At 42.9% G+C, this 144,179-nt stretch overlaps 1 protein-coding gene and 3 long non-coding RNA genes across 21 annotated transcripts; 2 read left to right on the top strand and 2 right to left on the bottom strand.

The window, feature by feature from the left end:
• Positions 1-34,242: 34,242 nt before the first annotated feature.
• Positions 34,243-37,696, bottom strand: LOC112969096. Its single transcript, XR_003254562.1, has 3 exons — positions 36,871-37,696; positions 36,288-36,363; positions 34,243-35,303 (listed from the first exon to the last, which is right to left on the bottom strand). It is a non-coding gene; the product is annotated as an uncharacterized LOC112969096 (long non-coding RNA).
• A 1,989-nt stretch (positions 37,697-39,685) lies between these two features.
• Positions 39,686-49,867, top strand: LOC112969097. 2 transcript variants are annotated; one of them, XR_003254564.1, is made up of 4 exons: positions 39,686-39,816; positions 40,100-40,246; positions 42,128-42,355; positions 43,462-49,867. It is a non-coding gene; the product is annotated as an uncharacterized LOC112969097 (long non-coding RNA). The 2 variants fall into 2 exon arrangements; XR_003254563.1 differs by having other exon boundaries at positions 42,114-42,355.
• Positions 46,461-122,766, bottom strand: FOXO3 (forkhead box O3). 17 transcript variants are annotated; one of them, XR_003254556.1, is made up of 7 exons: positions 67,460-67,597; positions 63,081-64,515; positions 60,716-60,882; positions 58,004-58,824; positions 56,066-56,429; positions 53,605-53,743; positions 46,461-50,519 (listed from the first exon to the last, which is right to left on the bottom strand). XR_003254556.1 is itself a non-coding variant. In XM_026071970.1 (4 exons), the coding sequence occupies exons 1-3, from the start codon at positions 105,568-105,570 to the stop codon at positions 63,115-63,117; spliced, it is 1,644 nt and encodes a 547-aa protein (XP_025927755.1). In that variant the 5' UTR covers positions 105,571-105,585; the 3' UTR covers positions 46,461-50,519; positions 63,081-63,114. The 17 variants fall into 17 exon arrangements, 7 of the variants coding, with proteins under 7 accessions (XP_025927755.1, XP_025927761.1, XP_025927759.1 ...); XR_003254553.1 differs by lacking the exon at positions 60,716-60,882 and adding an exon at positions 56,963-57,133; XR_003254554.1 differs by lacking the exon at positions 60,716-60,882 and having other exon boundaries at positions 53,594-53,743.
• Positions 81,538-86,059, top strand: LOC112969098. The gene is made up of 3 exons (XR_003254565.1): positions 81,538-82,604; positions 85,282-85,841; positions 85,971-86,059. It is a non-coding gene; the product is annotated as an uncharacterized LOC112969098 (long non-coding RNA).
• Positions 122,767-144,179: the final 21,413 nt, after the last annotated feature.

Genomic DNA, 144,179 nt, shown 5'->3' with positions numbered 1-144,179 from the left:
AGATAGGAAACGATCAACAGAAATGAATGATTAGTTTTCACAGTGATCAGAGATAAATAGTGGAGTCCTCTGGATGCTGTGGTGAGACTAGTGTTATTCAGCATGCTCCAAAATGTTCTGGAAAGGGGGATGAATAAAAGGTGCAAAGTTTTCTGTCAACACAAAGACAGTAGGAAGGAAGACGTCATGAAGCAGAGTGACTGAGCAACCAAAGGGCAGATGCACTTCAGTGTAGGTAATGGTAAAGTGATGCCCATGGGGAAATAATGGGCTCTGAGCTGGCTATTACCACTCAGGAATGGTAGCGTGGGGTTGTAATGGGTAGTTCCGCGAAAATACGAACGAACTGCTCAGCAGTGGTCCAAAAACAGGCAAAATGTTAGGAATTATAAAGAAAGGGACAGGGGACAAAATAAAGAACATCCTTATGGTGCTGTGCAAATCTTTTCTGCAACTTTCCAAGTGCTGAACATGTTTGTTTTACCTGGCTGCCTTTAACATAAATGCATAGCAACATGCCTGTTTAAAAGCATAGCAAAACCAAAGCTAAAAAGCCAAAACCAGACAAACAAATCACTCTACTCAAAAAAAACCACTTTGCTTCACATGCTTCTCTCCCATCTTTAGAAAGGCAGAGAGGAAAAGCAACAACACAGGACAGATGTTAGTCATGACACTACTGAAAACAGAGGATGCTGCTGGATACTGATGAAGATGAATATGTAGAATAGCATAGTTTGACTATACTTTGATCCTTATTTGCACCTGTCTTCCCCTCTATTATCCTTCTAGATTTAATCTACTAATAATTATAAAGTAGTTGTTACAATGTCACACTGGAAATCATGAGTTCAACTGGAATTTTTCCTACCCATGGGAGCTTACGAGCTAGCATCAACACAGAACAAGACAGACCTGAGTATCTGAGAAGGTCACAGGATGGCCCATGGGCCACTGCTGTGATGCAGTTGGGAAAGAAGCAAACACAATTCTGGGGTATAACAAGAGCATTTGAAGTATTTCCAGTATCAGTACTGTTTTCCGGACCAAATCTCATCTGCAGTATCATTCATGATTCTGGTCACCTGTGCTCAGGAAATAGGAAATGTCACCAAATGCAGAAGGAGTTGTTCAGGACAACAGAGAGCTGATTAAAAGGGTTATATTCGTTAACCTAGTAAAGGAAAGACAGAGAAGGGATAGTTTTAATAAACATATGAAAGAAGTAAACACAAAAGTGGGAAAAGAGCTAGCTGAGCTATTGAACAACATGGCCATGAATAATATTGAAACTAGAATTTTTTTAATTCTGTGAAGAAGGTAGTTCTAGGGCAGCTTCCCAATAGTGTTAAAATAATTCATTTTAAAGCAAGACTTGGTCAGCTTCTGAATAGGATTATTTGTCCAGGTTGCCTGCCCCAGTAGAGCTCTGGACTGATCTTTCTACGTTTGCATTTCTTTCTATTATATTTATGGTTGCATTAAATGTCTTCAGCTCCTCTTGCCYGGGAAGAGCTTTCTCCCTCTGACTCCCAGAGCATTTCCCTTCCATGTTGCTCAGATACTTGTGCAAAAATGAAAACTGTGTAGAAGCAGGGCTAGATGGATTTAACAGACCCTTTGCAAGAAATGGAGAGTGCTTGCAGAGCTGGTGTTCTGCCAACAGGTCTGCCATATGTATGATGAATGTTAACGTTCTTCACCACTGTAAGGCAGCAGCAAAAATTTTTAAGCACGGTGATCAATTTTGTTCTCTAGCACCTAGTTGAACATCAGTAAATATGTTATTAAGATGCTTCACAGTGTGCTCCTGTGCAGTCAAGGTCAAAATATAGCCAGATACTCATCTTAATCGCTCCAGACACTTTTCTAATGTATTTGTACACTGCCGAGACAGGGGTCCCTGGTCTGAAGTGGGCCACCTGGATATTAAAAGCAAATTATAACTGATAGTATATTGTGTTTATGCAGTCAAACTGTCATCTAAAAATGGTGGTGAAACCTTGTAGTTCAGGCTTCTGAATCCTGTTAAAAAATTGCTTACTTTAAATCACTCCCAAGGTATAAGATAGGATGCTGTCTTGTAGACAGTGCATTCTCTTGAATATTTATATTTAACTCCCTATTTACAGTCCATCAAAAAAAAAAAAACAAAACAACCCAATACTGAGAGGAACTGTATTTTGAAATAATTCCACTGTATTACAATATTTTTGTTGTCTATCTGTTTTGTAAAAGTATAGATAAACTTCCTTTCCACTCACCAGAAATATGGGACAAGGTCAAGGCTCTATACCCATGGTACACTGTACACTGCAGCTAGAGAGGAAAGATACACTGACTTCAGGTTTGTGTACTGTCTCATATTTGACCTCTTGCTTTGACTACTCATTTCTCTACTCCTCTGAGTAATCAATCCACAGTTCTACAATGCCAACTTTTTGATCTTATGTTTTGTAGTGTGCTGGAGAAACTTCTGCTGGAGTAAAATTAGATCACCCCAGCTTTTATTTTGGTTATTCTTTTGCATTTCATACAAAACAGAACTTTGTTGCATTCTACCATATATGGAAGCCAATCACAACAATATATGCTACACAAATGGATTCATTGAAATAGTTTTCATTGAAATTCCCATTTCTAGGCAACCTAATTTTACTACTGAAGCATTTTGGTTTCCTTTGACCCCTAGATTTTCTTATTCTTTTTAAACCATTGAAAAACAAAGGATGGAATCATGGTCCCCCTGAAGCACTGCAAAGTGTGCAGAGCACTAAACTGAAATGAAAGTCGAAAGTGTTTGAAGCTCAAACAAAAGCTCTTTGGGCACTATACTTGGCTTAGAGCAGTCTTCTTAACTTTTTAGTTCAGAAAACTACCTAACCTTTCTAGGAAAAAAAAAATCCATTTATTACCTTGTGCAGTGTAAATACAGAGGTTTTGATTTATAATTAAAAAATTGACTGAATTATGAAGATTAGTGGCTTATCTGTTTTTTGAGTCCCATCCTCTGTCTCTTTGTTTGTTGACTTGTGTATGCATGAAAGCACACGTATGTTTTAGTTTGGGGGGGTTATTGCATCGCTTCTGGAAAAATAATTACTGCAACAGCTTTGGAGACAATTTTCTAATATTTTGCAAAATCCAAATAGTTCTTGAACTGCAGACCAAGGAAAACGGAGTTAGGTGACATCAAAATTGACTGCATTAAGGTGTTTATTTATCAGAAAAGCCTGAAGCTACATACAATGGAMTAATTTTCAGTAAATCATTATTATCAGGTATGAAGCAAATTCTTTATTAATTAATTAGCACAGTCTTTGGGCATTCATTTCTACATATAGATTCTTTTCTTAGGAGACAGCAGACTATGAAATCTTTATTAGTGCAATAACATTTCTTGGCAAAAAAGGGTATCAGTTAAGCAACTGCAATCAGCGTGAATTCATAAAGGAGATATAATACAAGGCGAGTCTATTTGAGTAGCACCCACCATGAAAAGCACATCTTCTATATGATAAACCCTGGTAGAGATCAAATTCACAAAATCAGTTGTGTGAAAATGAAACCATATGGACAGCTCAAGAAATCAGGATTAACTGTGGTGCCTAACTCTTACATGGTCATTTTTCTCCCAGAGGGCTCTTGGAGAAGTACTGAGAAAAGAAGAAATGTGTTTGCTGTCACCCAGTAGGACAGCAACAAGACCGGACTCGTGTCTCCTGTGTCTTGACCCACCAATCTGTAAGAGATAGGTGACTACGTGGTCTTTTGCCTAGGTGAAAGTGGGTGCATGTAACATTACTGAACTTCAAATTAAGGCTCAATGCGATCTGAAAAAAGAAAATACCCCCCAACATTCCCATTCTGGCAGCGAATGCAATGAAACTCTCACTGCAAACTGCAGGATCTGGAGGTCAGATTTGAGGGGTGCCCCTCTTTAACTTTGGGGCATGGCCACAGAGATAAAAGGAGAGAATGGAAAAGTATAGTAATCTTCTAGATGTGCAGCAAAGCTATCCTCAGAAACCACGTAACCTCCTACCGCATTTTCTTTGTGCTTGAACTCTACCTTTTCTAGGACAGAGAAACATTTTCAAAATTGCCTCATCATCATAGCATTTTTTAAAGGTATAATTTTCAGCTCTTCCACTGACTGCCTTTTGGGCAAGTCAGTAGCTCGCTTTCCCATGATTTATTTGTCTGTGTCATAAGGTTAACTGTATTTGCTTGCTATCATAAAATGCTGGAGGGTCCTGCAATTAATGTGGTTGCAGATTGCTGTTTATCTTGATGGGGAACAGTATCGTCAGATACAAATATATTAATTTCCCTCCTGGAGCAGAAGGTTTTCAGGAAATAAAAGCCCATTCCTAATCAGACAGGGAAATGAGGGCAGCATGGCATATCTAAAGTGAGATAAAATATTTGCAATTTTAATATAAGATGGACAAGTAAGTGTGTTGATTTAGTTTTTTGGAGGAGAAAGAAATATGAAAAATGGTAATATTATTTCACTCAAACTATACGAAATCCTATTTCTAATGGAAAAAAATTCAAGCCTATTCCTGGCTGTTTTAAGATGCATTGTCTGCTAGAACATCTGTACAACTTTTGGAGAGCTCTTTATGTTAACAACTGCGTTAAGCGATATTCTGAAATGGAAGTTTTACAGCATTAGGTTGCTCTAGGAGCATTATTGTCCAGAACATGCATAGTATTACAGGGAAGGAAGCAAAGAGATCAATTTCTTGTCAAATTTATAGATACTTGCTTGCACTTTGACTAACTAAAGGGCCATCCTGGTAAAGTAACAACTGGTTTATGAAGCCACTTACTACCCCTCCACCTTCCCCCCCCACCCCCGGGTTTTAGTACGCTTGCAGGTTTCATTGTTTAATAGCATCCCTGACAATATTATAAAGGAAGAGTCCTATAATCAACAAGAGTTTAATCAGTCCTATTGAGTACAAATACCCAGGATTTAAGATGAGACCAAGACCACTCGGAGCCAGGATTCATCTACTGGAGGGCACTCAAAGACTATTCAGATAAAACCATCTTATTTCCAATGACCTTTTGTGAGACAAGAGCCAGGGACGCAGCCAGGAACCAGACTAAGTCTGTAATCTTTATACTCATCCATACCTACAAGCTTCCTGGATTGCCAAAACTGACACATTTGTTAATTGCTTTTTAAATGGACGGTGTAGCAGTAAAAAATTACCTCCTGGACTAACTGGTATGTTGGAAATTCTGACAGATACACCCTTGTTTACAGCAATAATTATCCTTTTAATATTACTTACTTTTTTAGGCATTTGTCCAGGGCCATAGCTACTACTAAAAACTGTTAGTACAGATCTGTTAACCAAAAATTTTGGATTGACCTCACCTGACTTTAAACATCTACAGTGCATACATGTTCTTGTCTGAAATCCTCTTATACTTGAGAGAGTATAATAGTGTGTGTATATATACATATATATATATATATGTATATACACACACAAACACACACACACACACATATTGTATAACAGGCAGTTTTACACCATAAGGCATCTCAGTCTAAACTAGTGATCTAAAATAGGTCATGTGGGTTGTGCTCCAGGATGTCTGTTTGCTCCATTGGCTGGAGGGAAGCTGGACAATTTGTTTGGATCCAAGTGTCTAAGGTTTGGATGTGATTCGTCACAGGAAGGTTTTTCCGTTTAATGGCTAAATTCCATCTCACTTGCACCCCTTCTTTCTCGCTAACAACAATGAAGCTGCATGAGCTTAATTAAAGACAAGTTTTGGTCCATTATCTCAACCTGTTAATGGACTCTGATTTTTTTCTATATTTTATGCCAAAATGCTGGGGGTGGGGACATACACAAACATTTCTTATTCATTGTATTTGCTTTCTGATCAGGGATACAACAAGCATTTCACTGGGTGTATACATATTTTATTCATTTCCTAGGTTTTATTTTGCATGTAGCACAAGTATTTGTTTTGCTGAGTTCTCAAAACCTCTGGAAAAAGACATACTGCCACATAAATTTTTTTCTAGAAAACAAGCAAACAAACCAAAGAGCCAARCTCTTCAACACAACGCTGCTCGGCTGATTTCAATAGAAACAGGCCAGTTTACACAAGCAGGGGATGTTGCCGGCACTCTTAGAGGTGAATCACTGCGGATGAAAGGTAATGGCAAAATTTCCACTGACCAGGATTTTGCCTGAAAAGGACATCCACTTTCTGTGTGCGTATTAGGAGCACCTGAGGGAAGAGGCAAGTTTTATTTCCTGGTGACACATATGAAACACCCTTTTATTTTCAGCTGTGATTTAGACATCCTTATTTTAAAACTGTTGTACAATTTGAACAGGAACAGGGAAGAACATTTATTTTCTCACATACTCTCATACAACAGTCCCTACTTTATATGCAAGAAACCAAGGTYAGTCTGAAAGAAAGAAGAACAAGAGAATGGCAAGGAGCATTAACTACAAATGAAGAGGACAGTCCTTAGGAGGATAATCGTCTCCTTTTAAATCTGGTGCCCGTATTAAAATTTCTCCCAACAGCACGTGCATGACTGATACTCAGCTGATAATCCAAACCAACAGTGACCCTGGCACCAATACAGAGGCAATATTTACAAAAGGATGAACTATTTTTGAACAATGTCTCCAATGTACTGCGCACAAACAAGCTTTTCTTCAACATCAAGCATGCATGTCATCTTGTTCCAACCATTCTGTTCATGTACAAATGTATTCATTGCAGACAATGCAAGGAAAATGTCATTCTCTATTTATACCCGAGTTTCCCTTTGTCCCCTGTACAGTATCTCAGGGCAGTGATGCGGAGCAGAGTCTTGCTTTAAACTCGTGCTTTCTTCCTCTTCTTTCAAAGCTCTGGCAGTGCAGAGCACCAGAGAGTTAAAAGGCTCTCTACAGCAGATTTTTTTTTTTTTTGAGTCACTCGGTCTCTCTCCCGCTGCCACTTTGCAGTAGAGAAGACCTTAGTCCTGCCTCTTGCTCCATCACTCAAATGACACAATGGTCTTGGCAGCGGAGGCTGTGGTGGCAGCAGCGTTTGGAGCTGCCTAAGTGGATGCACCTGGCACATTGGCATGAATAGGCTGTGTTAAGGCAACTCTCCCACAGTAACGCCTGAGACCGTCCACTTCATGAACAGCCTTGCTGTGATAGAGGCTGCCTTTTTTGCTGACTTGGACAAGTTCCCCATTACAGKCAAAGCAGAATAATGGAAGACTTTGAAAGAAGAGCCCTTGCACGGAAAAGAATTAATTTAGCAGTGGAAGGAACAGGGAGAAAGATTTAATGACACTTGAGAAAAAAAAAAACCCAAATCCTATGACAGAACTAAAAGCATGGGTGCAGATTCCCACTGTATTTTCTCTGTGAAACAAATAATGTGTCCTGAAAGAATCGTTGTTGGGCAGGTTGGCCACCTTTTTTGGATAGAAGTTAAGAACATTATTTTAAGTCACATTTTAGGGAAACACTATTTCCCCTGTCAAATATTATGAGTGTTTTCTCCAAGGTGGAAATTTCCACTGCTCTCAAATACAACATTGAATTGTGATAAGCCTCAGTTTATTGGTAAACTGATAAGCATCATTTTAGTATATTTAAGTACACCTTAAAAAAATCAATTGGTAAAACTCCCTACATCTGTGTTAAAATCACTTTAAATTTGAAGCTCATCCCTCAGCAGAGAATGCCTTTAATAGATTTCTGCAATCTTTCCAACTATGTGTATACAAAGAAAATATTCATACATRCCTCAGATGCAACAGTGAAATGAATATAACACATTCCACATGTTCTAAGAAACTGAAAAACTCACATTTCTAAATAACGAAAATGTGACTGTTTTCCGGTGCAAGACTCCTGAGGCCTGTACACTCACTGGAATGGATCCCCCAGCACCTTTACATAAAAGATTCACATCCAATTCATTGTCAAGCTTCAAAACACTCACTGATGTTTACGGACTTTGTCAAAAAGTCAGTCTTTTTTTTCCCGAGAAAAAATGTCTCAATCAGGTTGAAGCAATTTTGTTCTCTGAAATAAAAGTGTATTTGAGACCTAATAAATGTTATTAAATGAAATCCTTTTTTTTTAATTTTACCATAATGCATTTTTAGATAAAGCTTATATATAAGACCAAACAAATGAACTCTTACTGTAAATTATATTTCTAATAATGCATTTTTTCATGTTCTTTAGCCCATAAAAGATTAGATAGCTGTAAAATGAGAGCAGTCAAACTTTTAGCACAGCATGAGATAAAGATAAGAAGTATTCAGTCACTGAAAACATCTTTCCTTCATCACTATCTTTGTCATCCTTACAGAATTTAAAAATTGCAATTGAGCAATTCTTAACCACTGTACAAAAATAACTTCTATTAGCTGGAAAACATTTTAAAATCTTTCAACTGTAGGGTATAGAGATAAACTCTCATGTGAGGACATGCCTTATCATTCCCACGTATTGAGGGTTGAAAAAAGTTTGTAATTCTGACACTTTTGACAGATTATTGAAAACTCTAAAAGACTGAAAGCTATGTATAACCTCAAGATTAAATGATCATCTATTATGGATGTAGTAATAGTATGCAATATACATGATTTCAACAGTTAGCTGGAAGCCATCATTCATTCTCATTTTTCATTAGTTTTTAGAGAGTAACATCTCCCTAAGCTGGCATTAGTATCTCCAGATAAGGATAGTATTGAAATTCAGATAATTTGGTTGTCATATAGTTTATTGTTTTTCAAATATTACTAACATTGCTTCATTGCCATGTTGAAAATAATCAGGCAAACAACTCATTAGCCTCCTTTCAGATGTAAAATAATGAAAAACCATTGGAAGTGTTTTGGTATGATTCAAGGCTTTGGTGAACAGAGGGGAAAATATGCTCTTTTCAGCAAAGTTTTAAAACTATTTTCTCAATTTACAGGAAACTTCATTATATTGTTGCCAACACAGAAGACCTGTTCTGCCAAGATGTATCATTTTATCTAAAGGCAAGTCATGGAAAATACTACTTAGCAAGTTATCTTAATCAGATGCTGTATAATGAATGACTGTAGCTAATGATATTGTATGCTTTCGTCGTTTTTGTAGCAACTGGTGTTATTGTTTTTTGTAATTTCACATTTCTTAGCAACAAAAAAGTTTAACTTCTGTTGTTGGAAGTTATGCTAGGATTATTTTCACAATCTGCTTCATTTGTCTGCTCTTGCATCTGACAACCCACCATAAGCAATTGAGAAACATCTTCTGCACAAGCTACATTAAGCCTTATGGCACTTATTGCTATCTTGTCAAATCCATTCAAAACCATTTCTCCACTTATTCCAAAAACCTAAAGCTCTTTCTTTTTACACTATATATCTTGCCTTGTGGAAGACAGGTTACCACTGCTGTCATGGTCACAATCCAGGTACACATGTAACTTGATCTATTAAAATTACACAGGCTCAGTGTCAGATTAGATTCATTCTGCTTAATCCTCCTCTCTATTGGGCCAATAAACATCTGGATACTGTGCTAGAGATGAAGACAATATTGAGCCCATTACAAAACTACATGATATGACCATTTTTAGATAGCAAATTTTAAATATATGAGATCCTAACTGTAGTTCTTTTAGGTTGACTAGCTCTAGTCTGGACACACCTTTAAAATTTATCTTTTTACATTTTGGTGATGGTTCAGTTTGCAAAGAAATTTAGAATTTATTGAGTTTAAAGGTACTGTATAGATGTAAGCTCTTCCTGTGTGAGATGAAATACACTTTATCTCCAGAAAAAAACTGAAAAAACAAGATGGTTTGGGAAATCAGAGATAGCTCAGGTTCAGTCTCTCAGAAGTCCTACTGGGAGAGTGAATACTTAGTACTTTTCTTAGTAATTGCCAGATTTTTGTTTTGCTCTGGACAGATTCTGTAATTTTTAAGTTGTAGTGTCAATTGAGTGTCTGAGGCAGTCTGTACTCTAATTTCAAGAGTTTGCCCCTTCATTTTTACCCACCCAGTACTTTAACCTAAAGAGAGACCATTTGTTTTTCCAGTCCTGCTCCACTGCTTCATAGCCCTTCTTCTACAATGTCCTCATCTGTTCAGAATAAATTGGTTTGAAGCCTCCTCTGTTTACAGAGCCTGATAAGGTTTCCCGGGAACTTCCAGGCCCTCGCATGAAGAACTGGATAGCTGTTGTCTTTCCAAACCTTGCACTGACTGCTATATTCACTGAACATTTACAATAAAACATACTAATATCCATACATCACAGAATCGCACAATCACAGAATGGTTGAGGTTGGAAGGGACCTCTGGAGATCATCTAGTCCAACCCCCCTGCTCAAGCAGGGTCACCTAGAGCACGTTACACAGGATCGCATCCAGGTGGGTTTTGAATATCTCCAGAGAAGGAGACTCCACCACCTCTCTGGGCAACCTGTTCCAGTGCTCTGTCACCCTCACAGTGAARAAGTTTTTCCTCATGTTCAGATGGAACTGTCTGTGTTTCAGTTTGTGCCCATTGCCTCATGTCCTGTCGCTGGGCACCACCGAAAAGAGTCTGGCTCCATCCTCTCGACACCCTCCCTTCAGATACTTGTACACGTTGATAAGATCTCCTCTCAGCCTTCTCTTCTCCAGGCTAAACAGGCCCAGCTCTCTCAGCCTTTCCTCATAAGAGAGATGCTCCAGTCCCCCAGCCATCTGTGTAGCCCTTCGCTGGACTTGCTCCAGTAGTGCCACATCCCTCTTGTACTGGGGAGCCCAGAACTGGACACAGTACTCCAGATGTGGCCTCACCAGGGCTGAGTAGAGGGGGAGAATCACCTCCCTCCACCTGCTGGCAACACTCTTYCTGATGCASCCCAGGATACCATTGGCCTTCTTGGCCACAAGGGCACATTGCTGCCTCATGCTTAACTTGGTGTCCACCAGCACTCCCAGGTCCTTCTCCACAGAGCTGCTTTCCAGCAGGTCAACCCCATACATAACAAGCTTTTGTTAGCTACACAACTATGAATGAACCCTTCCCTTCATGACATTTCTTTACCTGGGTTATAAGTGCCAAACCAGAGGCCTGGATGCCATATTTCAATAGCTGATGCCTCAAACCTGGAGCCCTCTCACCTGGAACACCACCACCGCAGCGATGCCACAGTTCAGGCTCACACCAAACTTTAAGTGATATYGAAACCCAACGCAAATGGGACTCCTTTCACAATTAATAAGTCATGCACTGGTTTAAAAGTGTTAAAAGGTAAAGGAGAAGCTGACACCACACCATGAATTTTCGCTGCTGGTAGTTCTGGTACTCCGTTCTGAAGAGCGAGAGCTGACGGCCAAACACAGTGTAAGATGTGAGGGAAAAGGGCAAAGGGAAAGTGCTGAACTCGGAGGCGCCTGCTTCCTGATCTCTCAAAGGTAAGGCACAAGCTCTGCCCCAAAGCCCATGCTATCCATGGCACTGTCAGTTAATAAACGAATGCATTTTATTCACTGGCCTTCGCAGAAGCGCATGCAAATCCTGCAGTTATCTGTTATTTGTATTTCCATGAAGTACCAGTTATCTGAGTTATGCACTTCAGTGGCTGTGTTTTGAGCTGATGTATAACTATGTTATAAAAGCTGAGAGTATGGAGAAACAGGACATTTTGGCACTCGGACAGGTGAAACAGTTGATGCTGTGGATGGGGTGGAAAGCTGTGTAACACACAAATTCAGCAGCTGCTTGTACTGAAACACTGAAGTGTGAACATTTGTCATTTATTTCATAATTCAGATGCTATTTTATATCCCCAAATTATCAGATTACTCCAGATAACTGGGATGATTTTGCCAGAAAATATCTACTCTCTGAACAGCAACAGGTTGCCTCTGCAGAAGAACGCTGCGCCACTGAATTCTCCCTTCATAAATTGAAGGTTTTCCTCTGCCACCATAAGCACTATGGGATCTGTGGCAAAGGCTGAAACACCTCAATATGGTTCCTAGGTCAGTGGCCAAGTCCACCCTGACGAGACACAAAGCACCTGGTTGGGCTGGCTCTGCACAGGAGAGCTGGTGGCAGCACTCCACAGGCACGCAGCTCAGCAGCAGTGCATCTTCTTGAGCTTTTTTCAGCCTTTCACACATTCATTGACCTGGGCCAAATGTGGGGATTTGGGAGAAAAGGAGCCAGCCAGATCTCACTCCTCAAGCCTTTTGGGACTGTGGTCATGGTGCTGAACAGAAACACAGCACCTTTCTCCTAATGTGGCAGAGCTTGAGTAGCATCTCTGACCGTCTGCCTACTCTTCAAGTGAACGTTCCTCTTTCTCGTGGCAAAAGGTTTCAAGAAGATGCTGAGCCACTTCCAGGTTTTATTTGCACTTGGAAAGCTAATAGAAAAAGTGAATTTTAGTTTTCATTTCTTTTTTATGTGAAACTTGGAAGACCAACTTGAACAAATAGCTAGAAGAGAGAATAAAATGCTGGTGCAAATTTCGGCAGATGATTGTTTTCAGAAATTTGGCCATCATCTTCAATATTACCATCTGATATCTGTTGAATGAAGTAAATGGACCTGTTTTCACCGTCACTGGAATATCCAAACATCTAAAAAAGAGTCAAGTTTCATCGTGCCAACCACTTTGTTCTGAGAGTTCTCCTGTAGCAGGTTACTCTTCCTGCAGAGCAGGATGATTTGTTGAATAAATTACTATTTATTTCAATGGCTTCCTGGGAAATCAAGACTCTACTCCATAACTGTAACTATTCACTGAAATGTAGCTTTTATGTACTGAAGTACTTTACACCTAGGTTGCATAGTCTTGATTCATTTCCCTATGCAAAAGTTTGTATAGGACAACTTTTACTTCAATTCTTAGAAAGTGGCATTAAATTAGATAGCAAAACTACTTCCACCCTCTTTATATCAGTAAATTTACATAATGTTAAGTTAGAGCACATGGTTTTAATTTAGCCTTTAGTGGTTTTATTTGACAGAAAGAAAAACTGTTGAACACTAACCTTGAATTAGAACCTGACCTCCAAATTAGTCAGCCTTTTTCTTGTAAAAGCATTCTGTTGAGTATAAACATGAACCATCTATTTACATAACATTAGTGACAGTCAAATGATTTCTTACAAGCATTAATACTAGAAATCCCAAATGCTCCCTCATTGCTAAAGAATGGTTTATAACCCTTGAGAATAGTTTCTCCCAGAAATAACTACGAACAGAAAAGGCTGATAATTTTCCCACGTATTTAGGATTTCTATACTATTTCACTAAAAAGACCTACTGCAATTGCTAGATAATAACTATAAATGAATAATAAAGGAAATCCAGGTCACCTTCCAAGGTGCATATGAAARCAGACCTATCCCTGTGCTTATGGTGTAGCCTGCCCTCATATTGGTACTGCTTTATGCACTGCACTACAGGATACTCTGTGAAAGTGTGAAGAGAAGCCTGCATCCAGCTTGGCACACTGGAGCCCCAGTGATGCTAAAATAACTGATGATGCCTTTTTAGGATACGTCTACTGATAGCAACCCCAGCACCAGCTGAAGGAGCCCACAGCGCTGTTGTACATCAAAGTTTATCCATGTCTCCTGTTTCCCAGTCCACCTGCCTAAGGCAGAGAAGAGCAAGGTACGCTGGTTCTTCAGAAGCTGAGATCTTCCTAAGTCCAGGGACGTCTCCAATGGGTCTATTCTCCAGCTCTGGTTTCATCGCTAGAGTGGTGAAAAACAGGCAGGAAAGCAGAGCAGTTGGGCCCTGCACATATGCCGCTGTGTTTGAGATGCTCATGCAAGCATCGCGTTCTTCTGTCTTAAATGTTTTTAGCTTTGTTCTCACACCCAGGGAAAATGAAAGCTGTTGAGTGCTAGCAAGTGTTTGAAGTTCCTGACTTTCTTTGACTGTTAGCTTTGTTATTTTTAAGTATAAAATTCAATCAATGGATATATTAAGTATGATGAAAAACAAATCTGAAAAGGCTGCAGAGAACTTACCCGGAATATCCTGTAGGCCACAGAAGCTTGTAACAACTTTCAAGAAACAGAAAAATTATTTTTTGAGCTTTGGTTTATTTTATTTTAACGCCTTTAAAGAGAAGGCATTTTTTTGTATGCTATAACTTTTTGGTTTTATTGTTGGATAAGCAAGAGAACATTGCTTTTTCTTTTGAAACTAAAGTTTCAGAAGGTAATTTTATTATTACTGCAATAACAGTATATACCATAGCATAGCACTTTTACCTTGCACACATCTATTGGCATGCCCTGCCATAATATGCCGTAATTGGTCTCTAAATTAAGATGGTATTTTTCATGCTTTTAGCAACAGCATTAAAGTACTCTGCTCTTTGCTGTGTGTTATTATTAGTTCCCCCAGGATCGAATTCCAGCCTCTGGCACTGATTGTGTAGTGGGGCCTAACTGATGGCAGGCTTCAGCCCTTATTTTGTCTGACTGTATTTGCCCTGCATTATTCACAATAGGAAGCACAAAGACTCAGTTGAACAGATGGGAAGTGAGTAATAATTTTAACTATCCTCAGATTACGCCTTATGACTTGTCCCCAACCTAGAATAAAGTGTTTTCCATTTGACTTGAAGGATATGACAAGTTTTATGCCAGATTATCAGTCCCAGCACTGTTGTTCTCCATTAGGTTGGAAGAGTAAAGCATACGAAGACATCTTAGATGACCAGCAGCTGACCACTTTCCACTGGCCCTCACTGGTTTACTGGCTAACATCATCACTGGGAACATTATCGAGCCTTTGGGGCTAGAAAGCATTTGGGAGGCAGGCTGCAGAGTGCATAGACAGTGTTTCTTTGGTCTTAAACTTTGCCAAGCATTTGATCCCACACTTGTTTGAGGCAGTGTGGAGCCATTCTCAATGGTTTAACACAAATACTGTCACTCATCACCACTAAAATAAGGCAAAAATCCTCTCCTCCCATCAGAGGAGAAAGTTGGTGAATGTCAGCTGAGGATGTGATCCATCCTTTCTATCATGACAAATGGCCCGAGACACCCAGCAACGTCCGTATAACAGCTTGTACCTAAAGGGCGGGAACATCAGCTCCCATGATGAATTCCCTACCCACTTTAACAAGGCTGGGGCTGACAACGTTGCCATTTCTCAGCCTCTTTTTTTCAGTGGTCTTCACTGTGTAACAGAAGGATATCCTGTAAATACACCAGCTCCCTCCAGGACCAGAACCCAGACTGAGCGGTCACATATATTCACTACGTTCCTTTATATCCATTCTGTTCATTTTACTCATATTAAGATATGAAAGCAATGTCACTTCGCAAATGGAAAAAGCAATCTTTCCATCTCATTTTAGGATGACTTTCTGACAGCATAGCACTTGGAGGCTAAGGCGCATGTTCTTCAGAAGCAGGAGAATATTTCCAATATTTGCCTTTAGAAGTTCCCTGGAAGCTCTCTGGAATACTTAGTTCTAGGCGTGGACACATATGACAAGGCAAAGTGTATTCCTACATAGTTCACTTCAGCATGTGGGTCTTGAATTGCACCATAAGGCTTGCAGATTCCACACTCTTCTGCTAAAAGAGCTGCTTCTTCAAAGGAAAAGAGTTGAATGGAAATTTTAACTTAATTAGAACACAGTACTCTTGGAAAAAAAAGAGTGTGGCCTTTGCCTGGCCTATCAAGAACATTTCTGTAAGCAATCTGCTTACTCTATGTTTCAGGATAAATTAGAGATTACAGAAAACCCCTTTTTTAGCTAGTTAATGATATGCACAATGAAAGGAAAAGTTCTTTTCCTTTGTGCATGGCCTTGCACTACTCAGGACAAAAGGATAAAACACATAGGATGTGCTTTTGGAAAGATCCTGGAGGAAGGACTAGCTATAATATAGCCAAACTTTAGCTTGCTTTGAGTCCAGAATGAAAGTGTTCTGCTTACTCTGGTTTCCAGCGATGTGATCCCTTGCATTTTACAATTACACAATTATTTTTGTTTGATTTACTTATTTATTTTGTTTGTAGGAGGGAAAAAAAAGCCTTGCCAAGAATCTCTCAATCTCACTCCCCAATACCATCAATAACAGGGCATTTTTGGGAGCAGATCTGCTTTTCTAAGGTGAGGAAGTGAGGCACCTACACTGCAGCAGCTACTCAAGACGAGAGGGTTTTTGGCACACGACTGATCAGGTGAGCTGGAGCATTTGCTGCCACATCTCTTTTCCATAGCTTCGGAGGGCAATTGATTCTTCAAGCAACCTCCCCAGCCAGCTCTCTCCTGAGCACTCAACGCTGCCACGGTGTTGACCTTCAGGTGTCTTTTGCTCCTTCCGGTTACAGAACTTCAAATTGTTTTCCACGCACTGGGCAACATTGACGGCGACTTATTTACGCTCTTATTGCCTCTAGATACCCCAATTGGGTTCCTCCTGGCATAGTTTAACAAACGTACTGCCTGCCAAAGGGTTTTTTTCATCCTAAATGCCTTCCTGTTGCTAGGTGGAAATTCTTCTGCCTTTCAGATACAAAGYGACTAATGGGATATGTTTCATAATACATCAGCAAGTACAGTAGCTGTTATTATCATATCTGAATGCCCTTTAAATATTATCAAGTTGCACTTAGCATGTGGGGTAGTATGTAAATTAGACATAATAAAGCAAGTAGAGGGAATTCTTTGTTCTTTGACAATCACATTTTAGAAGGTATCAAGGTTTACTGCATTAGGGAGATGCGGTTAGAAGAATCTTTGCTTTTTTTTTAACAGTGTTTTGCAGGAGATGAGTAAACAGCTTAGGTCTAACCAGCAGGTCTACCAACAGGAAATATTAGGTGTAGGGACTGATGTGGAATTTAGATGCTCTAAACCTCATCCCTCTCTGATACAGATCTCCTTTCGTGCTTCCATGTTCACAGGCTGGGAGCGCATTTGCTCCCAACCCTTCTGGATAGTTGTTGATTTTTTTACTTCCTGCTGCTGCCTCCTCCAGTTCGGTATTAATAGACAAGATAAAACATCAACTCATTGGAAAACAAATGCATGGAGAAGAAGCCATGGAGACAAAAAGGAGCAGAAAGACAGAAGGAATAGGGGAAAGCAGTGAATTGGGGACCATGAGGTTTGAAAAGATATTTTTATGGGCGAGCTTATAAATAAAATGCCATTTGCTTTTCATCGGTGYGGAGTACTTGCGGGTTTTGTGTCTAGCATTCCTCCTGGAGCAAGTCTGTCCCTGCAGTTCCCTTTCCTCATTTGCCTTTGCGCCTGCATCTTTGGCGATAGCAAAGTCGTGCAGACTTTTGCTTAAGGAGCTAAACTATAAGCTATATGTACAGCTTCGGTTCAGGGAACAGAGCATACACTGACATTAAGCAACATTTTGATATAACATCAAATGTGCATCAGGGAGGAAAGAAATGATGTCATTTAAATCAATAAATGTAATTGTCATTTTTGTCCTTTAAGCTTCTAACAAGCTACTAACAAGGGTTTGTGCTACTGACAGCCACTCTTGGCCACTAGGTATTTAAACCTCTTATAGATGGGGTAGTGATAGTTCTTGAAAGCCAGCAGTTATGATACTAGGAGAACCAGACTTGAAAGTTTCATCTGCAGCTTAACAAAATAAACTAACCAGTTCCACCTATGCAGGTTAACGGATTCTGAAATTAATAAGATTTATGTTCATCCCGACTACGCTCCAGACTGTGTGTGAGGTATGGCAGTATTCCCTAAATTACTGCAAAAGACAATATGATTTAATGCCCAAGAGTCCATACAGGACCTGTACTGCCATGCCTCAGCCATTTTCATATTCTTAAACACCCCACTGATAATGACAACACGCATATGTGAGAAACCTATCAGGAAGATTTGTCTGTAAAAGGTCATTTAAAAAAACAGGCATTTGAAGTTAGATGCAGTGCAATTTTTCTGGTAATAAAGACCTAAGGTTTTTGTTAGCAGCTGTTAAAGAATAAGCTCAGAACAAGCTGTTGAAGTCGGTAGAGAATAAAGCTCATTTAAAATAAGATGGAAGTTACCTTGCTGGTTTTGTTATACCTTCTTACACAATATTTGTAAGTGATTTAGCAAAGTGCTTTGTGCTCTGGGTGGGTGTATATTTTTATTGGCATCTTTCAGTATGTTTAGTTTTCTTTAGTAAAGCATTTTAGCTTTAATATAAGAGAACTTTTGAAAATTGGCCATATCTGTGAGCTTAATGTAACAGCGTGGGGAGTAGATCAGAAGATTCCTCTCAAGCCTTTGTTCACTTTTGTTAAAGAGATACCATTTTGAATGATTCCCTAGTTTTCTGGTTGAAGGTAACAGATTTATTTATTGTAACTGATGATAATGAAGAGATAAATGAACTCTGACCCAAGTTTTGATGAAAAATATGTTTCTATCTGGAAGAACTCTAGATTCAAGTAAAAGCATAAAAAAATATACTAAAAATTGCAAAGTGAGAAAGTTTGATTTTAGTATCATGGACTCATTTGGGTTGGAAGGGACCTCTGGAGGTCAGATGGTCCAACCCCATGCTCACAGCAGGACCAGCTTCTACATTAGTTCAGGCTGCTCAGGGCCTTGTTCACCTGAGTCTTGAATATCTCCAAAGATGGAGATTTTGTTTTTATGCATTCTTTTATTCAAATAATTTAAAAAGAAACAATTCACCCTTGATGTTTAAAATAAAGACTGCCTGGCAACGCAGGAATTTTGTTTTCAATGGCCAAGTTTTGTTGTTCCTTCAAAATTCCTTGACACATCTGAATAGCAAAGGGAAATAAATCACCATTTAAACTCCTGTAGAAAAAAAAGCATAGAAAAAGTCAAATCCCATAATTATTTTTAATAGATAAAAATGAAGTGTGATGACACTTTTAGCTGTGGAAAATACATTTCTAGGTATGAATTTGGATATATGAAAATCTTTTACGCCAGGCACTTCAGTAAAAAAAAAAGACCAAACAAAACTCCTTAAAATATGTTAAACATACAGAGTACCTTCACAGCTTTTTAATTTTTAACCTTAAGTGTCCTTGGCAGAAGTGAATGCTTATCAATGGACCCATACTGACTCGAAATCTGCATCAGGAAGACGAGAACTAGACTGAAGAAAGGTTTCTTTTCCCTACATTTTTTAAAATTTTGCTAAATCCTTTTTAAAAAAAAATGTCTTGGAAATCTAGGTCAGAATTTTGGAGGGTTTTAGGAGAGACCAAATACCCTCAAATGCTATTTCAAACAAAAGAATCTGTTTTGGATTTTGCCAGCTGTTTTGTTTGTTTTTATTCAAGATCTACAGCTGTTAGCATAAATGGACTTTTTTTTAAAACTAAAATATTAGTTTTGTCATAAGAAGTCAATGGCCACTGGAGGAAAAATGAAAGCCCCAAAGCCTTTAGCCATCTCTAGTCCCACTTATGGGTCCAGAACTGCCCAGCCCTGCTCAGGAGTACGCCCTGGAGTTAAATGGGCAGGTGCAAAGCACTGGTCTCGTACGTGCATGTCCATAGACTTTTCATAGACTTTCCAAAGGGGCCCACGAGAGCTGAGCACCCAGCTTAATCATCTTCAGCACTGACACATTAATGAAGTGGTATTTAATAGACAGGTGGCAGACTGGGGTTCAGGAGCAGAAGGGGGAATTTCATGTGAAGTAGATAGCGGTTGAATCAGCTGGCGCTGCTGGCAGCGCCCCGGCTGCACAGTTTGCAGCCTGCACTTTGCTGCAAGGAGCAGCCCATGGCTCTCCCTGCATCGCTGAATGCACTCCTTGTTCTGCACGGGCTGCCTGAAATAGAGTCCTAGAAAAATCCCCATGCAGTTGGGATGGGATGGATCACATGCCATTGCAATAGCAAAGGCTTCATGTGCTTGGGGGGGGGGGGGTGGTTTCAGTAGTCCTTGCTTCTGGCATGCAGGGAAGTGATTCTTTGGGATTGAGAAATGTCATCTGTTAAGGAAAATAGTCCTCTGATGAGCTCAGACTTGCATTTTTCAAAAAGTAAATGCGTAATGAGAGGTACAGGGGGATGGACAAAGAACGAGCAAATTATTTTTAACGTGATGGTCTGGATGCATGCATGTCTTGTGTCATGATCTTAAAACTCTTATTCTCACATTCATCCTTCCTCCTTCCTTCCCATCCTTGATTGTTATAACTCTCATCTTTTATGCCACAGAAAATGTTAAGTAAATTATGTAAGGGAGGGTCTGTATTTTTGTCTGTACCAGGCATCTTGCCCACACATATTTGGAGGGCCAAATAAATACAAAATATTTCAACTGTCCAGGCATTCCATCACATTTGCATTTATAATATTGTCCAAAAAACCCCCAGATAACTTGCATTTAACCTCTGAGAAACAAAATGATGCAGTCTGAAACCACCTTCCCCAACAAGGTTTCAATACAAGTCAGCTCTTCCAAACCCACAGTACGCAAAAACTGAAGAAGGGGAGATAGGTCTGGAACTGGAGGCCAGGCTGAAACATTAGGCTAAAAAGAGAGGAACAGGCTCCAGGATCAAGGCCATCCCTTGTAAGAGGTAAAGATCAAAGCTGGACCAAATCCGTGACTGCTATGAGTTGACCCAGCTCCACTGACTTTGTGGGAGAACAGCAGTTTTCACAAACTCAGAGTGTTGGTCGCTAGCACCCTCGTTTGGGGGCTGCAAACAAAAATACATGGGCACGCTCTGGAGCAGATCCTTCCAAGGAATTCATACGCACAGCTTGTGTTACAGTCAGAAAGGTCCGCATACATACATCCGATGGCAGAAGCGACAAAATAGATTTTGTGTGTACGTGTGCGTATTGCATAATTCACAGTCCAAATTTAATGCAACGTATTTGGACGGCAGCCTGCCCCATGCGTGCTTGGTGGAGCTGGGCGTACATGCCGAGAGCAGCCCCAAGCAGCTGTCTGGCCCAGCACAATTCGACTCCCAGGCTCAAGGCCCTGCACCTGCACAGAGGCACCATCCATAGACTGGGCAAGTAAGATGGATCCTGTTTTTTCCATCAGCTCTGGAGGCAGCTGAGGTATGCTTTGGTGAAAGCAAAGCAGGGGAGAGCTTTTAGCTCATATGCCGGTCCCAGGGCTGCTGTGTTTGCCCAGGGCTTTATCCTGCACGGTGCTTTGCATCGAAGCTCCTTGTCCCCACTGACCACCTCTCCTACCCAAACTCTCCAGATCAGTCATTTCTGGCAGCGTTTTGTTCCACTGCCTGCTGGGAAGCACTTGGCAAATAACTGCTGGTTTATGGCTGGGCACTTAGCTTAGCCACACCTAATAGCAGTGCAGTGGGGACACCTGTATTCCTAATACACAACTGCTAATGTTCGTTTGCCTTTCAGCACTGCCTCGCAGCCCAGGATTTCATTTGATTTGGTATAATACGCTTGCATCGTTAACACCAGTTACTAGTCGTTGTTCCATTTGGATTTCTCTTGCTAATTAGATTTGCTCTGACAATCTGTATGGCCCACAAACCTAACCCCAAAAGGAGCATCTTCCCCCATGAACAGAATGGAATATGAATAATCGGTTTAATAATTGTACTTGACTAGTGTCTCCAAACCCTGCTTATCCCCCTGGTGCCTGGGTTCCCTGTCGGGAGAGCCCTGCTCTGCTCCAGGTTTCTCTTGCAAGAGGAACAGAAGCCCTCCCAGCTGCTTTTCCAAACCCACAAGTGTGTGTGGATCTTGCAAAATCTTTAAGAGCCTTCGCTTTTCATTCCTGTGTTTTTGCATGGGCAGCCAGCTCTTCTCTTTCTCATCTATTCCTCTCTCATGCTCCTTCTTCCTCTCTCTGCACTCTATTTCAAAAGCCACCAGTGATGGGGATGATGTTAGTTCCTAGCAAAACTAAAGAAATTTTGAAAATAACCACTCGATCCCTCTGGAAAAGGGACGGCTTCGCAGCCCGGTTCTCATGGCCCTAAGCACCTTTGCTCCACTTGCCGAGCTGAATATTTGGGTGGCGAACCTGGGCTGGAAGCCATTCATTAACAGCTTGCTGGGTCTTATCTAATAGCCCCCAGCACCAGCTCCCACCTTGCAGACAGTCTCTGACAAACACGGCAATATGGCCTGCAGACCGACGTTGCTTCATGCCTGATTAGCTTGAAGCATGGCCAGAGGGTCTGGCTCTGTTCATACCGCCTGTTGAGGCATAATCCGGGGCACCCCTGCAAACTCACTTTTCCACTACATGTGCAGAAAAAGCTAACTGCTAGACAAAAAAGTGCTGCTAATTGCTTGGCAGAGCTATCTCTAGGTTGTTGCTCTGGCTATGAGTCACACAGACAGGTAGTTGTTTTCATTCATTTTTTAAGTTGCTTTTCCAAGCTTTAAGGAGAAATAGTAAAAGAAATTTAATTGCAGGCAACTGCAACCGCTCTTCATCATGCATCATTGTTGGAGCTGAGCTTCCATTGCAGCACAACTTGAGCTTAACTACAGCATTAAGTGGTGGTGGTAACCCCTTGGATGAGGGCAAAATGTTGCACTGGGGCCTCATTTTGTACCAGGACACTGAGAGACAATACTGAACTGTGTCCAGCCTGCCTTTTCTCTCTCTTCTTTGCTCTATCCCCACCTCCACCGCTTGCCTCAGGGTTGCTTTTGCCCCTAATCCAAAGAAAACAAAATAAATTTTAGTGTGCTAGTAGCAAGGTGGACTTTCCTTGCAGTGAGAGTTTTGGTGCGTGAGCACAAGGCTGCAAGAGGCTACCTGTCTCCCTAACCTCACCTCCTGATGTCATACATGTATGCTCCCTGTGGTTATCGAGCACCTTAAAGTCAGGGAAACTGCTGCCCCCATGGCTCCACCTGGAATGCCCTCCAACAGCCAATTGCTCTGACACCTCAAAAAGGCTCTGCTAATGTTCACTTTAGACATATCTGCAGCTGTGCTCGTTTAAATAGATCTTTTCCCTGCCTACTGCATACCTTCCAGTATATTTATGGACAGGAATCCTGTCACTCCCGCCTTTGTTTTGCTAGGCTGGACAAGCCAGGGTCTTCCAGGGTCCTCCTGCAAGACAGGCCCTCCTGTTCTTGTCTTCCTTGTGGCGCTTCTCTGCAGCTGTTTGGCTATAAATGCATCTTTCCCAAACAAGGGCTGGGAAGGGAAGAGAGAAGATCTGAGCCTTGTATGTTGGCACTAATATTTCCTCATCTCAACTGGAAATAGATACAACATAAGGATCAAGAAGGCAGTACGCAACTCTTCTGTGTTGATTTTTCTTTCTTTTCAGCTTTTTTTTCCAGCTGATTCATTCCCTGTTAATAGCAAAAGCCTCTTCTGTCACTGTTTTTCATCTGCATGACTTTTCATCATTAGGTCGAGTGCCCTCCTCCTTCTCTTACAACAGTTCCTGAGGTGCCCCCTTCATCCTGCATGGCCTCCAAACCACCTCTGTACTGACATGCATCACAGCTTTGTGCTAGCGCTTTTCTCCAGCACAATTCTCACATGTGCCGGTAGTGTGCCATTAATGAAAACATTAAAAGAAAATTGGTCCCAAACCTCTTATTTGAAGAACTCTACCAGGTAACTCCGCCTAGCCTGATATTTCCACCTTCGGTGCTCATCGTCTCCTCTTCTTCAGTCAGTTCTTTACCAACAGCACAGTTCCTCTGCTCATCTATTTTGTCTCCAGCAGCATCAGCTGTTTCACACTTGACATCATAGAAAACACATTAAAGTAGTCTAGATAAAGGAAATCTGGCAGATATCACCTTTCTGGAAAAATAACTGTTTCATCAAAGAGAACCATCAGGTTAGTCTGGCATGATGTACCTTCAGTTGCATTTTATCCCATTTTTGATGTGCCTTTGCATTTTTAATTCATTTTCAAGGCATGTTCCAAAGCCTTGCATACCATTGAGGACAGATTTACAAGGACTACAGTTGGCTGAATTATTTTTTAACCCTGCACAATCAAACACATTGTAATAGATATTCTGCAGTAACATGGTCCTTCATTGCCTTGATAGATTTATAAAAATGATTGCTATTAGATCTGCCTCTTCACATGCTGGTCTTTCCAGAATTCCTGGGCAGGCATTTCCTGCCTCCCCAACAGAAATGCAGTCTGCTCATTGAGCGTCACTTCCCCCACAGGGGTAGCAATTCCATTTCCATATTCTTGTTCCCATTAACCAGCCTCTTCTTGCCCCTAGGATTTGTCTTCCTTAAATGAGAACACAGGTAAAATACTCCTTTGATTTTAGGCCATGCCTAGATTATCTTTAATCTTATTTACTGCAGCCTCACTCTCCTTTTCTTACTCTCATGTATTTCAAGAAGCTTTTCTCATTTTCTTTGGAATATTTTGCAAGTTCAAACTCAGGTTTAATTCTGACCATTCTCACTTTATACCTACATTTCTTGACCTCTAGATCATAGCTTTCTTTGCTGTCAGTTCCTCTTTCCACAATCTGTGAACTCTCTTGTGTTTTTAACAACCTTCTCGAAGCTCTCCAGAACTAAATGGAAAAACAGCTGCCTAGGATACGTGCTACAAGCACACAAGGTGCAGCCCCCTCACTTTTGACCAGGCCTCCCCTGCCCTCAAGTTCTGCCCTCTCCAGCCAAGCTGACTTTGCTGACGAGCATCATCTCACTTCATCAGTTTGCCCACTTGCAAACTGAGAGTCTCAGAGGCATGCATATTTTTGTTTATTCCATCATTTGCTTCAAACAACATGATCTACTCAGTTCAAAGCTCTTTTCTGTGATTAGATCCACAGTAACTTAATTGCATATCAAAACAACATTGTCTTGTACTAGTTCGCTGATGAAGATGTTTGTTGGTTGTCACATCCAAGAATATCTGGGCCCTGCCGTTACTAGCTTGAGGCATCACAGAATAATGCAATTTCCCCAAATTGCCAAAGCATTAAATGAAGATATGAATAATTTCCAAAAAAGTTTCTATCTCAGCCAAATATAGGAGCAGCAGCTAAAGGAACAAAGACAAAGCATATTTCTGATCCCGTGTTTTGTTCCTACTGAATTTCAAACGCCATGTATGAGCATCAGAAGYGCAAAAACATCTCAGCAAAGTGTTGCCAGAAACTTTTATGCTGGAAAGCGTGGGTCGTCTGGAACAGTGAGTTGTTATCATTTTTTTGCATTATAATGAACAACAGAAAATACTTTTAGCTACCTGGAGGACAGAAACAGGCTAGGTCCAAATGATGTCAGAAAAGATTTTCCTTCATCAATCTCACAAGTACAAGCGTGTGCACGCTGCACCCTCTGAACGAAGGATTATCCAGCCTGGCCTGAACAGAGCTGGGATCAGTGTCAGGAGTGATTCTCTCAAGATCCACTCTTCATTTGAGCTAACCTCATCAGATAGCTCTGCTCTCCGAGTCCTTCTGGAGGTGTCGCCTTAGCAGCTAAAGAAATGTAATTTCTCCTCTCAAGAGCACGTGCACCRCAAATGCTATTGCTGAGGAGAATTTATAGATTTTATAGCTTTTTTCCGTTTGGTTACACTTCTGAAAATAATTTTTAAAACAACAGAAGTTCTTTGGTGTCTGAGATGGGAATGTGAGACTTTAGGCTGGCCATGGACAGTTCAGATCATGAACAACTCAACAGCTCATCCCTGCCCTGTTTGCAGCACATACAGCTTTGTGGAGACAGCGAGCACACAAAATCTTGCACGTACAGGTCAGTCACTGGCTCAACACTTCCCAGAGCAAGGAGAGGAAGAAGAGAAAGTTGGACTGTACAAAAGAGCGAAGATACTCCCATCACCAGATCTTGGACAACCTGGTGGGTAGCCCTTGGTGAGAACACCAGGATTCAGTGGCCAGGAGGACAGGCAGGAGCGAAACATCCCGGCCCTTTCAGAGCAGGTCCCCGTGCCCTGCCAGGTAGCTTCCTATTACTTTGGGCTGATAGGTTTTATCTCAGTCAGACTCACGTAAGATCAAGCCACGTGTCAGAGGACCATGTTGTGATTTCAGCACGACGTGCTCCCAAGTGATGGACCCTTCGGTGGTGAGTCTGGAAATGATTGAGGACTGAACAAGCCATGAAGTCGGTCCAGGCACAATACAGCAACACCTACCATAATAGGACACCGATCAGATAAAACATGTAAGAGGTTGTTGTTTTGCTGAATCCTGGCCTTAGCAGAGAAACCATGGGGGATACAGTCAGACCCGTGTGTCTTGTTTTACATTCAACAGCTGGACGTGAAACAACAGTCACATTGTGAAACATTGTGGGTCTACCAAGCAGCACAAGATACGTCAGTATTGTCTTCTGCTTGTATCAAGTCATAATTTTGTTTGACTGCATGCCTGGATGAAACAACAGTGACTAAAACAAAGAAGGCCAGAGCTTGTCTGTACACTATGTTATCTTCCTGCCTTTCTAGCGCACCCATTGCAGTAGCACCCCAGTGATACAGACCTCGCTTTACAAAGCAGGACGGCTGTGGGCTGGGCACCTCCTCTGACGAGCTGTAAATTACATGGGCTCTACCTGGCTCCCAGCCCGGGCTGCACACTACGCAAGGGCTGCGTTAATGGAGGGTGCTGCAGCAGTCAGCGATAGGATAATTCCTGCTATTGCGTTAGCAAAGAATAGCCGAGACTTAAGACCTGGAGGGAAAACGAGTACCAGGAAATGGTGCACTGAAGACGCTGCTAGCTGCACGCACGCAGGGACATCCGCTGTATAAACAGCCCAACCTCTTTGTTCCACTAAAATGGCAGAAGAATTAAAACCCTGCTTCAGGAAGAAACTTAAAATGCATGGCTAAGCTCGGCACAGCCGAGCAGACCTATTGACACGAGTGGGGCCTGAAGGCATTTCTGCGCCGTGACCCGGGCTCACTTGAGGCAGCCGCTGCTGCCGGGGTCCTGCCGACAGAGCTGCCTCGGCGGCGCGGGTGCTAATGCCTGTCGTTAAGTGACCGAGAGCATCCTACGATCCCATCCTGCATTTTTAGCAGGGCTTGACAAGGACATCTGCAGCACAGTCAAGTACTCTTCCCAAACTAGATAAATCACGGCTCAAGAAGGAAGCCACAGGAAAATCAGTAACGGTGCTGAAATTGGTCAGCACCTTGACAGCAAAAAAGCTGCCATGTAAAATAAAAATATTAGACAAGATTTTAGAACATAAGCCTAACAAGTGTGGCYCAGAAATTTGTCTGTAAAATGAAAATGAACTGAGCCAAATAAAAAAAAAAGAAAAAGAGAGAGAGATGAGCAAGCAGCAGGTCAGTGGCTTCCAGGCCAGCGTCACCCTGCACGCATGTCACCTCTCACCGGGGTGCTTGACTCAGCCTCTCCGCAGGCGAGACCGGCAGTCGCGCATCACAGCCGGGCTGGGAGACACCCGACAAGGAGGTCACGGATCCACGCAGGGGCAGGAGGCAGAGCAACAGAATGGGAAAAAGGCCAGGTAACGTCCCACTGGGACATAATTCACAAAGCAGCCGTAACTAAAATTWAAAAAGTGTAAAACGGGCACCATGKGGCACAGAGGTGGGGGAGAGCAGGAAGAAAAAAAATCAGCAGTGCAAATGAGAGCTAAGGAAGAAAACTTAAGCCCAAAGGGAGAAAGGGAAGCAAAAGCCACTTGAAGATGTGCTCATTCAAATGGAAAGGTTCATCATCAACCTCTGAAGATCCTTGGCGGCCTTGATAAAGCAAAGAGAACTGTTTGCAAAAAAAAGAAAAGAAAAGAAAAGAAAAGAAAAGAAAAGAAAAGAAAAGAGAAAAGAGGGGCCTTTGATGATTGCTGTGGGTGTGAAGAATTGGAGAGACCTAGGAGCAGCACCACTAACAAGTTTTGGGGTTTTTTTTCTAGCTCTTGGTCACAGCGACCTACAAAAATTTTATCTGGAAATTATTGTATGCAAATAGAAATGGATCACAGACATTTCCTAACTTTTTCTTTTTCTCAGGAAACACTTTTGCTTCTTACCTTTACAGTAAAGAGAGAAAAGATCTATTAATCCTCATGCTAGTGAGGAGGAGCAAACCTGGCACAGACGAGCGGCTGGCCCCACATGGCCCCCCAGCAGCCAGCCTGCAGCCCACAGTGATGCTGACCCACAGCAAACGCGAAAACTTATATAGGATTGTTTAAGAGCCATTTGTTGCTGTGGGGATCATTTGCTCGGCATCTTTGACACCCCAGTAGGGTATCAGACTGGGGTGTGAACCACTGGGTTAAAAGAGGCTACTGAGAGCTATAAAGGCAACACCGTGACTTTTTTCCTGTGGAATAGGAAGGAATAGGATGCAAATTTATCTGGCCACCAAGTCTGCAGTGGCAGTTTGGGTGACTGCARGAGGTCCGGCCACTCTCATTTGTGCCCTGTGAATACCCAGACGGTGAGCAGCTCTCAGGTGTGTGCCTGTTCCTTTTGCCTGTGCTGTGATTTTATACACCTTGGGACAGTAAGGGTGAGGAAAGGGCCACATTCTCCTCATTTAACTGCTTATCCCAACCCACAGCACCCTTCCACTTCATCAGCCTTCCCCATGCCTCACACGTATACATAGCCCCTACGGTGAGCACTTGGAAAAGACTAGAAGTATAACCCAGGCTTGCATTATAATTCTTCCTGTGCACCTTAGTTATTAGTTACCAAGGAACAATTAAGAACTAACATGCTTAGCAGAGACAGCTGGTATTTCTGACCGCTTTCTCCAAGCTCCCAGGACTGTCTTGGCTGGATTCCCTCTTGGCATCTCCCAGCCTTGCCACACCACAGAAAGTTATATGGCAGAAACTCCACAGCCAGCAAGTCTGCAGTCACAGACTGCATCCCATGTTTATGTTGTCTCATGCTGGGAGCCACAACTTTAAAAGCCATACCATCCCCTTACTTCTCATGCTCCTCCTACATACATCACCCACTTTATGTCCAAAGAGCTGTCAGTCCTTAGAAGAAGCCAAGAGGCCAAGGTCATCTTTTTATTCTGCAGTAGTATGGTGCCTAGCACAGCTATTTCTGGTCCATGACTCAAGACACAACCGTGTTAGAAATAAATAAAATGAAGGAGGAGAACATCTTTGGGCCCATATTTGACACTTGTATTCCAACAACACTTGACATTATATAAACCATACAGACTGGTATGGTAGATATTTTGACTCATCTGTTTAACAATCATTTTGTTTTAATCAATATTTATTTAACTTACTGTCTAGACAAAAGCTCCCTAATTTCTTCATCTAATTTAATTGATCTTCCATGACAGAATGAAGCTAGACTGGATAAGACAATACAAACTGTACCAGTCTTCTCCATCTTCAGTTTGCATTTCTTTCAACAAGTTATATGACTATCACACAGCCAAGGCACTTATTATGTGGCACGGACGAACAGAGACCATACATAGACGTATACCGGGGGACAACAAGCCACGAAACAAACTGAAACAATCAGTGTTGACACAATAATTAACGTATTGATTCTCAATGCAAATTACCTTTCAGTACATTGTGAAACACTTCACACTGTTTCAAAATACTTCAGAGGAGCCTGTACCTTCTTATAAGCACCACAATAATTTAATACATGCCTTCAGCTGTATTATTAAAATATATTGCGAGTGAAGGATCATAGAAAGAGACATGCATGTAGAGTAGATAAAAATGTATGGGATACATCTACTTACCATTTTTCACCCTCAAACATGTGCTATAAATTACATTCATTAAGGAGCTTTCAAGCTATAGAGATTTCAGGCCTGCTTGGAAGAACCTTTAKTTTTTTCTTTGAAGGAGATGGTCTCTATCCTGTGTCACCTTGGCCTCATGCCAAGGGAGAAAAGTACTACAAGTTGAAGGATTCAATCACAGTTCAATCTTAGCCCAGTATTCTACTTGTCTGGAAAGAAAAAGTTCATTTGAGCAGACCTAAAATAGACTGGCTTTCACAGGAACTAATTTTTCAAACTCRGTTACAAGTAGCGAGGAAAAAATGGACTCTCACATTTACATAGTGTGTAGTCATGAAGAGACTCTGATTCTGAAGTCAATACATGGAAAAGTTAAGTGAAGCAACACTGCAGCTGTAACTTGCTGCAGAGATTAGTTCATACCCAGCTCTTGCTGCCAACATTTAAAGTCTTTGTGAAATGCGAAAGTGTAAAGGGTAGCAATGACTGTCAAGTCCAAAGTCAACTGATACTAGTAAAGGGTGGAATAATTTTATGACCATTGAAAACATTAATAACTCTGTGAGCCAAGACAAAAAGCAAGAAAGAAAATTCCCCTCCCTCCACCACAAATATATTACAGCATTGTAAAAATTAGCTAACTACCAACATTGTAGACTGAGGCGGTAGAGCTGCCTAAAATATGGGAGACAGATTGCTTCCAGAGACAAATCTGACATGATGAAGCACTACCAGGATACCTAGATTTAAACGTAGACCCAAATATATCAGAGCAGGGTGGCAAGTCCTAATGCAGCTGCTCACAAAAGGGAGTCCTCTAATCACAGCAAAATTTTAGTTACAGGTTACTGTCCTCTAATGGAAGGCTTTAAAGTTCACAAAAAAGACCAAAGCGCATGTATTATGCCTTTTCCATTTCCTCCAAGTATTTCCTCTGTATGCTACTCATCCATATTCTGCCACACACTAATGCTACCATAGTCTCTTGATGGAAAACACAAGATGGTGAACGTGTTCAAGGGCTTCAACTAAGGCTCCTGGGAGAGCCAGAGAAATGCTCAGGAAAGGCCATGGAAAGACCCAGACCCTTTTTGAAGAGCAGCTGAGGAGGGCCTGAACAGCAAGCTACACCTGCCTGAGGGCCAAATTTGCACATGTCCAGAAATGAGGGAAGGTCCCGGCCCCAGGGGTTTTAGTGGCACCGGTTCAAATGGCTTTCGGTCTTTCAAAAATGTAATTCGGCTCTTTCACTCTGCTCCCCAACAAGTTGTAGCTGTTAGTAAGAACAGTTTGTCTTGAAAACGGGATGTAAGTGCAGCCTTTTTGTGCTCTGAGAGAAAGGGGAGGGACTGGATGAAAACCACCTCAGGTCTTTGAAACACAGAGAAGACGTCCAGGTTAGTTCAGTTGCCTTTCACAGGCTTAATAAAAGGTTAGTAAAATCAGCCAGAATGAAAGTAAGTTTGGCATTCTCGTCCCTGTGCTAAAAATAACACAGAATCATCACATGATTTGATACAATTGACGCTGTTATTTGGGAAAGGTCTCAAGTATGACTCTAAGGGGAGGTCATAAAAAATTCACCCAAACCCAAAAGGCTGCATGGGCAGAATTGTGATGGAAATTTGCACTTCTCCTGCCTGTGAACATAACTCATGCAGTTAGTGCTTTATGAGAACTAATTTAACCCACTTTCTCATTTAAGCTAAAGAAAAGTGATGTCAAGTAGGTTCCTTTAACATCAAGGCCATCTTTTAACCCAACCTTTGCTCCTCTTCACCCCTGCTCCCACTCAAGTCTATTAAATGGATTAAAATGTGGCACAAAAATACATTCCTTATCATATCAGTTGGCCTCTTTCCTGTAACAGTCCTTATCTACGTTCAGCAGCCCTATTAATGCAGTCCCCTGCAATCAGCAAGAAAAAGTAGCACTCCACAGATCTCTGATCCAGTCCTTCCCAATATCACAGGCCGTTTCTGGACACTGAATAAAGAACAGGAGCTCTTTTCATGCCGGCGGTTTGCTCTGTTGCATCTCTTCTTCATTGCCTATAGTCCCAAGCTCTCACTGCTTGCTCTGTAGTGGACTCCTGAGCTACCTATATAACAGGAAACTGAACTTCCCTGGGACACAACTGTTGATTTTCCTATTACTGTCACACCAGGTATCCCTCGTATGGCAAGGCTGGGATACCCCTGTGGTCATGCCCTATTTATAGCACACATGTTTAGGGGAAGAGTTACCTTTATAAATTTGTACAGCACTGCTAAGTGCAAACTGCTCTGAAGAGATTGTGTGGAGATGGGGGTGGAACAAAGTGCTAGCAAACCATTGCTCAGGAACTGCCAGAATCTTTCTGTAGGAAAAAAATTGCAAAGACCCGCTCCTATGGAGCCTACTGCAAGAAGAGGCTTCAGGAGTTAGGCTGTTCAGGAGCTGTGAGCTGGATGTCCTCACTGGGCACAAAATTTGACTTCCAAATGAAAGAAACAAACCAAAGCCCAGACCCTAGCAGATATAACTCCATTAATCTTAATAGAGTTACGTTTGCCATTTTTCAGCCCTCATTGCATATATTGAGTGTTCCCTTACTAACTGCTTTCCTCAGGTTATTTTAAGTTCATGGGTTGCCGTACTTAATTTAAGAGTCCCAAGAAATTACAAAATAATGTAAACAAGTGTTTTCAAAACTGCTTCTCTCTCCCCTTGTTCCCACTCCTCTGAGGAGCAGGGAAGAATGGGACCAGGGTGTCCTTGATCAGATACTATACTTGATCTTAGTCAACAGACTGAAACAGCGTCAGCAAAAACAGAGGAAGGATATTGCAAAACACCAATGAAATCCTTCCCCCTGGGATTTTGGGTTTTATGAGCTGGCAGGAGGTGAGGAGGCTGACCTCTCCACTTCTGCTCCACATTAAAGCAGTCTCATGAGGAGGAACCCTGTATTGTGCAAATGCCTCTTGGAGGGGGTTTACGCAGAGCGAGAGGTTATGGACGGCTTTCTGGATGCTCATGGAAGGACAAGGTTATTCTACTTACTCACAGCCCTGATGAGGTTTGTTCAGGTGCTGCCACTAGCCAGCACTTGGATGGGAGAGCACTGAAGCCACAGAGACATGYTGGGAGAGCCAATAGGGAGGGAAGAGTAAAAACTGGCCACAGAGATGACAGGCAAAAAGCGCAGCAGCTGGAGTGTGTGGAAGAAAGGGCAGGCAGCAAGCACCAGGAGAGATCTTAGCCACGTGCACTCCCCATCCTTCCACAGCACCTCTGCAATGCTGGGATACCCCTGGCATCTCTGCAGTGCTGGGGTGCCTATGGATCTCTGCAATTTTGGAGTGCCCAATTGTGCCCAGGGACAATCCCTGGGAGGCCCCAGCACTCCCATTTCACAGAATCACAGAATAGTTGAGGTTGGAAGGGACTTCTGGAGTTCATCTGGTCCAATCCTCTGCTCAAGCAGGGTCACCTACAGCAAGTTGCACAGGATCRCGTCCAGATGGCTTTTGAATATCTCCCAGGATAGAGACTCCACAGCCTCTCTGGGCAACCTGTTCCAGTGCTCTGTCACCCTCACAGTGAAAAAGTTTTTTCTCATATTCAGGTAGAACTTCCTGTGTTTCAGTTTGTGCCTGTTGCCTCACGTCCTGTCACTGGGCACCACTGAAAAGAGTCTGGCCCCATCCTCTTGACACCCTCCCTTCAGATATTTGTATACACTGATAAGATCCCCCCTCAGCCTTCTCTTCTCCAGGCTCAACAGTCCCAGCTCTCTCAGCCTCTCCTCATAGGAGAGATGCTCCAGTCCCTTAGGGTGACTCCAGCTCCAGACAAGTCCTGCTGCTATTCCTCCCAGGAGGAACTGGATACCCCATCTCTGACCCACCCTCAGCAGCCTTCTCCCCCCTTCTGCAGCCCAGTCAGTCACTGCACTTTCTGCCAGTCTGCTGAGGACAAGATGCAGCTAAGGGCAATGACAGGAGGGGTCCCCAGCGGCTGCTTTTTTTCCCTCGAGGCTTCACGGCACTCTTGTAGTACAGACAAGTCAGGTAGGGAGACAAAAATCTCCAAACACAGCATCTGTTGCAATACAAAAACTGTGCAGGGCATGGTTGCTAGCCATGGAAACTTCTCCAGAGAGAAGGTTTCTCTCTTATGAAATAAACCTCCCAATCAGCCCGTGCTTGCAGAAGAAATCCTCACCCACATTAGTGCCACTGCTTGGATTTTCATTTCTACCTCTGACTTTCTTAAATGCTTTTAGAAATGTATCCATGATACCAGTGTGTCAAGCAATGTTACGCTTCCTAGAACGCCCAGTTTCAAGTGGAGGAAAAGAAACTCAAAACCCCAAACCCAGCTTCGCAGTACTGATGCAAATGTTCTAGGGTTTATTGTTATAAAGATTTTGGCTCAGCTACAGCTAATTTTTATGCTCAGAGTGTTGCATTATTAGTCTTTGATGTACTGTTCAGACACATTATTGACACATAAAATGGTGAAACTTCGGAGATCTTCCTTTTGAGTGTTTAATCCTGATATGCACAAAAGCAGAGAAGTTGATGTTTCCCTGACCCCTCCATTTCTCTAATTCTGACATCATTCTCTAGCACCTGCAGAATTATTACAGATAAGAAAGAATCATTCCACAGTTAAATAAGTGTATACATATTTTTTTCAGGAAAGGGGAAAGAATCAGCTCTTTTCATATTGCCAGAAGATACCTTTTAGAATTTGCACCAGTGCTAGAATGGGCTAAATTTGGACCAACGAGCTAGAGTTGAAAAACTTGTGTTGCCAAACCGATCCCTTGTTCTAGACTCTAGTTTTCATCAAGTTGTACCTGAAAATAATTTCTTAACATTAAATCTCCCCTTTGCACGACTGGAATTTGAAAAGTTATAAACTTGCGTTAGAATTTGAAAGCTATAAATTGCTAAACAAGTCTGTGGGGAGACACTTACTTAGATAATCACAGGTTCTCAATGCCCTCTAYGTGAATCTATTTTATTTCTTACCATTCATTCGCAAATCCATTGTTAGGACAATTAGCAATGATAAATAAAACTCAAAAGGCTGACGTTCTGTTTCAAAGCTTTTGGCTTGGATTTATACAAACCACCACATCATGTGAGCATTCAGTCCACAAAAAACACATTTGTTTGTGGTGAGTATCATTTTCCTGGGGAAAAGGAATAAACCCCTCTAGCTAGCCAACATATTAGTATTTTATTGTTGTTTTCAAGGAGCGATTAAACCATGACTGGAGACCAGGCTCTTCGGGACCCACACACGTCACGGATTACACAATGCGTATAAGGCATGATAGTGTCATTACCACACCTCTGTTTTTTGAAAATACACTTCCTTCTGCTTTAAGGTTGGGTCCAGTTATTCATGTGGAGCACCCAGTTTTGTATGAGGAAACAGTGAGTTCTTCACCTGCTTTAAAACATGCAACCAGCAAGGAAGGCTGAATGTTATTCAAGGATTTTCCACTACATCTTCAGATCCRATCTCTATTTTCTCAGTAAAACATGGCACATCTTTTTCACATGTTCAACTCCAAGCCCTGTGGAGAGAAGCCTGTGTTTAAACCAGTGAAGCGAACCCACCACCCCGAAGATGGTTAAGACTTGCACTTCTACCCTCTAGCGGGTGCTGTGCCAGGCAGGTCCCCCCAGGGCACCCTGCCTCAGCGGGCCACAGTTAGCTGGGTGCCGAGCACCAAAATGCCATGTTTAAGGTGCATGGCTGAGAGACGGGCTAGGGCATCCCCCCGACATGCTCCTCACTGGGGGTCATTTCCACTGCTCTGCCCTTGGCTGATTCCTGGAGAAAAGAGGGTCCTTTCTGTCCCTGGAGTGCTGGGAGGTGTCTGTTCCTTTGGCCCCTCCAGTTAGTGCCCCGCGCGCCCAAGCCCTCTGTAGCCCCAACACTCAGTGCTGCAGGAGGCAATACCGGGGGAGATACAGGTTTGATAAATATGCATTTCTAGAAATTGAAGTCTAAATGAACAGCGTAGCCCTCTCTGGCCCAATTAATCCCAGCAGTGCCTGCCAACTTCTTATGGTCGCCAGAGGGCAGGGACCAACTGTTTCCAGCTGTCACTGATCATCGCAACAGCCTGGAGATTTGCCCTTGTGGCTAGTACTGGCTCCTCTTCACCAGACCCCTCTGCCACTGCTTCCAGCTCAGCCGCAGACCTAATGCCCCAGGAGGTCACTGAGGACCAGTGCGGTATCTGCAAGCCCCACAGCACCCTGGAAGTCTTCAACACCCATGTTGGTCCAGCAGGGATGAGCCAGAAGGACAGAAGCCAGCAAGAAGGAAGTGCAGGGAAGTACTTTGCACACTGCTTATTTGATTTTATTTTCTTCACTGACCCTGAACATTTTCCCCTCTCCATTTCTCCCACCCACCACCTCAAAATACCAAGGCAAGCACAAGATAGCAAGAGACTAACTAAGTCGTCACTGTTCGGAAGAAGCTGCTGTAGTTTAACTAATGCGTAAGGGAAGTTGTAGACAAAACAACAGTAATGACAATGACAAACCCATTGCACTTTTTTTCCAAACACATGCTTTGGGCAGGGCAGCCAGATAGAATCCGCAACACCATAAATCAATGCGCTGCAAACGGAGAAGAGAAACGGATTGTGAAATGAACTGTAAAATAAACATCCAATGTAAACATTGAAAATGCAGTGGTTTGTTTTTTCTGTCTGGGAGTCCAAGTCCAGGACAAGTTAGTTGCTTGCTGTGCTCAGCTCCAGAGGTGGAGAGGATTTATTGCTGGCCTGGTTTGGGGTTTGTTTGCAGAACAAGGAGGCAGCAGCTGCTCCTCTTTGTCAGCGGAGGAGGAGGCTGATGGCAGCATGAATGTCCCTTTTGTCCTCTGACACAGCCTCATCAAGCATTTGCTCAGGTATTCTTTAAGTTTTGCCCATGCATTCCTAGGAAGGGCTGTCTTGTTCCTCCTAATCCAGAGGGACGCCCTCCCACACTCCTTCGCAATGAGTTTTAGTGGCCCTATCATAACAACGAGGCTGCCCTGAACTGCTTCGGGCTGCCTATTTCTCTGGGGCCTGGATTTTCTGATTAGCAAGGGCTCACCCAGAAGAGCCTCTCCTGCCATACCTTTTGTGTTGCTCACCACCCCAGCCCTGCTGCTTGGTGTTGCTGGTGGTTTCTCACTTGTGCCTTCTCCTAATCCAGTCCATCCTCCCTTCTTGGAGGGCTAAAACATGCCCTCAGAAGGAGAAGCTGGCCACCTCTGATAAAACCTGACCTTTGAATATCTGCCTTCTCCCCTATATATCTACTGCTGAGCCTTCAAAACTGCAGACACCTAACCATGAGCCAGGTCATCTGAAGCCTGAGCGTGTGGTGCCCTGAGAAGGGCACCTTCTGCACAGCTGAGCACTAGTTTCTTCACCCAGAAGAAGAAACCTATAGGGCAAGGATCATCTCAGAGCTCTGAGTCCAGGACTCAAGAGAAGCAAAAGAGATTCTGTTTGCAGCGAGACGTGCTGGAAAAATGAATCAGGACAACGTGCAGCTTCTCCAGCAGCAAAGGGAGATACTAGAAAGCAGTAGGAAACAAAACACCTCAAGACTACTTAGCAGGCAGCTGCATTACATCAATACCTTTCTGGGTCTAGGGCACACCCTGGCTCATGTGTCAACACACCAGGACAACATTACTCAATACCCGCTACACTCAAACCAGACAAAAAGATAATGATTTGCTACTGTATATAGAGACCTGTGCCTCAGCGAGGAAAGGGCAAAAGCCTCTTTGCCTTTTTTTTTTGGTTCTTTTTTTAAAAACTGTTTAGTATTTTAAACTTTTATGCATTAAACTTTAATGCAAGTCATAGGAGCATAACGTTCGAAGGGACCTCAAGCAGTCATCTATCAAACGTTTCGCTCCTCAAAACACTCTTAATGAAGACGATTCCACACCTCTAGGAAAAATGTTAATTACCCTTGTAGCCAGGACAACATAACCTACATTTGGTGCAAATGAAACACARCTTTAAGTGCTCTTCCCAGTGGGCAGAGGAATCTTTTCATAATCCTTTACATAATGGGAAGTTTGCATCCCCTCTCATCCTTTTCTAACAAATAAAAGTGGCCTTTTCTCTTGGGTCACCATTCTCTATGTTTCTACTCATTCTTGTTACTCTTCTTCAGACTGGCTCCAGCTGGCTGGTGTCCGGGTCTGCTGMAGTGCTACAACACCACATCAGTATCTTGGCCAGTTTCTAGCTCATTAGTGCCCGTAACTCCTTTTCTTCAGTGTTGCTGCTTGTCCTCCACTTGGCATATCCACAGCTGATTTGTCCTTCCTTAACGTGGTGCTGTACACTTTTGTGCACTGTATTCCAAACTGTTGCTTTTCTCTCCCAATTCATCATTTTGAACTTGAAGAGGAAGCCTCTCCTCCCGAGTGCTTGAAACGCCTTGTGGCTTGGTGTTAACTGCACCCTTTTATGAGGCTTTTACTTGGTCTTCCATCAATCCAAGCCACTTATGAAAACACTGAGTAGAAACAGGGCCATGACAGAAGTCCCATGAAACACCTGTGATGCAGGCAGGGAGCTACTTGTAATGCCCTGTGAGAGCCCGTTTTTGCAACAAGCCATGCACCTGCCTGGCAGAATGTCCCTCCAAAATGGTGGCATGAAGGCCATCTCCCAAGGGGTGCCTCGGTGGCACATGGCAGCAGCTCCCCGCTTTGCACGAGGGCCTTACGCGCTGTGCAGAGCAAGTGGCCTGCAGCTTCTGGGAGCACCGGCAGACTGGCAGGCAGACACTGCTGCCAATTTTGGGGCCTCCAGACCCTCACGGCCATGGGCATTGAGCCAAGGCTGGGTGGGGCAGGAGCATGGGGATCGGGGGACAAATGTGGCAGGAGATTAGGCTTGCAGAAGGAGGATACGGCAGGTGGGAGGGGAGATAGCTTGTGGGGTCCTGCTTTGGAGCCCAGATGTGAGACCTGATAGTTGTCCAGTGACTCACTTTGTGGAAAACCAGTCCATATCTCCAAATTTCACGCCTGCGACCACCATCTGTGATTCTGCCAGGAGGATGGCCAAGAGACTGAAAACGAACACATGACCAAAAAGCCTATGGGATAACACAGAGAAGTCCCCATAGAAAAGTGACTTCTAGCGCTGCACAATTTCTTCAGAGAAGAGTTAGTATCCCATAACGCACTACCAAATATGAAGGAGGGGACACCTCTGAAGACATTTGATTTTAATTAGGTGACGTGATCTGCCTTCCCTACTCAGTTCACACTTTCAGCCTTGACTGCAGCTTTGTCACAGTCCAGGTTTCATACATGCATTTTGTGTGAAGAAGCAGAGTACCTGCAATGCTCCTGGGCTTGCAGTGAGAGCTGGGCTCTGAATTAGCCTTAGCATTTATGCTTAGCACGTACACATTGTGCATGCTACAGGTAATCTTTTGCTGATGAATATCCTATGTGTGGTCTACAAGGGTCCCCAGTGTTTGTTTTGGGTACCATTATCAGCTGTGGCAGCCCCTGTGCTGAGCATGGAAGTTGCTTCTGTGTAGCAAAACATAATGGTCTGTACAGTCACTGTTTCTGATGCTGTAAAGACGCATACTTGGGTACACAAAGTTTGAGAGCCACCTACCTAAAGGCAAACAAGGTATTTCAGCAGTTTGACATAATTAAGATTTCAGATAGGAGGGGTCAGAAGAATGAAGTTCTGCTCTACCTGTCTCTGTACAAACCTCTGTTGTTCAGATCCTTCATTTTATATTCCAAGTGCCAAATTCAACCCACCTTTATGATTTCTAGAACAACTTTATCCTGAGGCTCTTGGCACAGAGGCAATGTCTGAAAAAGGCTAGACTGGAAAGCAGTGTGTGTGTGTGTGTGTGTGTGTGTGCGTACAAATATGCTAGACAAGTCACCTTTAGATAGTCTTTCCTCAATCATGAGCTCATCCAATCTGCTTGTATGATAAATTTAACCTTTAAGTTACAGTCTTGAAAAGCTGAACATTCGTTTACAGAGGACTGTCGACTGCAATGGAAAAGAAACAGGTAAGACTTTTGTTAGCTTAGGGATGAGGTGATCAGGATAAACCCTTCAAATTCTTTTAACCTTTAAGGGAAAGAGTTAGCAGATTTTTGACTCACTGAAATAAAGGTAATCAAAGGTTGCCAACACTATTTAACAGGTTACAGACCAGAGAGGTATTAGAGGTAATTGAATTACATCTGGCGATACTGCAAGAGGACAGACAGCTTGGCATATTCTGCAAACGGTTATTCTAGGTTGCATCTAGGATGTATAAAGCTACTTCACAATATCCGTTTCTCACAGAAAGACTCAACRGAGCATGGACAAAGAGAGACACTTGGAGAAGGAGAGAGGCATTCATTTCTTCCCATTGCATTGACTGTGGTGGTTTGCTCTGAAGTGGTGTGCTACTGTCACTCTAAGCAGCAATTCCTGGGCCACAGACTACCTGTACGTACTCTCAGCTCCACATCTCCTGACCTTAGCAGACCTTTGAATGTAGCAAATGGTTCATATTGGCTGTAAACTTGCTAGTCTGCGTGCAGCAATATTTAAGGCTTAGCCTATATTAGAAAAAGGTGGCTGGTGTAGCTAGAGCAGCAAACTCTTCGAACACAGACATAGCTTGTAGCAGCAAAAAAGAAGGGCTTCTTGACAGTGGAGCTGGAATGAAATGAGTTGTACTGGCAAAGAGCTCTTGCCAGATAACTGTGTCTACACTGGGATTCTTGCTTGTATAAAAACATCTTTAAAAATAATCATACCCACAACTGACATTACTGTCCCCACAAACATTTTAATATCTGGCCTTAGAAAACCAGAGTATGCACAAAAGTCAGAGACTGCAGAAAAAGACTTCTTTTCAAAGAAAGGCTCATGGAGATTAAAAGTTAAGAAGACCATTTCTGACAGCAGTGGGAAACACTGGTAACTTCAGACATGGAGAAGCTAGACAAAGAGAGGAGGAAGGAGTGGTTCAAATACCCCATAACAACGTATTGCTTAAAGGGTAGCATTTTATTAGGCCTTTTTCACCTACTCTGTTGTGTGCCATTCCTGTATTCTCCCATCTCTTGCAATTTTCCCTACACATACAAAAAAGTTCACTCTTAGGCATAGTTCGTGAGCTGGGTAAGGTGGGAAGAGACCCCCCCCACACACACACATGCATTTGTGAGGGAGAACCAAACCAAGAGGTGCTCCCACTAACAGCAACATCATGTCATCTTCCCTAGGGCCCTTTCTTGAGACAAAACTTTTGTGAAATATGGCGAAGAAATTGTGGAAAAGCAAAGAATTTCAGGCAGGAGCTTTAAGACATTAGCAATATAGCAACAAAATCTCAGGCAAGTCCTCTAAGACCTAACAATTCAGGGCACTTTCTGCAAACAAATTATCATCTGCATGTTCTCTCATGAACAATGGAGTGAAATGGGTTTACCTAAAGTCCTAGCTACAGAACAAGCTAGAGAAAAAGAAGTGAGGATATGTATTTACATGTATTAACTATTCCAGGATAACTTCCCCCATAAATGCTTTTACTCTGTAGTAAGCTATTTTGCACCGAGCCTTTCATGAAAGCAGGTAGCTCGCCTTACCTTGACTACAGACTGAACACAACTTGATTGCAAACTGAAGACCTCCATATACATCCACACCTGAGCTTCCTATTGTTCTTCTAGCTATAGTCTTAGATACAGACGCTTCCGAGCAGACACCTGAAGGTAGCTGCCTTCCTCAGGAAGAAACTTCAGTATCTCCTTGGTCTGAAAGCCACTGTAATTTTATAGCTGTGCAGGCACAGTAGTGTTCTTGACTTAAACTATGACATAAGAATCTATGAGGCTAATGAAAGTGAACAACAAAAACTTCTGAATAAATGGGACAGCATTATCATAAATTTTGCTTAGTGGACGAACACTGAAGTTGGTAACCCAGTTTGATATTCCAAGGACAACTCTCAAGAGAAGGGAGAAAGAAGTTGGGTTTCATTTAATGAATAAAAGGGCTAAGCATTTTTTATTTTATGTTTTTTATGAATTGCTTTCTAAATACTGACTTTTCTCCAGGACATTCATTCATAAACTAGTTAATGGTGTACAAGCCTGGATAGGCTTAAATACAAGGAGCCTATTGTGTTTTTAAAATAAAATGCTGATAGAGTAGGAATTTTCTACCTAGAGAGATGTTTTGGAACTGCATAGGAAGGGTGGTCACAAAGTGGAGCTACTACAGCAGAGTTTATCCCCAGCTCCGTGGTGGTCAGGGAGGTACCAAGAGTTATTACCTTTGGTGATAGTTCACCAGCATTTCCTAGGGTGGCTTCTTCAGGACCTGGACATGGAAATACAAACCTGCAGGTCAGCACAAAACGCATTGCAGGCTCAGTCCTGCTCATGCTGCAGGTTCCTCAAAGGATTTACTTGAGCACACAACTGTGTCAGGACCTGTTGTTCCCAGAGATACTGCATACTTGGGTTTCACCTGAATTTACTCTTAACAAATGCCACAAGAGCTTAAAAAGCTGAAAACACACAGCTTGCGCCATCAAAGCAAAAGGTAAGTCCTTATTCTGGTGCTGAAAATGAACTTACAAACCCAGGAAGCTGAAACAACAAATGCAGCGTGATACCAGACCTGTCATTCATAGCTGAGGCTTAGAAAAGATGGCCCTCAGCCTCCCTGTGCGGGAAAGCATCAGGAGCAGCAGCAGTGCTCTCTGCCTCATTTTATTCATATTTAAAAAAGAACCGCTGCCATTTCTTTTGTCCATTTTGTGCATTTTGAGCATGAGCTCTTCAGTGTTGAGGCTGCTGTTATACCGTATGGATGTGCATGGCCCAGGAGACCCAGTCTTTGGCTTTTGTCTGAGTCTCTAAACACTACCATAGGACAGATAAAGGCCTATGAATAACACATGGCCCTGTCTCATTCAGGCCAAGCTCCTGAAAATAAGAGATGCTGCTTTAAATTCAGTTTCCCCTCTGGGGGAGGAAGCATAAAAAGAAAAAGCTGTTCTTTAGTTAGTTATTCATTAGGAGCTGCATGGAGCTATAAGGAAATAGGATGATGAAAGAGCTCTCGCAGCATTAGGCCTCTCCTTACAGCACCAGGCAGGTAAGCGCCTGACCTTCGCTGGGAAAAAGTCAAAGTCCTCAAACGAACTCGCCATGTAGTCATCTGCCGCCGCGCTTCTCAGTCCTGGGTTAGCAGGAGGGGGAGTGGGGATGTTTGCTTAGTGCTCCCTCGTGCTCGGACTCGCCAGTTAGTGGAGCACAATAGTGTTATTGCCTTGGGATTTTTGCTAGGGGAGGTTTCCTAGCAAATTATTGTTTGAGCGGGAGAAAGGAAGAGGCTTAAACCCAGTCCTTGGTCAGCAAGGCCAGGCCTACAGGCCAGGAAGCTGGGGCAGGTGGTAAGATGGGGACAGAGGAAGAAGGGGGTAAAAACACTGAGATCCCTGTTATGTGGAGGTTGAAAAGATTTTTATGAATTTTCTTGCATTTTTACTGTTCCCTCCCCCCACTTCATTATATGCCATTCATAGCATATAGATACCTTTAAATCTGCATGGCCTAATGTAGCTTTAAAAGACTATTACAACAGTTATTGTCATTTAGGCCAATTCTTACTACTAAATTGAGACATTTTATCTTGTTTTCTAGGTTAAATAGTTTCCTTGGTATGTCATCAAAGCATCAAACAATAAAAATAGAAGACACTTTGTTCTAAAAAGTAAATGGCATGCATGACACACACATAACTACTGGTGTCATTAATATGACAAGAAAAGCCAGATCTGAAAAGAAAAATTCCAAAATTAAGCTTCAGAATTTTATCAGGCAATTCCAAAGTTTTCTAAAGATTCAAACAAAAGTAAAAAAACTCATTTTTTGTTCTAATGTAACTTCCTACATTTCATTTTTATATGAAAATAGCATTTTTATCAAAAAATAGCTTAATCAAAAAATTCCACAGGCAGAGCCAGTGGGGAAAAAGATATGTGGGCTGGGAAATGCAAACACAGAAGCAGTGAGACACTTGAAAAGTCACTGGAGGTGGGATGGATCCGTGTGCCAGTGACAGATGTATCTACTTAATCTAGCTTGTGCACAGCTTCACCCAAGAAGTCCTCCTTTGGAAAAGTGAGACATCAGTCACAATGACTCCATCAGAAAAGGAGATGGACTCCCAGATTTGCTTATCTCGATCTTCCTAAAAGCACCCCTAACTTCCTTGGCAGCAGTAGCCAAGCAAGAGCTGTACAACATTGTTTTCCACGGTCTGGTCTAAATAGCAACTCAGCATATGTGATGGGGAGCTCCCAAAATAGCTCCCGATTGCCTCACCAGTGTTAGCAACAGCTTGAAAAGCCTTTTGTCTTCCGGGACTTGGAGAAGTTTAAATGTTTGGACTTATTTTGAAAGTATTCTCAAAGATAAGAAGGATATATTCCCAGGCGGGGTGAACTGAAGGTCACTATTAAGATATTGCACAACATAATGAAGTAGGTTTAGCACAACTTGCACAGGATTTGATCGGCTCACAGTTGCTGCTGCCCCTACCTAAATTCAGGTTAAAGTTGGGGCCCTTTTGCAAAGGCACCTAAAGGTCAGACACTGTCATCATCTGTCCCAAATTGCAGTCGAGGTAGGTCAGCGAGAGGAGGACATGGGTTGTCACTGCGTCAGCCTGCTCAGCCAGAGCACTGTTAGCAGATCCTTTAGAAAGCTCAGTAAGGTAGATCCATTTTTGAGCAACTGGGGGAAACTCTGCAATTGCTGCAGGACATGTGCTTGCTCTCATGCTGGGAATGCTAATACTCAATTCATCCAAGTAAAAGGCTATTTTTTGACTATGTCTTACATTTCAAACCGTGTCTAGCTAAGACAAAGCCTGCATAACTCTTGCATTAGCTATATTAAACAAGAAGGCAAAGGCTGTCATATCCCTAAGCTGCTTTTTATACTGCAGCATTTTGAAGCAACGTTCCCATGAGTTTTGCATGGATAACACAGCAGTCACAGTCCTAGACTCATCGGAAACCCCTCCCTGCTGCATACAAAAGCTCCTCTTTCTTGAAAAACATCATTTACTTTTGGAAAATGACTCCAAAAACATACACATCTGCGGCTTCCCATCAGTGCGGGGGAACAGCTTTTGCCCACATTTCTCATATTTCTTAGCACGCTCTCCTGTGCCTTGGCTAGAGCCATCGATAGAGCTTCCTGCTGAGTCAGGCTGCTGGTTTCCTTATCCCAAATCCCAAACGGGTGGTTTCGAGTACTCCAGACATTTTTCAGCTATAGTTTGAAACCCAACCAAGCCCACAGGGATATAATTCTTCTACTGAGTGACTTGCAATTGAGTGGGTTTTCTCCCGGGAACAGCAAGCAGGCCTGCAGCAGCAAGGCTGCAACAGCATTCCCAGAGGCCAGCACCCCCCTTCCCAAAAATCAAGTGAACTTTGTGATTTTTAGCAGCAGTAAATAATCTAATTGTGGCTATTTGACCACAAAAGTGACACTGGCTCCACTGCAAAGTTGAACTGCTGCTTGCCCTTCTTACCAAAAGGGCTGACTTTGAGCCAACAGCACCCTGCAGGGTGCAAGGTCCCCCCGCTTTAAGCCAGACCAAACTGCACCCTGCTGGGGCACCGCAGTGTTTGCAAGGCCTTGGGGCTTCCCCCCTGCTACCCTGCTGCGCTGGTGCCTCGGTGGGTGACAGGCACTCCTTGGCCTGATGGGGAAGGGGGCTGGCCCGGAGCTCACCCTCACCACTTCAAAGAGAAAAAATCCCCCAGCAAACTTCCCCACACTCAAAATTCCCAATTCCTGCCCATTGCGGCCTGTGGCATCACTAGACAAGGCCGAAGAAAAAAGTGCTCCGGAAGGACATCCTGAGTGTCCTGTGGCAGGGACCTCGCCTCCACGGCAATCCGCTGTCCTTGGCTGCTCACGCACCGCTGCTTGCCCTGTTCTACACTATGCGCCTGCCCCGCTGTCTCCATCCTGCCTCTAAACGCTGCTCAGGGGTGTGGAAAACCCACCTCCAGGCTCTCTCCTCCTCAGATGCAAGACAAAGAAAAGATCCTGCTTGCAGCCCTCCACATTCGCCCACCCAACACCCCTGGGACCCAGTCCCTTGTTACAGCATCCTCTGCCTCTACCACCAGTGCTGGGATGGGCAGTTTCTTTTTTTCTTTAACTCTGTTATTCACGCTGTTCATCGTGAAAGTGATCCTAGTCACAAACAGCCCGCTGCAAATGTCCCTGCACAGCTCAGGAACTTGTACAGCCCTGCCATATATTTTATAACTGTGTTTCTCCAGCCGGTGTCCCTTCCCAGAGCCAGCGCTTCTCAGCCCGGAGCACCTTGAAGGTGCGTTGCTGCTCCCAGTGGATTCAGCGCCCAGGGACTGCTCCCGAGGATGTCCCCACTCAGGCGTTTCCATTCGAACCCTTCAGCATGGCCACATCCGGAGCCCACCAAGGCCAGTATAAGCCAGTGTTCCCATTGCCTCCAGCGGTCTCGGGATCAGGCTCCTCTCCCCAGTACCTACCTCCCCCAGCCACCCTGTTACACTGGTTGCTTTGAAGTCCTTCATTTTCCAGATCCCGTGTTTAGATGCCTACGATATAATAAAACAGACAGAAGGCAAATCTGCAATGTAGAGATCCATTATGCTTTATTTACATGCTTCACCATCTCTTTTACAAACTAGATTACAATTTAAAATGGAATACACAAGGCAATATCTACTAACACCAAGTGGAGTAAGCACTGCGTCTCAATTTCGTTTGGAAAGGGGCAGAGCTCCAAAACAAACTCACTTCCARTCTCTGTGTAGTAAGGTAGTATATTCATCCAGGGCAGCATCTTTTTTTTTTTATATAAAATCCTCCGTAAGAATGCAATATGAGAATGTCTGCTTTCAAATGAAAGTACAGGATAGCCCAAATGAAAAGTATAAATTGTTCAGCTCTTCAGTATGTAAAGATGGCCATGCGTGATAAGGCTGTGGATTTAAAATTCTTCCAATTTACATGGCTTGAAACAAAAACAGATAAAACAGCTTTACAGATACTGTATACATATTTTTTTCAATCATGCAACTTTTTTTAAAAAAGTTAAACATGTGAAGCCAAATGTACAATCCATTTTTCCAACCCATAGTAACGAAATGTATCTGGTCCCCCTTCGCATCTGTTGGCATTCCTAATGTACATTGTGTACTAAAAAACAACTACAGGACACTGATTGCCAAGCAATGACATCACTTTAGAGAAATACATGATCTAAAAGGTAGCTTTTTGGAGCAGTGGCACAAATATTTCTGGAATTAGGCAGTGGCCAACTAACTAATTATTCTCAAGAGAAAAAATTTACAAAATTATTAAATAAAACCCCAAACCCGTGACTGCAGGAACTGTATAAATGTCACCTTTTTTAGAACTTTTTTTAGTCAAAGGGTTTAAGCAATACCTGTGTAATTGTTCTGGACCTGTATCTGTTTTACATGACTTTAGAAGGAAAATTTCTATGCATAAAGATGTTCAAAAACTCAAAGGCCAAAGTTTTCAAAAGGTAGGTTCCCAAAACCAGCCATTTCAATCTATATTTTGACACGGAAATAAGCGGCCCTTTGAATTCAGGGAGATGTATTTATCCAGTGCCTCTGAAGACAAGGGCAATTTTTAGACACCTAAATGCCCGTGTAGGGCGGTGATCTTCCAGTGGGCCTCCAGCCAGGAGGCACCTCTCCTTCCCTGGAAAAGCAACGAGGGCAGAGCAGCTCGTCCTGCGAGACCATTTCAAAGTCCCAGCCTTGGGTGCCTGGCACGAGGCACTTTGGTTTGAAAATTTTGGTCACAAGAATGAGCAAAAGAGAAACCAAAGCAAACTTAAGAGGTTGTCCAAGTCCATCCCTCTCCAGCTAGTGCAGGGGATATCCTCAAAAGAAGGGGCCCAATCTGTCCTAGACAAGCCAACGAAAATGCTTTCCTCGACATTGCTGGGAGGTAGATTAGGCCTTTCAGCTGTTAATGCTTTTAATCTTTTTAAAAAAACTTCTCTGCCATTGACTGGTTGTCTCCAAATCGTTTTTTTTCCCTCCATTTTCTGAGCAGAGTGGACCATATTCTTCCTTCTGACTGACGCCGGCAAGAGTTAGCTCCATGGGCTGCAATGGAGCTACGCCACACTGATGGAGCAGAAACCGCCTGGCTACATCCAAACCATTTGCCCTGCGTGAGACAAGGACTGCCTCCCTACTGAGAACAAAAACGACAACAGATTTTCGTCATACCATTGGGCCAGGCTGGAGCCAGATTATAGAGAGGTCTTGGCGGCGGTCTCTGGGCAGGCGGTCGCCAGCTCTGCAGTGGCGGCCCGAGGGCAGCGCCCCGTCCCAGCAGAGCAAGGCTGGCCAAAACGCGGGGCACRAGCCAGCGGGGGAAAGGCCGTCGGCATAATTCATGTTTCGAGATATACCAGGGACCTGACAACCACGGATGACCACTGTACAGCCCAGGTGTCTGGAGCAGCTGGCTACTGGAAATATCTCCCCAGACATGGAGATCGGCAGTGAGCCTCAGCTAACTCCAATGATAAACGTATAATAAACTAGACCCCATACTGACCAATAGACCATCTTGATGTAAAAAGAAAGAGAGAAGTTTTTTTAAAAGGAAAACGATAAACCCTTAGCTGCTTGGAAGAGTTGGTAGGCTACAGGGCTACGATAACCACAACCGCACAGAGCTTGCACAGCCATAATGCGTGGGGCAACCAAGAGGTGCATCTTCACTGGGGAACAGCGGGAGCACGAGGAGGTCACAGCACAAAACAAAACTTCCATCACACGAGGAGCTGTTATTTCACCAATATCACCTCAGGGACCTGGCAAGTAAGGAGCTAGGTAGGGCCCACAAATGCTTGTGTTGTGTCCATGTGCGTGACTGCGCGCGGGCGCACGTGTGGTGGCCGTGGAGAAAGGGAGTCACTCCACATTGCATGGTAACACGTATCAGTGGGAACTCATGCACTGAAACTTTGGGTTAAAATGCTAGTTTGTTTTCCTAACATCCATGCATAATGAGCCATTTCTGTACATAATAAAATATATTTATATATTTATATGCATAATGCTTTTTATGCAAAGAAAAAAACTTCATATATCGCTTTGGAGAATTATGTATACACTGTCCTATTCAGAACTTCTTCATACCAAGTTCATATGTACCATTGGTGTTTTTCCCCTCTTTTTTCACATCCCTCCCCCCCAAAAAAAGATACTAATAAAAAGTAATCAAACTTTCCAGATTATAGAGAGGATCTATACAGCACCATACCTTTTATTCATTATTATTAATTCATTATTATTCATTTTACAAAAGAAAATCTTAGAAGCAAAATATATATAACTGCCTTGTCTTTCAGTGTCATTTATCCTGTTACACTCTATGCTCATATGAAAAGCCATTTGTACGATACTGTCACCTTGCCATTCCCTCTCCTGCTTCTTCCACGATGGATTATGCATAATGAGAAGGAAAATATAATCAAGGATATGCCAAAAAAAAAAATCACTGATGCAATAACACACCCTGCAACAATCTGTGCCTGAACTCCCGACACTGCCACTGTTCAGTTACTTGCTGATGCCCAGCCTGCAAGCTTATCTTTTTCTGCCAAGTGGCACATTTTCCTTTCTGTCATCCTCCCGTTTTTAAACAGATCTTTACGGGTGGTAATGTTCATCTTGTCTGGCAACAGAGGGGCAGCTCAGCCTATAACTTCTTCCCAGGCGACTGAGGCAGCCTAACTGTACTCGTTGAGGCAGCAAGAGCAGCCCTGCGAACGTAATGCAAGAGGTGAGACCGCTTCGGCCGGCAGTGAACCAGGTCCCGCGTCCGTAAATGTCAGGGAAACGGCTTCCTCGCTCAGCCRGTCCTCACGAGCATGGGCCAAGAGGCAAACTTGCTGGTTGCCCTTGTCTTGTACTCAGCCCTGGTTGGATGCTTACGGGAAACAGGGGTGTACCATTAAATTTAAGAAAAGAGTAAAAAACAAACAAACAAACAAACCCAACAAACAGCCCACACAAGTCACCTCTCTCTGGAAGTCGGTCAGTTGATTGGTATAATGAATGCTGTATAGTCAGAAAAGCTCGTGTCAGAGCAATGTAGGGTTATGCTAATCAGGATAAGGTTTCCTTGCGTGCATGCTGTACTTCAGATTCCCCAGGGAGAGAAAGCAAAAATGGTCAAAAAACTACAGAAATCAAACTGGAGGTTGCGGGGGAAAGGGTGGGCAGACAGGGAACACCTCCAAAAATGAAAAGCCAACTTAAAACATCCCATAAACCATTAATATATTGAAACACCACATACTCATTGACAAATAACTACTGTAAAGGCTACACAGTGTGTTCTCAACAGGATGGTGCTGAACATCGTCTCCACAGCAGGTGTTTGGCCATCCCAGAAAAGGAAGATTTTGCATACTTTAGAATGAGTTCAATTCAAAAAAARGAGAGAAAAAAGGGAAAAAAAAGAGGATCTTCACTCAGATAAGGGGCTTATTAACAGTCTGCTTCATTAGGAAAATAATGCAGGGTTCACAAAGGTCGTAAGCTGTAAACAGTATCACTGTCCACTTGCTGACAGCAGATTTGGCAAAGGGTTCGCTCGCTCTCTATGTCTTGTGTCAGTTTGAGGGCCTGGAGAGGAGGAAGAAAGAGAAGAAAAGACAGTGAGACTGCTGCATGTAGAGAAAGAAAAMAAAAACAAAAACAAAAAAAGCCAGCCAAGCAAACCCAACAACAGTTTAAATTGACAAGCAATTGTCATTTGTACCCAAAAGCTTTGAACCCTTGAGCAAGTTGTACACTGATCCCTCATGAAAATACTTCTTTCTTGCCAAGGCTTGCGTGTGCTTCTTTACTACCTTAGCTGTTACCAAGCATTAAAGCAAAAAATTCCCTCTTAAAGGAAAAACAATGGCCAAGTCTAATTTACAGAAACCCAGTACATCGCCGATTTGTTAAGCATATTTCCAGGTGAAGCATGGAAGGATCCTTCAGTTTTTCTCCATTTTTCATGATAGCCCTTTCTCAACATCACCGAAAGGCTGGACAAATCTTCTTTCAGGGTTTGATATTGAAGACTGCCCTTGAATGACAGCTGAAGGAGGCTGCTCAAGAGAAGCAGCAAGAAGCCACAAATTTTGGTTCGCACTTTTGAGTTTTGACTTTCCTGCACTTTTTGACTTTTGACTTGTGACATACCATCAACAGACAGGCTGAACTGGGATTAAAAAGGTAGTTTAAAGGCACTCAGTGGCTTAAAGATACAGGTAGGCACCTAGTAGGGTTTTGAAAAGTATGTACTTTCCCACGAAAACCTTCTATACCTTTCGAAATCACACTTGACAGCCATCTGCACTGCTTGACACATAATTCCTCTGAAAGACCTGGCCCTGAAGAGGCTTTTGAAAGCAGGGCTTTGTCCCCCACACCACTTACAAGCTTTTAAGGATTTTCCCCCCAAGGAATGACCAATGATTTTACACAGCCCAAGAACAATGGGGCGCTTGCTGACACCAAAAAGCAATTCAAATTGATTACAGGAATGTCTCTACTCTCGAACGAACCTGGTATCAGCCGCCCTCAGAAAAATGGGTGCACTGAGGGGGACTGCTGGACTAAGCTGGGACAGCAATTCCTATGTTCCTCTACAGGAAATCACCCAACGCCTTAGAAAGGACATCGTGAAACGACTCTCCGTGACTGCAGAGGATATTCTGAGGCCTCTCCTTTTTAAGGTACCAGACACTGATCCTGCGATAATATTTCATTAAAATGACCTATTTGATAATGCTAAATGATTGATGGAAATTTAATCATTTTGTCTCATGGTTATTAGAGCAACAGCATGACAGCTGCTCCCGGTACCATTCGGAGAGCCCTTCATTCAGAGTGGCTTAGGRAGCAGACAGACTGCGCATTTCACCCAAACAAAATTTGGCTTTAGCCTTAATTATGTGGGGTTTTGGGGGGGTAGGCTGTTTTTATGAATAAAGGGATTTCTGACTGGATCAACATATTGATTTCTTCCTTTCCAAAGAGTAAATTAATGCTGGCCGTTCGTTAATGCGACTGCCTGGCATTGRCTCCATTTAGTAAGTATGTCCTGATGGCCGTAACAAGGTCACTTGAAGACACCCACACAGGGCCTGGCAACTTCCAGTAAAACCTGCGTAGTGACTTGAACGTGGACCAAGTAAGTCCATGCCTTTTTCACTACTGTACTCCCCAACTTTTCATTAAAACCTTGGCACCTGCGAGGCTGGAAACTGATGACTTCCCAAAGTGCAAATTCATTACAGGGAAAAGCCTCCGTCCTGAGCACCATAGCCTGGCAAACCAGGTAGGCTTCAGTCAGCAGCTGTTTAAGCTAAGCACAAGCTTAAGCTGCAGCATGTGTGAGAAGTCTCCCTGACTTCAAATGGAGCTATTAATTAAAAGTAAACAAGTACAGAAACTCCTAAATAAGTGCCAGAGTAGTGTTTAACATTTAAATTAAAAATGTATGTAAAATATTGCACTATGAAAATTGGAGGACAGATGATCGTGGACATAATTTGTGCATGTGGCACCGCCTGGTATTTCTTCTGAGAGCACCTGTCCTTTGGAGGTTACAAAGATTTAAGAGACTTAGGCTTAACAAAGACAAATGCACAGCTAAGGTGACATTTGCTCATAGCCAAAGCAAAACACATTCTGTGTTCACAGCTCTGTTTATACGGACTTGCAAATGGATTAGAAATTGAAAAGAAGTAGATCAAAGTCTTAACCTACATGCCTTTAAACTACCCCACTAAAGTCCACAATAGACACGCACGCTCTCACCTTCTGTCTCGCCATAAAAAACTATTAATTTTGAGTTAGTAGCCTGCTATTTCCTAGCAATGAAAACCATATCAGGCAGGGAAGTAAACACTCATAGAGTCCAGTCCTCTGGCTCTTATATGTGGCATGGTTTCTTGTTTCCTTAGGCTGCGGGGAACTTTTGGATAGGGAGCTTCCCGAAAAACATCCTCTGCCTAGTCTTCTTAAGCCACTCCCTGGAAAATACAGTTGTCCCTTGAAAAGTTCCTGCGCCAAACCTGGAGTCTGTATCTTATCAGAAAGTGAAAATAAGGGATTTTAGACTTCCTTCTGAAGTTTGGCGCAGTCTTCACAACCGCAGTCATAGCTGGGTCCTGCGACACGCACACACAACCACACATGCACTGAAAGCAGAGGCAATCCCACTACAGCTGTTTTGACCCCTTGTGTGCAGAAGATTTCAATAAAAGATACATCTGCTGGACATTAGAAGTAGCCACAGTATTACGTCAAAGTATAGCTTATGCATCTATATAGGTGTATGGTTTATGAAAATAATATCTTTAAAACAGCAACACAAAAACCATTAAATAAAAGGTAGGTCAAGATGAACTCCTGCTTTTGTCACATCCATCAAAATGTCACAGACATTTTGAAACATAGATGCTAAGTCTGCTTATCCTATTTGGTGGAGGAGTATATAACACAATTCAAATACTTTTGTATTTTCTAATTCTTTAGTTTGCAAGTGATTATGTGGGAAATGAGGTGTCCCTTTCTTCTCTCTTTTTCTACTCCCTCCCATCCTCTAGCTTGCTGCTTACCTGCTAGAAATGCTACTTTGGCTTTTCTCTGGGGCTGAGTCCTTGGTTGGGATTTCCCTCCCAGCAATAACATTTCCTTACCTCTATCTCACCTCATTCCACCCCTTAGCTGGAAGGGGATCTCCCAAGCCGCATGTCAGCACCATCAGAGAAGCTCTGAAGTATCACCAGCTGCATACTGCTTTCTCCCTTTGATTCCCACTGGTGCTAATTACGCAGCACTGGAAATTTCTTCAGAACAGAAAGGTGACGCATCGACGCTCCCAGAGAGCAAGGCACAGATAAAGTGCATCAGTGGTGAGTTTACCAGTAAGGCAGCCATAACAATCAGCACATACAGTGTTTTGCAGCAAGAAAAGTCATGGGCACCTTCACAGAATTATGGTGTTAGAAACTGCACTATCAATACACAGTTCCTCTGCCTGGCAGCCTACTAAAGAGCTCCCAATTTGGCTGACAAGCTTGTTGAGTGGACTGAATCTTGAAAAATATCACCACTCAAAGGTCTGTAAAACAAGTGTTTTCCCTGGGTACCACTCAGTACTGCTCCCCAATGATGGGAAATCCCAATAACTACTTTTATAAGGAACCATCCAGAAGCTTTGGATGTAAACATCTTGAAGGAAACTTTCATCCCTTAGTGGTAGATGTACCTTTATTCTAGTGCCTCTGTCCCTTGTTTTTGTGATAGCCACCAGCAGTACTACTTCTCTAAAATGGGGGTAGGCTCAAAAAGCAATACTTGATTATGTATAGTGACAGTTCTTCTCTTGCTTAAGTTAATATTCTGCCTGGGGTTTTCACAGCTCAGTCCTGAAGAATAGAAAGTATTTAGAAATGAATAAGGAAGATAACTTTTGTGGCTAATCCTTCTATGATAACAGAGTTGCTGCATAAGTTTTTTTGTTCGAGCAGAATAAAGATGAGGAAAACCAATGTCGTGACACATTATGTCACAGAGATACTGTACAGGCAGAGCATGTACTACAGCAGAATGGCACTGTGCTGAAATACAACTCCGTGAGGTTAAGGTGAATTTCTTGGCAATTTAACATATCTTCTTCCAAGGGCCTGAACTTTCAGGCATGTTGCAACTTGAGTTTTTGTCCTTAAATTGTACTCATAAAAATAGAATCTTTACAGTTCTGAAAAGGAGGCAGAGAACAAGTGGAGAACAGAAAGAGGAAGAAAGTAAGCACAGAACAAAATTTACGGGAGCTAAGAAGTTGCTATGCTGGTACTTGCATATGCATGTAAAACATGAAAGTAACTTTTCCATTTGTTGCTGTTGTTCCGTTCCAAAAACATTGCAAAACATAGCAGATAACCAAATATTTCAGAAGCGAATGTAACTGAAGAAAGACATCAGATCATTCTCCCTTTCTTTATCTGCTCTCTGGGATAAAAGGCTTGCTCAGAACTGTTGTGAGATGCCATGACTTTTAACATGCATGTTATTCTGATATATCAGTCTTCTACCTCCTCTCTCATTGTGGGAGACAGTGCTGTTTGTCATGACTGTAACAACACTAATGCTTGTTCTTACAGAAAAAAAACTTGCAACATCACAAAAAGTTAGAACACATGATAAACCAAGGCTTTACTTTTTGTACCCCCCCCAATACAGAATAAATCTCTGTGATTTAAAAGTGAAGTTTTACACCAGATTGCCTGCTTGGGAGACTAGCATTAATTTATTGGCATAAAATGACTTCAGTTCTACGGATCTCAGCACTTATTCATCTAAATCTACTTTCAGCTTTCCATGAACTGTATATTTTGTCTGTATAAGGCAAACCGGAGGAGGGAGAAGAATTTTTCCTTTTCTCCTATTCTTTCTACTTTTGTGTAGAATATAYATCATATGCAATTAAACCATTAATAAATTACCATTTCTTTTATGATTGTGAATAGTTTGAATCAGGTAAAAAATAGTATGTTGAACTTTTATAACCTTTATTAAGCTTTTAACAGACTAAGCCTCACTCACAGAATCACAGAAAACTCTAGGTTGGAAGGGACTTCTGGAGACCATCTGGTCCAACCGTTCATTGAAAGCAGGGCCTTAGATTAGGTTATCTGCCAAGCCAAGTCTTGAATATTTCCAGCAAGGGAGATAAGTGGGTAAGGTTCTTTCTACCCATTCTACAGTTGAAAAGGAGACACCCAGAAAGAAAGTGGTAACCCATGCTCACATAGTTGAAGGGAAAAGTAGCTCAGGGTTTCCCTAACGTATCTGGACCTGATACTGAACAACTGAACTCGCAGGAAATTCTGCACTTGCTTGCAAGAGGAGCAGGCTCATACAGACTACACTACATATGTCACTGTGTTGTTGCCCATACAAAAAGACCATATGCTGCGACACTTGTTTTTACACCTACAGATATGTCAATACGCAGCTATGCCGGCTTTCCAGCACAAGCACTGTTAATATGCAATTGTCTTTGTCTAAGAACCATCACATCTGGTTGACTTTAATTCTCTGCCCTGGCCAGCTGTGAAAAATTTAGATACAGGGCATCACTTCTCTGCAGTCTCCAAGCTTCTTACCTGACAATTTTATGGCAAATTTTATCCCCAGCCCTTCCTTCAGGGGCCTGAGGAGGGGGGTGGAAATCGTGCCAGTTCTGGGGGAGTTCCTGGCAGTTTTGAAATCAAAGATAATACTGCCACTGATGGAAGGAGGTCAGCCTGGGTGTTCAACACAGCAGCTTTTAGGCAGGATGCTGCTGTACCAGTGCACAGGCTTGCTGCATGGGAGAAGAAAGCCCCAAATGCTCGCAAAATATACGTCCTGTGAGGGGTAGAGCACATCGGCTGCAACAACGGCCCTTTCTTCATGCACTTGGGGGCACTGGGAAGACGACTGTTGTACCACCTCTGCAGACGAGAAATGGATGCATAACTACCCCATCTGTGCAAAAAAAGTGAAGGACTTGGCTTACACTTTTGAATCTGGAGGACAAATGCCACTTTCCCACCTGGACAGTAAAAGGTATCTACATGACTGGCAACAGAAATAAACATTCTGARTTGTAGTTTTATAGTGCAATGGAAACACGCTATCTACTCTTCTTTATTCTAAATGCCCTCACAGAGTGTTTATTTTTTCTCTGCCAGGTAGCAAGCCACTCTTTATAAAGATCCTTCCTGCTGTGTAGTCTTCTCTTTCTCCTCTGCAGTTCATTGGAAATGACAGGCCAATAACACTTAGACAGATCGCTGAAAAGGAGCTCCACCATGCTGCTGTAAGGCAGGATCCCCTGTATCAGAACTTACATGTGGTAGAGAGAGGCATGAGAGGCAAGGGCCTCCCTCAAAACCAATTTTTCAAAAAAAAATTTTTTTTTTAAGCACCCTGCGTGCCAATGAGAGTGGAAAAGCTGATGAAATAGCCCTGTAAGACTTGACTAGAGGGGGGTGTTCCCACCACTCAACTGCAGGTACCTTATTTAATGGAGCCAGTGTCCTCACATACTCTGTGGAGTCAACGGTGAGACCAGCTTGATTGGGGGCAACCTTGACAGGAGCTTTCTGGTGGAGATGCCCTCGCTCTCCACTACCTGTACCAGGAGCTGAGGGAGGGCGGTGTATGAGCATCCTTCCTTCATCCTCTCTCTCCAGGCCAGGAGAAAAAGCCCAGTTATTTACTTACAATACCACTCAAATATGGAATAGTGCATCTCTGCTGCCTACGCTATACCTGTGCTCTTTGACTGTCATGAACATAAGACTTAAACCTCTCAGACTGTCATTTCATCACTTCAGCRGAGCAATGACTTCCTATGGAAAAATATCTCAACCTTTACTCAGCTGCATGATGTCACATTTCTAAACAGAATCTCTGATTATGCACTTCTCTAAGAAAATATGTTTTCAGGGAGCTATTTAAACGACTATCTCCAAGGAAGAAAAGAAAAGGAAAGAAATCAACCTGTAACCATCACAGCACATCTCAGAACAAGTGCTAATCTGCAGCTCCTAACAATCACTACAGCTCATTCACATGAAAAAGACGATTTATGAAGACTCATTCTGTAATAAAATCTGCATGCTGTTGATACAGTGAGGAAAACATTGGGGAGTCCAAGTGATGCAGGCTGTTCTAAAAATACCAGTTTATGCTGTCATCTGGTGAGAGTATGTCATCCTCTAATCTTGGCATCTGCAGGGACAGCAAGTTTCTGCCTAATTATTGCTGTTGGATCACATGACAATACATAATGTACTAAAAAAAAAAAAAAAAACCCCACGAAAACAGAAAAACACCCAAACCACAGGATCAGAACGTTATCCTGGCTTTAGCTGCTGTCTGTTCACAACACAAGGCTGTGGAAGGAATCCTGGCTTTTTTACAGATCTTTTTCCTAAGTTCATAAAAAATAAAAATGTAAACCCATTAAAAACAAACAAACAAACAAAAACAACTTCCCAAAGCAGTGAGCAATTCATGGTGTTTTTATGTCAGCTCCTGCTGCCTTTACTCACTCTGAGCAGGGCCTCGGTGAGCAGTCCTGACTCACAGAGCGAAGCGTGAGTAAGAGTAGCCGAATCTGCTTTGCCGCATTTTTGGGTGGCTGTGACAGCTCTCGTGAGCGTCTGGAGCCAAATCGCAGACCGTTCATGAGGGTGYAGAAGGGACTCAAGCCACGTCTGTCACTTGCGTCTGGGGGTCTTTTTTGCAGGGAAATGCCACAAATGCAATGCAGATGGCAGGGGCGGCCCTGGCAGGGAGGTTCTGGGGTGGTTGTCCAGCGTTTTCGCCTCTCYTCCTCCCCAGAGGCAACGTGCTCGGAGCAAGCCTGGCAGCTCCACCGGGTGCTAGCTCCCATGCAGCTCGCACACTGCTGGTGTGCACGCAGCAAGCAAGGAGCCTGCTCTGGGCTCTGCTCTGCTTGGAGTTACTGGAATCCCTGTTCCTAGCAAAATACAAAGTTTTCCACCCAGATATTTTCATTCAAAGACTAAACTTGGCGAGTCTGATGTGCAGCTAGTCACAAAACCACCTTTCAAAGCTTGGGCTGGCTGAAACAACACTTCAGTGTTAAAAGTGCGCCACCACCTTAACCACGAACCTGCTTAAAATGAAGCAGAAGCATTTTGTTCCACTGAATTTCCTTTAGATTTTTAAATGTAGCCCCACCTTGGCTTCACATATGAAACCTGCTAGCTCTACTCCTAAAACCTCATCTTTGAAATCAACAGAGAAGGGAAGGCAGCTTGGTCCTGAGGCAGTCAGGATCCTTAGGCAATAGGTCCTCAAGTTCTGGTTTCTGCACTTCACCTTTCATGAGCAGAAAATAAGCTTTCTGAAAAAGAAAAAATAAAATCACTGTCCTCATGGAACATTGTCTAGCRAGAGCTCTCCAAATCAAAGGGGACAAACTCTACCCAAACGGAGACCTTTCTATGATCTACCGGAACGTTTAAAATGCTGTTTTAGTGAATACTAAGTGATCCACAGATCTATGTGTTGGTCTTTGGTATGGATTTCACCCAGAAACAGGTTGAATGCAAATTAACAAATCAGCAAGTAGTCCAAACAGGTATGGATTAATGAAATATAAACAGGCATTTCATTAGGTTTCATAGGATTTTTCTTTATCGGAGAGGTTAACCATCATATTTGCTGAAATAATACTCTATGCTGCTACTGCTAGTAGTTTGTGCACTCTACCGCTGCAAGAATATGACTCAGGACTTAAATGATGCTAGAATAGAATGAATGACTTTAACTGATCTGTGAAGTATTTTACTTTCAATTTTCACGCAAGTCAACTTGACTTCAGTACAACTCTGCTACAGAGCCCTGAGGGATCCAGCTAAATGGCACATTAAAATCTCTCTGAAAACATGCAGTTATATGAGGAGTTTTTCAAACAGCAAAGCCAGCTTAAGAGGTTCCTGCCCTACTTGCAACTTAGCCATCCTCCACCACCCCCTTCTCAAACTCTGCCAATGGAGCCATCTGGGGAGCTCTGTTATAAGCTGGATTGCTGAAACAATCGAGGCAAAAACAACTCCTTATGCTAGCTTTGATGCCAGGAGAAATGTTTGTCTAACCAGTGGTTGATCACCAGCTCATGACATTCCAGGCAGCTATAAATCTCCCAACCAGTCTCCCCTGTCAGGTTGTTTAGGGCTATTCTTTGGCGAATGCCAAGTCTCTTAGGATTCACAGGCTGAGAAGGACCACAGAGTAAAGAGAAGAGTTGTGGGAATACCAGACTGAGAGAAGACACATTAATTTAAAAATAAAAGGTATTCTAGAGAAAGGCTAGGGAATAGTGATGTCTTTGTTTATTGATAAACAGGCTGAAAAAACAGCCTGATGATTATTGGAGTGGGTGGAGGGTATATTCAGTACTCTTGGGAAGCAGGCAGACAGAGAGGAACAGAGGCCTCAACTGGTCTGAGAGGGGAAAATTATGGCTGGGTGAATAAAGTAAGAAAAAAGCATATTGATTTTCTCCTTTCCTTCTCGTAGGGGGAAAAAAAACAAACAAATCCAGCTATATGCCTCAATTAGGGCCCTCTGAAAGGCTGACCATGGCAAACCTCACGGGCGCGGAGCCAGTGCACTGGAACTGGGGAATGCTCTCTCCAATAAACGTGCACCGGCACTAAACTAGTAACGCTGGAGTCTTTTGCACATGTTTTACCTTCCCAACACAGAAAGTGTAATTGATTTTTTTCCTAAGTAAACCCCCTCTATACCTCTGGTATGTATAAGCTAAATAGCTGTGTAATTGCTTCTATCTTTTCTGCCCCCAGACTAACTCCAATTTCTTTCCTATTTCTTCATAGAACACAGCATTCACTCTGGCTAGGTATGCCAGTAACCTATCATAACTGCTTTAGTCTGCTAGCCACCTTCCTGAAACGGATTTAACATTGGCAAGGGCAAGACTGTCCTGCTGCAAGCATTTCCTTGCCTCCAATTCTGTAAAGACTCTTTACTGAGGCCATGAAAACTGCCAAGAGAAGATTTTAATTCAGGGATCCCTATTGCTACAGTGAAGCGGAGAAATAACTGAGAAAACAACTCAGAATGATTACATCCTATTTCATGCGAGACGCTCCTATCAAAATAAAAGACCCTCACATGGAAGCAAACTCTCACACAGCATTATTTAACAGACAAGGAACTGTGCATTATGAACAAGCTCAGCAGAAATCATCTCCGCTTGCACCTCATACCAGAGGCCCCCAGGAGCAGCCAGTCCAGTTGTCAGAGAGAGAGGAAGAGGCTTCCACAGATGACTGGACAGTAATCCGCCACGGAGAACTGTCTGGTTAATAAATCTGTCCTCCAAATGCGAATCCTTCACATGGAGGTGTCAGTTCCTTTCCTCTGTGGGTACAGCCTGAAAAAGGTGGAGGCAGCTACACTTGTCATGAATGCAATGGGCTGGGGTTAAGAGGCAGCTGAGAGTATTTTGGGAGGAGCCGGCACAGTGTGCTCCCTTCGCCCTGCCTGGGCAAGTATCCCTCCACATATCTTTTACCTATACACAGCAAACGCTGATACTGAAAGAAGAGTCTCTGCTATTTTCCTATTAGGAATGTGTCAAGCAAGACTGCCAATAATATCTATTTTTTAAGCTCCTTTTGGCAAATTGTACTGTCAGATGGTTCACAGTAATAAAGTTCCACTTTTTTTTTTTTTAAACACCCCACACAAAAAGGCAGAGTTTCTAAATCCAAACTGCTCAATCCAAACTGCTCATGCATGTGAAAGGAAGAGAGAACAGATCAACAAGCGTGGCCTTCTGGAAGTTTTTGCTCCCCAGTTCTCAAATCACTTTTGTTTTTGCTCTTTTTTTTCCTTCTCTTTCTTAAATTATGAAGGGCTTGAACTGAAAGAAACCAGAAGCCTGTGAATGTCCGTAGCCATTCACTTGGCGCCCTTGGCTTTCCAAGGTGCTAGCTCATGCATGGTCAGTGGGATAGAGCTCGGCTGTCCAAGCTGCACCCTCTACACAACAGCTCCTCCAAAGACCACCTCCAGGCCTTGCGTTGCAACGCTCCTGCAGTTAGAGCTAAGATGAGAAAGAAGCAGAGGAGCTCCTCTCCCCAAGAAAAGTCAAAGTACTGTGCAAACTAATTGCTCCAATAGAGCAAGAAAGCTTTGCACACTGATTAAATGAAGGACTCTTGTATGGTCTTGTTTTCCCTTAAATACAGCAGATCAGCACATGTCTTCCATGGTCCTCTAGACACACAGGAAGATATTCAGGAGGTTCATCACTGCTGTTCACCTACCGCAAAGCTTCCCCTTGAACATCTAACTGCGAAACAGAGAATGAAAACTCAATTAAAGATGAAAGGGCCATTCACCAGCAAATTATGCACCATAAAGTCAAAAGACACTGACTCCTTCTTTCCATCCTTTCCCCAGAAAAAAAGAAAGTTGGAAGTAAGCTGCAGACTGCATGAATGCCTCTTTTAACCTCACCATTGGGATACTCTCCATATTATTCTGAAGTTAATAGAATACTTTCAATAATTTATAGCTAACCTTTTATCCTATAATATTTTGAAATCTACTCCCTTATACTAATAAATAAACAAAGGAAAAGGGGCACTTTGCGTGGAACCTGCTCCATGAGTCAGTGCATATGTACATGTCAGTAGGCAGAGGTACAGGCAGAAGCCTGCAGAATCACAAAGGATGACAGAAACAATGCTTACAGGTTCAAATGCCCCCAGAGTTGTGGAAAAGAAGCTCTGAGAAAAACCACAACAGTCATCTGAAAAAATTAATCTGAATTAACTAACATTTGAGGATAACATTTGAACAGGACTTATGTCACAACCCAAACCTATACATGTTCTCTTGGTGGAGGCCAAAAGAAAATGATACTTACTTAGGTCTGGGGGGAGCCCAACCAATTTTACATATTTAAAGCATTAAAATCAAGATGTTCCTGGGTCCAGGATCCTACCTTTACTATTTCAAAATATAATTCCTTGAGTTGCTATTTTTTTTTGCTCTGAGAAATACATTTAAAAATAAAAATAAACAATTTCACTAGGGTTACTGTACCACAGCGAAAAGTACAACTCTGATTCACTCCTGATCTGTCCCACACCTCAGATCTTCAGTGCATGCATATGGATCTTGCAAAGACATTTCTCCCCCCTCCCCTGCAGTAATATTGCTCCATTGACTGCAAAGTGCTTTGCCCTATCCCAATATAACACAGCTTGACTACGTGAGGCCTTGGCTGCTGAGAAGAATCCATCTGTTGCGACTTCAAAGAAGACATATTCCACCTTGGTTTGCTTGATTTGTCATTAACCTCTCTTATGTCTAAACTGAGCAGGATGCATAGCATCAGATGTGTGCTGACAGGGATGCAGCTGAATGACTTTTATAGCTTAGACTCATTTCCCCCCACACCTCCAAATTTATCTTGGTTTTGCCTGTTGCACACCAAAACATAGCAAGCCATCACAAGCCAAATTAATATTATTAGTGTGCACTAACTATTAAGTGTTTGGTGCAAACTCCAATAAAACTAAGGAACCAAGTATTTTACCACATCTACAGGGCACTGACCTGTTTGCCCATCTCCCCTGTTCTCAAAGATCCTTCAGCCTGGTACCCAACTCTGTGATGAAGCCTGTTTAGCACCAGTGAAGTTCCCCACATTCAGACTGACAACGTTCTGGGCTGAGATGAGGGAATCAAAGTTAAAATCCAACCCATCTGCATCCATGAGTTCACTGCGGATAATGGACTCCATGTCACACTCCAAGCTCCCATTGAAAATATCCAGGTCCAAGTCACTTGGGAATTTCTCGTGTCCCATGACTGGGAGGTTCACGCTAGAGGAATACAAAGAGGAGCCTGAGAGCGGGTCAGAAAGTGTTTGCATAGACTGATTGACAGGTGACTGCTGATGTTTGGTGGATCCCAAGCTGTTTGAGTCATTTAAGCCAATGTTACTGATGGAATTTGACAAGGCACGGCTGCCACTAAGAGAGGAGTTGTGAGACTGGTGCTGGTGATGGGGCAGGCTCTGATTGACCAGACCGCCCTGGCTGGACTGCGCGGCAAATGACATCATGGGGTCATTGCGGAGCATGATATTCCTGCGGGAATTCTGGGCGGACACAGCTGTGCTGGCTTGTGACATGAGTGGGTCAGACTGTGTCATCATGACATCGCTGTGACTAAGTGCATCAGAGGCAAGAAGATCCTGCAGCGTCTGGTTGTTATAATGAGAAATGGAAGAGAAGGTGGCCTGCTTGTTCTCCTGAATGGTTTGCATGGGCGACTGGCGAAGGGAGTTCAGGGACGATGGCCCGAATACGGCATTGTTGAAACTACTTGATGGAGAACCCAGCCCTGAACCTTTGGAACCATATGGAAAACTGGAGCTTCTCTGCATTATCCCTCCTGTGGATGACTGCTGGGAGGAAGGGAGTGTTATATTGTCCAAGAGATCATCCATGAGGTTATCTGTCAGTCCATCATTCAAATTCATTGTCCCAGCCATATCAGTCAACCTAGGTAACTCCACAGTACATGGTTTGTTTACTGATGGGGACAAGCTCGATGGACTACTGTACAGCATAGGAGAAAGCGGAGCATCGTCATCTTGAACGTCATCTAGTTCGGTGCTTGCCAAAATTGGTGACAAGCGGCCACTTATCGTACTGGCGTTTGAATTTGTACGGGAGCGAAAATCTGTCCATGCATCCAGCTCATCGCTGCTGCGGGAAGTTGGACTCCCTGGCCACTTGGAGAGCTGAGAAGGGCTGTCCTCACTTGCCTCTTGGGCAGTTTGCAGGGCTGCCTTTTTCTTAGCTGCCCGCCCTCTGCTCTTTGTGTACTTGTTGCTATTGTCCATTGACACAGCACGTCTCCGTGGTGCTTTCCCACCTTTTCCACCATCTGGATTGATCATCCACCAAGAGCTTTTCCCAGTGCCTTCATTCTGCACCCTGATGAATCGGCTGTGAAGTGACAAGTTGTGCCGGATTGAATTCTGCAGGAGAGGAATAAAACAAAAAGGTCAAGACCAGCACTACTTCTTTTGCTACCCAAATCTCAGTCACAAAACCAACATCACATGAAAACACCAACATGAATAAAAACATTGAGCTCTTGTGGACATCACCATGGGTTTCTTGGGTGGGGGACAGAGGAGGGCTGGCGCGTGACTGCAGATTGCCTGCATGCTGCTGCAAAGCAAGCCCTGCACTAGCTGTGCTCTCCTGGTGCCCATCTTTATACCCCCAAAGTTGTATCCGAGGGAAAGGAGCGTGACGCAGCTCCGTCCCTGCTAGCAAGCAGCTAGACAAACTAGGAGCATCAGCATGAGGGTACAACGTGTCCAACTCCTCTTTCCCAACTATTCCTCTACTGGGATGAGGGTAAAACCCGAGGCCACTACCCATGYCCTCAAATCATTCAACAGCAATAGACTCGAGGTAGCTGCATTTCTCCTTTAGTTTCAGTTCAGGACAAAGCTCTACACTATTGACAACCTTGGACGAGTCCCTTCAAAAAACTGCAAAAACACTGCAAAAAACTGGCTGGAAGGGTGGMCACCCCCACTGCAGCCCCTGCAAATGTCTTTGTTATCCTTTATTGGCATGTGCATTTGTGTATTTATCATAACAACTCTTGAGAAAACTACACCTGCTGTCACCCTCCCCGAGAGGCATGCGGCGCCTGAGTAAGCTCTACTTTCTCTCCTGACCAGAGGCACCAGAATTACGCTTGAACCACTGCAGCTGACCAGCTGTCCCCCCGATACAGTATCCTCACAGTCTTCAAAACATGACATGACACAGTGCACAGCGATATCTCTGTCCCTGCATGCTGCCAGATACAGCGTTGTATAAAGTTGTACACGGTTTATAGACTCTAGCAGAGGCTATAAAAGACAGTGTTTTCAGGAGAGGCCAGTGCACAGTCCATTCTTGGTGTTACCTACTCACACTAGCCAGGAACACCCATGCTCCAAAAACCACATCAGCACAAACCAGCCAAAATTACTCCAGAATGAGAAGGCAGAGGAAACCAGCCCACAGTAGCCCTAGTAAAAGTACTCCAGGTTTATACTGGAATAACAGATCAAAAACCTAACTCTGCTCATCCTACTGATCTTGGGCTTAACATACATCTCAAAAAAGGACCAACAAGTAGTATTTGCTAGTGAGAATGCTTCCAGGCTTTTTTTTCTTCCCACATGCAAGTCAAAGATTTTTGGAGCAATGCCATATTCTCTTGACAAAACAGTTGTGCTATTCCTGCATGCTAAAGATGAGCAAGTTTAAAAAGTTACATGAGTTTGTTTTTTTTTTTAATTGGCAAACATCAGCTATATCTATAAAAAGTATAAAAATACATGTGTTCTACCAGTATGTCTTAAAAACAGAGAGTCAACAGGATCAGAGCATAGTCAAACCCTCCAGAATAAGCATCCCTTCATTCACAAGGCACTGAAGGAGTTCCAGATTTAAATGAATAAAGAACGTATCAATCAACAAATCATGCACAAGCATCTTGACATTTCCATCGTTAGGATAAAGGGATGTTTGACATATATGAACTGAAGACACATTGGATGTATAAAGAAATACAGTCCAGCTTTTTTTTAAATAATTCTTTTCAGTATAAAATGCCTTTTCCCCTCTAAGTGCTGTGGTTTTTATCAGATTCTGAAATGAAAAAAACGCCTAAAATTCCTCTCACACACAGACAGCAGGCGCATTTGTGATTATCACTTAATGAAAAGAGAAATCATATTGACTCTGGTTCAAAATAGTAACTGTTATGTTTTAAACAATTTGCACAACAGAGCAGACCAGACTTTACAGATATACTCAGATAAGTTTGGGTCAGTATTTCAGCTATAAAGTTATCTATTTGCAAGGGACTATAATGCCATTAAAATATGCTGGATTGAGTTGCAGCATAATAATGCTTCAGTCTAAGAGGCAAAGAGCTTTTTATTATTTAACTGCTGATATTTTTAACTGTATTTTGAGTCTGGCAAAAATCTGTTTCTAACCTCTACTAACTAGATGCCACTGCTTATTTCCTCAGGTTTCTCCCAGCTGGCTGGGGACTGTTGACTTTTTGAAAAATAACATTTTCTGAGATTCCAGCTTGCACTGCATCAGTGCAGGTAGCTCTCACATTCATCCTGTCTGACTGCAATGGACAACTGTATGCAAGAATATTTGCATGAGGATCTCTCTTCGCAAAGATCCAATGACAGGATCCACAGAGCTAAAATGCCATACCAAACCACGCTACAGGAGTCCTACACACCATGCTGAACAAGAGCTAAAAATGCTGGATATAAGAATAAACAGAACACTGACTCTTGCTAACGAAACCAGTCTTGGAAAACACAGAAAAGAAATACCAGAGGTGGCCTACACAGCATGCTGTGTAGCTTCAAACATGAAAACAAACAGCAAAGTGCCATCAGCTAACAGTTTTCAACCCATGATATTCTCATAAGATGGCTTATTTCTGCTGGCAGTAACCATAGCATGAAACTATCTGGTCTAAAACCACAAAAAATCCAAAACAGTCTATTAGTAAAATTGTGGGATTGAAGCACCTTTCAGGATGAGGGCTCTTGCACGTGTGGATATGTATGTGCACATGTGTAATTTTCTATTATAGCATCTTTTTGCTCAGTTTTGGTAATACACAAGTAATAAAAGAATGTAATAATACTTTTGCATTGAAAATTGGTGGTTATGAAAAAATCCAAGCAGTTTGTTTCCCTTTACATTACGCAATGTGCCATTTATGCTCCAGCCCATGTTTTCTTTATTTTTCTTCTGTAGGAAGATTGTTTTCTTAAGCATAATTATGGACCAATTTATTTTTGCATACACCATCTCCACCCGCTGTTCAAACAGTGCCTTAAAACCCACTTCTTTCACGTAACCTCCCCCACTAACCTCTCCAGCAACAGTATCCGAGTTTCTTGGTTTCTCCTGGTGTTGGAAGCTCTGCCAAATCAAATTAGGGCTGTATCCTCTAATCCTTTCACATGTGAGTGTTGCTACAGGAGGCACTGGCATTGACAACTCACATGAGTAAAGGCTGGTGCACCGGGCTGCCAGGCTGTAATCTGGGAGGAAATAAGCCCATTTTGTACCTGGTCTCTGAACTGTCAAAGAAAGTTCATGTCTGCTTAAAATACAAGGAGAGATTCTGGGGCAACGTTTGCCCACAAGCATGTGCATTAGCGATATATGACCATGTGACAAACCACAAAGGAGGTGGGGAAGCCAAAAAAATACAGTTTATGATTTGAACCTGCTGCCATTTAAATCAAGGGGAATTTTGCCTTTGACTTAATTGGGGAGAGGGATAAGGCCATTACGATGGAAATGTAACACATTTTTCCATGCCAGAATACAATGAGAAACTTTAAAAGATCTATAAAGGCACTCTCATGAATCTGCCCTGGAGAACATATGTACATGGGACAGATGCTGGCCAGACTGCAGACACCTTGCAAAGAGCTCAGATACCTCTGGTGGGTACAGCATACGGACTTCGCAAGAACAGAGCAGAAAAGAAATACGATGCGCTCTTCCCTTTATTAGAATTACTATTTATACCAGACCTGAAGTATGCTATGTACTTTGCTCAGAGACAGAAGACCGAGGTTCCTGCAGATAAGATCAAGAGGACACAGTACAGCATTGTGCCCAGCCCAGCTGGGTCTCAGTCCCTCAGCAAAGTTTTTAAGCAGTCCTTCAGGAAAAAAATAAATATAAATATATATATAAATAAAAATAAATAAATAAATAAATATATATAAAGGCACTGAAGATGAGAAAGACCCAGCACAAGAGGAACACAAAAGACAGGGCAGATGTGATTTGAGCGGAGGATGGTAGAGTGGTACAGTAAAACAACATTGCTTTACCTGACTGCCAGCTTCCCAAAGGTTACTGCCCAAAGGCAGCCCCGGGGGCGAGGGGTGAGCTCCTTCACCAGGCACTTCTTTCTGCGATACTACTCGCAACCTTTAGCTTTTCATACAGACCTGTACGTGCAAAGGACAGCACGGCACAGGGCAGGAGACGGCCCGCCAGCACGCAGCCATTCACTAGCAAGAAATCAGCAGCTGAGTGGCCTTAGTCGGATGGGCAACACGTGGGGCAATATCATTTTCCTAAAACCCAGGGCCACATTTTGAACTTTGAAGGGGTAAACGCTTACCCGCTGCACAGAAGTGCGTTCAGTCCCTACTCCTTGAAGCAGCCACTATTTGCTCATGAAAAAAATGAAATCACCTAGCATGTCCTAATTACATGTCACTCATAAGATTGCAGACGGATATGTTTGCAAACATTTCCAAAATGTTATATACCTGGTTTGGTATGAACAACTGAACGAGCCTCCCAGAAAGGCTTGAGGACGGTGAGCGATTTCAACATTCAGCCACGGTCAGGCAAGACCAGCAAATCCTCTCGGCTTGAAATAAGGAGCGAGTTCCCCCACCCCTGCACGCCTGTGTCTGCGCGCGCCTCTTCCAAACTGTGTTTACCTTGTGGAGCCCGTCCATTAACGCAGACACCAGCTGCAAGTGCTTCCACTGGAATACAGAGTCCTTTTTGTCTGCAAGCAACATGTGGTATCAATTTATCATTCTCAACAATGCAACAAGGAATCCACTCACTTTAAAAATAAAGAGAGTTGTGTAACTTAACTCTTAAAAGCCTCTGCTCAAAAAAAAAAAAAAAAGCCTAAAGATTAGCAAGACAAGGTGCACCTGGTGACTGCCCAGTCCAAGTTACACACTGGTCTGTTTTCGTTTCAGTGTTTTGTAGTAGTTAATTCGTTATTTCAGATACAGGCTCCTAAACTGTAAAGTTACATCTACAAATCAAAAGCAGAGGTTTATTTTAACAACTGGGATACTGGGAAATGATGAGAGAAAAAGAAACACTATCTGCAGACTCATAAACGCTGGTAAGGCTCACTTGGGAGAATAATACTTTATTTTATACTTTATTAACATATTTAATGTCCTAACTTCACCATATGAAGTTTTCTGGTAGCCACGTAGCAGGGAAAGGAGTAAGATCTAATACTACAGAAAAGAAGCCATGAAAATAACTGCAGTTTATCAGCCTCCAGCTGGCATGGGCTGACTGAACGGCAGCCTCACTTCTCAATGGCCCTTGCTCACTAAGTTGAATTTCAGTCTCCAACCTACGTCACCTTGCTCAGAATTTTGTAGCACGCATCTCTTTTGGGATGAATACTCCTGCAGAGGACCTCCACCACAAATTATTGCTTTTCTTTAGGAAAAGCAAAACAAAGCAAACTACTTTGTTTGTATTCATTGTCCTTGAAAGAGGAGCTTGTGAATAATCAATGCTTTTTGCCCATCTGTCTGGACCAGAGTTTCTGCCTTCTCATCAAGTAACTCAAAATTTGCTTCAACTACCAGTTCTACATTTTGTTTGCTTTGAAGTCCTCAATGAGATTCAGTAGCAAGTAAACATGAAAACAGATGCAGTGATTTCAAAATTATGAATAATTAAAGTTGCCAATTGTGTGCATGAATATAGGAATTTTTGGCAAAAGGAATTTGCAAGTCTCAGACATGGGGATTCAGTTTGTTGGTTCCATACAGTCTTTTCCTGCTCTGCTCTATAGGACCGTAGTGCTGCCCTTCTTGAGGAACTTAAAAGTCTGTGGGCCAAAGAGGTCTCAAAACTTTTTATCTTTCCCACCTTTTTCCCTGTAAGTTTTTGCAAACCAGAAAAAGACAAATAATGTAATATAGTAGTGAGTGCTCTGGAGATGCAGGAAAAGCAGGAACTAAAGCATAAGGAAAGCCCTCCCTCAATACCTGCCCAACCACGTTGTACCAATATATAGCCTTCTGATTGCCTGTCTTTTTTTCATATAAAGCATATATGACGTATTTTTGTTTGTTATTATATTTTCCCCTAAATTACTGAAGTTGCAGGAAAGAAGTTAGCATTGAACAAGTTATGCACACAACGCGAGAAAACAGCTCTGGCGCCACCACATTTTTGATGCTCACGATTTGATATTATCTGCAAGTTCTTAAGGCAGTTCCTGCAAACGGCACCAGCTGTTCGGCAGCAGCAGGGCGTGAGAGAGCACCGCTGCCACAAAAGTGACATTCAGCAGGCCTTTGTACGCCGCGAACAAAGCCTGCGGCCCTTGGAGTGCTAAAAGGAGAAAGCGGGGAGCGACGCAGGCTCGGCCCAGCCAGTTCCAGGCAAACGGGTCACCCAAGCATAGCCTCCTGCCAAGGGGGGGAAAAAAGGGGGGGAAAAAAACAACCCACAGATATAGGGAAAAAAATCAGCTTGACATCTGAAGGGTCGCTTTGTGGAGCTCCCTCCTCATCCTCTCTTCAAAGGAGAAGTGTTTCTGAGCAGGATCGTAGGGGAAGCGCTAGAAGAGCCCCTCGGTGTGATTAGTTCTCTCCGTGCGCCTCCACCCCGGCATTGCCCCACCGCCCAGCAAGGGAAGAAAGCACCAAGGGATCATAAAGCCCCTTGGGAGGATATTAAGCCCAGTGAAGATTTACGCTCTGAAATGTGCTGCTGTGCAGCTCTCCCCCCGTCCCAAGCGAAGGCCCTCGCGCTGTGCCCGAGTGCGATGGAGGACTTTGATTAGAGCAGGGCAAAACCACCCCTCCCTAACTCCGCGCGCCTCGCTCCCGCCGCCGGCGCTGCTCCTTTCCGCCAGGACGGGCCGCAGACAGTTTGCAGGCAAAGGAGGCCTATGCCCTCCCTTTCGGGGCGGGTGGCATCTCAAAATGCGCGGCTAAGAGGACTTAGTCACCACTTAATCAAATGTTTTTCCTATTAAAAAAGAGTCGAGTTAAAACAACTGCTGCCTCACTCTTTGAAAACACTGATAGTGTGAATTGCTGCACTGACGTAAATAAAACTTAACTCAAAATACACACTGCCTGGAAATTGTCTCAAAGCATCACGCTTCCAGTTAGCAGAAAAAAATCACCAGTTATTTTACAGTCAGATGTCTACTGACCACAGGAGGACTCTCATAAATAACATTTGTTTTGCTTTGACTAGAGCGTGCTGGTTGCAGTTTATTTTTTTCCACTGGATGTTGGGAGAAAGGAAGCAGAGAGTGCAGAAAATGTTGATATTTTAAATAACGTAAGTGTGGAGCCCTACTAGAAAGAACAAAGTCCGAGGCGGGGACAAGACGAAGCGAAGGAGAGAYGGACACAGAGGAAAGGCAGCAGGAAAAATCCTCTCGGCCAAAAGAAAAAAACTAAAAAAAACACACCGAAAAGCGTAACGAAGTTCATGAAGAGGCGTGGCAATGGCTGTGCGGCATGTATTTATTTTTTGCAAATTTGGAACTGGCCTGAGTAACCCCTTTCCCAGCTGTTTGTGCTCTTGGAGGGCTGGGGAGAACATTCCATTCCCGCAGCTGGACCTGCGCCGCACCGCCTGCTCCAGCACCTCCTGCTCCAGCCACTCCTGCTGATATTAAGGAGACACGTATGCTGACACTTGCTACCGTACGAAGCCTYGTAAAAGTGTCACGCTGACATTTCCCCCCCTGTGTTGCACCAGCTTTTGGGAGCCGGAAACAGGCAACGTACTCAGGAGTTTGCGAAAGGCACCTTGTCCAGAGCTTCCTCTTTCATCCCCTTCCACGTGCGTTATATCAGGTCAGCACAAAACTGGAGAACGCAATTAATTTCAATCAACGGATTTAACTTAATTAAGAGGAGGAATTTACTTTAAGGCATTGATCTTGCAAGGTGCTGAATTCATGAAAATCCCATCAGTGCAGGCTTGCCCGGCACCTGAATGCCATCAGTAAAAGAAAGAAAGCGATGTTGCCACTTACGGTTTTTAAAGTGAACTTAAACACCAACAGTTGCATACAAAAAAAGCCAAAATGGACACACGTGGCTGGGCCTTTGCGAAGACACAGCAAAACGGTTAGAATCTCTGCTCGCAATCAGTGTCACCAGCAGATTTGTCTTTTTTTTTAATATAGCTAAACCCATCATTTCAAGTATTTTCACTTTAGTAACTTTGGCAATTATGTCACACTGTATTTGCGGAGCACCTCCAGCAGGGAATTGCTGCGTTTCTCCTCCTCAGTTCCACCAAGCCCCAGGAGAAGTTCAAGTGCACACTTAACTAATCAACGTGAATGTTACACATACAGTAATACTCATAAAAATAGCTACCACAGTCATCATAGGCCCAATCCAACGGTCGCTGCAGCTAATGGAAGAATGAATTCTCAGAGATCTCAGAGGTCACCAAGTTAGACCTCAATGAAAACAAGGCAACTTTATTGTAAGGCAGATTTTCATCCTAAGTGTGCTTATTTTAATTTTTTTTAACTACAAGAGAAATTACCCCCTCGGTTTTTCCTTTTTTAAATCCAAAGATCCCTGCAAAAGCCTCACACAGTGTTGTGGAAATCAGAGTGCTACAGTTCTATTTTTGTTCATTCTCTACATATGGCCGTTACTATACATTGACTATTTAGAAACGTACATGGGCGTTCTTTCATGTCCCTATAAATAAATGTGAGTGCTGCTACTGCTTATAATAATTCACTAAAAATAGTAGTTTCCCATGAAAGATCACAAAAACCTGTCAATGCTGAATCACCTATTATAAACCTACTAGTTTTTTTGAATTTTTTATGTTTTAACACTTCCTAAGCCTGAGAAATGCAACTAAACCAGCAATAACTTCCACTGTACTGTGGCAGGGAAAGGCTAAAATCAGCGTGCATTAAGAAAGCCTTCTAGGGCTTCTGCTTTATCCAAGTGCAATGCCATCTTGCACGTGGCTCCCAAAAGTGTTAGTTCTGAAGTGACAGAACTCCAAAATGATATATTGTTAAATACATGGACTATATTAATTGGAAGTGTTGAGCTGCACATATTAAATTGCAAATCTGGTGACAGTTATAGCTAACGTGACTGATTAGAGGAATAGATCTGACAGGCTGTCAAATGACAGAGTCTGCTTGGGTCTGAGCAAGCCGGCATATGAGATCTTCCAGTAAGGGAGCAACCTCCAGTACAGCCCTGGGCATTTCTATTATGTAGACTAATCTGAAACCCCTCTCCTGAGCTATTTAAAGCACATAATTAGCTTATTATTGAACCAGAAGAGATTATCTAATTTTAAAAAATGTGCATTTTAAAATATGATGCATTTCGGTTGGCAGCTGACAGGTCAGAAGGAACGCTTTTCTCGACCTCCCTGAGCACTGGCAGGAAGCCGAGGATGGGCGTGAAAAGGGATTTTCAGGCTTCTTCTTACGGTGGGTCTGATTCTCTGCTGTTAGAGGCCAAAACCCTTGTAAGCCCCATGAGAGTGCTTGCCTGGGTGAGAATGCAGAACAGCAACTAGAATTACTCACAGAATCACTCCACTGCAAATTTGGCTGGGGTGTGAATTAGGAGAGGATGGATGAGTGAACAGAACAACTTGAAAAACAAGTATCTTCTCTTTCAAAACCCAATACAGGATAACTATGGTACTACCAACAATGACCTATGTGCTCTTCAAAACATAATGGTAGCTATAAAATATTAATATCTTTTGAAAGTAGAAAGAAATGAGTTTTCCTTTTGATGCATTCTGATGCGAGTTCTTACTTCATCCGAAGTTTGTGTTTGAGAATGCACAGGCCCTTGCTAGTCTTTTCCCTCTTTTTTCCCATGTTTCCTAGGTTTTCCCTCAATGTAGGGAAACATTTTAAACAGAGTGTTTGGAAATCTATTTGAAAAATTGCATCCAGTTGCTTTCTGTAAATAGCAGCTAAACTCATGGCATGTCAGATGACATGGACGGACAAAACCATCCCTTTTTATGCCATTCTCACAGGAACAGCAGCAGCACAGCTTTACTGCGACAGTCTTCCCTCCGTCCATTCCTTAATCTCGCTCCCATGCGAGCATTACTCAGAGCAGGGGCACAGCTCTGGAGACACCCAGCTTATGACCCATGGCTTCAGTTTCAACACTGTTGTGCCTCATCTGCACTCACTGAGACGACAGCGTTTGCTTCTTCTATGGAGAAAAGCTTTTTAGAGCCTTAAAATTCAATTCGTCTCACCCAACTTGGGCAAGTCCACATTAGACCCCAGCACGGGAGCTAGCGACTCCAGCCTCCCTTTGTGGTAGAAAYGGGCACCTCCAGCAAGTGATTCCTCTGACCAGTCTTCGAATTTTCCTGCAGAGGAGTCCAGCGAACACACAAGGGCAGGTACCCAGCCCATGCCACCGGGCACAGCCCCTCATCTGTCCTTGGGAAAATCATCTCGACTCCAGTGGGAGTTTTACAGAGCTTGCCCTTAGTCAGGCCAAACTCTCCCTCTCCCCTTCTAGATTAATCTCAGCCTCACGTAACTCACTTCACAAACTGCTTTGTTTTTAAGCAAACCTCACCTCACTTGGATGACTTACATGTTACTGGTTTTACTGGATTTTTTTAAATTTATTTTCTGTTCACTGCGGGGGTAAACTATACCTCGGGAGCTGACAAAAGGGAAGATGACACCTATTACGCTGCCAGTGAATCAGCCCTTCACTATGGCAAGCAGGACATTCCTGTTTCACACGTACCTGGCAGCACCATCCCAGAAACCTCAGAATCGAGGTAAATGCACAGGCATGAAAGCCCCCCCCCCCTTTTTTTTAAGCTATTTACCTCATCTGAGCAACTAACATCACTGTCATTGTGACGATCGCAAATCCCAGGTGCTAAACGTTGGCCCCACAGCTAGGCCAGGTCCAAATGCTTTGGTACTTCCCAGTGCGTCATTGGTGCCCCACCCCAACACCAGCGCCTGAATAGCACAACGATGACTGGAGCCTTTTCATGTTCCCGGTTTGAACCCGTACGCATGACTAACTCCTCCCGAAGCCAACGCCAGGTCCACAGTGGGGCTTTTGCATCTGTATCGCCCAGTACGTACGCTGGGTAATTTTTCAGAGTGCAGCTGTGGAGCCGCAAGGACAAGCAATTCCAGGACCTCACTGTGTAAGCAGTCAAAGTCTTCACCGTGTATTCAGGCAAGTGTTGTCTGCCCTGTATCTAGCAAGCAGGGTGAGTTCCCGTTGCAGAAAGTAGTGCACAAGTAGAAGACACTGTCCACCCAAAAGCTTACCATCTCAACAGGCAAAGAAATGTAAAGAAGCCTTAAATCAATAAAAATGCTACAGAACATAAATTCGAGTGGCTTTGGTTTTTTTTAGTTAGCACAAACCAGCCGTATGTTACCTGCCCTTCAGGACAAGCATCAAGGCAAGCTCTCAGTATCCCAAAATGGTGTCACTTCACAGACAGTATCCCCTGCTCTGGAAAACTGTAAGTGTGGATATGCCAAATGAAAATGTTTGCCTCTTGGGGTTGCAATAGCTGTATGTACTCTGAGATGGCCCTTCCATCCCTGCGGATACACACTCTCTTATAGTGCTGGGATGGGTAGACTAAAGCCTACTTCTCAAAGAAATGGGTCACAAACCCTGAATAGGATGGGTGGACACATATCCCAAATCCTGCCTTTAGGGGAAAAAGGTGAGTTATATTAGTGGAACTATATAGCTTGAAAATAAGTCTATTTTTAACATCTGCATGGCCAAAACACAGGGCAGATTTTAAAGGACAGTGCTAAAAAGGATGATGCCTTTGTACATTGTTATTTTTTTTAATGACGCTCTTCGGAGTCTTCAAAGCTCAAGAATGCCAGGCCTCCTCAGCATGCCAGCTATCATCATTTTCACAATAAAGGTATGTAAGAAACAAGCACCTTCAAGTTGCAGCTGAACAGATGAGGAAGGAAAGAAAGGAGCATTGACTGGCAAATGCTTATGGGGAKATTCTCCCTCCTCCTGGGAAAGGGAGGGAACCCACTAACCAAGCACACTGAGCTAAGTTTATGTGTGTGCATTATGACAGGTTAGCTAATACTTTTATAATACAAGCTGATATGCGAAATATAAAACAGGCTAACACAAACCAGTTTCACAGTTTTTTTCCTTTTCATGTACAAATGGCAAGGGTCCTCTYTGCAATTAAAATTTAGGAGATAGGGTATCTAGAATATAGAAATGAACTGGCCTTGCTTTTGGTTAAGACTGGCAAAGTGTACAAACTGGGGAATGATAATAAAGTTAAGGAGATGGAAGAATCTACACTTGATTCTCAAGTCAGACCTTTTTCAGAGCTAGYGGAAACTCATTTTGTTTGCAGGCTCTAAGCACGTGCCCTGTTGCATTGTATACAGATTCTCACCYACAAAGGCTTTGCATATACCCAAGCGTGTGCCCTGTGAGCTGCTTTACGGTCTTCAACAGGAATACCCACAATGCGTAGAGTCAGATATGCACAAGTCTTTGCCAGATGGGGTCCTTATTGAAAAGGATAAGCCAGAGGAGAGAGAGACACACACAAGGAAGCTTCCAATTTCTTTCATAGGCAAGTTTAAAAGCTCTCAAAAGTTAATGGAAACTTTCTAGTAGTTTTGTATCAGGCTCTCTTTGAGGTAAAAATATATGATATTAATTATTTTCAGCAGAAAGGGGTTCTTGGWGCCATCCAACCACAGATATAACCCCAGCAGCCCTTCAGAAGCAGAGTGACAGCCTAGTCACTAATGTTAAAACAGGGATGAGAAATGGAAAATAAAAYAGAAACTAAGTTACTTCCCCTGAGGAGCTAAATACAGTATTTAATGGCATCTTTTTATAAGGTTAACAAATCAACTGCTCCACCTATGAATTGTTGCCATCATCACAACTCCAATAGGATGACCCCGGACAACCTATCTCTGTCTAGTATTTTTCCCTCCTGTGACACATAAATAAGTAGGAAGAGACTGGGAGGCTGCCCAGCCTTTCAACATATTCTGCGCATTTGAGGAGACAGCGATAGCCACACGAGGTTTTGATGGAACAAATAGCAGTGCTGTCAACAAAGCAGGGGGAAGAGCGGGAGGCAACAGAGGGGGTACTTGTATTTCCCAGCATCTGCAGCAGCTGCCGTCTTCGTCAGCTGTTGCCCCTGTGGCACTATGCCTGTATGGGCTGGAGCGGAGAGCATTTTGGTTTCTCTCATTTAACTAGCGCTGGCGAATTCTCCCCCCACCCCAGTGCCCTTAAATGAGTGCATCAAAAGCAGTCAAAGTCAAGATGCTGAGAAATCTTAAAGCCATATGCGTAAAGGAACATCTTTTCCCAATGCTGCCAAAGTGTTGGGCGCATCTTACTTTTGCACCCACAGGACCCGGTCACTTTTGAGTTATATTTTAGTAAGGTAGCTTTGCAAAGGTGTACACCAGAAAATATCCCTCCAGCAGAAGAGTAAGGACTGAAGCTGATTTTCCAAGAACCTAACCGAGGCCACCTGACAGGCCTTCTGTATTAGGAGACCCTAAATGTACTCGTAATGCATCATGGCACAACAGGGCGAAATTTTTGCTCATTTTCTTTTTCCCCCAGCTGCCAGACCGCGCCACCTCTGAGCCATAGCCCTGGCTCAGGGCTGCACCAGGCTGACGGCTACCCACTTCCAGCCCCAAACAAATGGTTCTTGCTCCAGGAGCCAACATCATCATCACAAACACMAACGGGAATGAGGGGTGGCTCAAAACACTACCTCCTGGTTTGATAGCAGGGAGTGCAGGAGGTACAGGAATGCAGGGAAAGAGGCCACCTGGCACATAAATCCTGGAARGATTATATGCATCTGTACTTACCTTCCTCCTTGGGGCTGACACCAGGGAGTATGCATTAAACACTGGTGGTGGTGCATTTATGTGTTCTTTTAAGGGAGCTGCTTTCTCCTAGTTCCAGAGTTTGGGCTAACTTTGGCCCACTTGCCAAGTGAGCAAAATTTCTACGTAATTAATCCCACACGTCTTCACAGCCTCTCTGTTCAATTACTTTAAAGCACTCCATCCATGACTTACCATAAGCTCTGGCCATGTTATTATTATCGCTTTAAGCATAATCCGAGCATGATCCTGAATAGCAAGTAATCGCCGTTCATGCAAGAAGTCTGGCTGACCTCTACAAAACTCTTCACAAGAGACAAAGTTTGCAGGATCAGGCCTAAGCTTGAAGTCAGGATAATCTCCTCCCTCTGCCCACTCCCTTTCCCTCAGCTCTAGCATCCAGTACACAATGTTCTCTTCATTACTTTGACATAGTCTTTAAGGCTTTAGACCTGAAGCAAGAAAAACAGAATGTGCAAGTTCCGTGATTCAAGGGTATTTAAAAGAGGAAAAAAAGGGCAACTGTTAGTCAGAATCTTCCAAGAGAGAGAATCAGCCTGTGTGCCAGGAGGCAAGAGTCCATAGCTTGAATTTCAAAGGCCTTTCAGGAAAGACTACCTCGAGATACTTTCAGAAGCTAATTTAAACAAGTCACGGTTTGGTACTCTGATGGTTTTTTTCTTCTCTTCCTTTTCCATCCACATAACCTATTTTTTCACTTGGTGCGAGGCAAAACTTATTTACTCCACTATTTATGTGCAGTTACATGTCAATTAACTCTGGATGGCTGCTATATATTGAGACATTGTACAATTTGCAAAATAGTCACTGAGAATTAGAATGCCTTAAAATGCCACAGTGGTTCAAGCCTATTCCAGCTCTTTGGCACTTCRGCCAGCAAACACAGAGTGCTTTCTTCTGCTGTGCCCCTTTTCCTTCACCCCTCCTTTCCCAGGATTAGGACATTGCTAGAACCTGATAAAATGCTGTTTGCAGTCATATATGTTTTAAAAAAATGAAGTACTGTTTGAAAACAGGATCGTAACTCAGGCTGCCTGTAACCCAGCACCCTAACACGGYCCAAAACACAAAGTTGGAGCTTGCATGTTTAGATTACAACTGTAGCAAAATGGAGACAAAAACTGTAAGTAATCCATTTTAAATGCATACAGGCTCCAGAATGGCTGCCAAGACGTTCTGGCACTCGCTAGCACATTAAGAACATTTGACTTGTTTCACTCCCAGGTTTCCACTATGAGTCCCTGGTGGCTGGAAGTCATCTCAGGACAAAAGAGGGTCCAGAAGGTCCAGAAGAGTACAGCACCTGCAGCATCAAGCCTGCTGGGGAAGGGGCTACTGAAGGGGCCAGCTGGCAGAGCCAGAGCAGCGAAGAGCACTATTCAAGGAGGGCACAAGATCTGGTGACTTCAGGCAAACCACTGCCGACGCAGAGCACATAGGGCCAGACCTGTCTGCTAGACCACAAACAGAGACCAAGAGAGGTCAGTGTGACACTGGGAGTGTTGGCAAGGTCTCCGCAAACACTGGGTTCTGCCTTCCAGAGAATCAGCGCTGGCTGGAAGGTCATAAAAGCTCCAAAGTCTAACTCTTGCGAGTATTAATAGTAGTCACATGCTCATCAGGAGTGGAGTCTACCCTTCCATTAGCATACACTGTCATCTTTGCATTGGGTAAAATAAAAAGTCTTATCAACAGAGGATTTGGGACACTGCAAATGGCACGTTTTGCTAGGAGAGTGTGAAAAGAAATCCAAGAAAACTCTCGTCTTGTCAATAGCTGGTTCCTACRAAATGCTGAACACTGTCTGCGAGGTGCTGAATCCCCTCAGTTCATGCTGACTTTAACTGGAGAGAAAAGCAATCTGCTAGATCACCCAAATCCTGCTGTGAGCAGGATTTGGTTCACTATCAAAGAACTTTTGGAGCTGCACATGTCAAATGACAAAAAGCCCTGTTTTGTTTTTTCTTTTGAAAGTACCTAAAGAAAAACTGGAGGGAGAATTCCACTACCAGCAAAGTTTGCACAGGTGTTCCTGAGAAAAACAATATGGCTGAGAAACTTCACGGTGTCATGGTGTTTTCCTGACGCACAGATTTTCAGACATTTGTTATACATGCTGCTGTGAGCTCTCCACCTCCTCTCCACCCAGCCCAGAGCTCTTTCTCAAGCACTGTGATACAGGCACTCTAATATTTTACAGGTTAAATCACATCATTCCTCCAGAGTGGTGGTGTTTTTGAAAATATAGTCGTCTTCAGGGACAGAAAAATTCAGAGAATCCTATAGGACACAATATATTTTCTTTCAGGGCTATCCCAAAATGTAATGCTAGAATGAAAAAACAGGGACAAATGTCAGCAGATATCACATGCCCTACACAAGCACTCAAAATGAATGCTTTCCATCATCACGAAAAGGCTGGGAGTATCACCTTCCATTTGGTACACAGCAACGGTTGCTAGTACTGGCAGATTGCAAGATGCAGAGCAAGGCATTAGTATGACATCATTTGATTATCACTTCGCTTTCTCCATATTCGATTGAATTCCAATGAGAAATTATTTTTAGAAACACTTCAGACAAAAGCATCAAAAAACAAAAACAAAACAAAACAAAAACCTAGTGGCAATTTGGGTAGAGCAGACAAAGACTTAACAAGGCCCAAAAATTTAGAAACTGAAACCACAGCAGAAATAACATGCACATATTAGCAATGAAGGTAATTAACCATCTGAATAACTCATTTAAAAGCGTGGTGGATTCTTCATTGCCTGAAATTTTTACATTTAAAGCTAGATATTCCTCTAAAAGATGGGATGTAGCTGAAACAGAATTAGGGATTTGCTGTTGAAAGAACTGGCCGAAGTTCTAAAACTTAGAACCTAACCTTCAAATCTGTGCAAGTTTGTTTGCTGGTTGTATTTGGAAAGTTCAGTTCTGCTTTGCTAATACAGGCATTTGCAGTTATGAAGAAAGTGAAGAATTACCACAGCATACTGTGACATATGAAATAAGTATGCAGGGAAAGCAGTACACCCAAAAAACCCCCCCTCCAAAATGTTAAGTGAAACATACATTGCTTTCACCCCAGCACAAGAAATTAATAAACATCCTGTCTTGTTGCTCTGTGTCACCGAGAGCTTTAGAGTAATTGATCTTGCCTCGGATCTCACATGAGCTGTGGTGTTTGTTTAGGAGACGAGGTTCACGTGGTGGGCTTGAGGTTCTGGAGAAGACCTTCTGTCAAAATCGTGGCAGCTTGCTGGAAATAAATAATTGCAGGGACCCATGGGCAGCTGGTAGGCTGTCAGTAGCACCCTGCCGGTTCGTGGCGTTGAGCAGTGCTTCGTTATGTTTATGTAACTACAGGTATTAGTATTTACAGCAAATGGCTTCTTTTTTACATCCCTCACTTTGAATATTTGATATCCTTTATGAATTTTAATGGACCGTTGTACTGTCTTGTGTTTTTTAGCTTGTCATTTAGTAGGCTTGTACAGTGACAGACTAATGAACTACCGAGTGATGTGAGGAACTGTGTGGTATGTCATAACATCTTGTTTTATAAAATAACAGGGCAAAGCTTTCTTTACTTTTGTACCAAGGACAGGTTCTCTTCTCTGCTTGCCCCAAATGACAGTGAAAACTATGATTTGAGTGAGAAAGAAAAAAAAGCAAGATAGAAACAAAACTGCATTGTCAGTTTTTCATTTTCTTGCAGGTCTCACAATCAAAAGTAAGAAGGCTACACAGCGAGTGGCCCTAGATCATACTATCGCCCTGCGTGCAAAACTTCTGACTGACATAAGCAATTGACTTGTCTGCTAATTTGATTTCTACAACTCACTGCGTCGGGACGTGACCGATAAGAGCTGACTAGCAATTCCCACAGATAGGGATTTTGCAGAGCCTTGCACGCAGCGCAGTGCAGCCAGCTCCACCCATCTCTTTCTGTACATGCCCCTGCCACCAGCTGCGCTGAGGGAGCCACGCAGGACTCTGTATCAGCAGAACCATGTGTGTCTGCAGAGATAGCAAAAGCCAGAGGATGCCACTATCTAGCCAAATAAACAACTTCACATGCAAGAAATGACACATGGCAAGAAAGACCCAGGAAGGGACACAGTTTAAAGCTCCCAAGATCAGGGACTGTTTCTTCACTGAATGCCTTTGGGAGATTCAGGAGGCAATCAAAAAGCCGGAGAACTTTTCAGCAACACTGCCATCATCCTGTTACAGGGAGGTCAGAGTTGAGGTGGGCAAACCAGATCCAAAGCAAAGCAGGTGAAGTTCTCTGATGTATCTAAATGGAGGTCTTCTGTGTGTGTGAAAGCCCTCAGACAAATACTTTGGCAAAGAGGGAAGAAAGGGGAAAAGAGGCCAACAAGTAACATGAGTGATTTGAAAAGCATATTTGCTGGACAATAGGTGGGCAATAAACTACAGATAGATTTATGGGAGGCTGTCTGCCAGTGAGGCCAAGCAACCCTTTTTTCTGGAGCGGGATAGGTAGGGAGGTGCACGGGGAAAGTCTGAGAATCTTGTTTACTGGAAAAGTGCAATTTTAAAACCCTCAGAGAAGACACAACAAATTGAAAAGGAGACCGCTCAAAATGCTCAGACTTCCTGGAATCACACACCTTGAGCTGAAGATTGTATGAGTACCCTCGGCCTTAAGTGCCTCCCTGCTGAGGACACCGCACTGGTGGTGGAGAGGCTGGAAGTTACATGACATTGCTCCCCCAAGTAACAGACGTGGGCAACTTGCCCCTAATGGACCAACAAAAATTTACTGCTTCCCAGGGGGTTTGCAGGGATCAGCTCACAAGGAAATGTGGCGCAGTGAAGTACACGCTCCCTGGCACAGCCACGTCCCTTGTCCCTCTCTGAAAGCGCCAGCTGGGGCTCGGGGCTGCACCTCTCCAGGGCCCATCAGCCGCTGGTGCCAACAGTGACTGCAGCGTCACAAAACAAAGTAAATACAATTTACTTCTAAGAGCAGGGAGACAGCACAATATTTTCTAGAACTAACACAAAAAAAGGACACGTGTCTGTTTGAGCTCAGCCCGGTACTACCACATGTTTATGGAGCTGCTGCGAATCTAAATTCCTGTAAACTCGCAAGCAGGTGGCTGTTCCCAGTGAACAGCGCCTGAAAAACTGCCTCCTTTCTGCCTGGAGAGATTTTTTAACTGTTTACAGTTCCTTTGATCTGTTCCTTCTCAACATTGGCAAAACAAACCGGAGCTCAGGAGGTAGGAGCTTCCCAGTTAATAGCTTAGGCAGTGTATCTTAATTCCTGGCCCCCCCCCCCCAGGCATCTTCCCAGAGTCATTTTACCAGCAGCCACTGTCTTGCTTGCCTGCTTGTTTTTCAAACTACTTGCTATTAAACCAACCCTACAACAGCCCTACATTAAACATCCCAAAACTGGGAAATACACCTTGTCCCTCCACTACAGGAGAGCAGGCACCACGCGGGGAATAGAGAGTGAGGAAGAGAGGGAAGGAGAAAGCGAGGCTCATGCTGCCTAACTTCAGGCATCTTGGATGTCAAAGTTGGGAGCTGAGGCTCTCACATCCCCGTGCTGTCCCGAGACACGAGGCTTGTTTCAGAGCGCTCAAGATCATAGTTCCCCTGTTCCTTATGTCTCCGTACAAGAGGCACCTCAAGTTAGACTGGGAAGATTTTCTCTTTCTCTTCTCCCCCACAGAAGTTTTTTGGGGTTTTTGTTTGTTTGTTTGTTTGTTTTTCCTTTTGGCTTCTCCCTTTCTGTCTCTAAGACTGCAAGCTGTTCCCATCTTTGCACAGCCCTGGAGAAACAAACCAAACGATAGCAATAATGTATGAAAACGGGGAAATTTCTCACAAGACCATACTGCCTTTTGCAAACTGACTGGAGGCACAAAGCTCATGTCCTGAATGAGGGGGGAGGAAGGAAGGAAGGGAGGCAGCAAGAGATGGGAGGAGGAATTAGTACTACAGACATACTAGATGATTCATCTAAACCAACAAAAAGGTGCTACAGACTTTTTTCCTCACCCTTCTCAAGTAAAGTATTGTATCAAAGAATGAGGGTTTTTCTACCAATAAAACAGACAAAGCACTTAGCACCTGTAATTTTAGCCTTAGATAGTAAACTATTTAATACTGCATTTTTTATTTCTTTTACTTCTGAAAAATCACTAGCTCCCCACTCTGGTGCTTCTACAGTAATTAAACAAGCATCAAATGGCAAGATAACAAACTGATAAACCTCAGTCTCTACCCTTGCTGAGAGCAGAAACTTTCCTATTTGGGTATGCCCCCTCAGAGAAAAAACAGAATAAGCAAATACAGTTCTCTTCTTCCTCCTTCATTTAGGAAAAAAAAAGAAAAAGAAAAAAAGGAAAAAAACCCCTACCATGTGATACGRCCTCAAGGCCTTGTCTTTCTAGAAAGAGAGCCCAAGTGAAACAGTTGTTCCTAAAGAGTTTGCCTGACTACACAAACATGGTCACACCAAGCAACGAGCAGCTGATTGGGTTCCTTAAAATTACACGTTACAGCTGCTTCTCAGCTTGTAAAGAAGCAAAACTTGAAAAAAGGAAGTACGACCGCTACAGCTGGAGCATGACAGCAGGGAAGTGGTAAAGAAATAGAGACGAGGCCACAGGTTTTGTGCTGACTGAACTTCTGCCTCTCCGCTCCTCAAAAAGCCCAGACTATCTGGCCATCAAAACCTGCCCAGCTATGGGTCAGGCAAACAAAATCATTGAACCCCTTTTATGAGGAGGCAGAGAGGTGGAGACGTGACTGGATGGCAAAACAGGCAGGAAGCAACATATCAGCTGGAAAAACTAACATGAATGAAAACCCAGACGTTACCACAAAAACATGAAAACCCTGAAAAAGGGAGAAGTTTCTTCGAAAATGTTTTAATAGGTTACCTTTATGTGGATGACTCTTTGCTCTCGCCTAGACTGACTCACCCTGTGAACTGCCTCATGGTCCATCTGTCTGCCAGCTCCTGGCTAAACTTGAATATCTTGTGACCGAAATGAAGGCATCAAAGGCTAAAATGCAGCAAGGTAACAAGGTTTTCTTTGTCCGGCATGTCCAAGCGTACCAGCGTTTCCCTTACTCTAGCTCTTATGTATCCTCTGGGTCTATATTTTGTACATTTCCGACTTTCAGAAATTGTAAAGAAATGGCAGAGTCGGTTTTTGTCTTACCCTACAGCTACTGGCCTCCGCAGTCACTCCCTCCCCGAATAATGTCAACTCGCCCCGGTGGCCCACTCAACCCCAATGTCTCCCTGCCACAACGCAAAAGGCCAAAGACCCTTGCGTGCCAGGGCTTTGCCCTCCGCAACTCGCTCGCTCATCCTTTTCAACACTTTCAAAGCAGACCTTATCCAAGCATGGCAGAGGAAAACTGCCCTCTTCTTTGGCAAAACATCGCTGCAACAGTGGCACCATTTATCCTGCTCCCCGGGGGCCTCCGCACCCTCCTGTGCCATCTCCTCTGTCCCATGCCCAGGTAAGAGGAGAAAGAAACCAAATATAGCCATAATAAACCAAATATAAACCATACTGTAGCCCCCTTCCCATACTGAACCATGTCCTCCTCCTCGCTCTGGTTAACTCTCACCTTCGGCTTGCTTTTCAGCCAGGGCCAAGTGTCACTGGAAAGAAGCTTGCAATATTTCATACATAGGATACTACTGGAAGAAAACAAGTACTTTTCTTTAATGTGGATCTGTATTTCAATTCTTTGTCCTTTGGACAGAAAATGTTGCTGTCATCTATGTAAACAATTTGCACGTGCTGGAAGACACAATTGCTAGAGATAAGTGTAGGCACAAAAAAACATTCTGAAACCAACTCTTACAGCTGTCTCACTGGCTTCTGCACTCCCATCACCTGCCTTTCAAACTACTTACAACAATAGTGGGGAAAAACCAAACAAATTAGGTATTACTTATTTTCCTTGCTTTCCTCCCCAAATCGGGAACGTTTTACTATCTATAAGGTGATGATATAACTTAATTTTTTCCCCTGTCCTCACCAAAAAACATTTTAAAACTAGTAGTCAGGATCAAAACAAACATACACGCTAATGTAATATGCATTACTCAGTGATAATAAACACTATACACCCACCTAGACATTTTACTTGATGTGGTTGGAAACTGCTAGGCAAGGTGAAAAAAGTAAAGTTGGCTGCTTTTATTTTTTGGCATTTGTTTAAAAGTTTAGACTTACTGCAGCAGTTTATTTACTTTATCTCCTCCTGTTGCTTGCCGCCAACTGGGTGAAGATACTTTGTGGACTAATTCTTGGGGGGGAAGAAAGATGCATCCCCCCTTTTTATTTCTTATTACACCACTCTGCCAAGCTACAACACAAACCGAACTCCACTGAAAGAGGACCTTGTCTTCCCGGCTCAGAGCTCAGCAAGTTAAAGCCCTGTCTAGCCAATAAAGCTCTTTACCACAAATATCCTTATTAAACATAGCCTTATCAGAGTCCGGTTTCTGGAGYTTTAAGCAGACAAGAATTAACTCTGTCAATATTTAAAATTTCAAGCCTGGATTTGAGCCCTGACCTGCGGGGCTGTGGCAGGCGTGCGAGCGCAGCCTGCCTCCCCCCGGGCATGGCCGCCCACATGGCCCCGGGAAGGGGGGAGCTTCCCCCATGCGTCAAGACCTTAACGGGGACCTCGCTCCTGCGGCTGCAAACGCTCCTGAAGGAGGACTCCACAAAACACATTTTTAATATGGTGCTAATAAGGCAGCGGTGAGGCTGTTTGTGCCCTTTCATTAGCGATCCAGGGGAAGGATCCTCACGCTGCCCCTTCCGACAGAAGGAAACCTCCGCGAAAAATCAGCGTTACTCTACTGCTTCTGGCAGGATGAACAAGGTTGGCACCAAGCTCTCAGGTGTAGGTGCTGGGCTTTTGCCAGAAAACATCAGCCGGGAGAGATGGTGAAAATAAACAGTATGTTACTGGAAACACTGCAGTCTGTAGGGGGTTGGGTTTTTTTTGTTGTTGTTTTTTTGCCAGATAATCTATTGTCTCAACCTGATACCATGCTCCTTATATTTAGTGTCACAGAGGAATATTTTGGTGAATGGCATTGCAAAATAATAATTCACACATCACAACATTAGTATCTATAAGCTCATGATGGTAGTAMGGGAGATTACAAGTTTGTAATTCGCTTTGTAGTATTCTACTGCCCTATCAACTGAGAAATGAAAGCATCTTTCCTGGGACTCACAGCATTGCTGCCAGTTCTTTTTCACTAAAGACATATGGAAATGGTGTAAAAAGTGACATAGGAATAGGTAAAGTGATATGAAAATCACAGCTTATGCCTACTAGGCTTTTCTGTTTTTCCCCTGGTGTTCTTAGAGAACCACGTAAAACACTGGAAGAAAGGTTAGAAAGAAGTTGTAGGAATAAAGGAGTAGAGAGACTAGTTTGATCTTGCATTCATTTGCACTGTATCAAGCCTCTTAGCTGAATTATAGCCTTGGCTTGAAAACCAGAACATGTACTGTTTGTTGCATATTAATCTACATATCAAAATCATCCACACCAATGATTGCTCAAGATTTCACTGCAAGTTCCTATGTACTACTTACTGCCCAGAATATCTGTGCACCTCCCAGTAAAGCAGAAGTAAATAAATTTCAGTACATCATAACCTACAATGATTTTTTAACCCTTCCTGTCCCATTGAGCTTACGTCACAATAGATTTTAAATGGTTAAGCTCATTACTGAGTCAAGTTATGAACGCCGGGAAAATACTTGTATCACTTTTGGCATAAAGTAAGTGTGAAAAAAAAGTTGGCTTTCTGCTGTAGTAAAAGCCCAAAAAATAAACAATGCACACACAGCATACATTGTTCAAGAAGGGAATGCAAACAAGCTTAAAAACAGATGAACTTTCTAGGTGCCACATGAAAACAAACGGGGAAGAATCCATTGTTTTAGCCACTTTACCCTTGGGAATCAGGTGCAGAAATGGCCATGCAAGCAGTGATTTAGATCCTGATGATTAATCTCTGCGTTGGTGCTGGGAAATCCAAACTTGCACCTCCGAAAATAAGCAGCTATTAAAAAAAGTGGTACAATAGATCCTAGTCTCCCCTCGGGCTTTAATAGGACCTCTGTCTAAGAGCAGCAGGAGCTCTGCGAGCGGAGCAATAGCAGCACATGCCCCATTATGCCAAGGATTCTTGTAAATGACTGGGGGTTTTAAACCCAGCCGCAGACAGCAAAACAGAAACTCACTTATACTCTATGTGCAATTTTAAATTATTAAACATTTTAACTTACTCTGATTTTAACATAACAGCATCAAGGGACAATTAAGTTCTTATGGTGCTTATACTGTATCAAGGATTGGATCGTATGAAGAGATAGGAAAAAATTCCAGATAGGAAGTGCAGATTACACTAYGTGAAATATTTTCAGTTTCCTTCACAGTGGCTCTGTGTTTAAAAAAGTCTTTGGTATGAGCTTTTCAAACCTACTAACTATGCAAAACCTGCTCTTACCTGTGTGATCATATTTCTCCTGCACCCACAAACTCCTTGTGCATCTGAACAGTCCACACCTCCCCCCAAGATAAATATAATAACAAGGGTTAACTCTGTTAATCAAAACAAAAAAATAAGTGAGAAACTGCACTGCGGTGTTACAGGAGACAAACTGGAAAAAGGTCTGTGGCTCAGAAAGAAATCACAAGAAACAGCTGTCACACACACACACACACCCTCCACAGGTACAACTCAGTTTAAAAATGCTGGTCTGCAAAATTCTCCTTGCAGTCTACCCTCCCCAGGCTCTAGTTACTGGGATCAGAGCTATAACCCAGCCCTGTGCAGCAGCCTCATGGAGACAGAGTCTTATCATCACCAAATTTAACAAAAGAAATAAACAGGCAGAGCAGCAGAAAGTCCTGGCCACCTGCCTCGCTTGCTGCAATGGAAATATGTGACTAAAGAAAGGACGTAACAAAGCTGCTACCAGCCCTAGCATTTAAGGCGTYGTTTTATTTAGCTTGCATACTAACAGCTTTAACAAGACAAGGCCTTCACCCCCGAAGAGCATGTACTGCTTATTTAAAGTTATTCATCCTTCTCCAAAAGAAATGAAGAAGCTTTCAACGAGCCAAAACCTTTGGGGAGATTTTCAGTCACCAGAGGCAGTAGTAGGTGCCTTGATTCCTACTCAAGTCAGCAGAAATCAGGCGCCTCACTCATTTGTGCCTCTGAAATCCCCTCAGTAATAGCTGAATGCAACAAAAGGGAGAAGCAAATGGGTTTTGTCTATAGGCTGCTTCTCAGACAAAGAATACAAATTGCATGTGACAGGCTGCTGCGTGAGTTTGATTATATTTGTCTACGTGCAAGCGGAAGGGCTAATGGAGAAGTATGCAAACTCTAGAAGGGCATATGCTGCCAGTCATTTTAAATAAAAAAATAAAAGTCATCTCAGAGATCCTGTAGGCCCCGTTATGCAAGACTTCTCGATTTGAGCAACCTGCAATTTGGAGTTAGCGTGCACCACTGCATGCTCGGGTCTATGGCCCCCATGGGGCGGTGCTATACCTGTGAGATGCACCGCACTAACGTGACTACTGTTTTCAGTTACTATCACTAGAGCTAATCCAAGTTACCCCTCAAATCTTCCACTCCTTAAAAAGCATCCATTTCCACGTCCCAATGTGTCTATTTACAATGGCACTGGATCTATGCTGCTACAGAGGTAAAATCTGTAACCCCCAAGAAACATGAAAACCACGCGTTTCTTCAGCGGTAATACTGGCCGAAGATGGCCTCTTCTCCCTGCACCAGCTGTCAGGATTTTTTGGAACTGCTCAGATGGCTGCATGAGTGGGAAACCAACCCAAGGGTAAAAGTACCCTTTTTGTATTAGTTTCCACCCTTACCAGTTCCCCAGTCTAGACAGTTGCCTGGCTACACACAGAGTACAGCTGCGGGTGCAGGTTGGACCATGCTGGTCTAAACAGGACACCCACAGTCCTCACTCCTTTTTTTTTGCCAATGGATTTTGGCCAGATCAGCTCCCTGAACTGACCTACTACATGGTACAACGAGTAACACCGCTGGAGAAAGGGAGGAAACAGGAAAACATGGGGRGACAAGGAGGGGAAAAAGGACACAGGACAACCAAAGCCCTTCTTTGGTCACCTCAAACCACCATGGAAACAGCTGGCTGTCAAAAGCAGTGCTCATCTCTGTACCGGAGATGAAGTCAGTCTCAGTGAGCACAGAAACATCCTCTGGGCAGTTACAGCCATCGCTTCAGGTGAAAAAATAAAAAGTCAAACAGGCTACCCTGGGGCGATGCTCTCAAAGTTCCAATCAAGCACTCCAAATTCCAGGATTTTTTAAGTTTTGGTTCCTCTTTCAAGAGCAAAAAAAGGGCAAAACACAAAATTTAGATCCAGGTCCAAATTCTCCTAGGTAGTAGCTCGGGCTAAGGCAGGGAGCCAGATCAGGCACATGTCAACTAAAAATCTCATTTGGACCTTGCTAGCTTCCAAAAGGCTCTTTTACTCAGAAGTAACTTCCCAGCACTGCAGCTGAATTGTCTTTTTCCCCCCTCTTTAACTTCTACACTTCTCCCTGCGTAATAGGTGCTGTAAACAAGCAGGGATTTTGATGTGTTTTTTCTTTTTTTTTGTTCACAATATATTTAAAGCAGCACCAGTATTTGGCAATATCGGAGAAACAGTACGCAGAGAATTATCTTCTCACAGGACACACCTGGGGAGGAACAGCCTGCAAGGTGTCGGTGTGCTAATGTGAAACCAGATCGTAGGAGCCTGCGCCTTGCTCATCTGTTAGCATTTAAAAGAGGTTGAGGCTTTCAGAGGGACGTAAAACAATTAGATGCTCCAGACTCATTGAATTTCAATTAAATTTGGGCTCTTACTTCCTTTAGGTTCTTTTAAAAGCAAAACCCCATCGTTTACACCTATAATCATACTTAACTTTTGAAGCACTTTCTCCCTTTGTGTGTATGCAAGTCTTTACTCAGAAAAATTTTTTATGTGTATTATTAAATTTAAACATGTGCTCGTTTGTTTTTTTTTAAGTAAATGCAATTTAAGCATGTTTAGATTTAAGAAGGTGCTTGCATGCTTTTTTGAAGAAAGATGAACTTAATTACATGTCTATGTATTTTTATAAATGGGGGCCCTTTACACTTCTGGTATCAAATTTTTCTTTTTATTTTTTAAAACAAGATGTTAACTCCACACTACAGAGTTTATAAACTCAGTTATTCTTAGATCCCTATAATACTCTCATACTGTGATATGTGAATACAGATTATACTTACTTATTTTGAATATTTTAATTTTCATCCAAGGAAACCATTTACACATATCCAGTTTCTCTACAAATCTAAGCAGTATACGATTAGCACTAATTGTTGGATATGCCACACTACTGTGTAATATGCTGATCTTCTAAAACCTTCTACTTGTAATCTTTTATAATCTGTCCCTAAACAGTGGTCTAAATTCAGCTTCTCTACATATTTTGACTTAACAAATGTAACTTGTTAATAATCTTCCCAAAAGCTGCACTCAAAGAGCAGTATATTTTAAAGATCTATGCTAAGACAGACACATCTGGATTCATCTCATTTGACATCAGTAACGCTAACTTTCACATTCTAAGTAACGCTTGGATGAAAGACAGGCATTAAAGTGCTTCCCAGTGAAAAGCTACAGTGCCTTATGTAAGATTAAACAAAAAGGGCACAAGTACTGCAGACATTGAATGACCACCTCCATATACATCTAACTCTTACTCTGAGAAACTGTATCTTGAATCTTTACAAACATGGAGTTGACTGCAAGTCCTAAGAGACTGAATCCTGCTATTGTTTCACCTCTATCCTGAGACCCAGTTGAGGGAAAAAGAGCCCTATTCAAGACTCTTCATAGTCTGATCATCTTCTTTGGAGCTGCCCTGTCATGCATATAGATATTTTAAGCAATACTGTGTTCCCACACCCAAGCGATATAGAGCATTCATTCAATCTTTATTAGATCATTCTCTGTATCTCGTTCAGAATCTCAAAAAAGCTATTACTCCCCGCCTCTGAAGCAGCTTCGGTAGCCTGTTGTAAAAAGGACTACCTGCCAAGAACAACACAAGTGCAAAACTGTTCAGAGAACTGTGCTGGCATGGCAGGTGGAAATGCTCCTATTCAGCACAGCTCGTATTCAGGGTGGCAAGAAGGGCTGTGGTCACAGTGGGGTGTTGGGGGAGGATCGGTGCCCCCTTTCAGGAAGACAGCTCGTATCCACTTTCTTCTACTCCTGGCCAAAGCACTGCTAGGAGAATACATGACAGAGGGTAAGACCGGGATCCAGGCTGAGGTCAGGCAGCCTGCTAAGACACTCCATTAAAATTTCAGCCGCACCAGAGTGGAAGCTTATACAGAAAGTGAAATGACTCTGCCCTTTTGCACATTTGCAGTGCAATGCACTGTTAAGCAAAATTAACTGATCATGTAGCAAACACAGCAAAATGAAACACTGACTATTCTTACAATGACATCTTCTTTTTATTGAGACACTGAACAATCTGTTACCAGGCCTAGTGCTACAGACAATGTTTATGGTAATGGGTCCCAAGTTATCTATTTTTTTTGTACTTGAGTATGTACAGCAGACGCCAGTGGCATCATATATTAACTGCTGAGCCTACAGAGACACAATAGCGGGCCATGCCACTGGGGTATTAATAACACTTGTATGAAGGACCTCCAACAGTTTAGTACTCTCAGCAAGGCCCATTTTAGTCCCTCCAGTCTACTACAGTGGCGTCCACCTTGCCTTATAGACACTTGGTTCAATCCATTTGCACATGTATKGCCCATCCTCTGCTGTTATGTTATCTCGAACGTTCCTTGCTTCCAGTATGTCATGCTGGCCATGCTTAACGTATCGGGCTTTTGCAAGCCAAGGAGTGATTAAAGAGCATTACTAGGAAACCCTATAGGCAATTGCAGAATCAGCTCAACTGTGCACAAAATAGGTCACTTCTGTATTATCAAATGTACTCACTGCAATTACAATCACAGAGAACCATTTTGAAGACAGAAGAATATGGTAAGGAGCAGAGAGAAGGGGACAGGCAGCATAAGCAAATGTGAAGTCCTACTTCTTTGCAAAAGAAAGCCATCCAGAGTCATACTGTCTGGAAAAAGAATAGGCTCTAAAATAGCCATGGCTTTTGTCATGCAATTAAAAGCTGCAAGAGGACACATTTAAGTTTCCTAGTACTGTGATGACTATAGAAAGTAAGAGCATGGAATAAGGAATTCAAAAACTATAGCAGCAGCCTCTAGAGAGGAACCTGGTGGGAGCTGTTATCCATGCAAGAGGCAGGGTGAGAACCACGTCCTTCCCACGAATCCCACCATCCTTCCACAAAGCCTCCTCACTGCTTGAAAGTGCTGAGAAGAGAACATCTGCAAGGAGACAAATGGACTTTGCAGGGCTTTTAGCTTGCAATATACAATCAGAAACATTTTTCAAATYCCAGTTATTCAGGGGCCACACATCTCCAAAGAGAAGGTCTCTGGAGTCCCTTCCCCACTGACCACTGACACCAACTTTTCCACCTGGGTGTCCTGCTTAAAACTCCCACCCAACTAACTCTAGCAAATGACTCTCAGCAAAGTGAGGCTCTTCCCCCAAGGAGCAGAAAGACTTGTAGTAAACATATCCTGACATATGAATGTCTTGCACTGATGTAGCAGATTGGTGCAGAATACAGAGATGACAAGCGCATGAGTGAGCCTCCCATCATGTGCAAAGCAGCCAACAGGCTGCAAACTCTTCCTGAGATCCTGCGTGTCAGGAGCAGAATCCCCTGCAGTCCATTACAGGCTTGACAACGCGGCTTTATGTAACAACACAAATGCAACTTAACACCTTTAAAAGTCATAAGGAGTCACCTCGAAAGTTAGAATTCGACCTGTTTTGAACGAGAGGACCAAGCTAAAGAGTGCCACGAGCAGCACACCGCTTCAGGTATAACATGCACACTGACAGGAAAACATGATAACATATGAAGTATTATTTTATAAGTATTTATTTAAGTATTATAGATCAATCATGTAACATCCATTCTCCMCACCTTTCTTAAGACACTCTCCAACTAGGCCATAAGCGCTATYCAAGACAACAGATTCCTTTAATTTCTTTGCAGCATGGTTGTTTGTACAAGATAAATGTTTCCTTCATCTAAACAGATGGGTTTTGGAACTGGAAAACATTATGTGGAAAAAAAACTATTCTGATTTTGTGTTTGCTTTTAGGACTTCACTTGAGAAATACAGATCTAAAGATTACAGAGCAGTGTTGATGCATAAAGGGACTGTGATACCAAACAAAACCGTAACAGGACTAATTCTCTATCTCCTCCTAATCCCTTCTGAGAATGCAGGATATTTACTTTTTTATCATTGCCATCATTTGACTTCCCAGTCCTGACTGGCAGTTACAGTAGTACAGTATATACCATTCAGAGTTGCTGAGTCAAAGAAAAAATAGCTCAAGTAATTAGAAAACAAACAAAAATAGACCCCTTCTCTCCCTCCCCTCCTCCTCCAATAAAGCAACAGCACAGACTGTGAATCACACCACGGCCATCAAAAATCCATATCAAAAGCCTTGTACTTGCGATTTCTTTTGCTGTGCGTGTAGACAAGAGAAAAATGTTTCACTGAGAGTTAGTCATCATAAAATACCTGCTGAGTCGATCATTGATCTTTTCAGTGCAGGGTACCTCAAGATGCTGATTTCTGTTTATGAACTGCAGATTTTCAGAGGAGGGAACATAACCAGAGAGGGGGGGTGTAATATGTTTGATCCTAATACTTGTCAACTTAAGAGCAGCGAGTCTTTGTGCAACTTACCTTTACAAGAAGATAAAAAATGCTATCAATCATAAAATACACTGTGTAATATATACGCTCTTTCTCTCTTCGTGCCTCAGTTCAGAACATGTATACTGCTAACACATAAATCGGACTCTGAAAAGCCTTCTCCCAGACTGAAACTGAACATTTACAATGTGTATGCACGTGCAAGAGGGAGCACTGCTGTACACTGCTGTAGACGCAGACTTTGCACATTTACCAGTGTTATATCTCCCACTCTCTCCTTTCTGGACTGCAAGCAGTAGGTGAACAACTGCCACCATTTAAACAACACCTGAAAAACTGAAATCAATTTACAGTAACTTCTCAAAAGCAGCATTTAATACAGCCATGAATTCTCCAAGCTACGTGGGCATGCATACTTCCAGGTAGAGATACGCTGTGGCTGCGCCAAAAGGCACGGACAGAATGGAAAATGTATTCACTCCTACCAACTGTACGTCTCTCTAACGAAAGCAAATGGCTGAATAATCAACTGCAAATGACTTCTGGGTCACAGAAGGAGGCGGAGAGGTTGCAACCTTGAACTACTGCTGCTGATGTATAGTATCTTTATCTCCCTGCTCCCTATGGCATGTCATTGCTGGTTATCTAAAAGGATGAATGACCTGCCTGCAATGAATTATGCCTGCTTATCTTCCAGCCAGGGTATACCCTAAGTCATTAAGTCATCTAAGAGTATAACCCCAAGGGAATTACTAAATGAACGAGAAATCCTGTCTTGCTCTTAGCCTTTGTGTCAGACTCCCGTACACTGCTGCATCCAAGTGCTGCGGGGAGATTAAGGGGGGGGGGGGGTGTTGAACGTCTCTCACCTGTTGGCTTGGCTACCTGTTTTCTGCCACTGGCTTTTTCTGCTTCTGTTTTTGCAAGCATTAGATAATGCCAGAGTAATAACAGTAAGCCTTTCCCTCAGAGCACAGAAAACGCAGCCCCTCTGACCAGCAAGATTTGACAAACACAAACTTAGCAGCTGAAACAAACAGCCACCATGAGAATAGCAGAGAGCTCACAGGTATTGTATTTGTGTTGGGATATAATGGATTGTGTCCACATGAGAGTCTGCATTGCTTCTGATGAGTAGCACACTTTTTTAATTAAAAGAAATTGATTTAGTGACAGGATTTACAATAGGGTATCTGACAAGCCCACCAACCTTCACACATACATACGAACGACTGAGGCTTGATACATTCAGACCGGCTGATTCTCAGTTGAAACAATACAAGTATTAAAGATGTAGAGCACTGGCTCTTGCAAAAACTGAAGAACCTCCCCAAGCAAAGTGTACCAAAGAAGACTTAGGGCAAAGACTGATCCGCACAGCAAGCCTTTTCAGATAACACCTCATGAAGTCTGAGGGATAAATAACTTCCTTAATAGAGAGGAAGCTGCACATCTGGCAAAGGCTCACCCGTGCTTTATCACAGCCTTGCAAAGCTCCAGCTCGTTATTTGCCTAGGATGTTTTATTTACTATTCCTACTCCCATTGCTCCTTGCACTAAGTAACTCATGCAGGAGTTAAATATTTCCTTTCAAATATTCGCAGGACCTACAAAAGAAAGAAGCTCAGCAGCATCCTTAATGAGAAGGAGCTACACCAGCACTCCCAGACAGTGCTAAATTGTTCGGCACCGACAGCCTCCAAAGCTGTTTCCAAGGGGCTGCTGCTCAGGTTTGGTTTCAGCTCCCCGTTACTTGCAGTGCTGGTCTGCCAGGGTGAGCATGCTCGTCGGTGTTGTGTTGGAAATCAGAAAGAGAGGGCATGTGGCAGCGTGGAAGCCCCCCACGCTCCACCCCGGCTGAACAGCAACTGAACCGGCACCTCAGTTGACCTGAGCTTTTCTGGAAAGAAAAATAAGTAGGCTCCTCTGGGAAATAACAAGCCTGTCTGAATGAAAAGCTTTTCCTTTACAAAACAGCAACATAATCTCTAACCTTCTGCCTGTCAGTACCTGCACCATACATGAAGAAATGATGCACAGCGTCATTTCAACATCCTCTACTAAATTTAAAATGATAGAGTTAAAAAAAAAAAAAAAAGCTCAGTTTTCTTCTTGACTTACAGGTCTTGCTAAGTGAACACCCCTCCCAGTCTGGTCACCCTGATAGGTTTCCCTGAATGTTACCAGATAAAATATAAAACCTAACCCTTCCTTGAACTTTTCTGGGACTGAGCCAGGATATTTATATCTTTCCAGGGCAGAACTCAAACTAGGCCTTGTACTATCATTTGTGCCAAGAAAAGTCTTGCTAGGACATGTAAAGAGGAAATTGCTCTCGTTTCCATGTGGACATCAGAAAACTTGGTCTGGCAACAGAAGATGCCACACAGAAGGGTCAGAGAGCAATCAGATTTTATTTAGAAAATATGGATTCCACTCACCACACTTGTGAAAACTTTCTGGAAGACAGTTCAGGATTGTTATTCTTCTTCTGTGTTTTTTTGTTTTGTTTTGTTTTAATCTAGGATTTCTACATGAAACCCTTAAGTAATCCGTGTTTCTTCTTCAAACAGTACTTTACACCCAGAGATGTACTGGGCACCTCCAGAAATGTGATTTTAATCTTATCTTCCTATGCATAGTGGTTTGTATAAGGACTTAATTTTCCTTCTCTTACATAACACCTATTTTTTCATGTTGTGCCTCCAGCCACCACTATAAATGAGGAGTTAAACTGTATGATGGTGAAAAGACTTCATTAACAGACTAGCGTCTAAGCTTGTGAGCAGTCTGCTAAAGGAAAAATAAAAGCAACAGATTTGCAGGTTCTGTAGGCAAGGACAGAAAGGACTCCCTTGTTGGTTTCTATTTATGGTMCCACAGCAGGTGACCTGAATCTCCTCCATACTCATCCCCCTCTACAGAGCCTATAGCTTAGATTATTCACTTCTTAATGAAAACACCACCTGCCAGATGGACAAGAGAATAATTACATTACACTTACATTAATAAAATACATACGAGCCCCATTTGCTGTGCACAGAGCAGTGCTGTACGTTTGGATCTGTGTACAGTAGAAACACTCAGAAATGCAATTTTCCTTACTGTATTTTATGGTAATGAAAATCAAGATCTGATTCATGCAGTTGCCTGGTGCAAATCTACTTGATGTGGGAAAGGCAGCTCTGTCTTTCCTTATAGCCTGAGCTTGCTAGATTTTGTAGGCCAGGGTTCAACTCTTCCATCCACAACACGCTGCCATTCCTACCTGAGACCCTAGCAAAAGAAAACAGACACCACTAGGAATTACTCAGGAGGAGGGAGCTCTAATGGGAGTCAAATAGATGGAGGGACCCYACCTGAACCTGATAAAAAGGTCTGGATTTAATTTGAGGGGGTGAGCAGACGTTCAAGCCAATTATGCCCCTGTATCCCTAATATGATTCACAGCACTCCACTTACAGCATGTCCTGCCCTGGCCGTGTGTCTCAGGGAGCAGTTCCACCTCTCTGCTAAAAGCCTCATTATTCATGTTTCTGGGAACCAGGAGTAGGGAATTAGAAAACAAAATGCCTGAATGGGAGATGCAGCACATAATAGTTTCATCATTAAAAAGATCGCCATAGAATGAATCACTTACTGTATGGCCACTGCTGCTGCATTTGTGTTGAATTAAGGAGTGCAGAAAATTGATTTCACCTCACATGGAATGTCCTGAACTATTACTGCTTTTATCTGCAAGGGCAAGAAGACCAGCATGCATTTTATTCTCGTTGAATTCGTGTCTCTCTTCACTCAAGAGAGGATGCATCTTTAACAAAAAAAGGCAACGTGTTCCATGTTTGACCTCCAGAAATTCTGTTAATATAGGAATTTCACTGATAACATTTCTTTTGGGCTGTTCTGCTGCTCTGAACGGGAACATTTCTCTGAAAGTCTCCCAGCAAAGGGCTGGTTAAGACTTTGCCAATCTATTCTCACATTCTTGGCTCTCGTTCCCTAGATGAAGTGGAACTGCAAAAGACCCTTTGGGGACTTATTGCTCCCTGTTTGCAGACACTTGAGGAAACTACTGTTTRCTTTGATCAAAAATATGAATTCTGCCATTCAGTTCAATGGTACCAGGAATACATGAGAGGTATTTGCATTTCCTGGAAGACACTGTGTGAAAGAACAGGAGCGCAGCCTTCAGTGTACACAGTGTGCTCTCCCTGCCACTGGGGAAAGCACTAAAAGTTTCTCCTTAAAAGGACTATCATGTTTTGGGGAAGTAAAGAAAATGGAAGAAGCCCAGAGCTAACTCTAAACAATGCTCCAAAAGCCTTGCACATAAGCCATCCTGTCTTTCTGGCTGGCTACTAGTGCATATTTCCTTGAGGGAAGAAAACATCGCTGTCGGTTTGCCTGAGACCCAAATGTCAGTCATAACCAGACAGCAGTCTTGCTTCACTAGGAGCCAGATTCCAGCCCTGGATGTTTTCCATCAGGATCCCATTAAGTCTGTGCATGTGCAACTCRCTCAGACTTTGCAAGAGCCACGTGTGTATTTGAGAGCAGATTTTGATGTTGTTTTTTTCTGGCTTCATAATGGTTTTCATCTCCCTTAAATAACAGCCTGTCTTCTGGAAATTCAGTAATTTCTTCAACATTTTTACAAGTTTATCCCTCTTATCTGGCAAACAGTGTTGAAGCTATCAAATGTTTGTGGCTTTTGTTTTCACTTGTGAAGACAAAAGACTGCAAGCTGTGTTGAGAATGCAAAGTGGGGTGTTCAGGAACCTTTTTTCTCTATCATAACGACATATACACAGGTCCTGCTACAGCCACTATTTTGTTTCCTAGGTTCCACTGAGTTAATTTAAGCAGATGCAAGGTGTCACAGAAATGGACTAATGCCCATGCCATGAAACCAAAAATCGCCTCAAAACATGAAATACACAAAAAAGAAAATCTTTGCCATGAGTACAGTTCAGGTAGCTAGTGTTGCAGGTCATCCACGATCCTAAGCAATTTCCAGTGTTCTTGGCAAAAGCAGAATATACATCTGAACTCCTGAATGCAGCAATGTTTATTGTGCTAGCTTGGTGATTCACTAAGTACAGGATGTGCCCAATTATTCTGTGTATTTTTCCAATCCTATTTCATAAATTTCAGTTGCACAAGTACAGCAATACATTCTTTCTTTCTTGTCCATTAAAACTCATTTTATGAAAGGCCCTCCAACTTGAGCAATAAAATCACAAACTGGCTATATGTATGGGGTTTTTTTGGTTTTGTTGTTGTAACCATGGAATCAAAAATCTCAGCTGCTGAGTGCATATATTCTGTGATACAATCACTTTCTTTTTTGTCTCAACCTGCTGAGAAAAGTTTTGCCTTTAACATAGGATACTGTTGCTGTTCCAAATCCAAAAATTAAAAACAGCAGTTCTGAGGACACAGATATCTAAGCCAACAACATTTGGCTGCCTAACATAAAAATTAGCAGAATTGTTATTACTAAAAACAAACCATTAGATCTTTCCAAGATAAACAAAAACTTAGAATTCTGACTATCAGCCCATAAACAAAGCTTCTAATTTAGTTTGTTTGAACATCACACCATGGATAAAATAGACACAACTTCAATTTCTGTATCTCTACAGCTAATTTCACTACCTTAAGCAAGCTGGCTAGAAACTGAAGCTTCACCTTTTTTTCCTTTCAAGATGAGTTACTACAAGTAAACACAAATCTTTCTATTGCAGTTAAAATATCACCAAGGTAACATGGCCAACAGCAAGCTGATATCTTAACAAGCATGTCCTATACCTTGTGAAGCTCAAGGCTATACACTCAAAATTATTTTATAAATGAAGCGTGCCTTTTGTTACAAAAGTAGCAAAGAGGACAATGTGAAAGATGAACGCGGTGCAGGGTCCCCCATCTTCCACTATGAAGAGGCACAACAGTTACTAGAACCCTAGAAGTTAGGAAATAYGAGTGTATTCAACTGAAATAAAACCACATTCATCTAGAGAGCTCAAATCATCCACTTTAAGCAGATGGTGGAGCTGGGGATGCAGTGGCCCACAGCAAAGGAAGCCCCTACCTCCTAAACCCGTGACTGGGATCACCTTGGCTGTGTCTACATGAGCAGGTGGATCATCAGCAGCGCAGTTTTAAAGCAAATCCCCCAGTCATCCCCTCCTGTTGCAAGGTGGCTTAGCTCACGGGGTGGCTGTGCTGTGCCTGAACCAGATTCCCTTCTGAGAAAACTAAAAGGGAAATTCTGCTGCAGGGATGCACCAAATGCCTTCCTGTCCTTAACAGGGATTTAAAGGTCTGAAACAAGAGGTCCCTTGGACAGATTCAAACTGTCTGAGTGGTGGGGACATTTGGACCAGAGGACCAGACTAAATCTCGTCTGGAATAAAATGCTTGGTTTGAATACACTGTAGATACGGGCCTCTGCAACAGCTGCTTTGATCTACTCATCCACTCCTACCGTGTCAAACAGTTTGGTAACGTAGACACAGCCCCTGTCTCTCTAGCATAGAGAGCTGTCAGGACAGCCAGGGCAGCCTGCTATTCGTGCAGGACAGCTTCCTACCGTATTTTTCCTGGATATCCATGTATTATGTTATTAACAATTTCATACATTAAATTTGATGAAGGAGGTACAACCTTCAATTTCAAAAAGCCAAGTTTATAAGGCAGATCAGTCTTCTGGCTTAACAGTGTTGACAATACTGGGAGGATATTATCCCACAATCTAACCCGTATGTGCTCTCCTTTGCTAGTCCTTGCACATTCGATGAACCCCATCATGGGAAGTATGCAGGGAGTAGCTCCCTTCTACAGGCAGCAAACCTGCAGCTTTTACACTGCTCCATCAGGCTGAGCTCCACCTCCAGGGGAATTGATATCATTTGATGCAACCCGTTAATTAGACCACCCGCTCTCTCCAACGTGGCTCAGTCTGAAAAAATATGATCTAAAATATGTTGTCCATTTGGAGGCAAATACCCCATTCCCCTCACTAGAGGTTTACCTCTGTTAGCTACCCAGCACTCTGTTTAAGGAAATTATTGCCACCTCACCACTTTTTGTGTGCATCCAGCAGTCACTCGTCAGGCTTTGCAACCTCTCTTAGGAGAGACGTAAGACAGGCCAAATTAAAACTCTAAGCCCATTAATCACACCCTCATGACTTCAGATAATGCAACGTGCACCATATGCTTATGTAGGTCTTGCCTTCRGCCATAATCTAGATTATGGAATCCTCTCAGTGGAATAAGCTATGAGCAGGACTGCAGTGAAAAAAAAWATATATTACTGAAGTGAGGAGGGTTAGGCAAGTGTCATATGAATTCATTCCCTCTATAAAAGGCAGTTATGCAAGAAGTTCATACCTGAGCTCAAATGGGCTGATTAACATTCCTGAAATGAAAATCATCAATTCTTCACATAAAATGAGGCCAAAACTGATGGCACATACCCATTCTTTGACACGTTAAATGCTTCAAGTGGAGTTCAAATGGATCATTGCAGCTTCACAAAGTTGTCTGTGAAGAACTGCCAAAGGAGCAAAATTATGTGAAATACCACTTCATCATTCCTATGGTAGAGGCAATGTGCAATCACACAAATGGCAGTGGAAGAATGTGGCTGAAGTAGTTCCTCTGACCTACTGCAATGTACTGAGAAAGCTCTTCAGCCTTGCCACTGAATTGCAGGGAGTTAGGTATCACAGTAATTTAATGCCTATATTTACAGACAATATTCTACCATACTTTGAAGTCTACATGAAAATAAATCCTTTAAAAAAAAAAATCAAATGAAAACTGGGCTTACTCAAATTACTTTATTTCCATGCCATGTTAAATGTGAATTCTGTTCAGTGTAAGTGCACAATATTTCACATGAAAGAAAATCATTTTGAAGGGGAGATCAGCCATGTGGAGTTTTACAAAGATTTAAAATCAAACTGATCAGAAAATGAGTAATCCTATTAGACCAACTGTCTAAAGTCGATGTCTTTCTAAAAAACCTGTCGTGCTTTCAACAGATTCTGGCCCGATATAGGAAGTTCTGGGTAAACTGGTATGGTACACGACTACATGTTTACTTCTGACCCTAAAATCTGTCTGTCCTAACAGCTAAACCAGAAAAGACCTAGCCTGTTTTGATCTCCTTTTCACTCCCAGAGAGCTTTCTTATGGGGCTGCATGCACCTGAGTGGCTGAAGGAGCTTGCTACTTCCAGGTATATCYTGTTTACCCCAGCCATTTACATAGTTAACCCGCTCCCAATATATGTGCACCAGAGCACTAACATGTTGACATCCTAAATATTTTTAATAATTCTTCCCAACGAGGCACTTAAAAATGTGAAAACCTGTTGCGTCAGCTTTTAGTCGTGAAAACAAAAAAAGCTATGCTTTTGAATTGAACAAGAGCACTGACGGGTTAAGGCACTTTTGGTGCTGTTTCTCCAGCCCTGGCTGGAGTGTCGGGAGACTGAAGCTTTTACTGGGCTTGAAAACATTAACGGCATCCGTTGCCAGGGTCATACCAGTATTTTTGCGCATATGCAGTTTCACACAAATCAAAGCCTCATTTCCTCTGTCAAAAAAAAAAAAAAAAAGACATTTTTTCCTTTTACGTTTCGCCACTGAGTTTCTCCACACAGAGGACATTTATGTAAGTGTTCCTACATGAGCGTCCGCAAAGGACACACCCTGCACTAAAATACCAGCGCGCGGTGTTACTGCAAGGGCAGCGCTGCAGACTGCCTATCATTTCAGGTCTCGCCTGGATGCGAGAAAGCAAAGCGATCCATTTCTAACTCGGCTTGAATCACTGCTGTGACTTTCAATCCTTTTACTCAGCAGGAGAAACATCAAAAGACAGATGTGCACTTGAAGAAATTGCAAAATTTGTTCCACTTACATGTGGAAACAAATCCGACACAGACCCAGATCGCTCTGCGGTCTCTGACGACGGACTCCGATCATGGGAGAGGCAGAGGAGAGAAAGGGCTGACGGGGAATATGCACCTTTTGTGGACGTAGGGGCAGGCCCAGCTCCCGCAGCTGACTCCCAGATCGATGTTTAAGTCTTTGCAGGACTGGGGTAACCCTGGYGAAGGGACAAGTCCCCGAGAGTTTTCCCTGTGATCCTTAGATGCTTAGCGTGTCCTCTGAACAGTCTTAGCTTTGACACACAAAATGCCCGAATTTTTATTCTAATGCCTGCAGAGAGCGGACAGTTGTTTCTAGGCGCCAGAACTGCGTTAATTCCTGCCACTCCAGCTCACAGGAACAGCAGGACACTTCTGTGTGGCTTGTATGGAAGTCACCTTACACCGGCCTTTAATGAACACAATGGAAAATGCCTTTTTATCTTCATCAAAGACCTGCTATCAGCTCGAAATCTCGTTAGCTTAACAAAAATAAAAAATAAAAAGAGAGAGAGAGAGAAGGTGGGGTTGGGGGGGGGTTAAAAAGCAGGTTTCAGGAACTGCCCCAGCCTGTGCGAATGTGCAAGCCGGCTTCCGCTCAGCCTGCCTGAAAGGGCTTGTCTGTACCCAGCTGGAAAGCCCAGCCTGACACTAGGCCTGGGAAAGTCTTTTTTTGTGACCTAAAGCAACCAGAGTTAGCTATCTCCAGCACCTAGGCGCCAGAGTGGCAATGACGGGAGAGCAGTTTCCTTGCGAGCCCACCCAAGAGCCGAATTGTCTGTCCTCTGGGGGACCCTCTGCGCCTCGCCCAGGAAGAGGGCCGTGGGCGCTTGCCGCCCTCAGGGCTGCACTTCAGTTAAGTGCCTCCGTTGAAGGGACTGAAGGCCAAAGGAGCTGAGCCACTGGAGGCAACTCCAGGTGACTCCACCTACCCCTCCATGAGGCCCAGAGCGCAAAAATAAGCAAACGAAAACTGTGGAGGCAATTTTGCTTTGCCTGAGCCCTTTCGGTTGGAGTAATCTCAGATAATACGAGTGACAATAGCAGGTAATAAATAAATGCATAAATATCCAGCTGGAAGCCTCCCAAGCTCCTTTGATCACTGGTCTGTGAGTCACGTGGTCAAGTACTTGCAATGCTGTAAACCTACCTCAGCATTTCCAGAAGGTTGTGGGAGGAACCAGAAAACACRGCTTAACGCAAAAAATATTATGCAGTATCTCAGTGAAAACTAAAGAGAACCACAGCACTGAGGAAATGAAAGTGTGTACTGTGCGCTCCTCCGTGGCAAGACACTCACCCTCCCAAGCAGGCGCTGCTGGCAGCGGCTCCGGGGCTCTGCCTCGGGACAAATCCTGGCCTGCCGGCATTCCTGGCCTGTGCAGCACAGCGTGCCCCCGTGGCCCGGCCTCCCCAGCCCACGCCGCCAAACCACATTCCCTTGCAGACAGGGGAGTCAAAGGCTACCTATCCTTCCTGGACAGGTAGTATAGGTGCAAACGATGATTTTTATTGGCAATTACTCTGCTTCAGATGTTTTCTCTAAAAATGTTAACATTGCACTGTAAGAAGCAAAAAATTGGTTCTTTTAATAAAGAGGTTACCCTTCCCCAGCCCGTCTTGTTAACACAATGCAAAGGCGTCCTTTTAAGTGACCTTCTTCATGCGACTCCCCCTTAAGCCAACAGTAGTCAACTGCTAAAAATAGCTAAAGGTAAAAGCTGCTCCAGGAAGGTCCTAAAGAAGATAGCAGTGCTGCATGCCTCGAACAAGTCATTTGTCCATAACATCTCAAGCATTCAGATGGAGATGGACAGAGATATGCTTGACTTAATGGTTCTTTCCCTCCCCCACCCCTTCTTGGAAATGGTATTATGTTTGAACACTTTGCTCCAAGTACCCATAACCCTTCCTGACTTTAAATGCCCCTTTTCTCCAGGAATCGTTTCCATGTAGGCCATTCTATTTATGCTACTCTTCTCTAATCAGAGGATGAAAGACTATCACTTGCAAGAAAGGACTACTTGGTTCCCAGTCCATCTTCAGGCAGTGCCAACAACAGGACTGCTTACAGCTAACCCATGTACTCAGCTTACCTGTTATACTCCCAGCCCCTTAAGAGACGCTACATGGGAGCTTCACTGAATTTGTAAACTGCTGTTAAGTGACCCGTAGTAACCTTCCTTGTGCCACATACTTGGAAAGCTGTCGATTCGGATTAAGACAAAAGCCAACCAAAATTGTYGTAGGAGTTTCCAACGGCCTGCCAATGAAAGAAAACACGTATGCCTTTCCATTTTGTGGAGATACAAATGACAGCGCTATAACCATTTAATGGATGTAAACTCTTTCCTGCCTATAGCTAACCTTCAAGAAATGGAAGCCATAAATGACACGAACAGTAACTCTCCAGCGCCGACGAAACAAATGCACAGTATGAGTTGATAACCCTTCTTTGCTTCCCTGCTGTTCCTAGGTCTCCTCTTCACTTCACTCCTCTAGAAGTCAGAAAAGCTGAAGCGTGTGCTCCGTTCTTGAGACAAACACAAGTCAAATATTTTTGAGCAGTGAAAGAGAAGGGGAGCAAATACAGAAAAGAAATATCACCGAGTATGGGTCTGATACCATTCTACCATTGGAATCTTTTTCAAATTCTGAAAGTCACCTTAYGCTGCACTCAGTCTTCTCTGACTTTTTTACTTCCTCGTGAAGGCAGAGAAGACTCCTAACATGTTGCTGACCTTATTGACTGAATAGCTTGCAGCCTCCTGCAAGTTGCTCTGCCACTTCAGAGCTCAGTATTTCCCTGCTCCTCTTCAAGATCTTCAGTTTTACTTCCATGTGAAAATATAATGCAGGTAACAGACAAATAAAAAAGAACAGAAAACGGAGCTTGGAGCTTCAATGGCTTTAGAAGAGCCACAGCTCCTGAGTCTACAAACCATCATAAGGAACCAACCTTCTTGCCAGAAAAACGGTTGGTGAGGTTTGGGCTGATTTTGGAAAGAGCCAATCACTTACAAATGCAGTGACYAACCTGAAGCAAAGAAAAGGCTAAATTCTCCAGCCCCTACAGAGCAGAACAGGGAAGTGGATGAAGAATACAGAAGAAGTAATGAAAGTCCCACATTATTCTTACTTAAATCAAAACAAAGCACTTAGCATATCTAAAGTTTAAGTAAAGAAATCTATCTTTCCCCTGAGAGGTCTAGAAAGAGAAGTGGAGATTTGGAGGCTCTGGCATAAGAAATATATTCAGTTACAGTGCTAAACAAAAATCCATAGGCAAATTCACTTAGGAAAAACCCTAATGGTGACTACCCAATTTATTACTAAAAGAAAACTTCCTGAGGTTGCGATAGAAATGGACCTTCATGGAGAATCCAGTTACAACGACTGACACTACTGGTACTTCTATGGACCAAGGGATTCAAATACTATGAACTATCTTTGCAAATACTTCTCAGGAGGTACCAAAGGAGGTGAGAAAGGAAACGGCAGAAGAAAAATCCCAGCCCCAATTCTGAAGAGCACAGCTGCATGCAAACTATAAAGAAAGTCTGTGCAGAGGAAGGTATACAAAGAGAATTAACTTTCCGTGAAACTCCAAACAGATTTGGTAAAAGATTCCCCCTACCCCTCCCATAGCCATCTGAAAGTCAGATGTCCAGACAAAATTGGTGTCATGACTGACACAGATGTCAGTAAAATGGGTTTGAGGAATCACCCTCTGATTCTTTTTCTACTCACTATACAGGGGGCCATTGACTATGAATTTGGACTAGATGCCCCACACTGTGACTGTTGAAGGTAGGTGAGATAAGAAAACAGAACTGACTTCTAAATTTCTGTGTGACAACAGCAGACCCCAAGCCTCATGGTTAAATCTGAAGATCGAAGTAAGTCCTGCCTGAATATTATCAATGCTTTCAATTTATTCATATGAATTATTATAACACCAAATAAAGAAGTTACCAATAGTACTGAGACTTGTTGTTCACAGTGATCATAGTGGTTTACCCAGTAGTGAATACAGCAGCTTAGGGACTCTGGAAAGCAACGGTGGGATCTCTGTTTTTTATACAGCCCACCAACAAACCTGTTCCTTTAGCTGCTGCTGAGTGACTGCGCTCCGTTAACTGTATACAAAAATACCTCTTCCGCTATGTTCCACGTCAAAAAAAGTCTTTAAAGAAAAAAARTCACAATTTGAAAAATAAATAATTGGTAGGTAAGAACTAGTTGAGACTAGTTCTAGACTATAGGGATGCATCGGCATGTTTCTGTTCTTCATCTTTGGAACAGAAACTAGCATATGGACTAGCTGCAGTGCAGGCTACAGAGCAAAAGGAAGCACAGTTGTACCTTTAACTTCACAATCAAACTGAATTCAAAGATCCAAAATTCCTAGCCATGACAAGTAATTTATTCATAGTCTGGTGCATATGACACTTCGACACTACAGAGGGCAGCTTAACTGGCCTTCACTCTATGTCATTCTTATTTGTTAGACCTGCAATTTATTCCTGATTCCAGTCTATCCCTTTGAAACATTTTCTTCCCAGTGAAATTGCTCATGTTTCGGAAAGCCTCACTACTTCGATTAATAAATCACTGTAATTTCCATAAGGAAGATACTCAGTCAACAATGACGGTCCTCAGTTCTCAGCCGTTTCTGAGGTAACAATACTTTGTGAGACTTGTCCCCCATCATTCAGCAAGTGAAGGTCCCCTTCTTCTTTTTCTTGACCTGGGAGGACTGCTCCCCTGGTTGCCTCTCACAGCCCCTGGTACCACCTTCATTTTAACTGAACTATGGTGAAAAATGCTGTAACATTTCAAAACTGTAGTTTTTCTTTATTTCAGTGCACTGAAAATTTTAGTGCTTCAACTTTTTTCCCGATTCAGGCCAAAATCTCAAATCCAGAACTCTCTGTGAAACACAAATTCCTATTCCCAATCACCTCATTGCTAGGGAAAAAAAAAAAAAAAAAGCCAGGATAACACAGGATAACAGGATGTCCCAGCACTTCAAAGCTCCTTTCACTGCTTCATAAACTGGCAAATCCCCACAGGTAAACGGCAAGTCTGGAGCTTGGTGTCAATCTCCAGATAACTATTTTCAGCCTATGGAGTGGAAGAAGTTAGGCACAAGTTTCTGAAACATGACATACTTGTTTCTCTTCACATCACCTGGCACTTCTGTTTAACCTCCCTGACTCCTGAGGTAGCTAAAAATGTACAGTTCCACAAACACATACACTCCATACCTGCCAAACACTATTGATGCTTTCTGGGGCGTACAGATGGTTGTGGAACTAGTGCTTCATTAATGGAAAAATAGGATTTTAGAGAATTCCATTCATTCTAAAAAGCTTAGAAAGTCCATAATAGAAAAAAAATATAGCAAGCAATATGTACGTAAGTGATATTAAGAACAGTCAAGGACTAATAGAATAAAGACCTAAACGGTATACCTTTCAGGGAGGATAGGAGGAGTCCAGCTTATTTAGATCATCTAAGACTGAGAGGTGACCTGATCATACGTACCTTCACTAACAGAAGACCTCCAATAGCAGGCATCTGTCGAAGTTAGTACACAAAAATGGAATATGAAACAGTGTCTTGACAAATTCAGAGTGGAAAAGCAGCACCAAAATTCTTTTAGAAAAAGGTAACTAACCACTCGAAAAACTTCCAAGAGCTACAAACTGTTTATCATCTCAAGTCTTTAAATCAAGACTGGATGCCTTTAAAGTACCCTCAAGCTCAGCCAGAATATGTGCTTGATGCAGGAATTATTAGATGAAATCCAATGTCCTGTATGTCACATAGATGGCAGACAATGAGCATAATAGGTCCCTCCAGTGTTAAAATCTATTAATTCTACCCTGTATGTGCTAGGAACTCAATTACATTTTGTAGCTAGCAAAACCTATACAAACATTATCACATTTCTGCAGAACACAAGCCAAAGAAGAAACAATTTAAAAGTCACAAAGCATCACAAAAGACGGCCTCCTTTTGCACCTTAAGACAAAAGTGCACTAATCATTAAAAAAATAAAAAGATGCACTTATAAAACCCATCTAGACCTAATACCATTTCTCAACACGTTGTGTGGTAACACACAATACTTTTAATAACGCTCCTTGGTTAACAAGTAGTATCAATAATTATCACAAAATGTGTTAACCTATTTTTGGAACATGAATGGAAAAAAAGAATAAAGGGAGGAGAATTCTCATTTCAAATTCACCACCTGGATCTTAACTGATAAGAGATGCTCTCTTTATTCCAGCGTGCAGTAAAAATTCTTGAAGAATAAAATACATTGATTTAGAACAACAGTTTTCATTATTAGCACTAGCAGACACTGGCAGTTAATTTATTTCTCATAAGAATATATCCTACCTTCTGACAAGCCTGGATGAGGGCCTCCTAGCACTAGGTGCTATATGAACACAGAATACTGAGAGATGCTCTCTCTCTGTCAAACAGCTTATTTACAGTGAGCTGTGTCTTTCCCACATCTTGAAGAAATACAGGTAGGTGAGAGGAAATGTACTCTGCAGAAGCCGCAATGACACTTTGCATCGCTCTRAAGTCTCTCCCTTCCCCTCTCTGCAGACAATCATCTCCCATCCCGTCTCGCTAAGGCTGAACTATACATGCTTACTTACACTTGTAACTTGATTAATCAAGGCTGCTGCTATATAAAATGAAGTAGATATGGCTCCATCGTATTTCTACATTAATGTCACTTCACTTAATATGATATCTTTATTATACTCARTCATTAGGCATAGTTTGCAAATTTGCAGCAAATTATTAATAGAAAGAATTTTCTGGTGTTTTTTTTTTCTATCAAGAAAACAGAAAAAAAGGACTATTCTGTCTTTTTGGGATAACAGGCTTTTTCTTAGCAATAAAAAGGATCATATGACAATAGTTTTGCAGTGTATCGTGCAAGCTCTGTTGGAGTCACTCCAATTTCTATACAAGTACTGCCATTTTGACAACAAAGCAGCCTTATTGAAACAGGCAGGCTTCATCTTAATTCTGGCACTACTGAATGCAGAGTACACACTAGCCAGGGAACAATGAACCAAGAAAAGAGTTACAAATCTTTAGTGACAACTGCACGCAAAGAAAGAGAAGATGCATTATGAGAGCATTGCTTGCTCCACTCCTTCAGAAGGCCACTTTCAAACAAAGATTGCTTTTTACACAGAAAAATGAAAGCTCCTTCCAGTTTTTGCACATGGATCTTCCTACTCCCATCACCACCCCAGTGCTGCACCCAGTTCCTCCAGTAAGCAGCTCCGGACCGGCTCCGCTCCATAGAAAAAGGTGAGGAAAAAAAGATCCAACCTTCCTCCTTCTTTCCCTCTCCTCCTTTCCTCACCTGTCGGGCTTGTTATTTAGAGGCCTCAATGCTATTTTCATGTTTAAGGCACATGCAACTGGACTGTATTGTTTGGGGGCAGGGGATACTTGGCCTTTATTTCATTTACATTACTTAGTTCTCAGTGAAATTTAACTTCTCCCTCCCGAAATTCAGCTGAGTGCAAGAATGCCTGCCTTGACCCCCCTGTGCACAGCTGCACTCACTCTAGTCCCTAACTCATGTGGGGACACAAGCTGAAAGTACTCACATGATACCTTTTGATGTATCATTACATACAGCTGTAGAAATACACACTAAAGCACACAGGTGATGAGATATAATGTTCAATAAAGTGCATGTTAAATCCCCTACAGAACAGGTTTAAAAAAATTGCTATCTCCTACCTATTGTTTCCTTCCAACATATTTTCCAAGTGGGAGCAGAAGCAAACAATATAAATCCACAAAGGGAAAAAAAAGAAACAGKAAGATTTTGAGGTGGCAGGAGACAAGCTATTCACCCCTTTTTCATGTTAGCAATTCTCCCGTTGCTATGTGTGACATTATTTAGGTGAATACGTACCCCTAGGCATAGAGGGTTGATTACTGTAGGCCAGTTCTCTTCTGCAGCAAAGCTTTTCCACTTTGCCTTAGTTTGCATGGAAGAGAGACTCAGACCATCTACACGGGAGCAAAGCGAATCTTTTCTCTTTGGGAATCAAGACAATTTTAACAGTGTTTGCAGTAGTTCTAGAAAACACGGCAATGTGTATTTATCTTGATCAAGGATGATTACAGCTCTTCACACTACTTGCTTATTGGTAGTGTAAATGCAAGGACACATATACACCCATATAAACATGCATACACATACGAAGACAGGACAAAACCTTGTGAAACCTGAGAAACAGGACAGCTCAGTCCATGAGCTTCAATGTAATGAGTTTCTTAAAACCTTTCAGGTATTTACTCTGGCAAATACAACCTGATAATACAGGTATTTGTAATATAAATCAAATACAGGTGTGTGCATGTTTTTTTAATTAAAGCAATTACAATCTTTTAAATATTTGAATATAAAGCTTTGCTTGGTAATTCTGGTAAGAAGTTCAGGAATATACTAGCTTCAAAGACTCCTGAGAGAAACACAAACTCATCAGAAAATGCTAGGCATTTAGGGAGAGATTTTCAAGGACAGAAGAAACAGCTTTTTGTTCATATCCCACTAATAGCCGATGGGAGCTGAAGAGACCAACTCTTCTAGTACATTTGAAAGTCTTCTCATTACTGTTCAAATGGAAATGCTGGAAAGCATGAGTGACTTTAAATTAAAAGGCAGTTAAATTAAAGCCATATCTGTCACACCTGGTTTCAAAAACCTCCTAATTCCAGTGTTGATTCACACACAAATGTTCCAGGGAAATTGGGGATGGCAGGTCAAAAGCAGGACCAGTACTGTTCACAGGTCCACACGCATGAGATGGGAAAGAGAAAGATTTGGTGTTTTCTTGTCTTTATTAATAAACAGCTTTAAATTCTCACCTGGCAAAAAAAGGAATTAAATTTTCCCCATTAAATTGCAACGTCTTGGCAGCAAATGCAAAACACAAGTTTAATCTTTCTAGACTTAAGTCTGCAAGCTTGGATGGTGTGAATGAAAATATGTTGTGGGAATTTTCCCTCTTTGAGAATAATTGGCTGGGAGGGAGATGAAGCAAGGTAGAGAGCTAATGAGTGGATTTGGTCAGGTCAGCTATTTTGCTGTCTGGTGAGCAGAACACAGTTTTTGGTTATTTGACAAAATAAGCAAACTGCTCGGGTTTCTTTTGAGACTGGGAACCTGTGTCCACTGCCTGCAACAACTGCTTCTCACTTGCCCCTAATCTGAATTACTGGGAAAAATTAAAGGCACTGAGAATGCTGGGGAATTTTCTTCTGAGAATGTTAGAAAGGGCCAAAGAACTAAAAAAATTCAGGCATCCAGAGGCCTCGGACAAGCCCCCAGAGCTCGAGTGGATGCATTCGGATATGCGGTCCAGGCAAGGGGATGCCCTGCCATATCACTAAAACAATGGACACAGCAAGAAAACAGCAGATGCAGCCCATGCCTAACAGGTCCTCCCACCAAAAATAAATTACAAAACACAATATGGAAGGTATCCTAGGGCAATAATCACCAATCTGCTAATAAAGGCAAAGGCTGTCTACTTTCAAAAAGCTGCTAATGCAGCTATATAAAGATCTTAACTCTCCACTGAACACTTTGCTTGAAGACCACAACTGAAGCTGGCTGGAGCACATCAGTTGGGGTTCAATTCTCTGTCTATCAGAGCTGGGGCTCCCAGGCTTAGTCACCTGCAAGCACAGGTAGTGCCTGCTGCTAGAGCCATGGACACCAGAAAGACAGCTGAGGTGTCCAGCAGCTCTCAGGAACCCTGAAAGCCCTGCAGGACCCTGCCTTTGAATCTCCGAACGTACATCAGTACCAAGATGATTTGGGTCCAAAGACTGTCTGTTCTGGGAAAAATCTCCAACCAGCTTTCGTCTCACCTATGTTAACCTTGTTAGAGAAAAAAGTCAGTTATCCAAAGAGTCAACCACAGGTTTTAACTGAGAAAAGCTGACGTTCAAGTCACTGACCACAGAAGATGCCAGGTGCTTCAATTTTAGAAGTAAACAAAAAAACCTGTGTTTTTGGTAAGAAAAATCTACTAAATTGCTCCCTAACATTTTTAAACAAAGCCCTGAGAGATCCAACCAAGTGGTAAGTACAAGCACTTCCTTCCTCACTGTGTTCAACACATGCAAATTTGTAAGTAATCTCTCTGATAAAATATACCAGATCCAGATCTAAGACTCAATCTACTCTGATACTTGTCATTTCTAAAAACAGAAAATAAAGAACACCTTGCTGATTTATGGTAACAGAGAGAAGAGGGTTCAGGGCACAGCACTACAACTGCCATCCTTCAAACACAGGAACATGGAGGCAACTGCTGTGGAGCGAGCCTATGCTGTCCCTCACACAGATGAAAGATTTGTGATTGAGAAGTGCAAAGCAATGCAAACAAATTCAGCAAAGAGAATTTGTACACTCTACCTGATTTATCAGGTGTTTTAAGATGAAGTTAGAATAATCAGATTAACAATGCAAAGGAAAGAAACAAACTTTTTTGGGATGATTGTTTTGTTAAAGTATCATGGAAGGCACAGATAAATTTCCAGAATGGTAATGCTGGAAAACTCCTTCACATGATTCAAATTCCAGAAAGGGGGGGGGGGGGGGAAGCTGTAAATAAGGAGACATTCAGAAGTGGCCAGTTTATTAAAGGGAGCTTTAAAAGTTCAAGAACCAGCTCTTCTAAATCTTCTGATTTTGACTGCATTTTCAGTGTTATAAATTCAGTCCAACAGAAGGGAAATTAACATATATTTAGAAAGAGATGAGGGAAAAAGATGAGCTGCTTTATGCTTCCCAAGTGAGGGGAGGTCACTCTCTAAAACAATGTAAAATCTGGTATTAATTTTAGTTGGCTTGTCATAGCATACTAAATGTCTGAGCTACATTCCAGTAACACCTCAGACAAACTGAAAACAATAATAATAACAGCCAAACTCCCAAATGACTTTCCCCTTGAGTGTGGAGGCTACCAACACAGAGAAGCAGACCACAGAGCTTTTCAACACTAAATGAACTAGTTTTTGTGTTGCCTTAATTTGACTTTCATCCACATACAAAAAAGTCTTGCTTGACTGCAGAACTGCTGCGAGTTCAAGACGATGTCCTTTCATCCCTGAGAGGTACGGCCAGCAGAGACCTAAGAGAAGCTTTAGAGCTGTTAATGGCAGCTACTGTGTGTTGTGTGAATGCTGCCTTAAGTTCCCATCTTCAGAATAAGTTAGTTCCAGGAAGCGTGCAACTTCTTGGCCCATACTTGTTTAAACACAGCCTAAAAACTCTCCCCATACTGACTCTGATGGAACAACTGTCATGCTAAAGCAAGTTTGTAAAATGATGCTTGAACATGGTAACTCAAAAAAATATTTCCTCAATATATCCCTTTTATTGTTTGGAAAAGTTGTTCACACTCTTCATTAAGGCTGTGAAAAAAAAAAAACAGAATTGTAGTCTAAAATTAATATCCTCGTTATGACATTAGTTCAATTTTTATTCCCTCTTTTTTGAATCAAAAGACACAAGAGATCATCCCGCATTAAATCAAACACATATGGAATATTAGGCACATGTAAGAATTGCCTGGCATGATCCAGCACCTGTATTTGAATAAAATCTGAACAACAAGTATGCAATTACAAATTTATTTTCCCCTTTTCCTACTTAGAATCCAAATAACTCATGTCAGGCTGCAAACTATGACCACCACGTACCATAAGCTAATGAAACAATCAAACACAAAAATAATCACTGGAGACAAAGAATGGGGAGATGTTACTATGGAGCAAATTAACCACCGAGAACTATCTAAAATAAGCCATGGATTTAAAAAATGAGTGGTCTCAAGTCCACTCAATTAGATGTGAATTCTGAAACGATTTCTACGTAGGAGGAATCATTTCACCTAGTATACACCAATATAATAAATACGTCTTTATTCTGATATGCAGAAGCAGTTCCTGTCCAAAAAAGTGATGCAAAGATAACGGCAACCTAGCACTACAGAGTATAGGAAAATGATAGCAAAATGATGCACAAGAGACCAGGTCCCAGTGTTGCATGTTTGTTCTGAATAGAGCTAATTGTCTACAACAGAATGATTTTTTTTTAAATACTGAAAAGGTAATGTTTGGATTTTTGAGTTACCTGCCTGGATACTGGACTGAAAGGAGCCTTTTGGGGACTTGGCTCTGGGAGGATAAAACAGTCCCTTCCTGACAGCCTGCTCAGCAGTAGTGTCCTCTTCATACTGAAATGCCTTAGACAGAGACCACTGGTAAAAGCTCCTTTCTGAGAATGAAAACGTGTCTCCAAGTAGTCAAAAGATTATGTTTGAAAGAGGCAAAAGGGAATGGCTGCCCCAAGGGAGAATACTACAGTGAACAGAACACATGCTAAGGCTAGTTTCTCTCACTCCAAAAAAGGAGAAATCAGCATCGCCAAATAAAATAACAGATATCCTAGAACTCGAAGCCTCCTAATGAGCAGATGCATGAAACAGGAGATTTAAGGTTGAAAATGACATAGACTGCACCAAAATAAATCACCCTGGCTCTACGGTTACTTGGTCAGTAGGTGCTCAGAAAAGACGGCTAATGAAAGAAGGAGAACCAGCCAGCTGCGAGCAAAGACAGGCCTCCCAAGAGGAGGTGGTACATGCCACTCAACATCAAAGACTGGCCCTCAGGCTACATCTATGGCAGCAAATATCACCAACCAGGGACTGCTTTCTGTCCCCGAAGCCAAGCGGCACCGCACAGCTCCCGCCTCCACAGCGAGCTGCTCCTTGCCCTCCCCGAACCCCTGGGGGGCCGGGTCCAAATGGCTTATCGGGACGGTTTCCCAGCACGAGCCGATTCCCGGCTTGGCCCAACACTGCCAGGGAGGCGGCTGAAGGGACAGGGCAGACCCTGACGGGGATGGCACTAATGCTCCCGCAGCCCAGGCTAACTCTGGGATAATGTATATGGGGTGTGGGGGGAGAAGAGTAATATTTTGTTTAGGAAATCCTTGAGGCTAATAGCCCTGCCTAGGCTGCTAAAGCCAAGAAGCGGCATTGAACCAAGGGGGCAGACAGAGGAGAAAAGCAAGTCCTGTTGGATCAGATTAGCAGCAGTGAAAAGGAGCCGCTGTTTGACACTGAACACCCAGACCCGCTGGGCTGCAATCACTCCACAGCTCAGGGAGCTCACAAGCCTTGGTGGTCTTGCAGGAGAAACACTCAGCCCTGGCGAGAGAGGGGCAGCCAGGGCAACCCGTCATGCCCTCGTCGAGCAAAACTTCCTCAGCCTTTCGCTAAGACTTGCTGCAAGGGCGGGTTTCGTTCAGCTTTCCTCTAAGCCACCCTCCAGGTTTCGCAGGCGCCCGTGGCCATCTGACAAGGTGCGCGCAGCCAGGAGAGCTGCCCGTGCCCTCCCACCTGAGGGAGCATATCTATAAATCACATGCTGCAAAAACATGTAAACATCCTCTGTCTTCAAATGGCCTGCTAGGATCACCCCATCTGAGATGACGTTCGCAGGATCACGTACACAGTTGCCTCTGAACCTTTGAATTTAAATTCTGCTGGCCTGACATGCAAGGAAAAATCAAAAAACCTCAGAAATGTAGTCTCCAAATGAAACTGCTTGCACAACATGGAGTAGGCTACAAGAAGAGAAGAACGTCTTTATTTTCTCCTGTCTTGGAGAACACTGAACAATCTTAATCGCTTGATATATTAGAGATAATAACGAAGGATCTGAATTGACTATTTATTTGTGGAAGCACAGCGCTAATGCCAGATGCACTCTTGGGCTGAAAATAATAAAACAAATAAAATACTGGCTGGGGGAAACGAAGGCAAAGATGGGAAGACAGGACAACTGTATGCCAGCACTGCAAAGAAATATTTATTTCGAAAGGAAAAGGTGTGCTTTCCAGAAATGGCTGAGGAAAAAGAGGCAGAAAATTTCCAAAAGATAGGCTGTTTTGATACTATTAATACACTAGATGGAAAACAATTTAATTTCTTTTTGCCAAAGGTCATGGGAGCATCTATATCTTGGCTAGCATTAAAATATTTAAAAAATAATTCAGTCCCATCTCTTGCTGGTCATTCCTTTAAATGAGGGTTTGAGGTATGAGAGCCTCATTCCAACAGCCATAAATGTATTTAAATGCAGCCATGCTATTTGGTTAAATTATCATATACATTTACAATCTTCCTTTTATGGCATCAGTATAGGCTCTAGGCCCTGACTTGGATGTCTCCCTGGGGAAAAGGGGGAATCCTGAGAAAGATGGGAAGTCCCGTCCACTGGATCTCCCAAAAGGCTGGGAAAGTCCTGATGGAAACGGCATTCACGTCCTCAGTGTCCACCTCTGACTCCAACACACAAAAAGCAATGTGTTATTTCACACGCTAGACCTCAGACACTCCTGAACTCTGGACTCGCAGTGTAGCCTTGAAGAAAGGATGATGGTGAGAAACTGGTGGTGTGAGCTACAGGTCAGCCAGGCCTTTCCCGGCACTGGAAACGTGACAAAGAGGAAAGGTTGTCCTGGCAGCTCAGAGGGCGCCTTCTCACAAGACAAGGAAACGGCAGCCACTAATTATTATTTTGCCATCGTAAATCTTCTGGTATTGACTTGGCTTATTTTCACACTAGTTTAAGCTGCTTGTTTTAAAGACAGAAGGATGCAAGTTCACTGAGGTGAGTAGTGAGGGCAGGGTAAAACATTTTCTTGGCTTCAGTACATAGAAACAACATTTGGAGAAAAAGCCCAGCTTCACAAGAAACCTGCTCCAGGAGTTCACCAGTCCAAGGATTTCTGGGGGGACACATGAAGAGGCCTCCTTCTTCACTCCCAAAGGCCTGGTTATCTTCTCCCCTTTACAACTCATCACCCCTTCCAGGAACAACCAGACCTTCTGTTTTCACAAGCAGCTCCCCTAACCTTGCTAAAGCTAAACCCACATACCTTGCTCAAAGCAACGGCAGTTTGCTGAGGCCCAAAAATCGGCCAACAAGGCTACCCAGGAGGCAGCAAGCAAGGGAAAAAAGCATCTAAGCAAAGGATAATTGGGCCTGAAAGTGGATTTAACTAATCTTATACGCCGCTGCTGCAGAGCAGAACAGGAGGGTGCAGAGCAGGAGGGAGCGTATACTGGCCCCTTGGGCACCCCTGTTTGCAGCCAGGAAGTTTGTTTGCAATAGTGTGCTGGAAAGTAAAGCACACCCCGACCCATTCCCCCCTGCCGCTGCTCCCAGCACACGGGAGGAGACCCTGGCTGAGGGCAGGGGGAGCTGCAAGCATCCATCCCCGCCAGGGCTGCTGCACCTGGGCTGCCCGCAGCCTCCCCCGCTGCAGCAGAAACGCCCCAGAGTTACAATCGCTGCTCCAAAGCAGGAGAAAAGTCTCTTATCTGAGGCAGCATCTCCTGGGCAGAGTGCTGGTGTCTGAGAGAGGCATGCAATAAAAACAGGGTGGTAACTGTAAATAGCTGGGATCTTTTTTTGGCTATGCAGAGCCCTTTCAGAGCCATAAGGCAAGGCACGGCTGCTGCCTTCAAGGACCTGCCATCTAATTTGGACTGATAACAACACGGTGTCACACGCATGCACACAAACATGGGCAGAGCTAGAAACGCCAGGAGTGAGAGGGAGAAAGATCGCATTTAAGGATAAAAAAAAAAAAAAAAAACTTTCCTCCCCACAATCATTAGAAAGTTTTGAGTTCATTCAGTCACGGCATTTTCACACAGACCTTGTTTAGGTAAATAAATTGCTTTTAATAAACTTTGCGAGACCTCTCAAGCCATTTGTTAAATGTAGGTTAATTGCAGAACATAGAGGTGACAGTTTTACTGAGAACCTTCTTCTTCAAGGAAGCTTCTTCACTTGCTGCTAAAAAAAACAATTTGCACTTCATACCAAGACTGTCTTAAAAAAAATACTACCTTGTATGCATTTCCTCCTTCTGCAGAAAAGGAGCACAAGCTCTAAACTGTGACTCTTTCAGAATCAAATCTCAGTAACTGAAACAGTAACTGCTAAAATGGTTCTAACGGCTCTAACACTCAAAATGGTTTATATATTCACTGACAGGATACATGAGGCTACCTTTTCTAACCAAACCTAACCAAATTTGGCCTGCATCACACTGGACCAACCCCTTTGTCTTCAGACTGAAGCACAACCCAAGTCCTCGGATACGGCATCAACTGCTTCTGAAATGTATAGAAAGCACAGGAGTTCAGACTCCCTGAGGAGCAGGTGGCAAGGTTTTTGCCTTTTTACTATTAAAAAAAGAAAAAAAAGAAAAAAAAAAACACTTCAGTACACTGAAGCAGTATTTGATAACATATTGAACTCCACACAAGTGCAATCACCAGCCTCACATCTAAGGTCTCAAAAAATATTCTCAGCAGCGGTTCTAATTTTTCCCCCGTTGTATTTATTTTAAAAAGGCAAAAAATCAAACTTTGCCCCTCTGTGGCTCAACCTTGCTGTGTTGCACAGACTTGAGGGCTAGAGTAGTATTTAAGAAGAGCTGGGAACGCGCCAGATTAAACAGAGAGGGATTCAGGATGGAGAGCAGCTAGCTGAGCCCCAGGTTGATGCACTGACCTATATTAACTCCCTGGCAGCTGAGCAGAGCTAAAATCAGCTGGCCAATGCAGGGCTGGGGAGGCAGCCGGCTAAAACCTACGGGAAACCAGCCAGCGCAGCCCAGCTCACATTGGGTTTCTGTATTTTTGGAGGCGAAGGAGGCAGGAAGAACAAAGGCGACGTGGCCCAAGCAGGTCAGAAGAAGAGGTGGCAAGCTTTTGCRGTGTATTAATCTTTAAGCGAGTCACCTGAAAAACTGGAGAGGGATCTCAGCATGGTTGTGCCTTCAAAGTAAAATTCTTCCCCAAAACAAATAAAAGATCACGTTAACCAAATTAATATTACACCTGCCACGTAGCTGGGTTTCACACCACAGATCTCACGTCTGCAGCCTTTTGAAAGGCCCAAGATACGAGGGGAAACGGTGAGGCGAGGTGAGTTTGGGTTAAAAACTACACGCACAACGTAGCGATAGAACCGGCGCTGGGAAAGAGCCTCTCGTTCTCAGAGCCCCAGGTCAAAATCCCACCAAGGTCAGCTTCTGGTTACTGTCTGAGAGCTGTTAAAAGGCYTCTGTAAAATGAGTCGGCTGTTTTAATCCAGTTTCAAGTGGGTTGTGCTTAGATTCCAAAGTGGTAAAAGACTTAGCAATCAAGTAGGCAGGCACATGCCCTTAACGTAAAACTCAGTCCCACCAGCACTAGTCAGCACCCATATAGGAGAAAAGCCAAGGAGTGAGAGGAGGTTGAAAATCCAGCTACCCACTCTGTTCCTAGAAATGATTCAGCCAGACTGGACTTAAAGCAAACAGGCAGGACCACAACAAGTGGCTTGTCTTTGCTCCCTATGTTTTATGAATAAGTATGTCAGCTCCTGAACCCTTGATCTCTCTCCCCATAAAATGCTATTGCAAAAGCCAACTCATATTTTCCACACACATGGAGAAGTATTTGCTACGCATTCAGTTCCTTAAATAAACACACACACTTATTCAGCAGCTTTCTCTCTGACCCCCTTTTGGCTAATGATTTATCTTTCTCTATTGTGCTGAAGTTTCTACTTTTTAGGCCTTTCATTTCTAGTATCAGGGTGTTTTCTTTGCCCATGCCATAACCAACTTCTGGAGGGCAGCAGCTTCAGAACAATGCAGCAAACCCTTAAAAGAATACTAGGATTTCTGCTTACAACCATATTACAGTATTGGGGGGCGGGGGGGTGTTAGATTTTCACTCCTGCAGAGCAGTTGAGAAGTGAATGAGAAATTAGAATACAGATAAGCTATTGACTAATGAAAAAAAGTCTTAAACCTCTTAAAATTTAGCAAATAGCAGATAGAGGAAGGAAGGGCTGAATGGAACATTTTAGAAATTATAAATGTGTAATAACCATGTGTTAATTTCAAAAACACTCTTCAAGCTGTTATGTATGAATATTTTCTTGAAAATTAAGAATGAAAAAAAAAGCCCTTGTACTAGACAGCGCTTTTGGCTCGTGCGACACTGCTCCAGTGACACCGGGTACATTATATATTATCTCAGACTGTGCTGGTCTGCCCTAGCGGGTCCGTGGCACTGCATCACTTCCAGGGAAACAATACAGCTGTCTCTCCACTTTTCTTTTTAAGTGATAGCTAATTCCAATGCAATAAACATTTTGGAGTGTGTGTTTTAGCTTGGTCGTTGTGGTACGCACAGCGTATCCCACGTGCAGGCTAGCTTCATTACAGCATCCTACTTTTTAGGCATGCTTCCTTTTCCCATCGTGGACACATTTGGAAAACACAACCCCCTCTCAGGCTCAAAGATGTCAGGATGAAGCTTAAAGATTGGCAGCCACGTTATTGACTGTTGTTATCCCCTTAGGCCGCTGGGATTACTGCTTTCACTGACCATTATCAGCGCTGGCTCAGGAGCTGTGCTGCTTTAAACGCCTTCTCCGCAATCTGCAACAAATGGTGAATTCTGCTAAAAGGCCTCAGCAGCAGCCAACAAATCCCAGCAGCAAAATACACAAAACCTTCCTCCATGTTAACACAGCAACTAAAACAGGTGTGATAAATACTCTCTCACTAGGATATCGCCCTCAGTTACTGTTCGCTGGGCGCCCGACCACAGCCTCGCTCAGGCTCCCAACACTGTTTTCAAGGAACGTCTCCGCATTGAGATCTCGATTCAGAAAGTTTCCTTTTCCAGCTTTACCCATCATTTGCCTGCTGCAAACCCGCCAAGTGCCGCTCTTTAAAAGGCAGGGGGAGAAGTCGGAGCTATCCGTGGGCACTTTTCATTGTTTTAGTAAGCTGGCAAAGGACAACAGAGACCATGAAGACATCTTATGCTATGTTTTGGGCAAACTTATGGAAAACACACTGTAGTTTTCTTCAAAAAAAAAAAGGTAAGATAAAAATTCCTTTTTTCTGTATTTGGAAAGCACAGGACAAACCCCCTTTGGGTGAGTTTTCTGTAATGACAAGAGGGTTTCCCAAATGACAGACTTGTTGTGTCCCCTCCCTCTCCCTCAAAAAACAAACAAACAAAGAACAACAACAAAACCCTGACATCTTTGCAGAGCACCTTCTTTTAACAATTAAATATATTAGCAGAAGGTTCAGCATCAGTTACAAAAACTCTCACTGAAACCTGCAAGCTACGTACTTGTTCAACCAGATTCATGTTATTATCTTTTCCCCTTCCCTTCACTGTGGCAAGAGTAACAATTTAATTAGATGAAAAAAAAAAAAAAGAGCCCGTATTATTTATAACTATAGCACAAGGCATTATTTTTAGCTGAACAGCTCTTAGGGAGGAAGTAATGCCCAGACCAATTTTCATGTACAACTTCCTGAATTTGTGATTCAGACCCAAATTTCATGCATGAGTTTAATTTTGGTTTTGACCTTAATGTGTTAGCAGGCGTTCTGGTTTTAGTGCCTGCGGCTTTGCTGCTTCCTAGTCCTAGATATATAAAACTCAACAGGTACATCAGCTGCAAAGCCAGCAAGGCTTTAGAAAACACAGCCTCCGCCGGCAAAGCAGTGAAATAAAGCTGTCAGCTTCTTCTGACTCTTGGGGAAATTTAGGGGCTCTACCAATGTGCAATACTACACTGAGAGGAGTGGGACATATCCCATTACTAGAACTTGATGTGCGTAAATGAACACCAAAGTCACAGGCTGTTCTGTGCTGTGAAGCGGAGATAACACCAATAGGTTTCAGATTAGAATTCCACTGTCTGCAGGGATTTTTTTTTAAACCTAAACTATATTTGACTTTACTGTCAAGTATTTCAGTGCAGCTGCTATTCTCAGGTTCTCCTAAAATACACACAGTAGGTACTGTACTATTACACATATAAACATCTACCTTCCTACCACAGCTATTTATAATTAAAATAACTTTTCTCCACTTCTGATTTCATTTCCTCTCTCTGGGCCCTATTCTGCATTGCACAGGAGGTGCTTTCAAAACTGCACCCAGAACCAACCTTTATCATGAAAGAACAATATTAAATTTTAGCCTAGCTGGAAGTTTAGACTTTAATGTCCAATTTCCGTAATGGGTGACCTACAAGCCCTTTTTTTTTTAAACAGGATTTGACTGGTTTGCTGTTTCATGATTTAGAAAGATTTGGGGGGGGGGGGAGATTGAAAGTCAGCAATGGATTTGGATGGGGGTCCCTCTCATTTGTTATTCCCTTAGATATCATCAGAGTTGGTTCTAGTCTCTGCTGAAGCTACCACTTGACTTACTGGGTCTTGCACAGGACTTGCCTACTCAAAAGACCTGACCCAACTGCAGCCATCATAGCCAAAAACGGCGTAGTTACGCTACAGCTACACTTAACAGTGGCAGGTCTTACACCAGCTGAAAACAAATTCCTTGGGAAAGTAGTTCCTTGGAGTGGGGGCTAAGGACTGCCCCCACCTACCTCTCAGAGAGGTTAATGTCCTTTGGATGTACTTTAGCAGCCTGATGCCTTGCCCCTGATCATCTGGCTGCTCAACCGACTATTAACAAATAATTAACACACACTGCGGTAAAGGCTCCTTTCTGCCCAGTGAGATAGGATCTCAAGTTTTCAGTGTATAGCTTCTTTGTACTGAACCTAACATTTCCTAGAAATCTTTCTGTGGACAGCTGTACTTCATGCAGCATAAACACTTGTAAAAACAAGAGAGACTCGTGGGGCTTCATCCCTAGCTGTTAAATGAAAGTGAATACAACAATTACCGATCACTGAGGTGATCCCGGATTTGGGGTAAATGACTCTGAACCCCCACACTCAGCGATCCAGTGACACCCATCCAAGGGCAGCAGGAGGACGCTCACACCAAACATAACTGAAYACAAATTTTCCGTTCCTGAAACTGAGTTGCAACCCACCCCAACAGATCCCAGCCATGGGTATATGCATTAGCACTTCAGTTAGTGCCTCCAGCGTAGCTTTTTAGGAACACTGCAGTCTCTCTCTGCTCTGTCCCCTGCCTGGAGCTGCTGAAGGCTCGCCATTCATTTACCAGTCCTTAAAATCAACTCCCCAACTAAATTATCATTGGGAGACAAGAACAAGCTCCGTTTAGTTCAGAGTGCACGCAAAGCATGAGAAGTGGCTGGCACTGGGTAGTATAATTTCAGTACTCAAGGAAAGCTGTCCATTGCCAAGATCATTCCTAGGCTTGGATGCCACTGCCACCAATTCACAACCACAGAAAAATATTATTTACCTGGTCCGTTCCTCAAACATGATCTAAACACAGGCCTAGCACCACTGGACTGGAGACGGTGCAACTTTGCAATCCCAAGGAACACATTACCCTCCAACAGCTTAGGACAGCTATCTTTCTTCTGGGGTTAAGTCCAACAAAGCAGTGGGATACCTGGGTACATACACACCCTGAACCTGTCACCCTCTTACAAAATTTGGTAGTTTTCCTAAACAGCAGTTGTTTCACATGAGCTTTAGTCTCCCTTCTCCTTGTTTTTAAATTCCCTTTCATTTATCATTAAGGATTTTGCATGAGGACTTTACAGAGAAACATGCCTTTTAGAACGGAATTCATTAAATTTATGGATGGGACAATGTAACTAAATAGAGAAAACACTGGAGATGGGAAGTGAAATTTGTGACCAGATACTCCAGATGCCCCTATATGTCAATAAATCAGTAAATACTATATCACTGCTTGTCTGTGCTGTCTGTTGTGCTTCCTCCAAAGCCCATCACTAGAGAGGTGATGCTGGTGCTCCCCCTGGCATTGACTTCTCAGGCACCAAATGTAGAGTAGGGTACTATTCAAACGTGTTCCCATTTAAAATGACTGCTAGATTTGCAGTCAGAGGAAATCCCCCTCCTTTCCCCTGCCCTGGTCCCAAGATCAGACTGACAAGCTGTTGGAAGCCTGTTGGAAGACTTTTTGTCCTGATTTCTGGCATGGGGTCGTCTGGACATCTTATTTAACAGGTACCCTGCCACTGGCAATGCCCTCAGTTTTCCCCGTTCTTTGCACACAGTACATTTGTGTTGTGGTTTCTGTCTTTTAACAGCAAGGCTTTGGTTTGTCATAAGGTGATGGGAAGTGTTTTGCCATGAGTGGTATGTGGAGGTCACAGAGTCAGACCTCTGTGCATCCCTGGGACAAGACGCTCATCGCATGCGTGTCCCCTGCTGCCAGGGACTGGGCTTAGCAACACAGGTGACTGCTCTGGACCTACCTACTTCAGGTCTGTTAACAGCTCTTTCTTTGTAGGAGAGAAAGGTGGATATATATGGCAAAAATAAGCTTACCAACATGCTGGAACCCCAAATCGTGTTTTTCTTTGAATTTTTTCCACCTACTTCTCATACACCTTCTTAGTGAAAGAACGATAGGTTTAAAACATGGACGCTCACCTCCAACAAAACTCTGATGGCCTAATCTCAATCTACAGCATGTTAACTCAAGGTTATTACCTCTCCTACCTGCTTTCTGTCTTGTTATACCTTTTACACTAGAAAACATACCAAAAAAAAACAAACAAAAAACACAAAGGGCACATGGAAAAGCCTTAACGCAGTCGAGACAGGACAGATCTTCTGATTTCACTTTTAATCTCTTTACTTTTCTGTTTCCTCAGACACCAGGTGACGTGCAAAGGTTCTCATTACTACAAAGGCTCGTATTTTTTAACTGGAGTAAGCTTCCATACATGATGTGCAGCATGGGAAATAAAAGTCACTTAAACTCCTCCACCTTCCACAAACGCATATGAACACCTCAGCTACCAACCAGCATGCTGCAGTAATCAGACTGTTTTTAAATCTACAAACCAACTCCCAGCACGTATTGTTGCATAAATACTTATCTGCGGTTTAAATATGTACATCTGATTTTTTTTAAGTGTGCACGCTGCAAAAGAAAGCAGTTTTAACATTACATAGACCTCTCAAGTAGAATTCCCGGATCCTTCAATACTACGCAGCTATAGTTTCAGCTGACAGCAATGGGTACCCAACAGAAATATCCCATCAAGTCAGTACTACAGTTCGGTAACACTGTAAATGATTACAGAATAATGCCCTGCAATCAAAGAACAAAATGTGTGTTGTAGATTAATCACTTTCCAAGACTGGAAAGGAAAAGATAGGATTGAGAGATAAATCTGGCCGCAGTGTTTATGCAAGTGTATCATGCTTCTCAGTACTGAATGTCCCAGAACTTGCAGAGGAAGTAAACAATGTTTTGTGTGTGTGTGTGTGTGTGTGTGTGTGCGTGTGTGTGTCTGCACTCGCAACCCTAAATATGACAGCTTGTGAAGCATGCTTAACTTTCAGTTATGAAACACTAACGTCACAGGTCTCCCAATTGTTGGCTGCCTTGCTACTGCCCAGGAAAATCGAAAACAAATACCAGTTTAGCTATAGCCCACACTTCGGCATTTCCATTTTTTCTTAAAAATTCTACAAAAGTGCCCGCAGACTCCTAAGCTCTTTTCCCCCACGTTGCATACACAGCCATAGCATACCATGCATTAGAAGGCAAAGACTGTACGTACATCTTGTTGGGATTTACTTCTGCAGGCATACTAAGGCAACCAACATTTTCAGTGTCCCTCTAGCATATAATCACGCTGCTTTTGGCTGCTTAAGCAATGCCAGTTTTCATGCATTCCTCATTTTTTGTGTAAACATATTTACATTTGTAACTCCTCACTGGCTTAATGCTACATAGACATTTTGAGGAAAACCCTACTAGCACTTGAATTAAATGCAACACACTGACAGTCAATTACATGCTAAGTAAACAACAGACAATCTGAATTACGGGGGCTGCATTTCCACAGAGGGTTTCCAGTGACTTCAGCAACCACGCAAGCAAGAACTAACATAAACAGTGCTTCAACGTAACGGGGCTGTGAGAATACCGCACTATACTGGAACAAAAATTAAAAAGTAAACCAGGGAAGCAACTCTAAGACTGACTCTAATCTTTCAGACCAAAGCAGACAGCTCAAAACTCGAGCCGGTGAAGTCGGGTCACAGCACGCTCGTTTGTCACCTGCAAAGAAGCACATGCAGAAACTGCTAAGTCATAAATTAAAAGCATCTGAGCGCATTGCATAATGCCCGTGCTGCGTCGTGTGGCCGTCATCGGTGCAAGAGAGGCCAACAACCTGGATTTAGACCATGGGCTGCACGTAAAAACCAACAGGTTCACTGGGAAGCCTGTCTGCAAAAGCTTGGAAGAGGCCTATGCTACACTACGTTGAGTCACACAGGTGCTGAGTCCCCTTAGCCCAATTCATGGCCCCATCACCAAAGGAAAAAGAAAAAAAAAAAAATCAACATCTCCATGCAGACAGTTTCCGTTGCCACTGACTGCTTTGGAGAAGATTGGGGCATGATGCAGTGATTCCATGTTCACGCACAACAATTCAATAGTAAATGTATATTTCCACACATAAGCTGATAATATTTTTCTGAAAACATTAAGTGAGATGCAATACCAGGATATGTGCTGCAACAGTGCCGCATATAGAGAAAATACTTTACAGAAACTGATTATTTGAGTTTCCTCCTCACTGCAAATATCTGGCTTTGTATTAAAACCAATTAACAATAATCTACTAATAACAAGACTGTGATGTAGCTGCAAGATTCCCTTAAAGCAAAATCCTGCCAGTGCTGGTAATTGATTCAGCAACGTGTACCAGCTCAATGGCACAGGCGTCTCCAGTTCTTGGAAACATTACATCCAGTCTAATTCCCCCCAAGGTCACAACCACTCAGAAAATCCCAGTATATCACAACCCAGAGATCTGTGATTAAACAGCTGTTATCAATAGCTGTTGGGAAGCTGAAGCACAGTATCTGAAGGGTATCAGCCACTACCAGCGAACCCCTCGATCTGCTGAGCTACCAAAACGGCTTGGAGAGCAACGACATGGATTAAAATACGGATTTCTCTTGCAGCAGAGGGAAAAGCGCATGCCAGGTTTGTCTTTGCACTACCTGTGGCAATGCATGTTTGCAAGCACTTTACTGGGACGGAAAGAAGAGAGGCTGTTCTATTGCCTGATTAAAGTTCCCTCGTGATAAAGTTCAAAACAAGAGAGTTATAAACTGCATGTTCTACACCTAAGCTCTTTAAAAAGTTAATATAAGGTTATTCATACCATTAAATGATTTGACCCAACCCAGGTCAGTAAGAAGCTTTCTACTGACTGTAACCGAAGCTAAGCCAAGCCTAGTGAAAGAAGCAAAGGGGTCCTGCACCCAGAACCTGGGACATGCTTCCATGTCCCAAGGTATTACCTTGCAGTTTTAAGTACCAAATTGGTATGAGTTTCTCAGTCTAATCCTGATCTCAAAAAATTGCACTTAGTTTTCCATCTAGATATGGAGGCATTTACCAGAATCATTAAAGACAAGGCATGACATCAACAGCAGAGGCAGTAGATATAATAAAACCAGGGAGCTATGTAAGGAAAAGGCATGTGCTGGCAGATGCAGAATGTGTTTTATGGACTGTATACTTTGATATCTTATATCTTATCAATGAGGAACCTGTAATGTCCCCTCTCTTCTCCTCAGTGGGAAGGAAAGAAACCCAGCCCCTCACCATGGAAATTAGAACAACTACGGCACATATAATTAAATATAGTATAGCCTTTTAAGGAGATGATGTTTAATTTCTCTTCTAATTTTGGTGGAATATCAAAGGCAATTAGCCAACAGTGCAGGTCACTGAACTAGCACACACTGATGAAGCAATCAATCAGGTGGGGAGCGCCTGGTAGATGTCAAAATGGGTGACGAGCTTATTTTGACCTTGCATTCTGTCATGAAAATGTTGCCTGTTCTAGTGCAAAAAGGTAGCAGAGGATCACTTCCAACCCAAACCACAGCCACCACCCATTCAACCAGATGGGAAGCAGCCTTCATCCTCTCTCAACAAAACTTTGCAGCTGCCACCAGGAAGCGGGACTGACAGGGGTTAAGCACGGCTAATGTACTTCCACCTGCCACAAAGCAGGGAAAGAAACAGGATTCCAAGATTTTTGTCTAAAATGATCACAGTTTTAAAGACAGCTTAGTAGCACCCTGAACAGTATCATCTCAGAAAATGTTCACTCTCTAGTTAGGGCCACACCAAAATAGAGATTGAAGTCTCTCAATTTAAGGCTGGATCCTTCATTTGCTTACACGAAGGAGCAATTTGCACAGTATCAGCAGAGTGGAGGGGACTGTCCAAATGACTAAGGACTTGCACACCAACAGCACCGTGACTACTTACCCAAGGGAGGATTACTTACATAAATAAACAGTGTTGTAAATTATAGGTGGTGCTGTTAGCCCCACCTATACCTCATATTGTCCAACACTTCCTATTATAAAACCCTGTTCCCAGTTGCTAATAGCCTGGCAAACTTGAACTGAAACTGGGATTAGAAATAGGATAAGTAGCCTGGAATAGGCAAGACACTGGATATAGGAAGTCCTGGGGCAGGATTGACACAGGACTGACACTGGAATGACACAGATGAGCCCATGCTTCTTGACTCAGAGCTGAGTGTGAGTGGCGTGCAACAAATATAGCACAGGGCCCCCACGAAGATCCACGGGAATGAAGTGAAACAGTGACCACCCCGTGAAGCATCCAGCCCAGCCAGGAACCAGTGGGGGGAGCATGTGTGTGAGCCTGTTACTAATGACAGTGTCACCATGAGCAGCAGAAGCAATTTCATGTTTTAGAGGAGACTTTAATTCTGACATTTTGTACTTCCTGAGCACTTGGCTTTTATATCAAAACATATTTTTCAGGGTAGTTTTTGGTATAAGTATGTTCTTCTTTAATACTTCTGTCTGGCATTTCACTGAACAGTGAGGACTATCCACAGAGATACACCAACAGCCTGAAGTTACTGGTCAAGCCATGCAAAATCCAACTTTCCTGTTCCCCGTCCACTGCTGGAAAATGGGAAAGGCACAGGCCTGCCATTGCTCGAACCCCACCCACCGTATCATGTTGCTTCTGGAGAGATTTCTGCAGCTTCCAGCACGTTCATACCCATGTGGAAGAAACAGTGATTTGATACTTGATAGGGTTTCCTGCAGAAACTAAGGAAACTATCATCTCACAGTCCATAGAGAGCTTGGGGGAAAAAAAAACAAAAAACCCAATGACGATGAAAATGTCAAACCAGAAACCAGGCACTCAAGACTGGATAAATTTAGTAAGATGCCATGATTCAGCTACAATCAAAGGAAATCCATACTTAATTTCTCCAACAACTGCTATCCTACTCCTGCTCAAGCAGACTGTTTTTTCCTCCAGGCTGAGGGTGCACCGAATCCACACTAGTTCCCAATTTATCACTTTTTTATTTTCTTCTTTAATTAGAAAGCACTGGCATGCCACATGCTCGGCACCAGTCTGAATAAAAAATGACACAAGAAAAGTTTTTTCCAAGGTTGAGTCCCCACAGAGCTGCTGCAGAAACCCCAAATGAACATTTTATCCTGGCCAAATATGTGTTGTTTTCACTACTTAAACCCTTGGATCCAGCAACTGCAACTGACACTATAGGTCACGTTGTTCTAAATGAACAAAGAATTTGATGTTATTCTCAAGTTTTGGAGACTCGTTTGTACTTCTGCTCGCTCTTTGAATAATTTACAGCACTGTTCCACTGATGCCAATTTGCTGCACATTTGAGAAAGGTACCAAATTCTGGTCAGAACAGATCTTTCAGCTAAGATTTTCCATCATAAAAAAAAAAAAGATTTTTTTTCTGCTTCCATTTTTCTGCACCATAGGATCAACACTGGCTGTTCAGCTGGTAATACCCCTCTGTATTTGAAATTATTTTTCTGCTTTCACCACCCACATTCATCTGGGACTTATTCAGTATTATTCTGTCTGACACTTGTCCAAAACAGCAAACAATTTCTGTATCTACACAATAAGTAGAGCCTATCCTAACAGAGGCACTTTGTCATCTAAGAATCCCCTTATGTAACAACCAGCTACATACTGAAAATAATGTTAAGAAACTTGTAATGCTGTTAGTTGCAGCTCCCTCTTTAACAGAACCTGTTCTCTGGTATCAGGATTACAGTTTACCAGCATCAAGTACATTTCTGTACTTTGGCCTTCTGTCATCAGAAAGAGGTGGAGATTTATGCCCTTTTTGCTTCTAAATTAGACTCCTTCACTGCCCTATTTTATATTCTTCCTGACAGGTCCCTATTTTGTATAAAAAACCCTGCTGTCAGTGTGTTGCATAGCAAAAGACCTTTCCAGATGAAAGAGAAAACTCCTGACACTGAGTCAAGTGGCAAGAGGCAACTTTGTGGTTAAAACTGCAAGGCTAAAATATTTTATCCAGCGACATATTCATTTCCAGCAGGATTTGATAAAATTATAATTCACTGTCCAGAGAAGACTAAAACATTAAACATTAGACTGAGAAAGTCAAAATAGGTCATTCAATCAGGGTTATTCCCCCTTCATTTTAAACATAATACAAAGCAGTTGAGTAGTTTCTCTTGCAATTAGCATCATCTTTGTTTCCTCAGTATCTAAAATACACAGGAGAAATGGAGCTGTTCTTACTGTACAGCAACCCAGGCTCTACTCCCTACCCTCACTGACTTTTAAATTAAATACACAAAGGTGAAATCTTGTCTTTACCAATTTCAACCACGCTCATTTTCTTTGGTTTTCCAATTCCCTGGTTTATCACCCCAAATAGTACCCATTTTCCCACTGACTGCAATAAAGACCTGTATGGATGCATTCAGGAGAAACCCTGATGCATGCGACTGCTAATGAACATCCCACTGCATCCTCCGACCAGGAGAACTGCTACCTGGCAGAGCCTGGKAGAAGGTGAAATGGAAATAGCCTCCCTGGGGAACGACAGGGTTTGAGGGATCTTTCCTGGATGTGAGAAGTCTGACATATGCTTCAAATGCATTTAAATTTAGAAAAATGTTGGAAAGATTTTATTTATGTTTCTAATTAGGTAAACAGTACGCTTCTTCCACCTGCTCCAAGCTACCCCACTAGGCCCAGTAGACATCAGATGTCTATAAACATAAATCAGGTTGATTTACTACCTACAGCTAATTTACAGATTTCTTCTTCCTCCAAGCCCCGTATGCCGCTACCTTATGGCCTAAACACTTTCCCTCTTTTTTTGTATGTAAAATGGCCTCCCTTTTGATTTTCAAATACCTTCTTAAGCACACTGCTCCCTTCCCCAGAACTTTCCAAGAAACAGCTCCTCATACAAGACTTCTCTCCTACCTCAAGTGTGCAARTCTTCTAGTACATTTTTATCAGAAGTATTTTCACCATGCATAAACTGGGTTGTAAGCGCAGTGGGGCAAGAAATAAATCATAATATGCTTTGTGAAGTGAGAATCACACACTGTCAACATAATGATGAGAATAATCATATTATCAGATTAGGAGGTTTTGGCTGCTCACAAACTAGGCTAGAAACCTCTGGCCCAATCCATTCAGGGCTCTGACATGATTTGCATTTTCAAATCTAATAGTTCAGATGTGACCTATTTATCTGGGCTACATATATGGCTCAGGCTATGCAAAAGCAGAAGCTGCTTGCACAAGATTCACATAATGCTTTAGAGTTTTTACAGCTTCTCAGTGGCATCATCATTCTTAGCGTCGACATTATTCTCCTACAAAGGCATAGCAGGAACAGCATTCTCTCATCATAGGTCTTGATGAATACTTAAAGAACCACCATTCACTTTGAAACCTGACATGTCAGACAAATGGTTTTGAGTTCCCTCATACAGTGAAACTTTTAAACATAACAGATCATGTTGCACAAAAACAGGGACAGTGGCTTTACATGTCTCAGCTTACATGCATCTCAGGACACGACTTGAACTGGTGTCATCTTCTCCTATAAATTCCTGGAAAAAATATTCTCTGAAAATTAGCTAAGGTCCACGGCAGTTTAGCAGAACAAATAATGAGTTATAGGTTTTCAGGAAACCACATCACTGTGCTCAGAGCAAAACCAACCAGCAAAAAAAAGGTGATAATGTGGGAGCCTGTTAAAGTCTCACACAAAGACATTCTTTGTTTAGCAGTATCAGAAGCCAATTTTATGTACTAAGCATATCTAGAACTTTATATGTGGAACCGATAAATCCTCCATGAAGTACTAGCAAATGTATTTACACAAGATATGGGTTCACAGCCTAACTTTACAAATACCCGCAAAGTCAGGAATTTTTGATCTGGATTAAACCTTGCATTTTAAGGTATGTTTACACTGCAAACTTCATATGAAAAAGTAGGGCTAACTTTGGTCATAACATGCCTTTGGAGAGCTGAAATGTCTGCTTGAAGAGCTAGCACAGAGAGAAGAAACCAAATACAGCAGGTTTTAAGACTGCCGACATGCAGCTGGAGTATGTATCAAGATAATGCAATCCCTGTTCCAGATAAAATAAAAATGGCCCTGGAAGTCATATCCTAAAATGATTTATTTAAAATAGTATATTTAAAATAACATATTTATCCTTCATCCTATTTTGAAAAAAAAAATGCAGAAACCAATCTGATACAGCATGAGAAAGCACTAAGCCATAACGGCAAATCATCTACAATTTCAGAGGTGCTGGCTAGGTCCAGACTAGGAAAGCAGTTTGTATCAGAATATTATTAGGTAATTAACATGTTTTTAAGCAAAGCTTTGTTTTCTTAAGTGTAACACTGTTACTAACATTCTCTGGTCCTGCTTAGTCCTCATGGGGAGTCTAGGCTCAGCTACAACCAGGATTTTAAGCACTGCTGGCTTGACTCTTATTTACACTAATGCAAATGTACTCTGCTGCGGCACTGCAGGAGAGCCCTACTTTCACAGGAAAGCCCCATTACGCTGCTCTAATGCGGCCCTCAGCCAGGACAGGAATCAGACCCCGCTCTCTTTAGCTCGTCTACCCATGAAAGTTGCACTGTCATGAACTGGGCTGCATCTGTGCAAAACATCTTGCCTTCCTGCTACAGATTGCTTTGGACTGCCCGGTCGCAGCACCCTGGAGGTGCAAGTGAAGCCCATGTGGCTCTGCTCAACGTGTTTCGGTGCTCCTCTATCTGTTCTCCCAGGACAGACTGCTTTCTGTCCCCACCGGCCTTCCTATTTATCTGTTTGCCTTCCACTCCTCTGGGGTCCTGATAAACAGATGCTACCGCCCGGTTAAAATGCTGGCGTCCAGCCTGGTTCTGCCCTTTTCTGCTCGTGTGAGTCATGAGCCAGCAAACCTGCTGAGAACTTTTTCCTAGGACTGTGTCACACCCGCCGGTCACCAGCCCAGACGTACCCATGGCCTTCATCGCTCTCCAGGGAGAGCTGGAAGTCTGGGAAAAACAGGGGTGGTAACGTGGACTTGTCTGAAGGCCGTGCATGGCTCGGGGCTGGGTGATGAGCAGGCCTCCAGGCAGCCCCACAGTAAAACAAGAGGCATGAAGGTAGCTCCAGAGGTGTCAAAGGACCAAACCACATCTCCAGCAACACCTCCATCCCCTGTCCTTATTCTGAAGCTCTGGACAAGATCTTGGCATAGAAATGCCAGCATGGACCCACCCTTCACGTCAGCATGGGCAATGGGCGAAGGGATGCAGAAGTGGCATGACACAGTGACTCACACCACTAAAACGCACCTGACTGTCAGGAGCACTCAGATATACAACAGCCTGAGCTTGCACAGGCAGCGCCCCACACCCAGTGCAACCAGCCTCCAAAGACACGCAGGCAACGCTGCCCAGGGGACCTCTAGGCACCAGCTGCAGAGGCCCTGACTAGCTGCCATCGGTACCATGCCGTGCTGTTCACCTGAAGTGTGTTTTCTTTCTGAATAGACACCCTCATCTCGAGTGGCACTGATCTCAAAAGTTTTCCAAGATCTCCTGTTCCCCTGTAGTTACAGCCTATGCCACGTACTCAAGAAGTAGCACCCACGTTTACAAGGATCCCAGGCCCAGCTGCTGCACAAGAAAGTGAGAACGCAGCATTTCATAATTCAGCTCTTAAGTACATAGCGTGTTTTGATCAAGCGAGCAATTAATTCAATTCATTAGTGCAAATCTGTTATAAGAACTAATCTTCACAAGGCATTTCTTTATCAGTACAAATCCCCAGAAAGGCATTTCGCTATCAGGGAAATCTTACAAAAGCATTTTATATCAGTAGAAATCTTTAAATGGCCTTTATTTTTAATCAGTATGAAAGTACAGATACAGAAAGTTGCACCAATAAGCAAAGTCCAGGCAGGACACTTACACAGTGCTACGAACAAGGCACCAAGGCCGTTAACTCCTGACCTGCCTCAAATTCTGTGCAAAGCAGTGTTACAAGCATGTTTGAGCAGACATGTGAGAGGATGGCCCCGAGAAAAGATCCCTCTTTGCATGGCCAGGCTGGCTCCTCCTGAGCCTTGCCCAGCAACCAACCCCATAGAGTGCCCCGAAACTGCCATTCATTGGGGCTGTAGCTGCACCCGAAATGCCGTTGTCCTCTGCAACATGCCCTGCACAGCGATGAGTCAGCTGTCCATTAACCACAGAGGCAATCCGTGCATCACACAACGCCCCACAACTGGTGTTACAAAAGGCAAGGAAGGAAAGGGTGAAGTAGGATATACGAGCTCTGGAGTTTCCCCAGACTGGAATGAGGAATTGGGGAGTAGAGAACTGGGGAATGTTGGTACTTTGGAAACTAGAGTGGCCTCTGCTTCTTACTTCCCTCGTCTCACAGGTTTTAGACCAAAGGCTTGCCACAACCCTTGCCTGTGCATGGCAAATTGGAGAGCATGCAAAAGGAACATAGAAGGGAACACTTGAGGTCTCTGTGGCAGAGAAAAGGCGGAGAAGCTGAGGGGTTGCGTGGGTTTCTCAAAGATAATAAAGAGCAGAGAAGCCCAAGAGGGAGGGCCTGTTGGTCGCCAAGAGCTGGAGGAGAAAGGGCTTGCTGCACCCAGGGAACTGCCAGAAAGCAAGGCTCATGATGGAGCGGAGGTGGGCTGTGGCCTCACAGGCCAGAAACATTTCCGAGAAGATGCAGCTGATGAAGATCATAAAATATAACCTGCTGTTGCGGGAGACCACGCTCCACTTCAGTGGTAGCTTGTCTTCAACCACTGCAGGAACCTGCAGGTTCATCAGCCTTGGGCTTATGAAGCCCAGAGCATCCCTCCTTGCCCAGTGCTGCAGGTCACCCCCAGCAATTCTTCCTTCCAGCCTGCCCGTCTAGCACAGCTGAGCTCTTTTGACCCCTCCATCCCAAACATGGGATTGGTGCCACGCTCCCAGATTTCCTTGTGACCACCAAGAGGAAAATCCCAAGTCTTGTGAAGCAAAATGAACCTTGCCCTTTTGTTTAAGCTCCCACAGTTTGCACCCCTCCGCCCTGCATTTAAGCACTTGTGTTTTATGGGGAGAAGGGAGGGGAAACATATTTACAAATTCTGAAGGTGAAGTTTTAAAAATTTCCACCCCTAGGCCAAAGTGTTTTATATCCTGAAAGCCCATCCACTCATTTGAAAAATTCACACAGATCCCCCATGTCACCAAGAGTGTCTCAGCCCTTAAATCTGTCCCTGCACCACAAGGACGGCTCCAAGATCTTCTACAGTCTGGAAAACATACAATCTGTGCAAAGTGAACCCCCCACCAGAAACGCACCTTCCTCTCTGTGCTGTCACAGACATTTTCCTGGAGTGAAGGGGTGCAACAGGCCCTGAACAAGCCCTCCCCACTGTGATGGACAGTTGCTGCTTCATTTTAAATGAATGGCAAAACCAGTACCCTGGGCAAAACCACAATCTGCAGGCTCTGCTGCTGGGGCCATGCAACGCAGACCACAATGAGCTGCTCACCAAGTTAGAAAAAGTCCATCCCCAGAACACAAGGTCTTTTCCTCAAAGTCAATATATGAGGTATCCCCTAGCAATTGTCATGTAAGGGGCACCTTGAGGACTGCTCAGAGCTTGCTGACACTCTCCGAACATCCACCACCCCGACAGGGTGTGGATCATGGTGTGCAGTTATCACCCGCAGCAGGTATTGCTTCCTCCCGTTCTTTGACAGCTGGCCATGCACACTTCAGTCTCCCAAAGGCATCCTGCAGCTGCTTCGGTCCTATTAACACTGTCCCTTTTGGGGATCCAGATCTCCAGGAAAGAAATCCCTGTGCCTGCTAAAACTTGTGAACAGACAAGGAATTGCTCCTCGCGGCCCATGGCAGCAGCTCTGGAGCAAGCTCCTCACTGTTCTTCAGCAAAGCTCCTGTCTGCTATTTTTCTTCAATTTTGTGGCTCTAATGGCCTCTCAGGTCTGCAGCACTGTCCATACTTTTATTTTTGGCAAGCTGAGAAACAGTGCCACCTTCTCTGCCAACTCTGCACCACGAGAAGACTTTCTGGAATAGGACTCCACTGTCTTTTCAACCTAATTCAAATTTTTGCTCCCTTTTTCCAGCTGCTTCAGCCAGAGAAGAAAGAGTTGTACCTATTGCTAGCAAAAAAACACTTGGAAACACACCGATTTGCTTGGAAAGCTAAGCCAATGTCAAGCAAATGTCAAATACACACAGGCAAGAAGCTGGTGACTGCCAGTATTGCAATGGTATCCCAGCACCCACAACTGGATCATAAGAAGACCAGTAGCTGTGCAAGGAAGCATGGGATACCCAATTCTGACTGTCTGAAGCAAGTCAGAACAAATCATCTCACTCCGAAGGAAAATCCCCTTCTGTAGGCAAGCCACTTTTTAATAAGTGCTAAATGGACTATTCAAGCAGGTAATTAATGTTAATTAACATATGTCAGGCCATAAATTGACTAAATGCACCTCATTTTCCAAACTTTGTGTGTGGCAATGCTCAGAAAATTGTAATAGAAAAGAAGAGTCTAAGTTCACAGAAGTACAAAAAAAAGAGAGAATAAAAGGTTAAACTTAATCTTCACTTAACTCATGGAACGCTGAGCAAGCGCTACTGAAAACTGAATGACCACGCACATTGCTTGAACGTTTTATTTTGCTACTTGAACTGCTGCACTGTGCACGTATCGTCATCCGTAAGAAAAGCCACATCAAAAAAATTGCAACTGTGTTATCGGGCTCGGCCTTATCAGCATACTTGGTACTTGTCAAGAGATCTGCATGTGCCTCCTGCCACGGGACGTCCTGGGGCTGGGGCCTCTTTCCAGTGCGGGCTCGGGAATTCGAGTTTTTCTTTGCACGGGGAGGATGAGCGGGAGGCGACGCAGAGCTCGCTCACCTCCAGAGACGTTCTGTCTCCAAACATAGAGGACCTTCTGCCGTTAAATGAAATTAAAGCTGCCATTTTATAACCCTGCCCTCGGGCACATTTTCTGTGACAAAGATAGTAGTAAAGCTTTCCCCAAAGTGGGAGAGAAACGGGAACACACAAAGATTGTAGTCGAAGCAACAACTGGCATTATGAAACATTTTCTGCTTCTCCCTTGGCGAGCTGCCATTACACTGAGATCCACTGTAATTGCATTGCAAATAAGCAACAATCCTCGCTAAAGATTTTCCATACTTTCACACAAAATAGTTGGCAGCCAAAGTGTTGTAGGGCACCTTTAGTAGGCTGCCACCTAGAGAAACGATTTGGCAGATTATCACGAGTTTTCCCTTCTCTCCAAGGCAATCCTTTCCACCCCTCTTTGAACTGAGTGCATCCATCATAATTTTCTGGGGTGGTTTCATGCTTATTCTCCCATTTTCCCCATCCACCCCACTTAAGCTCCTCGAAAACAGCCCAGCGCCGCAGGGGGATTTGATGGGGCCTCCTCCCCAGCCAGGCAACCCCCTTCCCAAGTCCAGAGGCAGGAGTGCGTGCCGCCCTCCCCGGGCTGCCTTGCCTTCTGCCACCGACTTTGGATTCCCACTTTAACTACATCAGCACAAAGAGCTTGCACAAAACGCCCGGGCTAACCCTAATCACTCGCCTTTTTAAATGCACCAGCACGTGCCCGGCCTCCCATAATCTCCCAGGATTACAGCAAAGTGTTGTAGAACTACCAAAATGACCCGCATACAAAATGGCCTCTCACATAACCTCCAGAGCACTCACTTTACAAGGGCAAAAACAAGCAGAGGCAGGAGGCAGCAGGGCACAAGGGCCGTACCAGCTCTCCCCCACTTGGATCGCCTCGACATGGCCCACCAAAGTATGCAGCTGGGGCTCAGAAACCTGCTGCACAAATACAAGGAAGGTTGGATTTTTTTCTGAAATAAAACACTGTCAACGGTGTTTGTTGAAGTCAATATGATATGATAGATATAAAAGCCAGCAATGTGATTTAATTTTTACTAACATAAACCGTGTGCTTTCAAACACACAGGTAAGTGCATGAGTCAACATCTGACTCTCACACTTTGTATCTTAAATATGCTCAAATATTTATAATAATAGTATGTTACCAACAATGCCAATGTTGCTTGATTGTTTTAAACAACTTTTGTTTTTAAAGAACTGAGGAACATTGATTGCGGTATTTATCAATTCAATCTACCTGACAGTGAGATTATCCTGCACCAGTTGCTGGAGATTTCCTATCCACATCAAAAGTAAGTTTATCAGAGCCTGTGATTCTTTACAGTTGACAATATTCACCGAGGCGATGTGCTTATATCTGCATTTAAGTACTTAAGTAAAGGTGCTCCTCACTGTCACATAATGGATGAAACAATGTCAGTGATTCTGAAGGAGCTGCTCAGTATCCATCCTTCCCCTAATAGCTGTTGCCTGCCTGCATAAGCTAGGGAAAAGCGAGATCTTTGATGTAGGTTACAGATATAAAATAGTAATGTGCAATAATACCTACGTATGGCRCCTACTGGAAAGTTTAAAAAGTCATTTATTACTTTGATACTAAAGTATATTCTACCCATCTTTGATGCAATAGGCTTGTTATCTAGCAGTTTAAAATTTGGGCCTTCATCTCTCTATTTCGCCCAGCACAAAATGCACTTACAAATGTTACCGAGAATTTTGTTAAAGCACAGCATAGTAAGGCCTTGATCAGGTAAAATGCTTAAGCATGAAGTTAACTTTAAGCACACAGGTAATCCCAGTGAAGTACCAAGAGCCTTTCACATGCTTAAAACCATGCTTGCTTTGGTAGATCAAACTTAAAACACTCAGACCACAGTTTGTAACTTAAACCCTTCTGCCCAGACCAACAAGGCAGCTCATAATTGGAGAAAAAAGGAAGGATTTAAAAAAAGGTTGGAAAAAATACTCTTGCTAGCAGTTAACTGGGAAATAAAAAAAAGCAGCACAAAAAAAAATGAAACTGAGGCAAACTCCAGTTTTATACTGCTGCTCCTGATAGAAAAGCTGTGTGCCATTCCTAGGAAGGAGAAATAAGAAGAACAGAGAATGGTGCTGCTTCCTTCCCATATCCTTTGCAAAAGGATAACAAAAAAAGTCCCACACATCTTGCATAGTAACATCTGGCTAGCAGATTTAGACATCTGTCTACATAGCTGCTAAATTTCTCGAGTCTTTTCAAGTCTCAATAATCAGAGAAAAGACTCATGCATTTGCTACACTGAAGAAACTGTAGCACTGTGGTACATACCGGTCAATAAAAAAAGGTAACAAATGACAAAATGTTCATGTACAAAGTTTCCAAAAATCTCCCCTCCAAATCAAACATCCCAGCAGCTAGTACTTATCTTCCACTAGGAAGGTGAATGCAACAGGTGTAAAACAAATAGGCTTCTGATACAAAAACAAAACAAAGCAAGGCAAATCAGCTGCACTTAAATTTGGGAGCTACTGTGTGTAAAGGACCAGGCTCATCATCTCACGATACTGCTCAACAAAGAGGAAAATAGTCCCCCTAGTGTACTCTTCATGCAGAAAAAAACTGTGTTTCACAGGATAGGGCTGCAAGAAATGACAAAATAACATTACAGGAAGAGATATGAAAGTACTTAAATGGGCTACAATGAACTCAGGCACCTTCATTATACACATGGACACAATGGTGTTTCAATTTTCTATTTCAGGATTATTGAGCGACGTAAATTACTGCATCCTAAATATCTGAATTAAAAAAAAAATTAAGTCAGCACACTAGTTTTGTTACTGCAGCACTTAGATAGGGTAACAGGCACTAGAATTTGGAAACACAGTTAAATCTAGCCATCAAGGAACTCAGTGGAAGTAACTGCAATACTCGCCTTACGCAGCACAGTTCCCCGACAGTGAAACCACCTCACTCTCAGACCTTCCCCCCCCACCTCTAGAGATAACAATTTAAAATACTGACTTCCCATAACTAGTCAAGACAATAGGCAGATACTGAAGCATGCACCTAAATCCTTTCCAGCGATTCAGAAGTGTGCAGGACTGTATCAAAACTGGTCGAACACGGGCATACAACAGCATTTGCAGCATGTTGGGTCCCCGGCAATGTAGTGTATACTAGTGCCCTAGTTAGCTGTCAGGCAGTATTAGGTTAGCTAACATCCCACCGGGGCAGCGGGAGGGGGAGCGAGGCAGCTTGCTGGTGTGTGTATTGGGCAAACCTTATCTGAATTAGTGGAAACGTAATATATGCCTTCCTAACCACATCTGAAATATTCACTTCTGCTTTAATGCCCTAGGCAAAAAAAAAAAAAAAAAAAGAACAAGAAAAAAAAAGAAAAAGTGTAGCTGAATGATAGTTGTAACTTTAATTTATAGCTCTTAAAATTATTGTTTCAAGGAGTATAAACTCTGTGATGTTTATGGATTATGGTCTTCAGCACATTTCACTGCAAACAGTATTAATATTTCATAAATAATAATACATACAATAAAAAAAACAAGTTATCTTCTTCCCATTGTTTAAAATGTCAATTTTCACTTTCAGTGCAGAATATTGTTAAATGTTCTTGCTGCCTTCAAAGAAGAACTTAGTTGTGTAAACATATTCTAAATTAAGATAAAAGCCCTCTGATACAAGAGTATCTTCCGTTCATTTAAAATCTCAGTTTACTAGCAACCTGAAAAAGTCTGAAGTGAAGAGCTGACATTAGCTCCTGAAGAGTCGTATTCATTACCTGTGAGGGAAACAAGGATGATAATAACATATAATGTGTTTTAGCACTGGGAGACTAAGATGGAGTCTCTATTTAAGAGTGTTGCCTCTGCAAAACCTAACTTCTGTTCCAGCCAAGAAGCTGAAATATTCCTCTTCTGAATACATATGCATACATTAAAAGAAACTCCAGCCCTGCTAGGAATTAAATTCCTCAGTTTTGGATGCCTGGCAAATTATTAGCTCCTGGCCTCTCCTTTGCCCCCTTCAGTATGCCCCCCCCACCCACGCACAACTACACACTCCGTTAACACCATCAAACGTGTTACCATAACTTTCAAAGACAGCTCACAGTCATTAAAAGCAGGAAGAATTTTCTGTTTCCCATGTGCTTGCATATTCTGATAAAGGTCATCTTAAAGGCTTGTGAGAAACTTCTGAACTAAATTATATCTGAGAAATCTCAAGGGATCCAAGTTTTTAACATTTTAATTAGCTCCAAGTACCAGTTAATGCTGCTCAGAAAAGGAATCAATATCAAATTAACAGTACAAATTGTCAGAAAAACTGTGACTGTATTAAGCATACTAATCAATGCAAGCACTTTGCGTTATGGCCCATATCCTGCTTCTGCCAAAGCGAATGGGAGTTTTGCCACCGAACTGAGCAGAAACAGTACCAGGGCTTTTGTTTCCGAAGCCTCCCTTCTGCTGGTAGCTATAATTTACTGGAAATTCGA

This window comes from Apteryx rowi, unplaced genomic scaffold (assembly GCF_003343035.1).
Source record: "Apteryx rowi isolate R43461 unplaced genomic scaffold, aptRow1 scaffold_334, whole genome shotgun sequence".
Taxonomy (NCBI): domain Eukaryota; kingdom Metazoa; phylum Chordata; class Aves; order Apterygiformes; family Apterygidae; genus Apteryx; species Apteryx rowi.
This window is presented reverse-complemented; position numbering and strand designations above follow the sequence as displayed.

Excerpts from the sequence above, each read along its gene's own strand:
- FOXO3 (XM_026071970.1), bottom strand. The coding sequence starts at position 105,570 with ATGCCGGCAGGCCAGGATTTGTCCCGAGGCAGAGCCCCGGAGCCGCTG. Across the intron at positions 67,633-105,500 it reads AGCAGCGCCTGCTTGGGAGG|ATTACAGCCTGGCAGCCCGG; the intron begins GTGAGTGTCTTG and ends ATTTCCTCCCAG. Across the intron at positions 64,516-67,459 it reads CGGATACTGTTGCTGGAGAG|AATTCAATCCGGCACAACTT; the intron begins GTTAGTGGGGGA and ends CCTCTCCTGCAG.